Here is a 144,179-nt window from a genome sequence, read left to right as displayed (position 1 = left end):
TTATATATTATATTTAATGCGCCTGAACTAAGAAATGAAATGACATCGAATTAGCAAATCCGTTCTGTAATGCTTTCGATTCGTTTGAATGTACAGTACACACATCCACATATAAATATATATATATATATATATACATGTATGTTTTAAATATATTATTACTATATTACTCGTCTGTCTCTGTGGCAAATATATATATTGGCTGTCGTCCGCAGCATGGCGTTCTCCCGAGGTTAATGTCCTATAGCCGCGGTGTACAAACATAACACTGGCGAGTTATATATTTCGTTTCCATCAATTCGTCTAATTAATATGTATTTCGAAGTCCGCAGACGTCTGTGCACCACTACAATAAATCAATTATCTTCCGCGGGAAACCAAACGGCACTGCAGTTTGCGTCGTGCGGTCGATGTTTAGGTAGGGTACATAATATTATTATACATGCGTTTATTATGTTATATACTATGTACAACAACAACAACAACAACAACAACAACAACAATAATTCGTCCTTTCTCCGTGACGTGCAATACCGAACAACGACGTGTAATTACAGAGCAGAAACGCGGAGAAAGAGAGAAAGATAGTTAAAGACATGCGCGCAATTTATATACCTACTATGTATATGAATCTAAATATATACATTTATTCCGATAGGTGTGTGTATATGTTATATACATAATACATATATATATATATATATATATACTACAATATTATAATAATATGTATGATATAAATGCGTAAACTACGGTCGAATGTGCACGAAAAGTCCCGTAGGTCATTTGTAAAGTTATACATTTTTAAAGAGATATGCCCACTTGAGTTATAATAAGAGGTTATTTTTAACAACGTAAACGTAATACCTATTATATTAAGTACTTAAATGATACTCAATGCATATAGGTACATTATACAAATAAGTGAATCGATATGTCGATAAATTATTATACAACTTTCTTATGTTCGGTATAATTTCCATATTTTTTCTACGTATAGTTTTTTATTCGTTTAAAATAACATAGTACTACTAGCTATATGATATAATTACATTTACGTATAGGTATACCTATTGATATGCCTCAACCGAATACATCGAATATGTAGTCACCTATTTGATATATCTATATTACCATTCGCCAATAGGTTTTTTTTTTTTGTAGAATCGATAAAACGAAAATCCAAAAAAAAAAGACATTTTCAGCGAACATAAATATTTACACATAAAATATCGGTAAAATATTACGGTGGATAATATTATAACTCGCTTAGGCGCTTACAAGGACCGTCGTAAAGTTTCATTTAAAACGTTTTAATCGCACGTCATTACACCGGTGATAGATTTAACACGATATTAACTTACAGATTATACCACTCGATAAACACCATAAAATAAAGTACGGTTGAAAATAATGTACAAGTAGGTAACTATATCTATATATATATATATATAATATTTAACATAAAAATCGTATATTTAGTTAACGATTTGTTTTCTACTAGCATAATCTTATAATTTGTCCTAAAAACTAATTGGCGTAAGATATAAAACCGCCATATAAAATATAATGTGATATGCACGTTGTAATGTTGTGGCCGTAACGAATATACTTTAGCAGTATTAAATCGATTAATGCGCGATTGAAAATTAGTAAAAAAATAAAAAAAAAAAACATCTATACAGTAAGGTTGTAAGAAACGCACGAAGTAAAAATATTTTATTCGATAGTATATATAAATATAGCTTTACGAATCGCGTACATGTGAATAATAACAGCAGCATGCGCAAGAACCGGGGGAAGCCTTTTTAGTATATAGGCGGGCGCCCCTTTTGTCGAAGTCCATTGTTCAGTCAAAACGCGCATACGAGTATACGTGTCTACCCTTATATATATATATATGACGTATACCAGTTGTACCGCAGGGTACCATATAGGCACGCAAAATGTGCGTTTGTTTGTCATTGGGGGTGCGCAACATTTCTTATAAATTGAAGCAATGAACAGATTTACTATAAAGGTGTAGGGTTGTATTCGAGGGGAAGAATATTTGTACATACACAGGGTGTAACAGAAACGGCCGATAAATGTAAGTTAACATCAATGTAATAACTTGTTATCAATCGATAGTTTAAAAAAAAATGTCGTTACGATCATCAATAATCAAAACAGTTATATTATTATAATTTTTTATTTTATTATAGATAAAAAATATTTAAACTTATACATAATATGTCTATTCCATTTTTCAGTTCTTTATGTTACACCCTGTACGCATCTATTATACTATTATAATATATGTGTGTACTTGCGTATACGCTATACAAAAAAACGGTCGACAGAAAAAAAATTATATTTACGTACAGCCTCCCTCGGACGATGACGTGCGTATTATTATTATGTAGGACGTCTGCCAATTTCAAACACTACCATTGCGCGCGTTTTATAAAATGACTATAGCATTAGATATTATAATATTATCATAAATTTTAGATTTTAAACAGAATGGCGTTTTTTTTTTTTTTATATAATTTTCTAAACAAGATAAAATTTAAAAATATTTTATTTATTTTTGAGCTAATTATAAACATATAGTCATTGTTTTGTTTTTAGTCTTTGTTTATCTCCTGCAGCATGATAACTTTTTGAGTAAAGTAGTATATTTAATATAAGCTAAATGTATAATGTACCTATTCATGCTAAGATTTGAGAAACCATCATCGCTCAGATTCTTTTTTCAATAATATAATTTAATTTTAATTTAGTACACCAGTTACCTATTCAACGACTCCTACTATACAGTAAAACGACTTCCACAATTTTTTTAAATTTTTTTTTTCATTATGACTCACAGCATCGTGAACCAATGGGATTTGAAGACGTTTTTCAATTGTATTTATAATATAATATTAAATAATAACAACTATTGTAAATCCATTTACATTAAAATCGATACATTTTCCAGTTTTAGGTACTAGCTAGGTATAAGTCGCTATTAACATTTTTACTAGTATACAGTACATACACTTTATATAATTATATCTACAACCATTTATTAATTGTTGTGATACGCATACTATATAATATACTACAGTACTGCACTACATATAATTATGACGACAGGAATCAGGAATGTAAACCTATTTTGAGAGAAGTTCTCTGTTTCAAGTACGATACCGTTAAACTCGAAAAGTATTCGTCAGATTTTTGCACCGACAATGAGACAGAGTTTGAACAAGACTTGTAAAGGCTATAAGCGAGAGAATAATAGAATAAAAACAAAAAAGAATAACTTTTTTTTGTCTTTGTGAAAAAAATTGATGGCGTGCTAACGCTCTATTGTTATGATTTGGGTTTTTGAATATTATACCAGAAACACTTTTCCAAACCATTACTTGTCTCGCACAGTAGTTATTGTATACATCCACTGCGCTCCGACTATATTATTATACATTACATCGTCCTATATGGATACGAAGTACGTAGGTACTGTAATGAGTAATGACTAATGTCGCGGCTCGGTTTAAACGTTCATCGTTCATTCCTAGTGAAATAATACGATGATAATTTGGCGTAGGTATAAACAATTAAACTATAATGGGGATAAAAACAGCGATCCTACTACAGAGACGCCTGCCCGTTATTTACACATCATAATTCTATAACCACACGCGTAATAAAACCGTTCGAAGTCTATACGATCCAGTCCATCGTATAGATTCATACGGATACCGTGATATTGACAAATATTATATTAATATATGATAACACGACTATGCGTAATGCACAGCGTATAATATAACATGTAGCCCATAAGATGTGCGAAACGAACACGTCATGATATCGCGATACCCGAGCAGCAGCAGTGCGAATTCGACAATTTGTCGAATATTTTATTAAACAATTTTGTTTGTACAACATCAGCGCGGCGCGGAATGAACAACTACTTACTGTACATAATATACACATATATTATTATATAGATATTGCTTAATAAAAAAAAAAAACATTCGCTCTGTAAACGTCGGAAATCGACAACACCCTTTCTCCGTAGCCACAACGTATAATAATATATTACACATTATTACTATTATTATTATAGGTACCAGCTCAGTAATAATTGTTATTGTTATTCGTAGAAATGTTTTACGCAGTGAATCATTATTGTACTACACCCAGTCATCTCGTTTAAATCGTTGACTGTATCGACTTTCTGATTTTTTAAATCCCCTTTTGACGTAATTTTTTGTGTAAGCATTTCTTTACTTTTGCACTCACACAATAATATCCGGTGGTCGAAGCGGACCACAAAACTCAATGAAATAAAACAGTCAATACTGCCATTGCCTCCTCCTCCTCCCCTAGATAGTTCCAGAAGACAAGAAACCATACTGAATCGCATCAGAATAGGACACACATTAATGACCCATCAACACTTAATGACTAAAGAAGAGCTTCCCAAATGTCCCTCGTGTGGTGTTCAAATTAGTAATTATTACCGCCAAGCACATCCTCGCCGAATGCCGCAATCACCAGAGCTACCGTGAAGGCATATACTACGCTCCACGCAACGATATGAAATCCTCAGTCCGGAGCCGAAGTCAACACAAAATATTTTAATGTTCTTAAAAAAAATCCAATTTGCTTAATAAAATATGAATGTTTAATCTTAATTTTAAGGTTAAGCAATACCATATTATATTATTCACCATAATGTCAGACCAATGGCCACAGCCGCCGCGGGTCTTTAATTAATAAAATAATAAATAAATAAACATTATCCGGTAATGTAGCTTTGCTGTTGCCTGTACAATATTACGGTGACGGTTGGCCGCAGATAACAATAAAAATCACTCTGTATAATATACGATATTATTACGCACGTGTTTGATAATTTATACAATGCGATATATTGATCGTAGGTCGGACGGTTTACACACATTTAACTTGTGCGTAAAGAGTATATATATATATATATATATATATATTATTGAATTATGTGTTCGTGTTTTATCGCGTTTTAGACGAATAATATTATAATAATATAGATATAGTATACTGTATATGTGCGAGCTCGTTGCAATAACGGTTCGGTTGGCAAGCGCACATTGGAATATGCGAATGTGGGCACTTTTAAGGTCATTTGAATTATTTGCACACTAATTAAACGATACATATACGCGCGTGTATTTAATAATGCTCGTTTACTAAATACACTATACGGACGAGCAAACTCGCGTGTAATACCTACACGACGTCATAGCACGTTAATTAACCGTCTCACGTGGGCGTTTGGTATACGCGCGCGGTGGCGAAGTATTAACCTATATAACTTGTAAACTATCTTAAAAGTGAAGACGCCGCCGACAGTAGGCGCACTGCACGTAGTATACGTACGCCGCAGGTAGATAGGTATACATATCAATCACATTTGATAGTCGTGTACACACAGACTATTGCATATTATTATTTTCGTCTAAAATATTGTGTATATTCCTTACTGCTTTACGGATGTAATAATATTGTTATTATCGAAACACCGCGATACGTCATCGATGAGCGTTGATTAACGATCGGTTGAATTTGGCGATGTACACCGCGGAGACACGACGTATAATAACTACCCATATTATAATATATTATACTATACAGTTTTAGTGAAATCTATTACCGTCCGCATAATTTTTTACGACGAACCGTCTCTCGTCGAAAACCACGAACGCCGGTGCTGCGCCACAATCTTCGACGTATCCGTCAATATAAAATAATAACATAATAAACACTTGCGCATAATTTATACCATCATAAAAACACATTTCGCGCGTGTGCACTTAAAATCTTTCACGTCTTCCGGCGCGAATTCACTTTCGACGGCTGGTCGCTTAATCGCTGAAAATTACGTAAACGCCGCGAGAAACGCGAACGCGTTTTCCCGTTTTGCCGGCAAAAACGATCGAATTCGCTTTCGGCCGGTCCTTATCGGCACATAGGTGTGGGTACCCGAGGTATATTATGTTGGCTGTTTTGCGCGGTGCAACGGCCCGACAGTAAAATCACATACGATAATAATATTATCATCGTGTCGCCCGTCCCATCATCACCGAGTCGGCGGCGGAGAGAAATTCGCTGCACTTTTACCCGATGACGGTAGCCGACTGCAATAAATAATATTAATACCTATACATCGTTGTGTGAAGAATAAAAATAAAAATAAAAAAATAACACTTATAATATAAGTAATAACACACGGCGCGTCGGGCGTGTATCGTTTTTTGAAAGCGATCCGTCGATCGCTATCATACACGTCCACCATAATAGTAATGATAATATTATATTATACCCTCCAATACGTACATATTTAATATATATATATATATATAATATTATAACACTGCGTGCCGTGACCACAGATGTATAAAAATACGTTTTTTTTTTCTTCTTCTAATATATCCGTGGCCGCGACGAATATTTATCGCTCCCAACCGGTTTCCGCGATCGACAATAATAATATAAATAACACAATATTAATATCGAAAACATCGCGGTGTTTGAATTTCAGCGTTCGTATCATTTTCTTCTCCGTTTCCGACGAGTTTGGAATCGTGCGTAGAAAGAGGGCGGATTTCGTGTGTCAACGTCGTCATTAAATTTAATATTATGGAATACTTACAGCTCTGAACGAGTCACGATAAAAATCCTACATGAGATCAACTGATGTATTATTATTCCCGCGGAGATAATACTTTTCGTTATATTATACGTCGTAATAAATCCACTAGGATAAACTGAATACCTTAAGGTATAACAAATCCACACCGATGCCGGTGTAAAATACTATACATAATAGTTTCGGTTTGCCACGACTTTCAAACGGTCGTCGGAATAAAATAAAAATCGTACTACGGGTTTCGGATTTATCATCGTCGTGATTGACGTGCGAATAGCTGGACACCGAGAACTCAAAATGTCGATTTCGTTTACCTCTTCCCAACTGATTTGTTAATCCTGTTTACAGACTTTGAAAACTCAAGACGCATAACTGCATAGGAATATAAGATGCAACGAAGTAATTTTTTTTCTATACCGATGCGACAACTACGGTGCCTACGCGAAAAGCGTAACAAGTCTTAACATTACAATAGTGATAGTTGGAAAAGGGTACGTGAAATCGAAGTCGACATTTTCAGTTTTTGGTGTCCAGTTTTTCCAGCATCGCCAGAACGTCACGAGTGGAGAAATGTTTGTTGTCTGAGTACTAATGTTGAACGCCTGTAAGACGACATATACATTCGTATATCAGCGATTTCCCCATTACAAGCCACGATAGGGTCTTACCCGCAATAGCACAACCCGAAAACCGTTGAGTTTTGTAAGCCATACAAAGCACACGAAACGACTATTTTAGCGCTAATATTGTAAAGAATATCGCAGCGATCTCTTTATGTGCATATACGATACACTTACAAGTACAACGACTGTACACTGTACCAATTTCACTACACTAACGTAATACATTCAAACGAGTGTGTGTGCAAGAAAAATAGAGGAAGAAAAATTAACTAAATTATAGAATAGTCATTGCACAAAAACCAAATGATAAAAAAAAATAATAATAGTTTAGGTCGCGCGTAAATTATTATCGTTGTTAATGTGTAGTATTGCAATAGAGTGTTTTAATAATTATTTGTGCGGGAAAGCGAACGTACCTAACCGACCTATGCGAGTATTTTTAATTTCGTTCGAAAACCATCGACTACAATTATTCTAACTATACTGTATTATAATAATTGTGCATTACACGGTGCGTATATGAAGGTTCCGTTTTTAATCTACGTTGGTTTTCGAGTATTTTTTTTTTAACGTTTTATTGTTATTTTGTTTTCACCAACAGTTTTATCTAATATAAACTCGCCGTATAAATGTATTACATTGTATAATTAAAAACGATTACTATGTGAAAACTATTTGCATAGATATTATTACAATGAATTATTTTAATTAACTTAAAAAGAAAGACGAATTATTTGAATGTCGTGTTATGATCAATAAGTACATAAAAGTTCCGAGTGCAATCGTTAAGCGATAACATGTTAGATAGGTAATATTATTAAGTGTAGTCTAATTGATCGTTACCGCGGCTATCACATCTAATATGAAACGGATTAAATCGATCTTTGTGCATCGTCATTCACCGTAGTAATATTGAATTAATTAAGTGAAATTGCTCACTTCATATAATTGAAATTAAATTTTACTACACTACAGTACGGAAAAATGTTTTACCCTTTTTCGCAAAACGGAGAAAATTAATTTTATTCTCATTACTCATTTATCATTGCGAATCTTATAATTTTATATTTTTAAATTATTCTTACTACAAAAACTATGTGTAATAATAATTTAATATTATATATATATATATTACATAAGCACATATTTTAATTATTTAGTTATTTGTTTTTTTCTAGAATGTATTTATTTAATAGTAAAATCACTTTATTACTAAATGTTTAAATAAATTTAAAAAATAAATATTTAAAATACTAACTTAGAAATAAACTTACATAGATAATTAATGATATTAATATTATTATCGTACAATTTAATATTATTCTTGTTTTATATTTAAATACATATTATTTTTATCATATAGTAAATTATTATTTGAATTTAATAATAACTTGATGAACAAGATTTTCATTAAATAATCTGAGTAGTGTTGAGTAATTTTATAGGTAAAAATATAGAATCAATATAAAAATTGTTCAAAGTACTAATATAATCTATAACTACATATTTTCATTCAAAATATTATATATTTTTTAATAAATTATTAACCTAACTATTACCTAATAATTTATATTATTAAATGTGTTAAAAAACAAAAATAAATACTAAAAAATAAATGTGCTTACATTAAAGTATTAGTTATTATCATAGATTTATACTAAATAATATAATGTTTAGAAAAAGTGTAAATTGTCTCAGTTGCATAGAAAAACAATGAATCATAAATATATTTAAGATTTTAGGTTGTTATGGTAACGCAATTATAATAGGTATGTGTTGGTTGCTACTTTGCTAGGGACAACCTAAGAATATTTAACGTGAAATTATTATGCTATGCATAAGTTACTCGGTAGATATTGTGAAAAAAGAATATTTTACCCAGTCCAAAAACAATATTAATAGACAAATGAAGTACTACACATTTAGATAAAAATATAGAATTCATTTTTAATATAAAAATATATTTTCCATTCGCTGTATTATATTAGACTTTTTTTTTTATGAAAATGTGGAACCATTTCATTAAGTGGCTGTCCGGCCGTTTCGTGATATAATGATATGAGCGAATTCACTAAGTGAATGCAAGTGATGTAACAGTGAAGTGACGTTCATAATATTATATATATCATTATATTCTATCCGTCAGTAACATTAATAGTTCAGTGTAGGTCGTATATTAATATATTAAATTAAATCATTTAAATCCCAAACATACGTTCTCGTAATGGGTATACTTTTGACGGCACACGACGAATATTAGAGGTAACAACAATCGCTGTACAGCCAACCACACCTTTCGTAGGTACCTATATTTTGTGCGTCGTGTTTTTTTTAAACGCCAAACGACTCGAATGTATAAACACTAAGCGTCGTATAATAAGTTCACGGTTGGTATTACGACGAAACACTGCAGCAGGTATATAATAATATTATTATCATGTGCGTAAAATAAAAACGAACGTTTACGCGCATACTATTATTTTAAATTATAATAATATATTTATATATATATAGGTAGGTAGCTGATACGTGAACGTTTGAGTTCGAGTTGGACGTTTTTCAAAAAAATATTATAATAATCATGTACGTCCGCCCCGTGTACACGCAGCTTATATACGCACAGTCGTGGTTAAACACTTAACGTGTCTTTCACGGCACGCTGAACACTATATTAGCGGTATTACTCGTTCGAGTCGTCGAGAATCGGTCGACAGATCGATACTACGAGTGGACTGCAGGAAAGGTCCCCGTACACACACGTGTGTGTGTGCAGCACTGCCCGTTTAAAACGTCTAGTAATTGACTATAGTTCGAGCAAATTAAGCATTTCTACTGAAAAAAAAATATAATATTATAATGATTATTACGTGTCGTTGAACGCACACTATCGCGGTGTGACGTGCGGGTTTGCTTTGCGCCAAACAGTAAGTTTGTATGTATAATTTCACATTTTCACAATATTGATACGATCACATTCGTAACAGACCGACGAAGTGATACCAACGCGCGGAACCACTCTCATCGTACAGAGTTACTCCACAAATTAACAATATAAACAATTACGTATAATATTATTTTCGAAATAGCTGTTTAAGCTCCATAAATCCACCACGATATAGAACGTTTTATTTAACGGTTTTCATTTTTTTCTTGTCGACAATGTTGTTTTCGTTCTTCAAATTAACTGATCTATATTTTATTGGATACGATTTCTAAAAACAAAATTTGAACTCATTCTTAATTTTACTTTAAAAGTTTATATCATTATTGAAAAATATCAAAAATACTGGATTGTTTTTTTTTTAATATTTATTATAAAATTTAGTTACTTCTGAATAAAAAAAGTATTTGTTAGGTATTTTGAATACTTCTAAAAATTAATTAAACTTATATTCAAATACAGATGGTAACAATTACTTAAATAAATTTGAAGTATTAAATATACTAGTATATTAGCAGAATTGGTTTAAGACCATAAAAAACTTAAAATGTTTTTTCTAGAAGAATATAAATTATATTTTCTATTTAAATATGATATAAATAAAAAAGAGCCAACGGCACGTAGTGTTCCCAAGCGGTCACCCATCCAAGTACTAACTACGCCCGACGTTGCTTAACTTCAGTGATCGGACGAGAACTGGTGTATTCAACGTGGTATGGTCGTTGGCCAAGTCCACAATGTTTTCAATTTTTTTTAAATAAAGTTGTAAAATATTTTAATTTTGTCGTGACTATAAATTAATTTAATGATAATTATTAATTATTATTAGTGATAATATATTAATTAAATTTTTTTTCGTTACATAATAAATTATTTTTAAAAACCTGTAGAATTAACATAATTTATTGAAGTTTTTAATCCAATATAATTAGCGTTTGGCAATATTATAAATTATAATGTACCTACTGATTTGGTTGGTAGTTTGTTTACTTAAGAACCTCACGAGAGAAATATTTCAATCTTTATAAGTATCCCAATTAAGATAGAAAAAATTAAATCTCTATGTATAAAAGTTCTTGCTTTTTACTGACTGACAAGAAATATCTATATGTAGAATTTATACTATAATAGATAGCAACTTGGAATTTTGACAGTATATCTTCGTTTAATAATGTAAGTGCATACTAATAAACGATATTCACATAGGGATAATCAACCAGGCTAACGATGGAAAATAATAATTATTATATTGTTTATGTAGAGTTGCTACCGATTACAAAAAATTACAGTCATTTAATACAAAACATTGTAACTGTTTTTTTTTTTTTTTTATAGAAACTCGTTGTATTTGTATAAGTACAATTACCAGGATTGAGAGTGCATATTACCTTAAATATTGCTAAATATGCGCTAAAAAAATGTAAAAAAAAAGAGATTTATTAATTTATAATTTGTTAATCACTTACAAATTATTATAAGTACTAAGTAGTTACTTAAGTAATATTATATTATACCTATATATTATCGGATAATCGCCGTAATTGTACGGCGCTGCTCGAGTCGCAACAGCGTAATCGGTCTATATTTACTTAATATGTACAAAAAAAAAGCACTAAAATCCAAAAAAATCGTAAAATATGCAAAATAAAATTTTTAATTTGAGTTCTCTGTGTCACGAAACACATTTTTAGCTTACTTTGATATTTCTTAAGAGCCACATAAGAAATATGTAAATGCTATAAAATCCCAACCCTGATGATTACTATTCAGTTTGTATCGATCGTTATTTTGCTGTTATTTAAAATAGCTTAAAGCTTTATGAGTTAAACAAGACACACACATATACTGTTCAATTGCTGTATTGAAACAGTGCCTAATAATTGTGTGACAACGGTTTACTAAATGTCTACTAGTGACAAAAGAAGACACACAAAGTAAAACTCTTAAATGGCTAAATTTATAGGTATACTATATTATGTACCAATGGCCATTGGGCAATGGAGAAACAGTTTATTTATTATTTATAATACAAGTGAAACTGTGTAAATTTCCACACCACCTTAGATTTTATATCGAATAACAATCCCTAATAAATATATTACCGGATATGCTATTTATAAAATCATGAGGTATTACACATAATGGCGCGTTTTTTTTTATCGTGGTTTCCCAACGTAGGCCTAATCCACGTATATTAAGTAAGCTTAATGAAAATTACAATCAAATGCATATTGCATACTAAATTATAACTTTTTAAAAAAAAATACACATAAACTTAATACTAATTAATACCTATTTAACACCGGATCCGAATTGCTTTCGCTTCTATTACACGAAACGGGCCGTTACTGTGTTAAATGTTGACGTATCTATATGGTCGTATATTATCCAATCTTGATTGAATTTGAACTAAATTTGTATTAGTTTTATTGAATCAAAACAGTGTTGTTAATAAAAACAACATTGTCGTGTTTACTAAAATTTCAGAGAAAACTAAAAAATATACTAAAAATTATAAAGCATATTACCAACTTTTCATTTTTTCAATATAATATATACGTGGTTATTTGAAACCAGAACACAAACAATGAGTTGGAACATTTCCCCGTCTTTTGGTACGCTACTGAACAATCTGAATTGTAATAAACATTAAAATAAATAACACTTATTGAACTAGCTTGATGTAGATTGAAAAAACTATAAAAAAAATGTTAAGAAAATAAAGAATAAAAAATAATTATATAACTTCGTGCCTGACACGTGTACAAATAACGAATTTAATTTACAAACTAAATAAATCAAAAAGTTACAGTTTATTAATAAAATAATAAAATACACAAACGTTGTCAAGAAAGCTGGATGTGCATATATACTTATAAATGTATATTATTATTTCACATAATATTATACAATATTCGAGCCAGATTAAATATATATTTATTTAGATTTTATTTCCGATTTCTAACATGAAATAAGACCTGTAATATTGCATTTTCTTCAGTAAAAAAATATTCTTGTAGTAGGGAATCACATGTTCCAATGCTCGTAATAATTTTATTTTAACAACAATAAATCAATGCTCTAAAATCATTGTGTATTAATTTTATTGTTTGAAAATCGAGTCTATTAATAAAATATTACTTTAGAATGGAAATTTTTTTTTATTTAAAATGAGGTACTTATTAATTCTAAAAAAAAAAAATACCAGAGGAAATTTGTTTCGATGTATAGTAAGTTTCAAGTGTATACCATAACTACATATTATATCATTTTTTTTTCCAATTTTGTACCATCGATGTCACGGAAAATGATTTCGCAGTACTTCCCGCGACGTCGAAATATATACATATTATATATACATTATAATCAGTAATCCATATTATATAAGTATCAATTGAAAAAAAAAAAATATTGTTTTTCGAAAAAGAACATACAGAAAACCAATTTTAGGAATGAGAAAATATTCAAATATCAGAAATTATTAAAAAAAAATTTTAAAAAAATTCGTATTTTTAAATACATTTAATTAAGGCTCAAAAACCACAATTTTATTAATTTGAAACACAAAACAGAAAAAACTTTACCACGAAGACCACGAAAATATTTAAATAAAATCTACGTTTATAAAATAGAGCCTTAGTCATGCAATACTATATGCTCAACAGTGACTGTTGTAGTATTTCAAATGTTACAGGGAATATTATTATTTTTTAAAAAATTATGAAATATTACCTACACAGATTCAACCGATCATCAACCTCAAACAGAGATTCAGTTTTTCTTAATTTATTTGTGAATAATTTGTGTATTAAAAATTAATTATTTTTTCAATGTCTAATTGCAATTTAATTACAAGAAATATTTACTTTAATAAATTATTTAAAACAAAAATTTGTGTATAAATATCACCTAAAATGGTGGAAAAAACGGTCATACGTAAAATAAAAACAGTTGGTATTGTTAGACATCAGCGGTTTAGCTAATTCCGTCATATTTAATTTGAATTTGTTATTATTTTCTAAACATTTGCAAATATTATTAAACCCGGTTTGGCGGTTTATTATTAGATCTTAATACGATTCTTTATGCGTGGTATAACAATAACAATTTACTTGATATTAAAATATTTTAAAGGTCAATTTTTTTGTTTTTTTGGATAATACAACTATATTAGTTAGTGAAAACCAGAACTAATTACTAACTTAATTAAAATTATGTCACATATAAATAAGATGATTTAATCTTTAATGACAATTCTTTCGAAATTAATTTTATAAAATAATATAATACTGTTTTCTCTTTTCAATTTCTATAGTTGAACATTTTTAGGTAAAAGGATATAAAATTGCATGTTACTAAATATTTTAAATAATAATATTCTAACTTCAAATCACGGGCGAGAGTACGGAGACAGTAGAGGCCCCTGAACTTGTTTTTTAGTTACCGTGGTCGTTAAATTTTTTATTATTGGCTTCGGTCAACTATGCCGGATTTCATAGCAAATTTTAAAACAGGTCCTTATTATCTTTATGTTGCCTGCGAAAACAGAGTCTGCACACGCTTATGCTTGTAACTGTATAATATGTATATTGTGTGTATGTATATTGAATCTATGCAGACTCCATAAGATAATTAGAGTTTTAATTAATTGATATTTAAAATAGAATATTTACAACGGAATAATAGTTAAAAAATGAATAAAAGTAAGTTTTATACATTTAAAACTCTAATCAATATTTTTATTTAACATAGTAACATGGATGGGTTTTTGTGTTATTTTTAAAAAATAGAATATTCACCAGGGGTAGATTTTATGTTATATATTTAAAAATGCTTAGAACAACATTACATTTTTTTAAATCTTTTTTGTTTATTAGCTTCTAGTGTAATTATTATAGCTAAAAAATTATACAACATATTATATAAAACATGAAAATACAATACAAAGTAATAGTTTAGTGAACATAATATTTTAGATAATATAAAATAGTGTTAAATATAAAATGGATCGAAGACCCACGAAATGAACAAGTTACAGATAACATAATATACGGTGATTAAAAATATTGTATTAATTTAGTTAATGAAGCATGAATAATGTTTGGACTATGAAATTAGCCGTTTATTTAGAACAGCTGTAAGGAGTGTAATAAGGGGATTTATAAATGCGGATAGTTCTGAGATAATAATAACAACATTAAGTTATTTTCATAAAATTACTCTTAAAAAACTGTTTTACTCTAATACTGGCATAATATTTAACACCTGTAGCTCACTAAATCTAAAATAAATATCAAATTTCATACAATAGAAATGTTATGTAATGTATATCATTTCAATCAAAAAGATAGTAGTTTAAATTATAATAATATTATAGTAGCCAATAAGTAGTGTACACGTACACTATAATGGAAAATAATTTTATTTTTTTAGAATTCTTAAATATTGAAGTGAATATGATAAAAAATACTTTTATAATATTGTAATAAATCTCAGTAATCTATTAAGTGTTAACTTCAATGGTAATCAGAATTTTGGTTTATATAAAATTTATCAATTTATTATTTTAAAGAAAGATAGTTATAAATTTTAAGAATCTACATAGTTTAATGTTATCATTAATTGTACACGTTATAGTGCTTTTTTATGTTAGTAATTAATTCGAATTTATAAATTCAATATTATTATATTCGATTAAATTTATATTTTTTAGTTTATCTTTAATTTATTGTACACTTTCATGATATTTACAGTCATATATTCGATATAAATTAGGATATATTTTTATATTTAGTTAGGTAATTACAAAAGCTAATTAAAGATTTTGGAGACAAACTATTTTACTTATATCGTCAATTTAAATTGTTTAGTTTTTAAAATAATAATAAATAAATATCTATTAACCAGAAAAAGAGTTTTTATACTTTTTATTTATTAAAAACATCAAATTTTTGGTACGTGCTAATTACTTGTTTACCTAAAAAAAAAAAAAAATAATATGATCTATTCTCATTACACTGCAAGTGAGTGGTTGGACAATAGTATTCTATTCACTGGTCGATAGTGTTTGCCAACACGATGTGTTATGAATAAAAATACGAATCGTCACTGGAAACATCGACGTCAGTGGTTTTTTTTATCGATCTAATATTTTAATAACAATATTAAAATTGTATTTAATAATATTTATGCATTACACACGTTTTAGGCATTTGTCATTTCAATATTGTTGTTGTTATACGCTCACTTGTTATAAATATATATCCATAATTAATTTAAATAATATTAGATGATATCGTACGTCCTACATCAAACTCTAACGTTTAATAATTTTATTTTTAACAATCTATAATATAATACACACATGGTTAAAACGGTCTATACTCTATCCAGTGAGAAAATTGGGTCCATTTCAATGACATAATTTAGTCGAGTGGGAATGCACAGAATCGGCGTGTTATCTCGCCGAACAGAGTATATATAATACTATACTACTGTAGATAATATATGGCTTTTAATAATTTAATTATCAATTATTATTACTAACTGAATTAGTTATCGTTAAATTTTCTTAACATATTCTATAATATTGTTGAATATTTGTTTTAAGTAAATAATATAATATAAGTTGTACAAGGTAATATTTATTTTTCAAGATTTTAAAATACTAACATACTGTACCTGTCTATTGTCATAATATACTCATATCCAAAATACATCATTTTAAGCAATGATTTATTTAGTTTAGACATCGACTTGCATAACGATTTATTTTTTCCAAGACTTATTTCTCTGAATTATAATACTGTTTGGTCATTTGGTACCGAAAGTAAATCACATGCATTTCACGTAGATTATGAACGGACCTATCTGATTTTTTAAACAGATGTTGACCTCTAAGGGGGTGTTTTATAGATATTCATAGAAGTAGTAGAGTAGATAGTGCCTTTTAGTCACTCATATAATATAAGTAACTATCGTGTCCGAACGATTGCATAACATAGGGAAGTTTACTTATGATATTGGAATAGCGGATAGCAGGAAAAATGTGGGGTAAAATTATTATTTTCTATGTTAAAATATCCTATTATTTTTAATTACATAATTTTGTTTTTACCGCTTTTTATAAATTTAAATAATAATTCCAGTTGATTATTACACGTATAGCTCCAATCATCGGTACACTCCCGTTACCATATTATGTAGATTATATTCAGTAAAAACAATATATATACAATCTTCTTTTATTTCCCTTAGATATTAAGTTGGCTAATCTTATTAAGGCGACGACATGGAAATATTAATAATTATTGTTATTATCAAGTTACATAATATCATAGTTTATATTATGTGAACCTATAATAGGTGACTGTTTATCATTAGATCACTCGTTAAATGTTTTCATGGGTAAATCTAAGTGCAATGGGAAGACGTGTCTACCCAAGGTTTATTTCATTGAATGCCTACACACAAAATAGAAAAACCGGTTTGAATAATAATCATTTGTGATAGAAAAAAAATGTTGCAGCACATTTTACAATCTTTTAAGTGTACGTCTAAAGAACGTAAATGACTTTTTTTTATTTTATTTTAAAACCAAAATGTTTTAATTAACACTGTAATATTTAAAATATACTTGGATTACCAAGTACTTAGTATGGCCATTATTGTTTGCAATCACGGTGATGACATAATGCATGGTTCGTTTACTTCATCAGTTCTTAGTTGTTTTCCATGTACCATCCAGTGATAAAGTTCCACTAATTGGTATTTTTTTAAGATATTTTTAAAACTAAAATACCAAACGAACCCAAGTGTCGTACATATGAACACTACTAAATAGTATCCGTCCACATAAATTCCACAAGTTCCTCCATTTTTTTTGCATAACTAAAAAAAGTTTAAAAAATTAATTTAAGAATAAACATAATTCTCGAACATGAAGATTATCTGTTCATAAAATGTATTAAAAAATAAACAATTTAATAATTGTATAAAAATACTTAAAAATATCTTACATTTTTAAATCGTTTGTGTAACATGTATTTAAAGAGTTATTTGAACATTCATTGAAAGTCAAAAGATCAATTAGCTTCAAAACAAATGTATTTGGTATTAACCATCCCAAAAAATAAAATGTGTTATATAGTGTCATATACGTTCCACCAAAATGAGGATCACTTATTTTACAAAAGAATGCAAGTAGTGTCAGCATCAAAAATAAACTCAACATCTAAAACAAAAAATAAAATTGTGTATTACTCTTTGTTTTTCTTAACTCATAATGTTTAACACTATTATTGCTTAATTAAATTAAATATATTCTCATATCGGATGATTCATTACCCATTAAATGTATGACATCTATCATTAATATATTTTTGTACATAATTTAATTTAAAGCTTAAAAACAGCATTTAAAAAATATATTATTATTATTTAAAAAATTATAGTAATGAAGAAATAGTAAAAATATGATTTTTTTCCCAAAAATTTTGTTTTATAATAACTTAAAATTATTTAAAAAGAATATTTTCAAAAATGTTTGTATTGTTTGAAATAATGATCATCCGTGTATTATCTCGATATATATTTACGTTTTCAATATTATACAGCTAGATATATTACAAGTCTAAGCATTAAAAAAATAAATATTTACAATCAAAGGAATATTTAGACCAAAAATTATTGTAGATTTATTAACTCACCTCGTTTACAAGAGATACCAATCCTAAAATAACATAATAATATGCCGGTATAGTAACAACTCCATTTTTTTTTATTAAACTTGGTGTATAATAAACCAACGCACAGAGTACAATACCCCAAATTAATCTGAAAAATATTTCGTCAAAAAAATAATATATTATGTTATTTCACTGATATATCACATACAATAATTCCATGCATAGTAATTAGTGGCGTGTTGGTAAATATATTTATGGCTATGCGTTAATTCACTAATTGAATTCTAATAAAAAACATTTCTGCCCACTAATTTCATTCTTAAAATAATTTTTTCATTGTTCTCATTGTACTTAAAATGCCTTAGATGAGCTACAAAAAGGTTAGTACCGATACAATTGAAACATCACATTGATAGTTAATAGTCTAGTTTTTATTTTACCCGGGTAACATTAAACTTTCATAAAGTTTTACATAAATCTCTTAAAAATGTGTACACAGATATGAGATGGGTATTTGAGAATAGAAGATTAGTTAAAAAGTCAGAAACGCTTATAAAATGTTGAATGGTATACTATGGATTGTAATAATGATTACTTTAGCATTATGGATTTATCTTTACAAGATCAAAACCAAACTAAAATAGAAAAAAAAATATGAACTACATAGCATTATGTGTAAGTAAATAGTTATATGAAGATTTTTGAACTTATAGATTATTTTTAACATAAACCTAATTTAAATATTTATTGCATCAACTAATATGCAATTTCATATTATTATTATTATTTTGTAGGTGTTATCTAGATAAAATCGATTCTTCTTAATTACCATAGAAATTGAGTATGATATAGATTTTGAACTTACACAATCATAGCAAATACTCGTATACATAATTGAATAGTTTAACTTTAAAGATAATTAATTCTATGCTACTCTTGTGTCTTGTCAGTATGACGAGATGATTGAATATATTTTAATATTAACTGTCCTTGAATTTTATTAAAATTTATTAAAAATTTAATTTTTTCCTATCCTGCGGGTTCTAAATAATAATATTTTTATACTACCGTATGTTTGCATATGAGATTTATTAGATAGGTACTATGTGTTTGTGTATGTGTATGTGTGTGTGTGTGAGTGTATATATATATATATATATATATATATATATATATATATATATTGTGCAATATTAATTCTGACGTCATATTATAATCTATAATTATTGTTAAATACGTATAATTATAAAGTATTTTATTATCTTAAATGAATTAGGTCATTAAGATTTTTTTTAATTAATATACTACGTGTTCAAACAGGAAGATTTTTATTTTCAATGTGATAATGGTCAAATTCATATAAATATGATATTAGTGTTTGACAAATGTAACCTTGTATTTAAAAGAAATTTTGCAATTTATATTCACTTATAATTTTGAATATGTTTTAAAAATTGCAGAGGCCTTCGTGGTACGGGTAGAGATCGGGCAGTACTTACAACTAATCGAATTGTTTTATTAGGTGCACCACAAATATCATTCTAGATAATATAACTTATATTTTAGTTATCGTTGATAATGTGATGATATACAGTGTTAATTGTTTTTTTCGTAATTGCAAAAGTCAATCGATATGTAACTTTATAGTAATATTACTGTCGACTGTTAAACTATTGTGCATTATTCAAATATAATAAGAATATATAATAATCACGCCCAGCTTTAATATTTAAAAACAATATGGTATATGCTTAATAACTATTATAACTACTTTTATTTACCTGACGGGCGTCATTTTCAGATGGTAACTCATTGGCTTTGAACTCGTAACATATTTACATATAAACATTGGGAAAAAAAATTTAATTGCATACATTACTGAAGTAATCATCATAATGTCATCCTTAGGTACGCCAGCGTCAATTAATTTCAAGTTCGGTATAGTCTCCATAACAGTAAATCCTATCTAGAATATAAAAATTAAGCGTTTTAAATAATTAAGAGTGCAGCAAAATGGTAATTTACTGAAATATTTTTTATAAAAGTATAGTATATTATATGTATTTAAAATATTTAAATATTATATTATAATTATACTTATTTATTACACTTTTTCTATTAAATACTAATATTATATAATATATGCTAATAAAATTTCGACACTTCACAGCTCGATGGGCCACTGGTTACATATCTTTAAATTTTTTAAATACTGTTTCGTTTTTAAATTTTAAAGTGGAAATTTGTCAAAACTATTTTTCATATATATTTATTATCAGGCCTGTGAATTATATCCATTAAAAAAACGTGAAATAAATGTTTAAAATAGAAGAATATTTAATTCGATTCAAAAATATACAAATTTATGCAAAATATACTGAATAAAATAATTTAACGATTATGTAAAATATTGCTAGAAATATAATAAGTAGTAATCATAGTATTAGAATTGTATGTGAATTAATGCTGTTCGAGCACTATTTTTTATTTCATGGTCTTAGACCAATAAATGAAAAGTTATTTTATGTAAGTACTTCCCGATATCTGCTTACTTTATTGATTACATTATATATGCATTTGGAATTATATTTATAACCTATACCGCTATACCCCACATGATTTAGTAAAAATACCAATAAATACAAAATCTATGTAGAAATTGTTTGACAAAATTTACATCGAACCATTTATAGTACTTAAAATATAATGATAAAATTGATAAAAAAAAATTATCTAACTTTTAAAAAATTGTAGACGTTTTTGAAAAAAGTATGCATAATGAAATTTTTTTCAATACCGTGTTCAAGAACAGAATCAATATTAATTTTATCCAAAATCATAACTTTCCAACCAAATATAGGTACAATAAAGACATCGCAAAATATATAATACGTGTTTATAATGACCTGATTAAAATACATAATAATGTGCATAATGAAATATTGTATTTTAAAATCAATAGTTAATTCTAATTTATATTTAACTTATTTTTAATTCTGAACAAAATTAATCAATATTAAAAATTATTATATTCATGGCTCTATTAGTATAATCAAACATAATATAAGATAACATAACATAAAATATTAGTATTTATAATCAATGATAATACCTATATAATGTTAATATACATATACGATTAATCATGTATTTTTCAGATATTAGAAATGAAGATTATGAATACAATTTGGAAAATATGTTTAACTTATGACCCGGAATTGTTAAATATTGTATTAAAATTATAAATATCTATGTAAAATACTAAAATAAATATTTTATAAACATTTGAAATCTTTAATGTTGTTAAACAAATTATAATTTAATGAAAACGGTTGTTGAATCAGTGGTTTTACTCAAAAGGCCATTGACATGTTTTTGTAACACTACTCAACTCAAATCAGTATATATTTTTTTAGACCATAAAAAAATATAAAAATCTTAGAGGTTGATTTTTTTAGATTAATAGAAAAAATGCAATTTTAAATTTAAATTTATCGAAGTATAAAAACTAACATGGCCAAAAGTTATTGCAATATGTATGAGTATTATATCTAATAATTTAATTTACAATTGTATTTTTTTTTTTTTTAATGTTATGTATTTAGATAAATGTAATGCTAATTGTTTTAGTAGTAGAAGCAGAAATTATATAATTTCTAGAGCAATAAAAAAATTAATAAATTTACATATTAAAAATATAAGTCATTAGATATATATTATATACTTCATCACTTTAGTAAATATTTATTAAAATAATATTGTAATTTCCAAGTCAGGTGGTTCAAATTAAATATTTGAAAGAAATATGATAATTTATTATTATTATTATTATTATCATTATCATTATTCACCTTTATTGTAAGTAATGCTAGTGCCAATACTTTAATACGAGGAAGCTTCAAAATGTCCCACAATAGCTTATAATTCTGAAAAACACTGATTTTTTTGCGGCCATCTTCCATTGTATGCTTTTCTTTTTTGAAAAGTCCAATGAATGTTGTGACCATCAAAATGATTACAGCCCAAATATTAAAAAAACCTAAGCAAAAAAAATATATGAAAAAAAAAAATAATTAAAATATTGGACAGTAATAAAAGATAGTCAGTTTCGCAAATATCAATCAAATAAGCTTTTTTCACAATGAATTATGTCTGATTGGATAAAAATGTGGAAAAGAAACATAAGCTAATAAAGGATGACAGAAAAATATGTTTGCAATCCTATATAGGCGCAATTTAAATTTTTTCTTGGTGGGCTGATCAATTGTATGCCAAATAGGCTAGTGGGTGAAAAAATGTGGGTGTAGATAATAATATACAAATTAATGTACCTATTTTTGTGTACTAATTAGTATACACGCTGTTTAACGAATTGCAATGAAAATAAAGATTTAAAACTAACTAACAGTTCTGAAAACTGATGTAAATTACTAAAATATATAAACATGCTAGTATGCTACTGATAAATAATTATAAAACTGCATATTTTTTTTATCGTATCTACACCAAAAATTATAAAAACTAAAAACTTAATAGTTTTTTACGTAGAAGTTATATTATAATTAGATATTATATTGTTTCGTGAATAACAGTAAGTTATACAACAGAAAATTAACCTAAACGAATACTAGTCAAATATCGTATGAAATAATATCTAAAATGTGTGTATTAAATTTGATTTTATGTCCATACTTTTCATAGTTATAATTCCTCCTTTTCCGGTTGTGGTTCCTAAATATTTGACGCTGAACTGTTCAGATACCAGCAAAGTGAAGCAAACTGAACCTGAGAACATTCCAATCGGTACTCCAATAGAAGGACACAAGGAGGCATAACTCACGTTTTTCCTGGACAAAATAAGAAAGAAAAGTTATTTCAAAATTTTATTGTAAATTAGATAAATTCGTGGCAGTGCTCACTTCTTTAACACTGACAACGACCAACCATCGACGGCGATATCTTGAGTTGCAGATAAAAAATTAACAAGGAAGATCAAACGCACTATCATTTCAAGATTTGGTTTTCCTTTCTCGGGCAACCAATTATCCATATTAATGGCCATATAAAAAAATGTGATCCCTATTCGATATCAAATTATATTTAATAAATTCTAAATTTACAAGTATTGCAAGTACAGCAGAATAGTAAATTTGTAAACAGATATTATCATTGTGCTGTTGATGTTCTCTGTTGACATGTTGAAGGACAATACTATAATTTTAATTTATCATATGAACTTTGTTTTTTCATAATTTTATACCTAGGTATGTGTTGAAAAAGATGAATTTACATACCCATTAATATTTGAAGAGGTAATAGCCAGGATTTTCGTCTACCAATCGAATTTATATAGAGTGCGTCAATAATTGGAGCCCATAAGAGTTTAATGCTATAAGGCCATAATGCCATACTAAATGCTGCCTAAAATAAAACAAAAAAATAATAATTTTAATGACAGTATTAAAAATTAAATAATAATTATTCAAAATATATTATTTAATTTGTTTGATATAAAAAAAAAATTCACCTAATTAAAGACGTTAGATAAAATTAAAACTTTAAACATGGACATAATTCCCCTTTATTTATTACTGAAGTTAATAGTGAATAAAATTATATTTAATACATGTCATTATTTCATTTATAATAATAACAATTTTGTATATACAGGGCGATTATTTTATTAAAGAACACTCATTATTTTCAAATATATTAACTTTATTATTGTTTAAGTATTTTATTTTTTTGCATAATAATATACATTTTAAATTTTATATTCTGAATCAAAATATTTTGCGGATTATTTTGATACTTAAAAATCGAAAATCGGAGAAGTCGTTAATAAGTTATAGATATTTAAGGTTTTATTCAGCAGAGTGGAGAAACTAGGGAGCAAAATATTGGTTTACTACTTGGCTTACCTAAATTTAACATACTTATACGAGTAAGTTATAATTTATAGACTACTAGTCCATATCTCAACTTTTATTTAATAAAACATTCCGAAAAGTATTGTATCAGAATATGACAAAAATTTAAAAAAAAAATGTATATTATCATTCCAAAAAGGAAAAAAAATTAAAAAAAATTAGCAATAAAAAATATTAAAAAAATATTTGTTTTGACTAGAAATTAAGAAAAAAAATGTTTTTCAAAAAAATTAATAGATTTTTAAATAATGAATATTGTTTGATAAATGAATCATCCAGTACAGTACTTTAATCAAAAACGGTTCATTTAAAAGAAATTAATTTTAACTAAGTTTAAAAATTTAATTTTGTGATTTATAATACATGTGCCATGTGTAAATTGATCCCTTTTCGAATTAATTAAGTTTTATAAAATAAATTAATATATGCCTATTCACTTACTTGATCTTCATATGTTACCATTTCTTTACTCTGTAAAATCAACGGAAGAGCTGTGGATATGCCTATAGGAAATCCTTGTATTGTGTATAGTAATATTAATAGGAATATATTCAACCGATCTCCGTCCAGGTTTGGTTTTTCTGACTTAGATTTGAGCGATACTTCATATACCTCAGCTGGATCATCTTTATCTTTGGTTGATTTGATCATGATTTGTTATTATACTATAGTATTTGGCCGTTAACAAATAATTTAGTTTTTAAGTTTTACGAGTGAACAAAGATTGGTGAAATAAACTAAGCAAAACAGTGCATCTATTCAAAATTTTATCACTGCCATTGTATATTACATGTTATACAATTTTAAAAAGAGAATGCGTTAATACATTGATTTTGATAAAGTGTTTAATAAATATTGTTAAGTATAAATTAATATAATCAATTCAAAATAATATCCATTTAATTTAGTAACCAATAAAGTATTATATTAATTATTTATTTTGTCTAAAGATAATATATATGTATATTATAGTTTAACATAATTATTTAATTGTTATCTTTTAAAATACTTTGTTATTCATAAAGTAAGAATTTTATAAACAATTGTGAACGTGTTCGCATCGGTCACGACTAATACAGATTAAGATAAATATAAAAAAAAAAGTTTCTAGTATTTTAATGAAGGCTTGTGTGTTAATTAAAAACGAACATATAATACCTATCTATAAGACATTATAGTATTATCTAACGCTTGATTTATTAAAAATCTTGGTAATGATGCTTGATGTGAATATTTCCCGCGATATTCAGAAGGGTTGAGGAAGGTGTAATAGTATGCACAATGATGATCGGTCAAAGTCCTACGTTAGACTGAAAGGTTTATAACCAGTACCTATTTGATGTAGGAACGTTACTAAATCGGTAAAACCAGTTATCCACAGCGTCTGGCTACACAGAATGTTATCGGTTAACGGTTACGACCTTCACCTTAAGATGATGTCCAATTTCATTTTCACTGGTTTTATGGTTATTATTATTTAATGTACATCTAGTCGGTCGGAACCACGAGGTTGAGGTAAGTCTGCGAGGTATGTGCATAGTATGATCTGCCAAAGTAAATTATTTGCGAGCCACTTATTAGAAATGTTCAATCCTTTGAGGTGAATTATGAGCAACACTAAACGCACATCCAAAGGAATTTCACAAATGCAATACTGACTTGTAATAGTAATATATTATATGCAAGTACTTGTTAGTTGATCAAACGTAAAAAATATTACTTTTTACAAACATTATACGATACAGAACGATAATATTATGTTTCTCTGGTCGGCCGTAATTAATTTATTATAATTTATAATTATTCAACGCCCGAAGACTATTATAATTATCGACAACGTATTACTTATTGGTTATTATACGCATACGCAATATTATTTATAGGAATATTATGAAAAAATTAGCTTGATAATATTGATCGGGAGTACATAATATAACATCATAATCACGTATAAAAAAAAATAAAACTGTTAAAAATAAAACGTTACTCACATAGTAGGCGCAACCACCGTAAATTAAATCGTATAGTTAATCACATATTATATTAGTAGAGACGTCTGTGCATTAATGCGCGGATTCAGGGTACTGAATATCCGTTCACTGGGCGAATACGCGATAGTCCAATTAATCTCGACACGGCGACCGCATTTCGTTAGGCGAAGCAATAGCGGTGCGAAATTCACTCGCGTATACTTCAAGTAAACAAGAGCGATAGGCATTCGGCTGGTTCGAGAGTAAATATTCACAAGTCAGCCAGCCGACTCCGTGATATATCGCACTTGTGTTGGACTAGTAAGCGATCGGATATGAAATCTCGGTATTGGTGATAGGTACTAAGAGTCGATAGACCCGATGTCATTAGTTCTTTACGCTCGAAAGCAGCGACGTAAGAACCTCGGTTAGTATGGAGAAAAAAATTTGATGGGCTTCCTCGGCTTTTCAGTTTTTCTGGATTTCGCAAGTGAACCGCTATAGGTATAGGAAATATTGTGCACTTTAAAATTGTTATTCTTGTTCGATTTTCTATATGCATACAATATTATATGGATCGCGTTATTTTTTTGAATCGCAACAAAATTGAAAAATCAAATCAATTAATTAAAAATTGTTAGATATTTTTTTAAAAATGTTTTCGATAGCTCTAACAAATAATAAAATAAATAAATAATATATTAATATTAAATAAACAAAATCTCCAATAAAATATAATACGTCTGAGACACTCCTTAAAAACGTCAAAAGAAAATGTTATTCAAGCGCGTCATTTAAAAACCAATACAAGAATCTAAAAAAATGAGGTCGAAATAAATTAAGGATTATCAAGGTTAAGTAGGTAGGCTACTTTAAATAAACAAAATAACTTACCAGGAATTAATTTTTTTTTCTTAACAGTTTAAAACAATAACGCGTAGTAAAATATATTTTTGGCACCAACGACGAGGTTACTATTTGATAGAATTGTATTGTATTATTTTACATTATTTTTCGGTTATATATTAAATTAATTGATGGAGATCAGGTTTCATTTAATGGTGAATCCGCGAGATTTCGTGTGCGATGCGAGTATGGCCTATTCGAAGGCCATTAATTATGACACGTTATTTCTGATATTTTATGACTGGTCTGAGAGATGGTAGGTTTCTAAGTCAATTATTTTGTAAATCAGACCATCATTGATGCGTATGATACGCGTATATGATATAAATTAAGCGTATAACAGCCAACCGGAAGATAAAAAACAGTCCACGGTGGTGGGAGGGCGATAAAATGTTCATGTGTCCAAGTGGGACGATAACAAACAAACACCGAAATTAAATAGTTTGTACATATTATATAACTCTTAATAGTGTTATATTGTGCGTGTTCTAGTACAGTGACCTAAGTATACTTTTCAATGATAACTCCGTTATTGTCTTGTTATTATTAATTTTAAAAAACTGGTTTGGAAGTAAAATTGAGGTTTCCTTCTAAATCGAATAATTAAACTGATTTGTTGTTACTGCAACTATCTAAATATTTCGTGTAACGAAAGTTTTTCTCGGCACAAAAAAATAACACACAAACATTTCATCAAACTCCTTTCCGAATATTTGTTTTTTCACCGTTTACCAAATCTAAAGAAGGATAATTCGTTTTGAAAAAAAAAAAAATAGGAATAATTAAAACCATATAATCACTTTAATATTCATGTAATAAAAATAGACTAGAGGCTCTTCGAATATATGACAGATTCTATAAATCATTCCTAGAAGATTAGCCACGGTAGGAAATTTTCAGTGTATTTACAATAATACAGGATCGGTAAAATCGAATTTATTTCAAAAAGTTTTTAAAAATATATATTATACTATAAACTACTGAGGTAAAAATTGATTCAATTATCTTTGATTAACTATGTATTCATATAACAAGTATTTTGACATATTTTGTTATCTGAGTAAGTACCACCTCCATACCTTATTATTCTAATATAATATGATTAGTATATGAACATTTTATAATAAAAATTCATACCCATATTATACAATATAATATGAATTTTATACCAAACAGTCGATTATGCTTGTTCCTGGCAACTAATTTTCACTTGACTAATTTTTTATGATTCAAATAATTTCCAAAAAAAAATCTCATTTTTCCTTGCGTGTTACTTAAATAATATTTCAGATGATAAACGATTACAGTGGATGTATCCGACTTCTAAATATTTGAAAAGTCGAATTAGTTTAGTCATTTCCGTCAAGTATTCACAGTTCACACACCATATGAATATAATATAAGTTAGAATGCTAGGTCAGGCCCCGGCATAGAGGAATATATTATAATCTTGTAAAGTAGGCGGCTTGGTATGTAGTGTGTACGAGGACGAACACGTTGCAGACACCCTGCATAAAAAAATACTAAATACGATCCTGATAATCTGGTTAGTGAATAATTTTCATTGAGACATGAAGTACTTATAAACTATATAATATATATGTAATACATATGCATAATATTATCTTATATACATAAGACTGAAATAAATATTTTAGTAACGGGTTAGCATGTGAACAACTAATCCAATCTTAAAACATTAATGCATTTAATTTTAATTTATAGAGCATACCACAGAAAAACTTTTAGCCGTAGTTTTAATTGAATATATATATATATACATTGTATATATTATATATTATTATATATATATATACAATATTAATAAGCAATTTATTAAATTACAATTTTTTTTTTTATAAATATTAGCAAAATGTGTGCAATTATTGAAACGATGCACTGCAGTTAATAGATAATATATGACCAAAAATAATGATATTCAAAAATGATGACTCTGATGAATCTTCCTACATTTTTTCATTGAAGATTTATAACAGCCATTAATCGAGACAAAATTTCAAAAATATTCGTTGGCTCACATTGTTTTTCTAATGTTCCACCTAACCACTGAAGAATATAAATTTTTTCGAACTGTTGTCTCAAATACTACTTTGCTTTTTATTCATTATGTAACCAAATTCCGGGCATATATTTCGCAGACATGTTCAAATAATTTATGTTGTGACCGCCGACCGGTGAACAGCTACGTGATATTGTTGGTGCAAAACATAATACGCGGCACAGTGTAATCAAAAGTAGAAAACCAGATTATTTATACTTAATGCACCAAAAAAAAAAAAAAAAAAAATCCAAATGAGGTATTAAAGTTTATAGTGAGGTTATTAAATAATGTAAAGAAATTTGTAAAAATAGTTCATAAGAATCATAAAATTAAATCGTAAATATTTACTATTTAGCTAGCGCATTATATAATACTAGAATATATAATATACATAATATAATGTATATTATTACTATTTATTTATAAATCTAAAATACTAGCATACATAATATAATTACTATTTATTTGTAAATCTAAAATAACTACCTATAATTATCATATTATAATAGTTGTACAAGTATTATAAGTTACAACATACACGACACGTACCATAAAAGACACATGTAATTTTTTGAAAATCACTATAATTATTATGCGCTATAATGTAACTCTAATTATTTATCATGTTGAAATATGTTATTTAGATTTTTATATTCGTATCGATAATTTTTTTATCAGTTGTTCACAACAATCCGTGAATCACTTAGCTCGTCTAAAGATGTTATTAAAAATAAAATAAAACAAGCCCTAATAAAATCGTTTTAAAAACAGATTATTCGAATTGAAATACTGATTATTAATACTCAAATGTGTATGCTTTAATTAAAAATCACTGTACAAGTCTCAAAACCAAACTCTTAGTTTATCAAATTCTATTTAAACATGTAAAGGTTATAGCTCTGGGGCAAGCAATAAATCAAATTTAAATAGATTCAAAGCTTTCCAAAATATAGCAGTCCAACGTATACATCACCGTCACTATTCAGTCATCCACACATTTTTAATACGCGCTTTCATTGGTGACTTCAAAATTATACTAATCACACAATAAATATTTTATCCATCTTAACAGTGATAGGAAATCCTCAATAAAGAAAAAAAAACGATGATGCTTTTGCTAAATTAATTATATTAACATTATTACAGAAATTAACATATAAATAGGTAGTTATCGGGCAAAAAAATAAGATGAGAAACAAATCGAGTAATGTCACTAATGGCTTTGGTCAATTCGTTCGTTTATCATACTGTATTATTTTGTAATTGTACTATGAATTTAATTGTATAAATAATTAATTTCAAATACAAATTTAAAGAAGTTGACGAGTTGGTAAACGTTCTACCGTAGTATAGTTAGTAGGTGTATAAATAATAGGCCTGTGTAACCTACGGATGTATTCAATTTGAATTCAATCACAAATTATTGCATACGAAAAACGATTTTGAGTAGAGACAATAAATCAGCGTTACTAAATAGATTTTATTGAATATAAACATACAGTCATTATGCGACACACCTATAACGTTATACAGTATAAACAAGGAACGACTGAAAATAAATATAAATATTTTTAAAATATAATTGCGTACATGGTAAAATATAATAATATTGTCAACATATTATGAACTTTAAACGCATATACAAAAAAAATATGCCCATCTATATTTAAATATTTTTAAATTGCTATAACGTCGGCTTATGTGGGATCTTGTATTACCTTTCCAAGGCTTTAACTGGACAAATAAACATATTATAAACATTTGATAAAAATTAAGTACAGGTATACTGTTATTTATTTTTAAATTATGAAAAAATAACAAAAATAACATTATTTAAAAACAAAATTTGGGTTTGATAAATAATAAAAAAATTCCATTGTTTTCATGTTTCCCCTCAAATCTCAGTTATTAAGAAACGAACTGTATAATTTTTTGCTTTTGAATCCGCCAAAATACCAACTATATTTCCTTTTCTATCATAAAAATTATTGAAGATGAATATTGACGCATTTTTAGTGCTCAAAATGATATGACAGACAACAAAAATGAAAATAATAAAACATTCATCATTATAATATCAATATATTAATTATTTTCGCTCATAATTTGAAACAGATTCAGAGTGATGTAGTCGATACGAATGATATTCTGGTAACCATAGCATGTTGTTAAATATCCTCTATGTTGTTTGTATAATGTTTTTATTTTTTTAATAAAACTTATTTAACTTTTTATCACTTTTTCCGCCAGGAAATTCAGTTTTAACTTTACATTGAAATCGATTACATTCATATGTGGTAAATGCGAACCAGAAGAGAAAGGGAATACTCAACCCTTTAATCAGTGTAATGGAAACTTATATAGAGAGTTATGTCCGGAATTCCATCTAGTATATATCCATGAAATATTCAGAGCCGTCTCTGCAACACGTTTCATGTAACCTGTAGTTTTTAGATAGATTTATATAATTTGATTGTATAATATTTAATAAGCTATTTTATTTTAAAATTGATTTAAGAAATTAATTATATTTATCGTAAACACTAAACAGCAATAAATAACCCTAAATAGAAAAATACAGGAACTAGAATATTTTGCGACTAATTAATTATTTAAAGTAATAATATAACATTATATAATATTTAATACAAAAATTATATTATTTTATATCAAAATTAAAAATACTTTTTAAAGAATATTATAAACCATTAATGATTTCATATTTATAAAAATTAAATCGTGAGATGAGAAAGAATGGGACAGGTAAAATGTGAAATCTACATAAGGTCGGATCTAACATTCAGAAATAATAAAAATAATACACCTATTTTCATTGAAATATAAATATTTAATTATAAAATTAAATATGTACTTTGAAATATAAATTTACTTCGCTGACAGTTGAGTAGTTTCCTATTTTTGTTTTAATAACAAACAATTCTGCACACGAATACAAATATGTATTTATGTGGTATTTTTTGTAATGATCGTCAGTTTATATTTATGTGAATATTAATTAATTTACATTCATAATATTTTTAGAATTATTAACCGATAGAAAATCACTAACGTGATTGCTATTAAATAATATTACAATAATTAGAAATGTATTAAATATATATTATATATAAACAATATAATTCTTACACAACAAACTATAGTCAAAACTTTTCTTATACAAAAAGGATAGGAATTCAAATAATAGACGTAAAAACTGTTTAACAATATTATAAGATTTTGAAAATTTTCGACTCTTTGAAGGTTATAGCTAATAAATTAGGAAATTTTTAATACTAAAATCCGATAATCAAACATATTATAACCTGTTAAGTAAATTAATTTTGGCACTGTATACTATTATGATTTTAAAATTTCAGGATAGACAGTGGATTTTTGATAATTTTTTCAACATAACATAGTTTTCAGACCACTATTTTTTTTTAAAAAAAATCGACGCACTGAACGGGTTATATACAAGCTTTATTTATGTTTCTAACTATTTCTCGACATTTTTAATATTTTGTTTCGATTAATAGATATTATAAGATTTATAAGTATACCTAAGTCTTTATGAAACTCATCTTTACAATATTTACTATAATATCTTGTTTTCAAAATGAAAATTAAAGAATGTCGGTACTTTGTTTGATTTACTACTTAGCCGACCTTCCACTAGTGTAAAACTATATATATATATATATATATATATAAATTACAAAGATGAACCTATACAGGTAATTATACCCAAAATACTTAAGAAAGTATAATATTATACGTAAGAAAATGTTACTTTCGTGAATGAATCCAGGTTTACCTGTCTTAGATCCGGTCCGAGTCTACAATGTCAGTCGAAAAACAAGGATAAGACGTCGAACGCAAAGCGATCAACCGATAACTGATTTTAAATTCCGATAGCCATTTACTTGTGCAATAAAAATATGCTACTTTTCCAAACACACTGATGGTCGAATGTCATCGTTATGAATTATAGTAATATTAAAATATTTGCTTCGTAATATTAAGTAAGATATGACTGAATTTTGTATGCGTGTAGATAATTAAAATATAATTTCCTGTTGCAAATTGATCTATAGTGTTATTATTCACATACGTTTTTAAAATATATCATTAAGGCCTAACTTAACTTTATTCAACTTAACACGATACAGAAATAACTGTCGATGTATAAGATTTATTTATTGTAGGTTAATACACGTTCGCATATTATTCAACTTATCCAGTTTATCAGATGCGCGCCATTTGGTATGAATGAAAAATTTGCACCTGTTTTATTTATGTAAAATGCCATCTTTGGCTTGCAAAAAATAATAATAAATCGTCAATATGTGTTTTAAATCTTACATTGGTTCGGTTTTTTATTTAGTCTTTTTATGGGCAGAGTGAATGTAGCGATTTTACATGTAATGCGTATACTTTATTACGTTTTCTTCTTGTGTCTATCATCCACTTTTTGGGCACTTAAAATACTTTGATTTTAAACCTTCAGGACGGTTTCTAGTAGAAAACCGGATCTTGTTAGATCTTTGGATGGTTAAAATGGGAAAAATAGGTACCTATTCTACTACTATTCACATGCTATTTAGTGTTTACCTGTATATTTTAATATTATAATCTAAAATTTCAAAACCTTCATTGTGATTTATACTAATAGAATAGTATAATATAATATTATCAATAAAATATATTTGTTAAAATCAATATCGTGTTGTACTTAGACCTATGTCAAAATGTTTTCCATGGACGTTTGAGATAACTGCGTAACGTTACCGGCGTCATGTAGTTAACCACTTACCGGCTACGGCATCGTGACTATATATTTTAATGATTTCCCCGCCCACAAATATATAGACATTTCGCCATATAACGCAATAGTCAAGAAAGTCATAGAGAGGGAAAAAGTGACATTTTCAGTCCTAATAAATTAAAACTAATATTATTTACTATCGATTAAGTATAGGTAAATACTAGCATAAATTAGTACTACTACAATAATTATTAAGATATAAAACTTGTTTCATAATAAATAATATAGGTTTATAAAAATACATTTTTTTAATTAAATAGTATTTTGAATTGATATTATAATGTATTCTCGTGATGAGTGTCGATATTTATGTGTATATATAGCGGTGCATTCAAACTGAGTCCCGTTATTTGTATAGTGTAAGTTGAGTCCTACCGTACGTTTAATAAATTAAGACCATGATGTATCCAAACTGAAACTTAGGATCTCTCGTAGTTATACTAAGTTATCTTAATTAATACAAGATAATAATGTTTGGAAAAGACCAAGTAAACTTGCACATAAACAACTTGTTGCAAATTATACTACTAATCCAACAACTGCAGATGATTTAAATTTAATGAGAAAAAATATTCATTATGCCAGATCTTCATCGGTTACAAAATTACCTAAGAACAGTAGGAAGATATGCTGATGACGTACGTAAAAATATTTAACTATTAAAGAAATAATAAATCATTATTATTTTTCAACGAACATGATTTCAACAGTTTATATTATTGTTGTTGCTTGCTTACCGCCAACTTAAAGCACTTGAGTACTTAAATAAAATATATTTCAATATATTATGTTTTTATGTGATCGATTTATTACCATCGGGGATACAACTGTTACAGTCCGTTATATTTAATATGGAATAATTAGTATACTTTTTGGGTTAGGAAATCAATTCGTAGAGGATTGTATTGGGCTGCGGGTACTCTAAAACCTTTGTACTCTCAAATTTATTATAATAAGAGATTTTAATTTATAAATTATTTATTATAATTACAAAATTATTTAAATACATCTATGTTTATTTATTAACAATAATAGTAAATTAATATTATTTTTCTTTTACTCTAAACCTTTATTAGGTCATTTAATTTATCAAAATAAATAGAACACAATACGGTGTAATGTTACTTCTAAAACGTATATATAAAAAATATCTTTTAACTCTTTGCTACATACAAGGAGAATAATGGCATTGACATATAAAAATGACATGACAGAATCATGTATCATTCCGAGTACTCATCATTTCTTTATTTTTTATGATATCTATATGAAATCCTATGGTCATTAATCATTATAAATGGACATTTTTATTAAGCACACTATATAGAGTGCTCATAATATAATTACTATAATAATTATTGTAGTCTCAATGATTGAATGTTCACTGACATAGACTGTATGGTCTGATTTATTTATTTTATTATTTGCAACGATATTTTACCAATTTCTGTCCATTATAACAGACATCTTTCAATAAACTGGTAAAAATCTTAATAAGAAATATTTAACACCGGTATTTATTTCCAAAATATATGTACATAATTTAAGGTAATATATATTTTTTGAGCGGGCATTAGCGAGAATAAGAAAAAACAACTGTTATTAGAAGGTAGAAAAATTAAAACACTGCTATTATTAAATCAAGTTGAATGCATACGCAAACGCGAATGTACTTAAAATAATTGTCTGTTACAGTAGACCATATAATTATTATATTAATTTACTATCTAACCATTTCAAGCAATATATATCGTGTACCAGCGTCTCTTCGAGAGGGTAGACTTAAGATAAATATAAATATATAAATAAGTTTATACTTAATTATTATATTAACGTTTGTGTGATAGTTGTACATTAATACAAAATTATAATAACCATATGGCTTATTAACTAACTAATAGTTAATAACGTATTTATAGTTCTTTAGTTGTGATAATGACTTACTATATTAATAAATGTCATCACTAGAAAACGATTTTTAATTTAGTATAGAACTAAAAATATTTAAATGCATATTTAATTATAACTTTATATGTATTTTTTTTTTAAATCTCCAATGTTTATTACTTTAAGAAAATCGTGATTTTAAGTATGAATCATTATATCACTATATTATATAATCATTATATTAGGAATAATAATAACATTATTTATATTTGAATATACGGTTTTATATTAGGTTTTTACTACTGCTTATAAAAGTGTTAAAAATTAATAACATCTTTTTAAGTAATATGAAATCTCTATTTTTTTTATCATATAAGAACAATTAAAAATAATATAAATTTTAAATTTTTTATTTTCATAATGATCAAAATTACCTACGCGTTCTTAACTATGTAATGCGATAAAAAAAACCACAAAATAGTAAATGTATACAAGAAACATGACTATATCACAGAATTATTTAAAAATATTTAGAATATTATATTGGTGTAAATACATTGATAATTTAATAAAATTTAATTCTAAATTAATACCATATAAAAATATTTATTTCATTAAAAACCAATTCCTTAATATTACCAGTAATCTTTTAGTAAAATAATATATCAATATCAAATTTTAATCCGATATTTTACCACTAGAGTGCCTTATATGTAAAAAAAAATACTAGAATAATTTTTTACTAATATTTATGACTTGATTATAAAAGTACTTTAAGATTTAATTTGATGTAAACGATATAAAACCATTTCTAACATCAATTATTTTTATTCGGTTATCTGACAATGAAACAATGAAATCACATGAAAATAATATGAACTTATAACCATGATATGTTAAGCATAGTAAAAAAACATGTCACATCATATAAAATATGTTTAATTCTACAATTATTGCGTTTTAATTTATTGCACCACTAACATTATTATGGATATCGATTAAGACCAAGGTGCAAGGCGAATTTAGAAATATTCGGAACTCAATATATACTATAATAATATTTCTCTGTAAATACCATAAAACAACAAAAGTAGGTCCACAGTATAAATAGATAATATTTTAAAATACCTTTAAAATTTACTTTTAGACATTTTTTACTTTTTACACTCTAAAGTACTAGTTAGGCGTAATTTTCTACTAGAAACCACCCCCATTTTTGAAAATTGACGTCTCGAAAAGTATTTATAGACATACGAAAAAAAACACATACACACATATTGATATATTATTATTGTAAAATCAATAGGTACTAAGGTACATTCATCGCTCCGCTGAGAATCTAAATCTATTTCATCATAAAATACATATTAAAATACAATTACACCGTTCAAAAGTAGACATTACATAGAATAACTGTAATTAAAAACTCTGATAACCGGGTGAATTGTAAGTCCATATAGATGTTTGTACTATTTGTCCACAACCCTTGTCGATCACGGCCTCAGAGCAGGCAACGTCGTCGTTGTCGACTACATCTCAACGTGTTAACTCTGGTGTTTCTTTGTTTTATTTTTGAAATGTTATTATGTTAACATATTAGCTACTTCACAATAATACATATTTTTATTAAATAGATATGAATTATACAATTTTAAAATGGTTCTAATTGTCTATAAATATTATTTACTAAGTAATAGATAAATTAAATTGTTTTAAACACAATACACTACATGATAATTAAATGAGAAAGACATGAAGAAAATGTTTAGCCAAGACAGAAAGATCCTTAATACACCACTAATGGATTTATATCATAAATATTAATATTTAAATATTTATATGTATATTAATCCATCTTATCTTGAAAATTCCAATTAGGATTGAGCATGGATTTCATTCAAGTGATATTGAACACTTTCTAATAGAGCACAAAACAGGTATAAACGTAATTTTTAGCAGAAATATTTTCAAATAATAATTATGAAAATACAAGTTTTTTACAAAAATCTTAATGACGTTTCAAAAAGTGACTGTATAATAAATACTCATATATTTACTAAAATAAATAAATTAAAAAATATTGTATATTATAATGAGTAAAAGCTAATGGGCGAGTTCCCCAGCATTTAAATTTTTTTTATTTCTTTATATTTATTGAGTTGGTACATTAGTATATTACTATATATATTGACTAGACAATTTTTAAACGAATAACGTAAAAGCTTTCTATAACAAAAAATGTTTGTATCCAAGGAAGTTTAAGTCTTGGTAAAACAACAAATTATTCATGCCACGTTGACGTACTTTTTCACCTGTAAAAAATAAAGTTTTATTTCGAAATTCCAACCAAGAAATATTTTATGTACACTAGGCCACTATTGTTACTGACCTCATAGAAGTATACACTTTCATTATATATTAATATAATATATTATACATGTGGTATAAATGTAGCCATGTTGAATACTATCTGTGACCTATGCATTTAGTTCATAAAATTGGAACCATGTAAATAATAATATTATAACTTATTAAAGCAATTTAAGATTAAATTTCGGTAAATTTTAGAATACTTATTGTTTATATTATAAGAACATTAAATTAATCTAACATTTTTATGTTACTAACAACATTAATCAAACAAATCGTTTACCTAATGGTTTTAATATACACAATTTTGTTTTTATAACCTATCACAGTACAAGTTACGTGCTTTCTACATCACACTATTATAAATATAGGACATTTTTCATATTTTAATCAATCATAAAAAAGTATTTAATTTAAAAGATTTTTGTAGTTATTCAAGATAAAAAAAATTCACGTCACAATAAACCTTGTATTAAATCATAATATATATGTGCAATCGTATAGCCTCATATAATAAAAAAAAAGATAGATTTTCGAAATATGTTTATATATTTATTATACAACTATAGTACTATGATAGTTTGAAAATTATTCCACAATATGAATAAAGACAATACGAATTACTATACAAATATTTAATACATATTGAATGTCTCTATTATTAGCTTATTTTTTCTTATTCCTCTTATTCTCTAAGTTTAAAAAAAAATAGTTGATTGGATTTATTTATAAGAATGTGTAAAACCCGGTAAAAACATTAATGATGACCGCTATTTATCAATCATACATAATACACCTAGTATAAATAATATAAATATATAAATATTATAATAGCCTATAAGGGTATATAATATTTTAATTTGTGGATTTATTTTTCTATTTTTTAGTGCATACGAATTCATACTCAAATAATAATATAAGAAATATTTTTAATGAATGTTAAAATAGTATTGATTAAATTTAATCTACATAATTTTATTAATCATAATACTTATTTCGATTTCATATTACTATTATTTAACTAAAACCCCGCAAAAATAATTATAATACCTATATAATATAGTCTTTGTAAAAATATGTTTGGGAAAATGCTTACATAATTATTATTATTTATAGTTACTAAAACAACAAAAATATTTTGTTAATATAATTTTCATTGACTAAATTATACATTAGTATTATAATGTTTTAAATACAAAACCATAATTATAATTAAATCGTCATACAATTATGTTATACAAATTATAATTTAAAACAAATTGTTTAAAATTTATTACTGAAATATTATCTTTCAAATTTTCTATTTATTATCAGACCGCTTGATTAATCTTGAGTATTATTTCTTTTACAGTTTGTTATATACAGTTATTGACTTTTTGATAATGATAATTTGTATTAATGACAATAGCCAATTTACCATTTGTTTAATTAAATTGTTTATTGAAACGCGTGACATGGCACACAACTACTCAGGTACCCGAATATTAAGTTATCCAGCTAGGATGCGTAAAGATTATTTCAAACAATCTACTCCCTAAAGTGAATATGTATTAAATAATTTTAATTTTAATTACAATTAATGAATGTTTCAATTTAAAATTATTTATAAGCAATACATTCAGTGCTAACATACAGCAAATAATACTTTTGCAATTCATTGTACCTACCCATAAATATAAATGTATTTAGTTATTCAATAAAATATAATTAGTCTTTTCACATTAATTATTTCAATACGACATTTTGAAACTTTTTGATTAAATAGAATTAATTTTAGGTAAATTATTTAAGTTATTATTCATATAGTTATATTATTAAATTATTATGTGTTGAATATATATTTTGTTCAAAAAAAAAGTAGAAAATACTTATTAACTACCCTAAAGCTTCTTTATTTAAACGACCTGAAGGATTTATAAGTACAATGCACAATGGATGTATAATTTAAAACAATAATACATAATGTATGTTTAAAGTAGTATCGCCAATCAGGTAGTAAAAATATCCTTAGTGACTTAAACTATGTCGTATACAGCTTCAGGCGTTTGAGGCGACTGATGTCATAAGAAATGTTAAAAAGTTGTTCAGCAGCTGCATTTGAGTACAAATCTAATCTATTCATATGTCTGTTAGAAAATTTCTTGATTTCGTTATGGATAAGTTATATCTTCAGATCGCGATGATTTACTTTATTCTTGTTGAACCGGTATGTAGGACTATGGTACAATTTAGCATTTAACAATAATTAATAACTGATAAACATTATTGTACAATTATAATTTAAAATCTCAATAGAGAACCTATTAATAATTATCGACATATAAAACTAAAATAATTAATAAATGATAATAGATATTTAGACCTTTGGAATCTTAACCCGTTATGGCTTATGGGAGAACATAATAAAAAATATATTTACATTTATTTTATTTTTCTAACTGGTAGGTTTTTTTATATTAACCTACCAATGAGAAGAATTCTTAGTTTGAATGTTTTTAAGGACAATTCTGAAAATACAGAACCAAACGATTCCGATAAAGGTACATATAGCCGTTTCTACGTAATAACCGTTCACAATAACAATACATTCGCTTCCATTTGTTTCGCATACCTATATTGCAAAAAAAAAATAAGTAAAAATTGTATCATTTATCTAATAAGAAAAAATGTCTTAAATATTTATTTAATTGCTATTAAAAAGTTTAAATCTAAATAGATTAAAAATAATGACTAAGAAGTGTTTACGCGTTAAAAATTTAACGAAACAAATAAATAATACTGTTTATCTATTTATAATAGTTTATATTATAATATAATACAAAAATTTATATAGTATTTTCAATTGAAATACTTTGTGATTTTGTAAATTTTTCTTTTAACTGTTACTGCAATCATAAGTTCACACGTGCCCACATATAGGTCTTATTTTCTTATATTTTAAATTAAAATACAATAATCAACTTGTCTGTGAAAAAATTTAACAAAAGCAATTTTTAATAATGTTATCATATTGATACAAACCTATAATATTCTATTTATTTAGACCTTCGAAATATTCACCCGTTATGGCTTACGGAAGAACATAATAAAAAATGTATTTACATTTATGTATTTTATTTTTCTAACTGGTAGGTTTTTTTATATTAACCAACCAATGAGAAGAATTCTTAGTTTGAATGTTCTTAAGGACAATTCTGAAAATACAAAACCAAATGATTCCGATCATGGTACATACACCCGTTTCTATGTAATAGCCATTCACAATGACATTACAGTCGCCTCCAATTTTTTCGCATATCTATATTGCAACAAAAAAAAAATAAGTCAGAATGTTATCATAAATTTAATAAGAAAATGTCTTAAATATTTATTTTAATACTATTAAAAAGTTTAAATCTAAATAAATTAAAAAAAATAACTAAAAAACGTTTACGTTTTAAAAGCTTATAGCGATAAACTAAAGTTATCATACAGATACAAACATATAATATTCTTAATTATTGTCATTACTTATTATATTATATTTATCGACTATAAAAAATATATAAATTTCTTACGTTTTTTAGATTTAGTGAAGAACAATTATTCTTGGGATCCAATGAACATTCTTTAAACGTGAGGAAATCTATCATTCCAATAGCGACTGAAGACGACCATGATGTTCCCAAATTTGAAAGTGTATTCAATAATGTCATGTAAGTACCACCAAAACGAGAATCACTTATCCGAGAGAAAAAAGCTAACATAGCTACAATCATAACGTTAAATAGAATTTATACAAATTAAATCACAAAGTTATTTATACAAATAAAATATTTTTTTTTAAGTGAAATTAAAATGTATTATAATAGTATTTAAATTAATGTTATGTTAATTTGAATTACCAATTAATTAAATAATAGTTATTACTCCCTTCATGTATTGCTAATATAAATACTAAAAGTACATAGTAATATATTGGAATATTAACAACCCCATTAACCATTGTTATCATTACTGGTGTATAATAAATAAACGCCACAAATGAAATATTCCAAAGTAATCTGAAATTATATTTAAAACAACTTAAATGTGATGATAATTTATAAGTGTATTTTATTATAATTTATTTTTTACAAGCATTTGACAATATTATAATTAATACAATGAAAGTAAAATAATGAGATTTAAATATATGTTTAAACATTTAAATAGTTTTACATTTTAAATAGAAAATACCTGAAATTTAAATATATACAAAAAAATACTGAAGGATTCACCAAACATATGCACACTCTTTTATTCTTTAATAATGCACCTATTTAAAATCTGTTTTTTTAATTTTTAATTTTTTTACTAAATTCTCAGACCATATTTTTGAAGACTTAGGTTTTTAACGTAAGGGGTCGGAACGAAAAATGTGTTTAAAAAATCATGCATACTCGACAATAATAATTATCTCGTCAACGCTTTTCGCAAAATTGATTAAACTCGTGTATTCAATACTCACTATTCATATGATAAAATATACTATATCTTCAAAAATATCTGAATAACAATTTAAAAAAATTAATAAAAATACTCGTCAATTATTATTACTTCAAATATAATAAGTAAGTATTTATATATATATATCTCTATCTGATGGGTGTTACTGTTAGGAATATGTTTTGGACCAAAAGTATATTTTGCTTTAATAAGCGGCAAAATAATTTTTACAATAAACATTGTTGTTAGTATAACCATAATATTGTCTTTTGGAACTCCTTCTTCAATGAGTTTTAATATCAACACACTATCAGTTGCAGCATATCCAATCTTTAATAACATACAAAATGCACATTTTTAATGATTAAAATGAGTAAAATAATAAAAATTGTAAATTGTAAATTGTACTACAAAAACGATCTCAAAAATGTATTAAACCATTATCACAACATAGTTATTTAGAGATTCAATATAATATTGTTATTATTGTATTATATTAATTGGAAATAATAAAAAAAGTTAACGATAACACTAACTTTTTTAACATTGCCAATGTCCAACCGTCAACGACTATATCTTGAGTGGCGGCCAACATTTTCGTGAAAAAAATACGAACACTAATTTCAGTATGTCCGGTTTCCGCGTCTCTGGCAACAGTTCATCGATATTGTAGCCCACATAAATGAAGCATGCTCCTGTTCAACACAAACGGTTTTAATTACAGATATCCAATACTAAACATAATATGTACACCGTGAATACTATACATTAAAAAATAAAATATTACTATGTCATTCAATTAGTGTTTTTAAAATATTTGGATTCTTGAAATGCGCATACCAACAATTGTATACGAATGCAGCTAATATAAACAAATAATAATTTAATGTGGCTTGGTGTGGTGCGATCGTTCACTCAACTGCGGAAACGCTCTGAGTATATGTATCGGCCGGTGTTGCTAGCTCCCGGATGGGTGACCACCCGGGATTTTAGTGACAAATCCTTGCCACGCATACAAAAAACGTGTTTCAACCTACCGTTCCTCCCCCACTACAAATGAATAAAAAAACCATCCAATGGCCTTTGTTACCGCGGATTGATTAAAAAAAAAAATAAAAATAATTTAATCTAAAGAGATACTCATCACTCATTTGAGTTAAATTAAATTTGCATAACACAGAGATATTTATATTAATATACGCACCCATTACATATTGAACCGGTACGAGCCAAGATTTTCGTCTTCCCATCTTTTGTACGTAGAGAGCGTCTACCAAGGGGGCCCATATCAGTTTTAAGTTAAACGGCCACGCCACTAAACTGAATAAAGCCTATAAAACAATGAAAGAATTTATATTATACAATCGCATAGATACGCAATTTTTAATATTATTATATTTATTTACTTGATCTTTGTAAGACACGTTTTTGTTGCTTTGCAAAATTATTGGCATTGCTGATGAAATGCCTAATGGTATACCTTGCATCGTGTACAGCAACATTAATAGGAAAAAATTCAACCAATCTCCTTTCAAATTTGGTTTTTCAACTGAATTTGAATCATCTGTAACAACCGCAGGTTTTTGTAGTTCATTTTAAAGTTTCGACACAGTCATGATGTTAATTTTTCGTTATTTCACGCGTGTGATTCAAGACAAACGAAAAGTTGACAAAAAAGAAATTGTACGGATCGCTGCACTATTCGTACTAATGAAAATGTATAACTTAACATATTTGATTTGAATCTTATCCATGAAGCTTGCAACACAATCAAAATAATATTCAATGCCATTAGATTAGTAAAACAATGCCAATTATATAATCAATACGGGCAATACGCATTGATGATTATGTTTTAATAAATAATTTTAAGTTGAATTACAAATTTTTTTTTTTATTATTATTAATTAATCCGCGGCAACAAAGACCATTGGATGGTTTATTAATTTGTAGAGGGGAGAACGGTAGGTTGAAACACGTTTTTTTGGATGTGTGGCAAGGATTTATCACTTAAAATCCCGGGTGGTCACCCATCCGGGAGCTAGCAACAATGGCCGATATCGTACACTCAGAGCGTTTCCGCAGTTGAGTGTACGATAGCACCACACCAAGCCACATTACAAAAATTACAAGATGATTCGCCAGACATATCATACAATTTGTAGATATGTATAATCACAATATTTTCGAAAACTTACATTTTTTTATTATAGAGTTTATGCAACAATATATGTTTTCAAATGAAAACTACTTTTGTATTTTAAATTTTAAAGCAATTATAAGGTAACTATAATTAAAGTAACTCAATTTTTAATTAATATCAATTAAAATTAAAATTAAATATTAATTTAACATAATATTTAAATTCTAGTCATTAGATGCATAACTACGTAGTCAGTATGATAGTAAATCTCGTGTAAAGTATTTATCAAAAAATTGACTTGGTGGGTCTTAGGTATACATAACTTCAAAGCATGTAGTGGAAAGACCCATGATACAAGAATAAGTGCCATCACCGGGCCTGGATAATAACATCGATTTCATTATATTATTTTTAATATTCAATATCATCGATACTGGCCAATTCACAACATCATATGATAGTCAATTAATTAATTTTAAATCGATTATAATTAAGGTATATGAAACGATTTTCCCTTTAGTTAAGTTAAGTATGGTACGTGCTCTGACGTCTCAGATAGTAATAGTAATACGTAATAATAATACTATCTACACTCTATAGTAATAGAACTACGTAATAATAATAATACTATCGACAATTGTCAGTATAAGAAGGCTAGTGGGACATAAAACACCCGAATTATCTCGCGAATGGTGCCGACAAAATACTAGGGGAGCGGAGTTTGAAGGACAACATAAGGAAGTGATATATAGGCCTAAGAAATCCATCCTACTAAAATACACCAGCTCTAAAAATATAAATAATATTTATCCCTTGCTAGAACAACGAATCAGATTAGTTCATACCGGAACTACGCAGTAGTAATATAACAGATGATACCATATCATATGGACATGCACGGAAAGGGCTAGCTCCTGCCACATATGACAAATCTAACTAGGTCATCGCACGTTCGCGGAATCTCCTAAACTGCGTAAACAGCTCGTGATCAACAAACGAGTCACATCCTTTGACCAGACGGGACAGAAAAAGAGTAGGAAGGGGGAAACCGACTACATAAGATAGTCTTGGAAAGGACTCCGACAGACGTAATCTACCAGAGCCAGCACGAGCACCTTCACGTCAATTGACATATGAATCAGTCATTACGACTTAGTCTATCTTTTCTAATTGATTATACACTTTGAATATTTTACCAATAAATCTAAACTTTAAAATCTTTGCATCGTTCTTATTTATTAACCCTGGCTACACCACCATTGCATATTAGTTGCTGATTGGCACACTACAAATATATTCAATCATAGCAATAGTTATATGATTTGTGGCAACGTAATAAATTTGATTAATATTCAATTTTTAAAGGAGCTAGGGGTTCAATAGTACTAAAGTAAAGTATAAAAAACTGAAAATATATCCCTAATACCTAAGACTTTCACATAAACGTTTCAAAAACCTAGTTTATCTGTTCTTAGAGAAAATCCTGTATATATCATACACCTAACTTAAAGAGGAAAAACCTTTTTGCTTTGAAATTCTTGTTGTTATCGGTTTATATTAAATAATTTAATAGCATCAATTTAAAACACTTAATAAAGAAAATTAATACCTATAAAAAAACTTCAATTAAAAATTAAGATAAAGTTTCACAATAGGTATATTAGAGAAAAGTTAACTCAGCATCGCAAAAAAAAAATTGTTTATCATAAGCTAAGAATAAGTTAAAGTATAATCAACATTATTAATACTAAAAATAATCAATTTTAGTTTTAATATATTTCATAGATAAATAATAGAAATATAGATTATTAATTATAACTAAACAGTAAGTACTAAGTTATAATCTTCTTAATCTTAATACAATATAAAATCGAAAATTGAAACCTTTGATGCTAATGTTCTCGGAAACTACTAAACCGATTGTCTTAATTTTTTTTTTAATAAAAGAGATTATACCATGAAAAGGTCCCTATCGCAATAGCATTTGTTTAAGTTAATTAACTAAAATTGAGTTATCCATTAATTAAAAAAACGTGTAAATTGTATATCTATATACCTACATAATTATGTGGACCACGGGTTTCTAGCTACCTATAACCTGACCTTTTTGTCCGTCAATCGGCGTGTAGATATGAATTGTTCCGAGAAGTTTATTGATAAAAATAATCTCGGGCATCACCAACATATATTGTATAAGTACTGAATATTAGTATAAGTAATGGCGTTTTTTTTCCTGTTGCGCACTAGCGTCGACAAATAGCGATTTGGTGTCGGCAATATTAAGCTGCGTAAAAGTTGATTCCCGGGTCATCATATGTTTTTTTTCAATATTTAGTCAAATATTCAACCTGTTAGTGTAATCCAAGAAACAACAGCAGGAAATTGTTGACAAGTTTCTCAGAAATGTTGTTCTTTTTAGTTTTTTCATAGGTACTTTAAAAATCATTCAAGTTATAATTATTAATTCTTTATTGTGTTTTATTGTAATTTATTATTTATTAAAAAAATTTAGTATATTTATATAAAAATTTAACTTATCGTTTTAAAAAAAATGTTATATCTGGTAATGAGATTACCAGTATACCATGACATCATTTTTCTCAAAAAAATTTGTTTTTTCGGCTTTTCGTGGATTTTCTAGTCCCATCGCTCCCGCATTTAATGTATGTTTCCTACTGCACTTCTAACAGCTCAGTCTATTGATTTGATATACAACAATAGGGAATCGGGCGTATGTAATTTGTGCCAAAAACAACCTGAAGAAAAAAATATTTATGTAATTTGCGCCATTTTTAAATAACTAAACATTTTTTTAGCAAAATAACATATTATTGTATTTTTAATCATCGATCAATCAAGTTAATTTTAATAGTTATACATTTCTTGAAAATTATTTTAAAAAGTATTAAATATAAGTACCTACAATACCTGTAATTAAAAAAACATATAAAAATAAGTCATATTATATAACTATTATAACTATAAATAAATAAATGTATATAAAAACCAAATAACTAAAAAATTTATTTTTGCAGATTAAAATATTGTATTTTTAAATCATTGATTAGTTAAGTTCATTTTAATAATTATAAATTTCTAGAAAATCATTAAAAGTAATTTAAAAAAAGTATTAAATAAGTATAATTCCAATGTATAAAATTCACCCATATTATAGTTATACATAAATGTATATATAAGTATACTTAAATTTCAACAATTGAAGTTAAAAGTGTGCCGTAAAATACGTGTTATATTTTTATATTTTGGCGCAAATTACATACGTACTTAAATTTACCTATTTGTGGCGCAAAATATCATCTCCCAGGGAATCAACTCGCACATTCCTCTTCTCTTAATGACCCGGGAAACAACTCATACATACCTATATTTATAACCCGGGAATCAACTAATACTTAGAGTAGAAAATCAACTCACTTATTACTGCGAAAATTACAATGAATAGGTATAACGACTTATAGAATAACATGTGATTGTTATGGGTAAGCTATTATCGAATAAATAAATTAAAACAAATATAAAATTGTTTATTTATTGAAAACGTGTTACTACATAAACAAATTACGTAATCATTGTGATATTTCTCAACAGAAAAATACCATAATATTTGTATATAAAAAAATCTATTTATTTCTTTATCGGACAGGATGGTTGATAAGCCCATATTAGGGGAAGAACAATTACTTTATATCAAAGTGATAAACATTAATACAAGATTTGATAAAAAGTTCATAAATTATCTGGGTATTACCTCATGTTAATTTTAACTCTCTGCCAATCGACATAGGAAAATAAAAATATTATTAATGATAATATTAACTTCAAGAATTGTACCAATGGTGTTTTGTCCAATAAGATAAGTCTATGTTCACAATTCAATAATTATGATACGCAATTCAATTCAATCACAAGTGTATGTATACTATAACTGCCTACACCGCCGCATAAGCTCAACTTAACGGCGTAGGTAATTTTCATTTCGTCCGCATGTACTGTATGCGTATTATATAATACATAGTCCGACCAAGGAAATACTAATTTTTCGACGTCACTACGTCAGATCTCCGACGCTTTTCAAATTTATAGCAAAACTAGTCGGAGGATCGGTTGACCAGTTCTTGGCGAACACATATTAACGGCTTCGTACGACACATCTTCTGACCGTGACAAGTTGTGAGGTCGCGGCAATTTAACATTCACATCAAGCCATCGATGATTATACATATTTTTAAAATGTTTAAGTAATTGAACGTCGAAGCGTGTATAATAGTTTCCTGTTTATATGCTTTCTAGATTAAATGCATTTTTAAAATACACGATCGTGACGGAAGACCGTTTGAATAGCACAGATACACATATAATATTGTACGTATACAATAATAATATTACCTGTAATGTAAATAAAACGATTGGTTGTATCATTATAATACGTATAGCAGAATTATAAATTTGTTTTTGTTTTCATAATTTTTATACAGTTTACAGTGTTGTACAGTGTAAATTTCACAAGACATGTAAATACGGAATAGTGTATTATATTTCAATTGCAAGGCTTCCGGCCGTAAAACAAATAAACATATAATACGACAGCGACTGAGGGGGCTGCAACCACCCCCGAAATATTGAGAAAATTACAAATTTCCATATACAAATCGCAACAAAAATCTTAAATTGTATTTTACAAAAATTTATCAGCTCCCTCCCCCCCCATTTGAAAAATATCCTGGCAACGCCAGTGTAATACGATAGTAATAATATCGTGTCCGCGGTACGATCGATCTGACAAAATGACAGATGACGAAGGGGATAATACACGTTGACGTACAACTACTGTGGAGCGCGACGACAGTCGCATAGGTCGTCTATAGACCCGACTAAATAGGGACGACGAAAAAGCGGCGTCGTCCACGGTTCGTCGATGATCCGTCCAGAAATTCGCGATCGCGCCGTATCGACGCGCGCGTGATGGTTGCTCGTTCGACCGGACGGCGGACGGCGGCCACCGCGGTATTCAAACTGCAAATTACTCTTCCGATTCCGGTTGACGGCGATTCGCCCGCGGACAGGTAAATGCCGGTCGGAGTTTCGGCCCGCGGCGGATCGTCTGCATGGGGTCCAACCGCAGCCGCGACGACAGGGCCGGTTGCTCGAACGCGTGAACGCGAATACCGCGCATTTGCGGCGCAGAACTGGTGGACCGGTAATCCGGGACGAGGCGGCCGCGGCGGGACGCCGTCCGTAATATTACTAGCTGTCCCCGTGCACTTCGCCGCCCGTTCAAAATGCACCCGCGTTAAGTTTGGTTGCCTATAATACTAACAATAGTGCTAACGTTCAGCGAAAGGATAAAAACTATTTTTGGTTTTCTGATTTAGTGGATAGATGATATCGCTGACATACAAATTGTACATGACCGTCCCGCCCAGAGTTGCACTTTTTCAATCGATTAACCGATTATGTATCATTTGTTACAAATGATATATTATTCGAGTAACCGATTAAATAATCGCACAGCCCTATGACGGAGATAAAATTACACACATTGATCATAATTTCATCAAAGTCGGTTTAGCAGTTTCGGAATGCATCGAGAACATGCATATGTATATGCATAGGCGTAAATTTGCCTTGTTAGAAGGCTTAAATTATAAACATAGAACAGGTCCTCGGAGGGTTTCGCCCCCCGCATCACTATACATAAATTTTACAATTTTATTGTAACATTTATTACATAAGATATCAAAGATGTTGGTTTATAAAAACTTCAAAATTATTTACTTAACGGCGTATAAATGCATAATACATAACTTTTTATCGTTGTCGTTAAAAAATATTAACGCATAGCTCAATCATTTTAATTTTATTATAAATTTACAATATGAAATACATACATGAAGCTTAAATGTTCACAAAACACATTTCCACAATATCTATATTCTGATTAGGAATTACGTTTTACATTTTATAATTTTCTTTTATAAATAACCTTAAATTTCTTGAAAAATTTTAAAAGATGTAGGGGAGGTTAAGCCCCCTTAAGTCCCACCAATTTACACGTTTATTTTTATTAGTAGATAACTTAGAGGTTTTTTAATTTAGACAAATGCTATTGAAACCTTCTCCGTGATATACTCTTTGGTTAAAAAAAAAAAATCAAAAAGAATTGATAGGTAGTTCCAGAGTTTACCCTGTATAAAGATTTTTATTTCGCATTTATATAGTTAAATTCATAATATAATTAATATATTATTATTAATTTGATTGAGTAATTTTAATTTATAATTATTTTCAATAGTTGTTCAACCATATTATTCACTTATAGATTTATTTATATTTATTATTTTATATTAGATACATTATTTCATAGATTGAGACTATTTTAAATTTTTATAATTGTTTTTGTTGTATATTAGAATGTAAAATACATAATATCCAAAATCTACATTATTTACTTAATTATTTTTGAGAAATATTAACTATGATTGACAATTGAATAATACTATAACTTTCTTTTTCGAAATTATTGCAATGCAAAAATATTGAGGGCCTTAATCGACATAAAAACTATCCCATCTTTTAATTAGGACTAAATTACACACGGTGTAAAAAATTTCATCAAGATCGGTCCAGTAGTTTCGGAGTTCATCTCGGATAAACATTATGACACATGATTTCTATAAAAATATATTGCGGAGATAGAAGATAGTATGATTTAACTATAATAATAAAAATTGATTTTTTAATTAATAATTTTTATACGCCGTTTAAAATATTATAATATTATAAATAATTAAAATATACCGATTGTATTGATTTATATATTATCGTTTGCGTTGCAGAAATGACCGACGGGAGCACGACGTGATCATCACGCAGACGGTAAATGGTTAAAGTCCAGTTACGGTGGCGATGGCTATATCATTATCACGACAATGTATATTCGGCAGAGATCTCGTCGTCGCCGCGGTCAGCTGCTCGTCGTACCGCAATAAGCGGTCGCTCGTCGGAGGCTGTCTCGTAGCCACCTGCGTGTCGTCGGTCGTTCACGATAAGTCGATAAACAACGGCCGCATTTATACGGCGTTCAGAGCGTCCTCCGTATGGCCACCGACGCAGTCGTCCCGTTATTATTGTTGCCGCAAGCCGCGGTAGGCGGAAAACCATTTGAACCATTTCCAACAGATGCGAAACGAACATAAAATAACCCATAAACGATTTAAGATTTACTCACCCACCCACCCACCCAGCCACCTATGGCTGTACCTATCTTGTATTTAAAATATTTTTTTTTTATAATTTTTATCAACATAATTATGTAGGTGAATATACCTACTGCACCTATTATTGTATAACATTTTTTGTAGCTGAAAAAAATTAAAGAAAATAAAACATAATGATAGACTTTTGTTATAAAATAATCGCATTCTAAAAGACTAGCAGGGAGTTTCTTTATTTTTATAGTAGTATATTTATTAACACATTTCCACAATAACCTAGCTAGTAAGACAGTAATATTTTTAACAGTGGAAATTTTCCAATACAATAATATTATGTACGCCCGCGCACGTATGTGTGTGTGTGTGTGCGCGCGTATTTCGGATAAAAAAATCATAGTTGTCGCTGACCGTATAAAAGGTAGTTTTGGAAGTTGTGTACACAAATTATGAAACGTCAAGATGTTGTAGTAGTAAATAAAAAATGTTCTAATGATTATAATAATCATTAATACTAATTCTAGTATTGACCTGTAAAATTAAAAAAAAATAATCATAATAATATATCGATTACAACGCGGTCCATACGAATTTATGTGAACTTCTTATCTCAGACATTAGGATCGTTGCTTGAACTAAAATAAAAACAAGTATGACAGCTTTCACTAACATCACGGACCACGCTGATAATTATTTTATTTTATTATTGCTATGGATTTTATTTTATAAATTGCTCTTAATAACTCTTAGGCTACACTTAAATCATAATGATTTTAGGTAAAAATATTCATCTGTTACAGGTAGGGTCTGAGTGAGAAAATAATTTAAGCATAAAAATAGGGTGAGAATGCTTAAAAAATTACTTTATAATATTATACGATAGTAGGTATACTTATATGAAACGTGTTGTGGTGAGTGGTGCGGTGCAGATAAAATATTAGACATACGTTAATTTTATATAAGAAAATAATTCTATTTTTAGATAACAAATAATTTAATTTTTAAATACACAGAATTGTTATTATTAGCATTATTGAATAATAATGCTCCGATAGGCTATAGTCTAAAAGACTTTCAATCTGATGAGACATATAATAAATTGTAACCATAATAATATTTAGAAAAAAATTCCATATAGTTCGGCCACAGGATTATTGTTATGAATTAATTTGGGGTCCGGCCGCCCACGCCCGCAGCCCGGGAGTTTTTCGCACCCCTAGCACCCACGGTAGTTGTGGCACTAACTACATTAGTAAATTATATTACATCCATGCATCTAAAGAGTTTGGAAAAATAACCATAGACCAGTTATAGTAGAATTGTTTAGCATTTCTATTTAATAAAACAAGAATGTTTAATGTAAACAATCTTTTAAAAAAATAAAATATTATCAGGCTGAATCAAAAATAATTAATTACGTTACCTTTTTATTTGAAAGTATTAGCAACACAAGCATTCAGTCAATATTATATTATATGAACGTTTTATAATAATATTTATCGGTGTAACTTACATAGAATTCCTAAGCATAATTTTTAAAAATGGATATAAACCATAATTTTGTGAAGAAGCTTAACTTTTTTTGTCTAAGAAAATGTCTGTATTGCGAGAAAACCAAAATATTCAAAAAGATTTATAAATGTACAGATTGCCATAAGATTTGTCACCGCAAGTGCTTTAAAAACTTCTTACAGGAAGGACAAAAGAATAAACCAGAAGTATTAGAGCTAACGGAGACAACTACGGACATTACGGTATAAAAAAATTTATTAATTCAATTCATTCATATACAATAATATTATTTTTTTTATATTGGTTATAAAACAGAACAATTGATAATAATAATGATGTATACTATTTGTGAATAAAACTGCAGGATATTACATTATCGGAAAGCGCGTATCTAACTTATTCGTTACATTTTTTCCGTCAAAAACTACTCATTTTTCATCAATCTGATGAAACTGTCCGATCATTGTATTGGCGCGATAACATTTCTGAAAATGAATTTGAATTCAGCGTTAAGTATACATGAGATCGACCGGGCCACTTTTCACTTTTATTTAATAATATTTGTTAAGAAACGGTACAACATTTAATATTTATATCAAACAATTTAAATCTAATTTGTGGAATTTTAAGGTCAAAATTAAAATATGTAGACCGATCGATCTCAAATAGACTTCATGCCGAATTCATAAAGGTGTATTTTAAGAAGTCTTAGGTATTGCGTATACAATGATCGGACTAATAGATAGGTAATAATGGGTAGTTCTTAATGGAAAAATTGGTCGGTATTTAAATAGCCTCGAGAGTTTTTACATAAAATATACGTCTATAGCTGATCAGTATATTTATAGTTAATTTTCTTACGAAACATCTCTCAAAAGTCATCATGTATAAAACGTAATGCAAGATAATATTTATCATTTTTTAGAATAATACTTGTGTGAAAATAGAATGATAAATATTTGTAGTAACGCCCTGCGTAAAAGAAATGAGATAAAGCAATAGAGAGGACCCTACTAAAAAAAAGATTCATCCTGCAGATCGCGCTTCTAGTAAATATACAAAACCTGAAAATAATTCAATCATAATAATGTTGTTTAAAGGATGTACACGACTTGGAACAAGACGTAAAAGTTATAAACGAGAACAGCGTCACTCTGATAGAGAATAAAAATATTTCATTACCTGCAAGCGGAAATCTAAACACAAATAATCTGGAAAATGTTATGGACGAAAAAGAATTAGATGAAACGTTTCTGGAGACAGATAACTCTATGCCGGAGCAAAATCTAGGCTAATTCAATTATCTACATTTGCTAATAATTCTATCAAATGGCGATAGGAGTTGTGGGACACCACGAGACTTGGCATTGTTGTATGCGAATAATATGATGGATGATATAATAGCCATTAACAGTTCACACAATTAAAACATTCTCATCATCACAGCAACTTATAATTCGACATTACACGTGTTTGTCAAACACTTACAGGTAGCGGTAATGGTAAATATGTTTTAAAAGTGTTGATAAATAATCGCGAATTTATCACCCACGTCAAGGCGCAATCATGCTACACCCTTGTCTTCCGCGACCCACATCACTGCAATTTGATAGATAGTTTATTGTAATTTGTAATGCAAATGCAAATGATCATTGTATTTTTTTCTACGACTCAAAAAACCAACAGTGCGGTTAAGTGATAATATCAAACAATTAAGATGCAGATTGCAGGTCGTATGCTACATTTTGTACCTAGTTTATTAGACTCTATTTTAATAGCGTTAATATTATTTTATAATTGTAAATAGAATTAGTTATAAAAGGATAGATGGCCTCAGGATAACTCGGCTTATATTTAAACGACTAATTTTTATATAAATATAGATTATACCGATTTAACAGTTAATGACTTTGCGGTTAAAGTGTGAATAAAATTAACGCTTTGTATGTACGTGTGGATTAGGCCTTAACGGGGACACCACAATAAAAAAAACGCGCCAAGTGCAATACCTCAAGCTTTTAAACGGCATCCATACAATGGTGTCGTTTTATGTGCTAAGGTGGTGTGGAAACTTGCACAAAACAACTTAATACTTGTCCAATAAATCAACTACTATGTTGTATATTATTATACGCATGTTTGCATTTATATATATATATGTACATTAATTGCATGTCTATGATGCATTAATAATAATTTTTAATACTCCTAAAATTTTAAACAGTTAATAATAAGAATTTCCAGGATAATAACATTCATTTGCTTATACAATTCAAATTTTAAATACTATCAAGTGTAGTATAGTGGACCAATCTACTGTATTATTGAATAATTTATAAAAAAAATGTTTAATTTAATATTTTAAAATAAATATATTTTTTTAAGTATACATTATATTGGATTATTGGTGGGAGGGGGAGCATAAGAGACAATTTATTCTTTAGATAAATTATAATGTTTCAAATATAGTTAAAGTTCTCATTTATAACATCATTAACTAGCATAATATACTTAAGTCAATTACATTTTAAAGTGCGTTATGAAATTTTGAAGTTGTAATATTTTACATAGCTATAACTCACTTTAAAATGATTATATCAATAAAATCATATGAAATTTTATAGATAATTTTCTTACCTTTAAATTTGATAATAGGTAAATCTACTCTAATATTAAAGCTAAAAGCTAACATCACAAAATGTGTTTTGTTGAACGCAAATTTGCTATGATCTATATTAGTAAGACAGAGACAACACACGCGGGTATAACGTCCTCTGAATAAAACGTGTCAGTGAATGTTTATTAATATATTTATTTCAATAAGTTATAAAACTAAAAGGACTATTGTCGTTGATTTAGTCACGAAACCGTTATAGTTTACAAAACATTTAAAAACAAATGTATTTACATGATGGGTGTCATTATTTAGTATACGCTCATTGTTTTAGGTCCCGTGGAATATTTTGATATAATAATTGGTGTAATGACGTTTACTATAATAATTTATGAATATAAGCATAACATTATCTCTTTGCATTACTATATACCTTGACTAGACAATTCTTAAACGAATAACGTAAAACCTTTATATAAAAAGTTTAGGTCTTGGTAAAACAACAATATATTCATGCAACGTTGACGTATTTTTTCACCTATAAAAAATAAAGCTCTATTATAACATTTCAACCTAGACAAATGTTTTATGTACACTAGTTTACAACTGTTACTGATCTCATATATACACTTTTATTATATGGTATAAATGTAACCATGTTGAATGCTATCTGTTACCTCTGCATTCTGTTCATTAAATTGGAGCCATGTAAATAATGATATCATAAAGTATTAAAACAATTTAAGATTAAATTTCGGTAAATTTTAGAATATATTTTGTTTATATTATAAGAATATTAAATTAATCTAACTTTTTGGTAAAATAACAACATTATTTCAAACAAATTGTTCAATGGTATTAAAATATGTATAATTTTGTTTTTATAATCTATCACAATTCACAATACGTTATACAAGTTACGTGTGTACCACATCACACTATTTCAAATATAAGGCATTTTTCATATTTTAATCACTCACAAATTTTAAAGATTTTTGTAGTAATTCAAGATAAAAAAAATACATATCGCAATAAACCCCGTATTAAATTATAATATATATGCAATCGTATAACCTCATATAATAGAAAAATATATAGGTTTTTGAATTGTGTTTATACATTTATTATACAACTAATAGTTACTGATAGTTTGAAAATTATTCCACAATATTAATAAAATACAATACAAATTACTAGACAAATACTTAGTAGACATTAAATGTCTATTATTGGCTTATTTTTTCTTAATATTAGCTGCGATAAATAATTACCGAAAAACGTTAATTTTATATTTAAACATTACTAATAGTTTTAGATTTTGCTTAGCAAGTTTTAATTATTTTCTGGAAAAACTAAAAAAAAATTGTTGATTAGATTTATTTATAAGAATGTGTAAAACGCGGTAAAAACATTTATAATTACCACTATTTATCAATCATATATTATAATATAGGTATTTAGTTAGGTATTTATTTCTATTTCATATTACTATTATTTAAATTCAAACCCGCAAAACTAATTATAATAGGTACCTATAATAAAATCTTCATAAAATATATATTTGGAAAAATGCATTCACAATTATTATTTAGTTAAAATGGCTATAATAACAAAAAATATGTTTAATATTGTTAATATAATATTTTTCATTGATTAAATCATACATATTATGTTTTTAATACAAAATAATAATTATAATTAAATTGTTGTACAAGTTATTATTTAATACAAATCGTTTAACATTTAATAAATACTGAAATATTATTTTTCAAATTTTCTATTTATTATCAGACCACTTTTTTATTCATGGGTATCATTTTTTTAAGGTTTGTTATTTACAGTTATCTTCAGATCGCAATGATTTACTTTATTCAGGTATGTTTCGATATGTTACCGGTATGTAAGAGTATGATACAATTTGACATTTAACAATAATGAATAAATTATAAACATTACTATACAATTATAAATTAAAGTCTCAATAGAGAATCTATCTAATAACAATTATTGACATGTAATACTAAAATAATAAATAAATGACAATAGATATTTAGACCTTCGAAATATTCACCCGTTATGGCTTACGGGAGAACATAATAAAAAATGTATTTACATTTATGTATTTTATTTTCTAACTGGTAGGTTTTTTTATATTAACCAACCAATGAGAAGAATTCTTAGTTTGAATGTTCTTAAGGACAATTCTGAAAATACAAAACCAAATGATTCCGATCATGGTACATACACCCGTTTCTATGTAATAGCCGTTCACAATGACATTACAGTCGCCTCCATTTTTTTCGCATACCTATATTGCAACAAAAAAAAATAAGTCAGAATGTTATCATAAATTTAATAAGAAAAATGTCTTAAATATTTATTTTAATACTATTAAAAAGTTTAAATCTAAATAAATTAAAAAAAATAACTAAAAAACGTTTACGTTTTAAAAGCTTATAGCGATAAACTAAAGTTATCATATAGATACAAACATATAATATTCTTAATTATTGTCATTACTTATTATATTATATTTATCGACTATAAAAAATATATAAATTTCTTACGTTTTTTAGATTTAGTGAAGAACAATTATTCTTGGGATCCAATGAACATTCTTTAAACGTGAGGAAATCTATCATTCCAATAGCGACTGAAGACGACCATGATGTTCCCAAATTTGAAAGTGTATTCAATAATGTCATGTAAGTACCACCAAAACGAGAATCACTTATCCGAGAGAAAAAAGCTATCATAGCTATAGTCATAACGTTAGATAGAATCTATACAAATTAATCACAAAGTTATTTATACAAATAAAATATTTTTTTTTAATTTATATTAAAATGTATAATAATAGTATTTGAATTAATGTTATGTTAATTTGAATTACCAATTAATTAATTAATAGTTATTACTCACATCATGTATTGCTAATATAAATACTAAAAGTACATAGTAATATATTGGAATATTAACAATCCCATTAATCATTGTTATCATTACTGGTGTATAATAAATAAACGCCACAAATGAAATATTCCAAAGTAATCTGAAATTATATTTAAAACAACTTAAAATGAAGATAATTTATAGATAAATGTCATTATGTTTTATTTTTTTACAAGCATTTAACATTATTATAATTAATATAATGCAAGTAAAATAATGAGATTTAAATATATGTTTAAATCATTTAAATCGTTTTTTTATTTTACACAAAAAATATCTGAAATTTAAACATCTCTTTTTTCTCTAATAATGCACCTTTTTAAAATCTGTTTTTTTTTTAATTATAAATATACTAAATTCTCAGACCATATTTTTTAATACTTGGGTTTTTAACGTAAGGAGAGTCCATCCTGTAACTAATCATTACATGACTATCAGAACGAAAAATACGTTTAAAAAATCGTGCATACTCGGCAATAATATTTATCTTGTCAACGTTTTTCGCAAAATATATTGAACTCGTAGGATGACTGATGAATACCAGCTAAGTATTGTATTACACTATTTATTTACACGAAGTTTTTCATTTATAATTCACTACTCAGTATTTGTATACACAAATGTAATATGTGTTCAAAAATATTTGAATACCTCGAACTTTGAACAATAATAAAAAAAATCGTCACAATAAGCAAAATACTCCATTAACATTTTTTAGGCCGGTTGAAATTTTCCAACTCAATGGGCGAATAATGGGTAATTTCCTTATCCGGTGCTAAGTGGTACAAAAATCTCATTTATTTGAAAATACGATCTTAAGATACATTTGAAAAATTCAAAAATTAGATTTTGAATTATTAAATAAAAAATGGGCATACTTGGTGAATTTCCATGTACATAAATCCGTGTTAAAGAGACGATAATATTTTGTGCATATTATATTTGAGAAAACCCAAAGAGAAGATGACGGAAAAAATATATGCTTAGACGCTATGTGAAAGAGATGGACAGTTAAAAATACTGTAGAAAGGTATCAAATTATCAACATGATATGTTCAATTCCATCGTGTGTACAATTATAGAAAATAAAGAAGATTTTTTTTTAGGAATGCTGAATATAAATAATAGAATTGGAGTAATTTATTATGTAATCGAAATACTAAAATAATTTTTTAGAGCTTATGACTGAAAAATTAAAAGTTCATACTATAGAACTATAATATAGTAATAAAAGATAATTTAAATATAGTTAGGGAAGCAATAGAAAAAAAAACCAGGGAATTCACCTATGCGTGATTAATATTAAACTTAAATTTAGGTTAAAATTTTTACTAAAAATCATCCTCAATGTTGACGATTAAAGAAAATCGTCTGTGCTCCATAATGAAATCACAGATTCTGTAATTTTATTTAAAAAAAATACATTATTGTAAAATCAATACAATACAAAATGTATACATATTTCTCCCTTCACTGAGAATCTTAATTTTTTTAAATCATTTTTAATTCATATTAAGTGTTAAGAAACTATTAAAATAATATAATGATGATGATAATTTATTACTACAAATATGAACATCCTATAAATTGTAGACATTTTAATAATAATAAAAAGTAAATATATTAAAAATCAATATTTTTAAAGAACTATCAATATGTTGTAAAAAACAAATACCTTCTCATATTATTTATATCTTTATACATAGAATTACATTTTTACTGTTGGTTTATCAAAACTATTGGAAAGTTCATATCATTTGATTTTTAGCTATGGTGAAATAAGAAATGACTTCTGATATATATTATATAAGCCACAAAATAAAGAAAAATTTATGAAAAATTTTAATATTTATGTTTATTCATAAATATTAGTTGAAATAAAAACGAGTCATTATATAAATCCAATAATTGCGGTGTCTTCGGATCAATATTTTAAACACAACAACACTTAAATGTATGTTTTTATTTTCAATTAATGAAGCCCCAATGGGTGTCAATGTATTTTTAGAATCAACATTTAGGTAATCATGTGAATTTGTATGCAGTATATTACCTTGGTACAAGTGCCATAATATAATATAAGGATCAATGAAATACGTTGACACGACAATTTCGTCAATACTAAATATTAATTAACTTTCGATGTATAATATTTAGTAGGACACAGTAGGACACACTGTGGCCATATAGTTTTGGTAAAGTAATGATTACATTATGTAACGTATAGAAATATCACCTTATAGATTTATGTACACATAGAAATCATGATATATTTTGATAGATACGCATAGTTGTTTGCCACATTCCAGTTATAAGTAGTAGGTATATTTTGTTAATAACAACTGACTACTGGACAAACATAATATTATTCTTACGACTTTTACCGACGTCAAAGAAGGTATTATACGTCGGGTATAATATAATCAAATCAGGTATAAAAATAATCCTACATACAATTTAAATGCTATGCCAGAAGCAAATAACTAGGAATAGGCACTTGTTTTTATTTTGGTTTTGTTACCTTCGGAACGCGATGCTAACCACAACCTGACCCAATTATCAAACGGAACATTGGAAGATGACATAATCGTAGTCGAAATGTGTATCCACTCATTAGTGATCATTAGTTATTGTGGTTTAGGTATTTTATAGTCATAATAGAATTAATAAGTAAACACAAATTATTTGTATTTATTAAACTGTCGAGTAGTTATGTCTTGAAATATGATAAGTAAAAATGTATGTATATCTACCTGATAGGTGATGCTGTTAGGAATACGTTCATCGGTTTTGGACCAGAAGTATATTTTGCTATAATAAGCGGCAAAATAATTTTTACAATAAACATTGCTGTGTGTATAACCATAATATTGTCTTTTGGTACTCCCGCATCCATGAGTTTAAATATTGACACACTATCAGTCGCAGCATATCCAATCTTTAATAACATACAAAATGCACATTGTTAGTGATTAAAATGAATAAAAGAATAACAATTGTAAATTTTCCTACAAAAACAATCTCAAAAAATGTATTAAACAATTATCACAAAATAGTTATTTAAAGTTTCAAGGTTTAATATAATATAATAATATCGGTAAGTATGCCAATTTTAAATAAATAAAAACATAAAAAAACGGGTTATTTTAATTCTTTATGTAACTACCGCGAGTAGAATATTTAAAAATCCTCGGATTAAATGAAAAATTTAAATTAAAAATTGTAAGTAACTGCGTCTTATGCTTTAAATAGATAAAAAATAGCCAATAAAAAAAGATATTACCTTAGCTGTCAATAACGATATTGCCAATAATTGAATACTTGGCAGTTTTAAAATATCCCATAGTAAAGAATAGTTTTGAACGATGTTAAGCTTTACATGGTCGTCCTCTAATCTATTATCTTTTTCTTTTTTAAAAATTGCAATCAATGTTGTTATTAATATAAATAGAATACCCCACACATAGAATAAACCTGTACAAATTAAGAAATAGTAAATATTACTTTATATTTTTACAATCAATATTTCTTATTATCCAATAAAGATCTACTAAAACGGATGTAATTTGCTTACTTTTCATAGTGAACACTCCTCCCACGTCAGGTATAGTCCGTAAGTACTTGTTGCTAAAGTCTTCCGACGTTAACAATACAGTAAACACAGAGCTTATCATTATACCCATCACTTGACCCGTCGCATTGCAAGTAGACGCATAGCCAACGTTATTCCTGTGAAATATCAAAATTAAATTTGTTATATTATCCTAATTTGAAATAGTAAAAAATTTAACGATAACACCAACTTTTTTAACATTGTCAATGCCCAACCGTCAACGGCTATATCTTGAGTGGCGGCCAACATTTTTGCGAAGAAAAATACAAATACTAAATTCATTATGTCCGGTTTTCGCGTTTCTGGCAACCATTCGTCGATATTGTAGCCCATATAAATGAAGCATGCTCCTATTCCACACAAACAGTTTTAATTAATCAACAACTACACATGTCATATGTGCACATTAAAAAATAAAGTATTGCTATGCCATTCAATTAGTGTTTTTAAAATGTTTAGATTCTTGAAATGCGCATACCAACAATTGTATACGAATGCAGCTAATATAAACAAATAATAACTTAATCTAAAGAGATACTCATCATTCATTTGAATTAAATTAAATTTGCATAACACAGAGATATTTATATTAATATACGCACCCATTACATATTGAACCGGTACGAGCCAAGATTTTCGTCTTCCCATCTTTTGTACGTAGAGAGCGTCTACCAAGGGGGCCCATATCAGTTTTAAGCTAAACGGCCACGCCACTAAACTGAATAAAGCCTATAAAACAATGAAAGAATTTATATTATACAATCGCATAGATACGCAATTTTTAATATTATTATATTTATTTACTTGATCTTTGTAAGACACGTTTTTGTTGCTTTGCAAAATTATTGGCATTGCTGATGAAATGCCTAATGGTATACCTTGCATCGTGTACAGCAACATTAATAGGAAAAAATTCAACCAATCTCCTTTCAAATTTGGTTTTTCAACTGAATTTGAATCATCTGTAACAACCGCAGGTTTTTGTAGTTCATCTCCAAGTTTCGGTACAGTCATGATGTTAATTCTTCGTTATTTCTCTCATGTGATTCAAGACAAACGAAAAGTTGACAAAAAAGAAATTGTACGTATCGCTGCACTATGCCTACTGAAGAGAATGTAAAACTAAACGAATCGTATTTGATTTGAATCTTATCCATGATAGCTTGCATCACAATCAAAATTGTATTCAATGCCATCAGATTTTACGCTAGTCATAGTAGAGTAGCCTCACAAAATACCAATTATATAACGAAACAACGTATTGATGCTTATATTTTTATAAATAATTTTAAGTTGATTGAATTAAAAAATCATAGGATGATTTGCTAGGCATTTCATAAAAATTATAAGTATGTATAATTACAATATTTTCGAAAAATTACATTTTTTATTATAGAGTATTATGCTTCGATATAAATTTATGTTTCCAAATGAAAACAATCTTTTTATTGTGAATTTTAAAGCAATTATAAGCTAACTATAATTAAAGTAACTCAACTTTTAATTGATGTCAATAAAAATTAATATTAAATATTAATTTAATATAATTTTTTAATTTTAGACATTAGACGCATAACTACGTAAGCGGTAAGATAGTAAATCTCGTGTATACTATTTATAAAAAAACTGACTTGGTGGGTTTAAAGTATACATAACTTCAAAGCATGTAGTGGAAAGAACCATGATACAAGAATAAGTGTCACTTGTCCTAGATAATAGCATCGATTTCTTTATATTATTTTTAATAATATTCAATGTCATCAATACTGGCCAATTCACAACATTGTATAGTAGTCAATAAAATAACTTTAAATCGATTATTGAAATTTATAAAAGCTAAAATAATATACACAATATATTATTGTAGTCGAAATGAGGTTTTATATTTACTATACTATATACATTATAGTGGAAGCATAAGAAACTATTTGATCTTTAGATAAGTTAAATATATTTAATTGAAAATACTATACCGAGATAATATACGTAGAGCCAATTTTACTTAAAAATCGTTTACAATATGATAATCTCCATTTATTTTACACATTTGCAATGAAAAAAAAAAAAAACAAATACAATTTGATTAGGTAATGAATTTTTGCATACTTAATAAATAAATTATGTCAATAGTGAGAAATCATTAAATTAAAATCTACAAAAATACATTAAATAACTAATAATTGTTATTCTATAACAGACAAATAGGCCATATTGTGATTTAACGATATCATACAAAGTAAGTTAAAAGTTAAATAAAAAAATCACTAGCCTGTGTAAAACCAAAATGTTAGATAAAAACACCAATTATTTTTTTTTTACTGTATCATAAACAACAAACCTATCAGAAAAAATGTTCTATTGAATTCTCTGCAAACCTGCTATAAATTGTTCTGAATTTAAAATGCATAAAAAATATTAGGATAAAAAAAATTAAATATTGCATGATTATTACTTATAATTGATTTCTCTCTAATTGGTTGTATAAGAATGTCTTATATTCTTTTTAATTGGATAAAGAATAATATAGCTCTTATAATTTATTGAACATTCTTCGAATGTCAAAAAATTTATCATTGAAATAAATAGCAGTCTCAAACAATATAATTCCAAATTTGAAAGTGCATTGAATGAATAATGTCATTAAAATCGATCGAATAAAGCAAATTTAGTCACTCATATAACCATGATAGAACCTATAAAGTATTAAAATATGAATTAGATAATTTCAAATCAGTATATGAATTTATACCTACTTTATTTAAGTGAAATATTAGGTCGAACTATTTATTAACAATTTTGTAATAAATTAATAGTATTCTTAGTAAATACCTGTTTTTCTCATTCATTCGCAAGTATTGAAAGTCGATATTCAGTTATAACTAATTCTAACTTATTAATATGTTCTTCCGCGAAACAAAATTCACAGTAGGTACTTAATATTGTCAACACGCTTTATTTATTATAAATATAAATACTAAAATTACATAGTATTATATTAGAGAAACTCTAAATGTTCATTAGTTTTTATATAATTTATAAACAAAACAAATGTGAAGTTCCAAATTAATCAGAAATATATAAGTAAAATAATTTAAACAGATAAAATATATAATTTTAAAAACGAAAAATAAAAAAAGGTATATATATGCTTAGTTAAATGACCATAAGTTATAAAATCCTTACAGGGTCATTTTCATTACTTTTATTAAAAAGTCATTTTTAAGTATGCGTTCATTGGTTTAGACACCAAAGTGTAATCATTTTCACTTAATTATTCATTGATGAGTTTATAACTATAATATTGTCTTTTTGTATTTCTGCTTAAATGAATTTTTAAATTGTCAAATAACTGTCAATTATAACAATTGCAAACTTTAATCACCGATTAAAATTAATAATGTTATAAAAAATTGTATGCAAATAAACTTTTGTGTATAATTTCTAGAAAATGTTGTTACAGAAACAATATACATCAATGCCATTGTTGCATTCGTCATTAGATTATATAACTTGTAGATTGTCAATAATAATTATAGTGTTAAATTATGTCTTATGAGATAAATACTCATAGTTGATGTATTCATTTATTATATTAAACCGAGTAGACCACATAAACTACGACCCAATATTTTTAAATGTATTATTTAAAATAGAAATCTCTTGTTTTGTTAAAAAAGGTTGAAGGTAGCCAGGGTGGATGTTGGCTGGAGCGAAATCACGAAATTCAGATCTTGCTTGAAAATCATAAAAAAATTAGTATGGGTACGAAATAGTTACAAAACCTTGATAGAGTTAATGACACTATTACGGTTAAACTGATGCATCGCATTATGAACAGCAGTAGCATTACAAAAACGTTACATCAATCTAATCTATCAAAATTCTGTCAATGTTGCGAGATTTCTTATTGTTCATCTCCTAACTGCGGTACTTGTTCATCTTGTATCTTGTAATCTTCACATTACATACACTATACACAAAATTCAAATATACTAAAAAAACAACGAAAAAGAATAAAAATATAGTTATGCCGGTCTTTGCAGTTTTCGTACCTATATTGTAGTATAAACGAACTAACTTATTATACTCAAAAAATATTCAAAACTAGAAATTTATGACGATGGCAAACATTTGCTAATGATGTTTACTTAAAATGTGGACATTGAGTATCGTCGAATGAATCCATAAAAATGACAATGAATATAACGACTTATAGAATAACATGTGATTATTTTGTGTACATGCCATTATTGTAGATAAGTTAAACATAAAATTGTTTATTTGTTGAAAACATGTAATTACATAAACAAATTCCATTATCATTATATCATTTCTTTGCAGAAAAATACTATAATATTTGTATCTACAAAAATCTCATATTATTTCTTTATCAAACAGAATAATAACTAATAAGCCCATATTAGGGGAAGAACGATTATTTAATATTAAAGTGATAAACATTAATATCTACAGGACTTGGTAAAAAGTTCATATATTATCTTATATTAATTATGTTTTGTTTAAAAGATAAGTCTATGTTCATAATTTAATAATTATGTATATTATATTATGTAATTTAAATAAATCACATATGTGTATACTATAACTTTCTGTACCATCATAAACTATAACTTAAAGGCGTAGGTAATTTTTACTATTTTTATTTCGTCCAAGTACTGTATGCTTTTAATACAATATATAGTCTGACCCAATGGCTGTTACGAGGGGGGATTGGGCGATCGCTCCCCCCCCTTCACCCTTAGATCGTATTTTTTTACGTTATTTATTATTAATAATATATAAAGCATTAATTGGTGAAATAATGCAAATAATTAGTCTCCAATAAATTACAAGTTATTTAAAAATAAGTAATTTAATTTTTAAAAATTCGCCCTCCCCCCCATGAGTGACCACAGGATCTGCTACTGGACTACTGGTCTAACCAAAAGAGTACTAATTTTTCGACTTCAGAACTCCGCCGCTTCAAAAATTTATAACAAAACTAGTCGGAGAATCGGTCGACCAGTTCTTGGCGAATACGTTAACAGTTTCGTACGACATATATTATTTTAACAATGATGTATTGTGAAAGGCGACAAAAAACATTAACCAAATTATTGATGATTATACCTATTTTTAAAAATTTTAAATAATTTCCCAGATCATTTTCAAGCTAAATGGCCATGAAACTATACTAAAAAGAGCCTGGAACAAAAAAACGTCTTTGGTATTCCGACGGAGTATACAATTTCATCGACAATATTTATTCAATATTTATTATTAATGTTACAATTATTAAAATTAAATTATTATTAATACTTGGTCTTTACAAGTTATGTGTTTGTTGGTTTGGATGAGTATCGTCATTCCTGTAGATAAACCCAAACCTGTTATGTCTCGCATTGAGTTATAGCAACAGTAATATGAAAATGTTATGACAATCACCTTTCAAGTACGGAACATCAACCAAATTCGAGTCATCGACTACTATTAATGCTGAAAGATGTTCTTGTTCATCTTCTGCTTGCGGTACCGTCATGTTAACTGTTTATACTTTACTATTCACACACTACACGCATAACAAACTAACAATAACGAAAAATTATAAAAACATATTTATACCGATCGCTGTAGTTTTATACTTATATTGGATTAAAAGCAAACAAACGGGTTATACTCTTTAAATTCTATATTAAAATATTCAAAATCATCTGTATTACTCAATGATACATATAAATGGCAATATTACGTTAATTAGGTGCCAATACATAAAATGATTATAGTTAATCAAATATATAAATATTATTCAAAAATAATTAATGACTTATAATCGCTATGACTATTATGTGTATATTAAGAAACATAAACCTATACGAAGACTTAAATTCAAAAAATAGAAGACCATTTAAAAACCCAAGCCAAAAATTTTCATAGCTCACTACATATGCATAAATGCAACAGAATCAATAGATGGATACACTTCATTTTATGTATCGTGAAGATACAACACAACGTGAATTAAAACAGGGACGTCCTCGCAAGCTTTTATGTTATGCATACACGTACAATATTCAAAACTTCATTATTACACAAGCACTTCTTTTAAAGGCACTTTTACTATATTAAACACTCTCTTATATCATATAAATATTATCGTCATTAATTAACCGACGTGTGCGAGCATATTTTAAGAATTTTTGACTAGGTGGCACTGTAAGCCATAAGGAAATAATAACAACAATTATGTTCCCCGGGACTTGGGGCACAAAGCACATTCATTAACCACAATGTGGCATGGCACTATTTTTTCACTAGGCATCACTCATGCCACCTACTTTGTATGTTAAAATATGCTCTGGGTGTATGAGTCGAATAAACGAATTTTTTGCCGTGTGTTAGTACATATATATAATATGTGAAAATCGGGTCCAGTAGTTTTGAGTCTAATATCGGCGAATGAGTCAATTAACTGCGAGTCCAATAAGCGACGACCACTGCAGTATATGGATATACTAAAGCAGACTGCGAAACAATTCTCCAATACATAAATACGCGACCAACGGGCTGTTGGTAAAAGCCTATTAAACTGCAAGTTGATCCATAACTCACGTTATTCCTATTGTAAAATTAAAATCTATTTTATTTTTTTATTTAAATTCATAAAATAGGTTATAATAACACAAACTTCTTTAGTATTGTTAGAATCGAACTGTCGATGACTATGAATTGCGTAGATACCAAAGCTTGAACGAATAATTCGGATAAAACGATTTAATATATCTGGATTTTCCCTATCTGGTATCCATTCTTCAATATTTTTGGTCATACAAATATGGGCATTATGCTCCACTACTATACTAGCAAAATGTATTAAATATAGAAAAAGAACTCATAAATATATTATGCCACGTTTTAGAGACCAAATTGTGAGTCATATACGTGATACTAATACAATTTGTATATAGGCGAAATTGAGTTGTACACATATTATTATGGTACACCACACCTACCGATTAAAAAATTAACTGGTATTAGCGAAGATTTTCGTCTTTCCATCTTTTTTATATAGAAGGCGTCTACTAAAGGTGCCCATATAATTTTTAAGCAGTACGGCCATGACGCCATGTTAAGTAAAGCCTGGAACAAAACAAAACAACATTATTTATTATTTCGATAGAGTATAAATATTAAACATCCATTGTCAATATAGCATAGTATTTATCCGGAAACGCAAAAATTTTAAAAATTAAAACATAATTTATACCTACCTGGTAATTGTAAGTTACGTTTTTTTTTCCTTGCAAAATAATCGGCACTCCTATGGTTAAACTGGTACCAATTCCTTGCATTGCGTACAGCAATATTAATACAAAAATGTTATGCCAATCGTCTTTCGAATTCGGAACATCGGCTGAATTCGATACATCAACTACTACAGTCATTGCTGCAAGATTTTTTTTTTCATCTTCTTTATGAGATACCATTGTATTTACGGTTTAGTCTTCACTATTCACATGACACACACTACATACATAATGCACAAAACTAAAAATAAGAGAAAAAAATTAAAATCATATTCATATCTATCGCTTCAGTGTCGTATCTATATTCAATTAAAAGTAAAAAGTGAACAAACGTAGTGCAGAAAAAAAATTTAATTTTGTCCTCAATTATACATATAAATGGCAATATTATGTTAATAATGTATGTATATATAATTTTGTAATATATATATATATATATTATATATGTCTATAAAGTAGTTAAAGTTGAATAAGTGTATACATATTAAATACAATCAGAGTTGAGCATAATAAGATGAATTAAATATATTTTTTTGGTATTTTGGTAGTCGGTAGGTCTATTGGTTTTTGGTATAAGCGTATAACATCGAAATTATTTGTTTTGTACGCATTTTAAAAAAAAATTGGTATTTGAAAATTGAAATACCTATTATCAATGCGACTATCTCCTCAAAATCATACACACACAGACACGTGCACCTACACTTAATTTATGCCATTATTAAGTATCAACGAATTCAACGTTATTTTGTTGTGGTAAAGTGTGATTACTGATTAGTATAAATAGTAATTATTATTTGCCATTTGGTCAACAGTGAATACTGAATAGTGATTATTCTACGTCTCCACGTGAGTCGTTAAGTAAGAACAAGCCAAGTTACCTAATAACTATTTAATTTCCAGTCAATAGTCAAAGACCAGTTTGTTGTTCGATTTAACAATAATGTCAATAAAAAACAAAAATTATGTGAAGATGAGCCTGAACTAGATGCTGCTGACACGCCTAATTAAGCATATAATTATCCATGTACATTTCCTGTACAAAACAAGTGTTATAATTTATTAGAAAATTATTCAAATTGGTTGAAGATGATGGTAAAAATATTGGTGCTCAGTGTCAATATTATTGCCTAAAGATTAATCATGAGCAAAAAGGATCAAATATTCAAATGGCAATTTTTTGAGTCAGGTTAATATAGTAAAGCCTTATAGTTATTTTAACTAAGTTAATATTAATTTTGTTGATCTTATTTTTTGAATCTTAAATATTTATAGCATTATAGGTAATTGAAAAATAACTTTTTAATTTTAAGTTAAAACATAAAAATTTGCAATAAAAAGTAAAAGCAAACAAATTAACGAACTGTAATGATTCTCCATATGCTACTAATAAACAAGAAAAATTGTCATTCTCAAACGTTACAAATATTTCAAAACAAAAAGTAAGTGCCTACCTATTTGTTTTGTACATCTACTAAATTTAATATTTATACACAACTTAATACTCTGTATTATACTCAGTAAAATAATAGTAATTTGATTTTAACAACTAGGCAAATATATGGACGGTGCGCGGATAAAAGAGAATAAGTCAAAAACCACTCCTTTTCAGGAAACAGGATAAACTTCTCATTTCATCAATAATTTTGTTTTAATATTATTATTCTTATAGTGTCAAATTATGAGGTACCTTGCTATTGTATAATATAACATTTTAAAAATTCTAATAACTATAGTATTAGTGACTTATTACCTTTTAAACATCATGATACTGACTTATACCCTTTTACACATGACTTATTATAGTTATTTCCTTATACACAATTTATAATTCAATCATACTATTTGACTTATTTCCTTTTTAGCATAATCCTTTCAGTAAATATGGTATTATATTTGAGGTAAAATTTATTAAATTAACTATAATGACAATTGTATACCTACCTTGGTATTTATTAAACAATATAAAATTATACAAAACAACAAAATAATATTAATACTCTTTTAAAATAACAAAATTGTTTGAAATATTGTTCATAATAATTATGAAATTAACTTTAATTTAATTTAGTGTTCGTTGCTTTCCTCTTGAATAAATGGATCTTCATTATTATCTGAATAATTAAAGTTTTTTTAAAAATCATGGTACAAATCTTGTAAAAACTTCAAAAAAGAGAATAAATCTTTTTTTATTCTTTAAAAATGGTAATTGGTTTAGAATAACACATAGGAACTTCAATTTCTGTTAGGTTTGTTTTATACCTCCCACGCTTAAGCATATCTATGAAGCAAAACTCATCATCTGGTTCAAGTGAATTTTTATGTAGGTTGTATGTCATTGGTATGGTTTTCTCATATTTGAACCATTTTATATCTTTTCTGTATTCCCATAACTAATGTTTTTAAGATACTTGCAAAATCATAAATGTTTTCAGTTTTGAATTCTACTACATCAAATAGTGACGTTTCACTAGTTAATCTAATGAGTTGTGCTCAGTTATGAGGGTGATAAATTGGTGCATCACAAACTTTTTTTTTCTCAATTTGGGCATGGTCAGAATTATACCATGTATGTGTGCCCTGGTACTAAAAATGTATATTCTATGACAATAAGAGAAGGTGATTTTTGCAAAACATACAAACAATGGCTGTTTAAATATACTGTTTTCGTTTTGGCTGGGACAAGAATCATTATAGAGACAAACATGTGTTATCTGAGTAGGTAAATCAACATTTTCGACATTGTTCAGTATCATAGATACAATCTAAGTTCAAATAATTGGTATTAGTTACATCATGATTAGGTGGAACATAGGTTGGATCAAGATCCTCATCATAAAGAGTCCCATCATGATTCTGTAACACGGAAGTTAAAAATAATAAATTGTTGCTATTATTTTTACTAATAAGAATTAGTAGGTATTATATATGTTACATCAACATAATACAAAGAAAAATGTATTGAACCTATAGTATTTGTTAACAATTAAGAATGAATTACGAATTATTATCCTTAAATTAAAAGAAGTAGAAAAACTTTATGATTCATAATATTAAAAACATAATTATTTTTTATGTTACTATAACTATTAATATGTAGTAAGTATTTTATGTTTATTTGTATCTTTATGGAATATAAATTATTTGATTATATTTTAATGCTTAACACATATATTAAACATATCGGAACTGATTTGTACAATACTATTATTTTTAATTGGTTTATGCACTTTTAGTAGGTATGATTTGTTTAGTATATCATGTTGTTTTCCATTTCTTCTGAAAGTTTTGATGGTGATTCTAATTGATACAACCATTTTTCACAGTAAACATCATATTCGATTTTAAAAAGATCAGATTTTTTATGCCTTTTGTCTTTTGATAAGTCTCAAATTATAGTCTATCATCTACAGAAATAATAGTTATTAAAAAAAAAAATACAATTTAAATTAGTAACCAACTTATCTAAGTACCTACTCAAGTTACAAATTTTATTTTAAATTTTATTATAAAACATTTAGGTATTGAATTACTTATTTCATTAATTTCATGTTGTTTTGATGTAGACACTTTTGGACTAGGTTCAAAATTAACTGTCGATTAAATTTTGACTTTTTAGAATGAAATGTGGTATTTTGTAATAATAAATAACTTCTTTTAGAAATAACTGGTTTATTATTCATTTTAAAGTATATTTTTGACAACCAATTTAATTTTTTTTTTTTAAACAGAACACTTATAACACAGCTATCGTTCAAAATAATGATTAAACATTCACCAGTTCCGTACTGTACTGAGCTTATTATTACCACGATTAAAGATATAATAATATATCTTTAGTATATCTTTAATCGTGATTATTAGTTATTATTAAATTAATGGAAAATTAGAAATATAGTTATTATTAGATTCCTAACAACATTGATTGTATTATTATCACACATGTTACGCACCCCCAAGGTTTATAGATTATATTATAATCTATAAACCTTGACGCACCCGGCTACAAGCGACAATACTGCGTAATATAGAAATGGTCGACTTGTTCCACGAACATAATGTTTTATTGATAAGACTTATTCCCTTTTACCCGCGCATTACAAATCATAACTAACTTGTTTTATTTTTCACAAACAATTTAAATAATTTAAGATGAGAAATATCCAACATTACTTTTATTTTTGTCATGAAAACTACGCGGAATTTTTTTTTTTTACTAGATGGCGTAATAATCGAAAAATGTCCAAAATTGACTAATTCCCTTTTACCCGCGCACTGACCATATTTTCATTATCACCCTAGGTTGGTTTAGGATGGTTAAAGTATATTATGTCTCTATGGTTCTATTATATTATAATCTAAGGACTAAGATATAGTCTATCTATATTAGTTATATAGATTCTTTAAATTTGGTAAAATGTTTAATTTTTTTTACCAAGTATTTTGGTTTCGAAAGTTGTAAGACATTAGTTATAACTTTATAAGCATTCGTCTGTAGATACAAAGAATACTTTAAATATTTATAGTAACGAACAATAATACTAAACGTTTTTAAATTAACTTGCTTAAAATAATTGTCCAGAACCTATTGCCTAAGTAGGTACTTCTGAAAAAACCCTATAACTGTAAACAATAAGTAGGTATATTAAAAATTGTATTTCTATAGATACCTATTATATTCTATAAATATAATTTGATAATTTATTTTTTAATTGAGATAAAATAATTAGTTTTCAGTTATAAAGTCGAAGAAATGAAACCATTAATAACAATAGAAAAACTTGAATTTCAAAAATTAATCCTTGGAATTACTGATTTAACACCGTCAGACACGGCATTGCTTCCTGATAGAAGAACTATATCTAAAGAACTAAAATTAAGCCGATTAAGGTATTTAAATTATGTTTCTATGTTAACATTATTGATTGAAAAACATACGTATGTACAACACAACTGTAGATATTTGAAATTCAAACAACACAAACTATTAAATTTAAATTTTAAGTTTTTTGGAATGAGCCTAAAATTGTTTGTCAACATTTAAAAATTATAAACAAGTCTAAAAAAATAAAAATAGCTTAAAACTAGTCTAAATATATTCACAATTTTCTTAGAACTAACCTAACCACACGCAGGTTCCTATTCTGATAAACATAAGTGAAAATCGGAAGATGAGCAATAGAAAACATTAAATACATTATTTTTTTTATTATTTGTACTAATTTTGCTCCACTGTTTATAATAAATCATTCAATATCATTTATTTAAAATTCAATATAAAATAAAAGTACATCAATATATAATATAATAATATTAAGATAAAATATTAAAAACAAAATGATTTATTGGGTGACCTATTAAGGTTTATTCATGTGCAAGATAATAAGTTTCACTATGGCTTTTCAACCATTGTTTTCAGTTGTTTCATTTTTCTTAACTGTATTATTCTTCACATTGACCATCCAATGAGAAGAGCTCTTAATTTGAGCACTTTTAAAAGTACCACTGAAAACATAGTACCATCCGATTCCAAACAATATACACAGAACCGATTCTACATAATATCCGTTAACTAATACAAAGCAACTACTCCTATTTGTTTTACACGCCTGTAAAGAAAAAAAACAAGTTAATATTAAATTGTATTTATTGAATCATTTATTTATTATTAAATAACAAATAAATTGTATGGTGTTATTATTATTTATATTCGTTATCTCTTTAATAATTAATTATGGATGAATGCCTTACGTTGTTTGGACTTGATGTAGAACAATTGTTATTATAATTTAATAAACATGCTTTCAATGTTAAAAAATCTATCAATGAAATTGCCAGTGAAGTCGATGAAAACATTCCACAACTTGAAAAAGTATTTAATAGACCCATGTAAATACCGCCAAAACGAGGATCACTTATCCGACTGAATAAAGTATATTTAGCTGATTTCATAGTCATGCCTAGAATCTATAAAATATAAATAATACAATTGTACATCAAGTAATTATGCATTGATACCTATTCTTTTGGAAATATTAATTTAAAATATATATTAACAATTATCGTGCAGTAAACTAAAAAAATGTCTGAGTAGGGTTTTTTTCATTCATACATTTTAAAAATTATTAATTTGAACATAATATTACCTTTATTTGAAATAAAATAATAGTTAATATGGTTAACTTACGCTATTTACTATGAAAAGAAACACTAAAATTGCATAGCTATGTATTGGAAAACCTATATTTCCGTTAATTGTTATGAATCTTGTTGTATAAGATATAAATATAACAAACGTAATGTTCCAAATTAATCTGAAATAAATATTTAAAATAATTTAAACAAAAAATATAATGAAATAAAATTTTAAAATACTACGCAAGCCTTTAGCTAAATATTATATTAAATTAGTGGTTAGGTAACATTGAAACGAGGGCTTCTGTTATAGTTTCCGATGTATACAAAAACAAATGTATTTACCTGATGGGTGACATTTTTAAGTATACACTCATTGTTTTAGGTCCCATAGAATATTTTGATATAATAATTGGTGTAATGAAGTTTACTATAATCATTGATGAATTAATAAGCATAACATTATCTTTTATTATATTCCTGCATCAATGAGTTGTAAAATCCACACAGTAATGGCAGACGAAGCAAATCCAATCTTTAATTATTAATGATACATGCAATAAAAGTAATTTTATTTATATATTTTTATTTTATTTTTATTTTATTAATGATTGTATGATTATTGTTTTATTAAATTATATAAGGTGTGGTCACGATTTAAAATATCACTAAATATCTCAGCTGAATGCCCTTGTATTGAAGTAAATATTTTAGAGGGCCTAAGGGTTACTTAATACACATTTATTAATGATTTTCCAATTATTTACACTTTTGGTGTGCGTATGCGCAATACTACTCACATTTTTTATATGAAAACACTATATTTGTTTTAAACGTTTTTTGTATAATGAGTTTTTTTTTTATTTACAAAGTTGACCAAGTTAGAGAAGTCACCATTTGAGTTAATGTAAAGTTCTTGTTAACAAATAATTATTTAATAATATCGCACGTCATCGTCCGGATAGGTATCTTTAGCATGTAATAATTTTTTTTTTGTTAACTGCTATAATTCAATTACAATAGTGACTTCACTAAATCGGCAAATTGTATAAATAAAACAAATACTTACAAAAAAACGATTTAAAAAAAAAATAATCTGTCCTATTTGGATTATTTTTGGTAATCATTATTTCAGCTCAAAGGAAATTTAAAACTACTTTCATTACAATATGTTACAGTTTTATAAATTTTCACTAAAATGAATTAATTAATTTACATTTTACATACATTATATAATTGATAAAAAAATGAACTTTTTTCATAAAAATTCTATCAATCGTAATTAAGAATTTTATTGCCATTTTTCCCATAAAGCAAAATTTAATAAGATGTCAGATTGCTAACTTCCATTCACCATAACATTACGATCCAAAACATGCTAAATATTAACGCAAATAAATAATTACATAAGTAATAATTTTAGAATTATATTATATAGAACAATTTATCTCGGCGGTATAAACAACAAATAGTTCTGGGGTAGCTAATATTCACACTGTTTGTTTTATTCATGCCTTTCTTGTAGGTTAAAAATGTATTATATATAAATAATAATATATGGTTTTATTTAGTTTCAAAATTATAACAGAATCATAAGAATTTCATTCAAAAATAGATGCTGTGGTGACGTGACTATATCATACAAGTTCATGAGAGTTATGCGAGCAAAAATATTAGGTTAATTCATAATATTGACCTCCTCTGTCAACAATGCAATCGCCAGTACCCGGATACTAGGTAGCTTTAAAACTTTCCATAAAACTATATAATATTGAATAATGTTGAGTTTCACGTGGTTGTCTTCTAACCTGTTACATTTTTCTTTTTTGAAAATACCAATAAATATTGATATTATAATAAACAGAAAACCACAAGAATAAAAAAAACCTGTAAAACATTAAAAGTTAATTATAAAAATGATGTAATGTAAAAATAATTTAAATTAATCTTACTAATAATTAATAGAAGTATTAGGTATTTTTACGAAACTATAGAAATTATTAAAGGGAGTTGAAAGTTTTGTAAATCATAAAATAGTATCAGTATCAATGTATAAAATTATTTTACAAATAATTATAATAAAATGTTATATAATATAAATATTAATATAGGACAATAAAATGTGATTATATATACCACACATGCCATTTCAAGTATTTACACTAGAGAATTTATAAATATAAATAAAAGCCTATATTTAAAAATAAAACTTTTTTATGTAAATAATTACATTTATTGTCTATGAATTCATTCAAATTTACAAACTACAATAACAATTTTGGTTGACAATATTTTTATCAATTTAATTTTTCAGATATGGTTTACAACAAACAAGGTAGGTACTAAAAGTTTATATTGGATAGGTTTTACTTTTATTTACTTACCTGGTAAAGTGGTTATTCCTCCTGTATCCGGTGTAAATCGTAGATACTTATTACAGAAATTCTCTGACGTGAACTCAACCATAATAAAAGAGCCAAACATTGTACCAAACGGAAAACCTATTACACTGCAAGTTGGTCCGTAACCCACGTTATTTCTATAATAGAATTAAAATCAATTTTATTTTTACATTCAAATCAATAGGAAACAATAACACAAACTTCTTTAGCATTGTTAGTACCCAACTGTCGATGACTATGAATTGTGTAGCTACCAAAGCTTGAACGAATAAAATCGGATAAAACAATTTTAATATATTTGGCTTTCCCCTATCTGCAGATATCCATTCTTCAATATTTATTCCCATATAAATGAAGCACCCACCTATCCAACATAAATGGTTTTAATATGAACATTGAACTGTACTACTATACGAGCAAAATGTATTAAATATAGAAAAAGAACTTAAAATTATATTATGCTACGTTTTAAAGACTAAATTGTGAGCGATATAAGTAGTACTATAGGATTTGTATAAAGAAAAATTGAGTGTACAGCATCAAATTAAAGTTTTGTAGTAAGCAGATTATAAATTTTTAATTATAAAAAATGTAAAGTTAAAGCTAAAGTATTTATTAAAGTTAATAAAAGTTTATTAAATTATATAATTATATAATATAAAATTATGTTAGAATTCAACAATCAAAACAAATATGCAATATATTTTAAAAATAAAGGTTATAAAAGTCTGTTATTAAATCTATTTATTGACTATTATCATAAATCATATTGTTGATAAAAATAGAAAAATATAATGACTAATACCGCAGAAAGATTTATTTTTTAATTTCTAAAATTTGAATAACACTCTCGTAGGTAAAAGCTTCCCGTAGCATTATGGATGAGTCTTATAAAAAGCACAGAGTACCTACAAAAATATTTTTATACTTCAAGTACACAAAGTTCAGCTTACATAGTTCATAATTTATAACTAATCCTAAATAAAGTAATGGAGCAAATAGTAACCTTATTCCCATGATGCCCTTAGCTTTACGTTAGGTAATCTTAAAGCAGAATTACATTCATTATTTTTTAATAATCCACGGTTTTGCTTCTTAATCTAGCTAATTTTTATAGTCGACATTGCTTTACATTATGATTATAACATTTGTTATGGCATGCTATACCTACTGATTAAAAATTGAACTGGTATTACTCAAGATTCATACATTGAGCAATATAATGGAGCAAATAGTGATTATTTTATTAGATAATAGTTTTAGGATAACCTGACAATACTTATCCTAAAGCAGAATACTACCTCAATGATATTATTTTAGTATACTGTGCTCTTTTTATTTTAATTCATGGTTTTGTATGTTTATTTGTTTTCTTAATTTTTTAAAAATTCGTTTATTAACTTATGTATGTAATGTATAAATAGAGTAATAAGAGTATACATCGTGTAACTAACCTCTTCACAGTACTTCTTAAACTAGCTATTTTTTATAGTCGACGTGCTTTACATTAGCATTATAATAATTTTTATAGTACACCACACCTACCCATTAAAATTTGAACTGGTAATAGCCAAGATTTTCGTCTTCCTACCTTTTGTATATAGAGAGCGTCAACTAAAGGTGCCCATATCATTTTTAAGCTAAATGGCCATGTCGCCATAGTAATTAAAGCCTGGAACAAAACGACATTATTTTAGTATCTCGATAGAGTATATTAAATATCCATGTAAAATATAGCATAGCATTTAATTGGAAACGCAACAATTTTACAATCATGAAAATTTAATTTTCATTTACACCTACCTGGTCTTTGTAAGTTACGTTTTTATTGCCTTGCAAAATAATCGGCACTCCTATGGTTAAACTGGTACCAAATCCTTGCATTGTGTACAGCAATATTAATACAAAAATGTTATGCCAATCACCTTTTAAATTCGGAACATCGGTCGAATTCGACTCATCAACTACTGTAACTGCTGTAAGACTTCCTTGTCCATCTTCTACTTGAAGTACTGTCATGTTCACGATTTAATCTTCACTATTCCCACACTACACTACACGCATAACGCAAAATAACTAACAATGCGAAAATAAATAAAAACGAATTCATACCGTTTGCTGTAGTGTCGTACCTGTCATTGATTAAAAGCAAACAAACGGGTTATAGTCATTAAATTCTATCTTAAAATATTCAAAATCATCTGTATTTCCTAATGATACATATAAATGGCAATATTACGTTAATAACGTACACATAAAATTATTAATAAAATATATATAAATATTATTTTAAAATAATTAATGATTTACCACCGCTGTGACTATTATGTCTATTAAGAAACGCAAACCTATACAAAAACTTAAATTCAAAAAATAGAAGACCACTTAAACACCTAAGCCAAAAACTACTATAGCTTATTTCCAAATGCAACAGATACATTATATCTTCACATACATCCGACATAACGTAGATTAAAACATAGGAGGGTCCTCCCTACATTCTTGTTTAGCATGCATTTACAATATATTTAGAACTTTATTATTTTACAAGCCCTTCTTTTGAGCGCACACTTACTATATTAAACACTCTCTTACATCATACAAATATTATTTTCATTAACTATTAAAATTTCAATTTACCATTTTATATATACCTAGTACTTATGTAAATTTAAAACTAATGGTCATGTCAAAATAGACACATTGTTATAATATCAATAGATATAAAAATAGCCTATAACTCCTAATATAGTATTATTTTTATTCGTTAAAAAAACATCTATAGATAATTTTGTATTGAAAATAAATAATATATAAAATTATTTATCTCATTTAGTGTAAATTTGATTACAAGTATAAGAACATTATAGTATTATACAGATTGATGATCTTTAATTTAAATAAAATAACTGAATATTGATTAGAAATTCACTAAACAGGTATACTACAGGTATGATACTTACAATATTATTCTATACATTAAAGAGGTTGACGGTTGACAACCAGATATTCACAAAAATGAGTGACCCCCAGAAAATAATAAAAAATACTTGTTTAGTTTGGATTAGGTATTTATTGAAATTTAAGTTGTTAAATATCATTCATTTGTATTCGGTTCCCCCGCAAAATGTTTGTTCACTGCTCCGCTTTTCTAACTTTTTTTAATGTATGATGTATAATGTTTATATTTTAATTTATTTAACTAAATTTTAAATATTCCCATTAACCGGCGTGTGAGTTGAATTGACGAATTTTTCGCTGTGTGTTTGTATATGTGAAAATCTGGTTCAGCCGTTTTGAGTCTAGTATAGGCAAATGGTTCAATTAACCGTGAGCCCAATAAGCTATACATGGATATACTAAAGCAGACGGATAGTAATGTGGTATTTCACATGGGTACTTCGAAAAAATTATCTTATACATAATACGTATCCAACAGTCCAAACGTTTTCTGCAGGTTTTCTGTACCGAATGATTGTGGTGATTGGTCCCTTACGATTTTGACGGTCTGAATAAATAGTCAAGAAAAGTTTAAAATTATAGCTATAATCTATATTGAACGAAGGATATTATACATGGTACACGGTATATACGATCGAAAGGTATCCTTTTCCGACGCGTGGACGAAAACAGAAAAACCTCTCTATCCTGAAGCAGCCAACACGAAACACTTATTATATTATGTTGTTATGTATTACTCTAAGATAGAACGACGTTAACCCGATGAACGCACACAATTTTATCGATTTCATTGGAAAATGTTGCATATGTTGATTTCTGACGTCGTGCTTCACCTACCCTCGATATAATCACCAATACGTCAACGTGTAATCTTTCGTATAGCTACCCTTGAAAAATCTCTCGATGTTTATGTTTTGTGAATATATATATATATATATATATATAGTAAAAAAACAGGTAGATCATCATTATTAAGCATTTAGCGGACGCATTTACAACAATTAATATTGACGAAATGTAGAGTACAGTAAGTTATAGTATTGTGTTATATCTATAGATGGTGTACTTACAAAAATATAATTTATACATATATATATATCGCGATGGAAGTCCCACTAACGTCTCCGGACGTCTGTTCGCAGTTCGGATTCGAGATCGGCAATTAAGCTCGTCCCCACCAAACTAGATGCTGGCGGACAGGAAATATATTCGAGATATTTTTGGTTCACTTTCAAGTAGTATTGTCAAGGCCGTAGCCAGAAAAATATTTGGGAGGGGGAGTTTTGAGTATAAATTAATATTATTTAAATTAAGAACATGACATTTGTTTAAAAATGTCGGTAGTTAACTACGTACATTATCTTATATCTCTACAGTAATCATAATTTATTATACTTTAATGTACAAGTTAAATATATACATAAATAAAAATACATAAAACGTACTATAATACTACTATATTAGTGGCTTGGTGTGATGCGGTCGTACACTCAACTGTGGAAACGCTCTAAGTGTACGTTTCGGCCGGTGTTGCTAGCTTCCAGATGGGTAACCACCCGGGGTTTTAGTGACAAATTCTTGCCACACATATAAAAAAAAAACGTGTTTCAACCTACCGTTCCTCTCCTCTACAAATTAATAAACCATCCAATGGCCTTTGTTGCCGCGGATTAATTGATAAAAAATCAAAAAAAAATCTACTATATTAATTTAATTTTCCTTGAAGTATTTTCAATCTTTGGATAATTTCTTCAGTGTCAATTTCAATATCTCTATGTGCACTCATAAGGGTTAGTACTACTAATATTTCTTGTCCGGTTTTGTTTCTTAAAAACGTTTTTAGGTGTTTTAAAGTTGAAAACGTCCTTTCAGGTGTTGATGTTGATATAGGCAAAGTTCCCAATACATTTAATAAATAAGAAGTTGACGATACTGTATCGTAGTATATAAATTAGTATATACTAGAAATAGATATCATTATGTTTTGCGTATGGAAAACATGGTAGGAAAAAAAAACGATAATAATAATGGTAATAACGAGAAGACGACGAAAAAGACCATATATAATATTTATACATGTAATCATTTTCTAGAAATATAACTATTTAAATTAACTTGATTGATCAATTATTTAAAATACAATAATGTGTTATTAATCAGTAAAAAAAAAAATATATTTAGTTATTTAAAAGTGGCACTAATATTAATTTTTGAAGGCAAAGCTGGCACAAATTACCAAAATTAATTTTTAGATATGGCGGAAATTACATAAATATTTTTTTTTTTTTGGGGGGGGGAGCGGATCTCAGAGATAATTCGATTTGAATCTGAATAATTAGTTGAATGCAATATGCTCTATAAATCCATCTCGTTTAAGCAGTAAACACTAAAATTAGGTGCCTCTGCAGTTCTCATTTTATTTAGTGATAGGTAATAACACAATACAATTTAGTAACTGATAGTTTATTATTTACATATAAAAGTTAATTTGATTTTTTCCGTTTGCAACGTGTTAAAAATGTCCAAAATTTAATTTTGCAACAAGCTGTGTGCCGCATGGCCTTTCAATGCGCAGGGCCCTGCGTGCCACTTCACAGCTCGAACCGCCTTCAAGCCGGCCCTGAATCGAACACACACGTGCCAATACCGTTTGCGTTGCAACAAAACTGACAGACAGTAGAACGACATGGTCACTTGGACGATCATTCGACATCGCCAATCGTTAAAGTCGGTGGTGACTAAAATATCACGACAACGTACTCGACGGCGTTCTCGTCGTCACTCGCCGTAGTTACTGCAAAAGTGATGGCTCATCGGATGCAGTCTCATAGCTAGTCGGTCGTGACCAATGAACACCGGCCGCGTTTTTCTTGGCCGCCCTCCGTGGCCACCAACGCTCCGTTATATTTGCTGCAATCGCCGTAGGAGGAAAACCGCGTGGACCAGTTCCAATACTATTTATGAGTGCTCTCCCGAGTGCAGTTACGTTTGTGTGCGTAAGATGGGTAACAACATCATAGTGGTCACTGACCGCATGAAAAGGTAATTTCGGACATTGCGTATATTATAAAAATACAAATTATAAAACATAAAAATTGTAGCCAATGAGAAAACATTCTAATCACAATAATCATTTAAACTAAATATTCTAATATTATATCGTCCTGTACAATTAAAAAAAAAAAAAAAAAAATGTTAATAATATAATAATTTACAGTGTGATGCAAGCAAATGCATGTGAACTGATCCCAAACATTAGCATCGTTGCTTGAATTAAAATAAAAATAGGTCTAACTCTAACAGCTTTCATAACATCACGGATCACGCTGATAATTATTTTATTATTATTATTATTATTATATGGATTCTATTTATTTCATGAATAAGTGTCAACGTAAAATTGTACGTAATAAAAAAATTATATAAAACACGGATTTACAGTAGTGCTTACTGCGCAGCCAGCTATGAGTACAAAAATTTATTCCTGCAGGAACCTAGTCCCCGAAATACTTTCTTCACCTAGATATCAATAAATAAATTGATAAAAATTGTAAATAAGTTTTTAAAATTGTAATAATATTAGTAGTTATTTTCGTGTGGCCAACTACTGTGAAGTATGCTATATCGGTTCGAATTAAAATAAATATATCACTCAAAGAAATAAAACAGCTATATGTTACGTCATAATATACACATTTATACGTCAATACGAACATCCGGCACCTTTAATCATTTTTTCATTCATTCGACAATTATATATTTCATTAAAATGTGAACGTATTTATATTATTTAAGAATTAAACTTAAATTCTATTTTTAAGTTTTTTGAATACACCTAAAATTGTTTGTCAACATTTAAAAAAAAATCCAAAAAATATAAATACCAGCTATAAATACTTTAAAATTAGTCAAAATATATCTAACCTAACCCCAGGTCACTATTTTCAATTTTGGTAAATATAAGTGAAAATCAGAAGGCGAGCAATAGAAAACATTTTTGCTTTCGATATTTATATTAAATAATTAAATATGATTCATTTAAAATGCGTTATAATAACAAAAAAGTAGATACCTATGTCAATTAAAAAATGAAGATTAAATTCAATAATATAATTAAGTAGAGAAAATTAAGTATCGTTTAAAAATTAATTATTTATCTTAAGCTAAAGACAAGTATAATCAACGATCATTAATATTAGCTTAATTAATTAATTGATGATTAAATAAACATACAGATTCCAGAGTGTAACTTAGTACCTATTACGTCCCTAATAAAAAACCTTATAATATCCAATGAGATGACTATGAGTTGGTTCTCAATTGTCGAATTGGTTCCCGCAAGTTTTCACGATAATAAAATCTTGTTAAATTAACTTTTCAAATTATTATGATATATTCAATTAGCAACAAACTCCTTTCCATTTTATGCAGACTTAGGACTATACCAAATTACTATAGATATATCAAATATTTCATACTTCAAACACTATGTAGAATACCTAGGTATAGTTAATAATGTTGCTCAGTAGTCTGTATAATATATTCATATTATACACTATATAAGTAATGGCCGATAATAATATTTTTTCCATACATCAATAATAATAATTAAGTGAAACTAAACAATTACTATTAGATACAATACAATTTGATATAAAATTATATTATGAAATTACATAGACATTGTAAAACCTAATAAAATATTATAAGATATAATATAATATACATATGTTACATATTTTATAACACTAGTATACTGGAAAGTAATTTTTTCGGGAACCAATCCATACACTTTATTTGACCAGGAAATCAATTATGCATTGCCCATACAATGGAATAATAATATTAGGTAAGATAAAAAATTAAAAAGCAAAACTATTATTGGTTGACCTATTATAATTTATTCATGAGAAAAATAATAACCTTCACTATGACTTTTCGACCATTTTGTATTCAGCTGTTTCATTTTTCTTCACTTTATTATTTTTTACATTTACCATCCAATGGGAAGGGCTCTTAACTTGGAGTTTTTTAAGAATACCTCTGAAAATATAGTACCATCCTATTCCAAACATTATACACAGAGCCGATTCTACGTAATAGCCGTTAACTGTTACAATGCAACTACTTCCATTTGTTTTACACGTCTGTAATGAAAAAAACCAAGTTAATAATAAATAACATATAAATTGTAGATTGTTTTTATTATTTGTATTCGTTTTATCTTTAACAATAAATTATTCATGAATGTCTTACGTTGTTCGGACTTGATGTAGAACAATTGTTATCATAATTTAATGAACATTCTTTGAAAGTTAAAAAATCTATCATTGAAATTGCGAGGGAAGTCGATGACGATATTCCGATATTTGAAAAAGTATTTAATAATGCCATGTAAGTACCACCAAAACGAGGATCACTTATACGATTAAATAAAGTAAATTTAGCTGATCTCATAGTTATTCCTAGAATCTATAAAATATAAATAATACAATTGTACATCTCAAGTAATTATGCATTAATACCTATTCTTTTGGAAATATTAATTTAATATACAATGTCCCAATGAAAAAAAAAATCCTACTCAGAATTTTTTTAGTTTACTCCACACTTTATTGTTAACATATGCAGTATCCTGTAAGGATTTACCAATATATCTATGAAATATCTTGAAATAATGGAGATGTCATAATCTCCCATGTTTTTTTTATAAGAGTTATATGGACAAGGACTAGAAGTTTTTCATATTTTTATTTAATTTAATATTTTGATGAAAAAGTTAAAATAATAGTTTTCTAAGAAATCGATGATAGCCAAATTGTAGTTTATTTTTCTGAAAATGTTGTTAACGTTTCAACATTTTATTTTCATTAATCTCGTGGTTTTTAGTATTTGTTTTAGTTTGGACTATTTTGAGAATATTTATGTATTATTATACGCGCATGATACACTGGGCCAAATGTTTAATAACACTGGCACTTATATGGTATTAAATAATTTACAATAATTCTTAAAACTAGAAAAGGTATTAAAAATCATGAGATTAATGAAAATAAAATGTTGTAACGTCAATAATTTTAGAACAAAAAACTCTACGAAATGGCTATCTTTGATTTTATTAAAAATAAATAAAAAAATATTTTTAACTTTTTACCAAAACATTAAATTAAATTAAAATGTGAAATATTCGTAGTCCTTGTTCCTGTGAGTATTTTAAAATAACAGAAATCTATGATCCTCTATTTCAGGAGATATCACAATGGGTAAATCATTACAACACACTGTATATATGTGAACAATTGTGCAGTAAACTAAACAAATTCTGAGTAAAGTTTTTTTTTTCATTAATACATTTTAAAAACTAATAATACATCAAAATTATTTTTAATATAATATTTAATTTATTTGAAATAAAATAGTATTTAATATTGTTGACTTACGTTATTCATTATGAAAAGAAATACTATGATTACATAGAAATATATTGGAAAACCTATTTTTCCATTAGTTGTTATGAATTTTGTAATATAATATATAAATATAACAAATGTAATGTTCCACATTGCTCTGAAATAAATATTTAAAATAATTTAGACAAAACTATATACCAAAATAAAATTCATAAATAATACGCACATCTATTATCTTTAGTTAAATATTAAATTAGTTTTTAGGCAATGAAACGGGAGTGTTCCAATGTTTAAATAGGAACCTAATAAGCAGATGTCAAAATGAACTGGTTTTGGCAAACACCTATCGCTTATCTTTTTTTATTTTATCATAATTTAGAATTTTATATATATAGCAGTAAACTCACAATACTGAAAAACGTAAAATCTTGATAAAAAATATGTATGTTAATAACAGGTATCGTTTAAAGCCGCACACTTAATTACCATTCATAACCGAACATTTTAGACCGTCACTACCACACAAATTTTTTATATAGTTAAAATGAGAAATTTTGAAGGTCAATAAATTAAAACCACATACAATTAATAGACAGTCAAATATTAAACATTCATAGATGTTTAACAAATTTTTATACAAAAAATGCAATATATAACATTATGTTGAAATAATGTATATATACCTAGTAGATAATACTTGCATTGAAATAAAAAGGTACATCCTTATGTTTTCAAATATTCTTACGAATTTATGATTTTGATTAATATGATAATTGATGTACGGTTCTAAATTATAATATAATTTTAGATATTTTTGTGCGTTATTCATACTATGTGCGATATCGGACGGTTTGATTTTGCGACAACTGTGTGGAATCGATGCATTAAAGTGTGCAAATTTGATAGTATGCAGTTATAGCGACCACCGGCTTATAACGCTTTTCAGTAAATCTTTATGAATATATTTACATTTAAATAATTTATAACACTAAAAGGATTATTGTTATTGATTTGGTCATGAAATCGTTAAATAAAGCTCCCGAAATATATAAACACAAATGTATTTACCTGATGGGTGACATTTTTAAGTACACGTTCATTGTATTAGGTCCCACGGTGTATTTTGATATAATAATTGGTGCAATAACCTTTACTATAATCATTGATGAATGTATAACTACAACATTATCTTTTGGTACTCCTGCGTCAATGAGTTGTAAAATCCACACATTAATGACAGACGAAGCAAATCCAATCTTTAATCATAAGTAATATAAATAATATATGTAATAAAAGTGATTTAGAAAAAAAGTAAGTCAAATTTTTACTACTATGATAAACGATAAGAATGAAGTATAAAATTTGACCATCCACACCAATACCACCAATTCGCTATCTTTTTTTTTTTTTTGATTATTAAAAATTATAAATATTAATATATTATTTAAGGTTATCTATACGATGAAATAGACCATAATCTTATAAATAAAAAATCGAAGAATATAAGATTATAAAACAGCTGCTAAGTTGAATACGACACATCTCGTAACCTACCCACTCACCCACAATTTTTTCCTTGAGGCAACTGCCTCAAAAAATGACTATTTAACACGCCACTGTAATGTGGTAAAAATATTATCTTAAGAGTACGTTCAAAAAAATATGCTGATGTAACGTGACTATAATACAAGTTCACGTGGATTATACAAGAAAGATTATTAGCTTAATTTAGAATCTTTACCTCTACTGTCATCAATGCACTCGCCAGTACACGGATATTAGGTAGCTTTAAAATGTCCCACACAACTGTATAATACTGAATAATATTAAATTTCATGTAGTTGTCTTCTAACCTGTTATGTTTTTCTTTTTTGAAAATTCCAATCAATATCGATATTAAAATAAACAGAAAACCACAAAAATAAAAAAAACCTGTAAAAAATAAAAGTTTATTATAAAAATGATGTAATGTAAAAATAATTTGAATTAATCTTACTAATAATCAATAACAGTAGTAGATATTATTATGATAATATAGAAATTATAATGGGGTAAGAAGTTTTGTAAATCATAATAATATTATTGCAGTATCTATGTACAAAATTAATTTACAAATAATATTATAATAAAACGTTTATTTAATAAAAGATAACAAAATGTAAACTCAAAAACCAACCTTGCTGCTTCAAGTATTTAATATATGAGTGGGTATATACCTAAACATGTAAGCCCATACTTAAAAATAAAACTTTGTAATATAAATACATTGATTGTCTATGAATTCAAACTTACAAATTGCGATACCACTTTTAATCGATATTATTTTCATCATCTATATTCTTTAGATCTAGTTTAAAGCAGAAAAGTTGGCAATAAAGGTTTATGTTTAATAGGTTACTTACCTGGCATAGTGGTTATTCCTCCTGTATCCGGTGTAAATCGTAAGTACTTATTACAAAAATTCTCTGACGTGAACCCAACGAGAAATAAAGAGCCAATCAATGCACCAAACGGTATACCTATTAAACTGCAAGTTGATCCATAGCCCATGTTATTCCTAAAGTAAAATCAAAATCAATTTTATTTTTGTTATACCCAAATTAATGAAATATGTAACAATAACACAAACTTCTTTAGCATTGTTAGTACCCAACTGTCGATGACTATGAATTGCGTAGCTACCAAAGTCTGAATGAATAAAATTGGATACAACAGTTTTAATATATTTGGCTTTCCCCTATCTGCAGGTATCCAATCTTCAATATTCATTCCCATATAAATGAAGCACCCACCTATCCGACATAAATGTTTTTAATATTGACATTGAACTCCACTGCTATACGAGCAAAATGTATTAAATATAGAAAAAGAACTAATAACTATATTATGCCACGTTTTAGAGACTAAATTGAAAATCATATAAGTGGTACTATAAGATAAAGAAAAATTGGGTGTAAGGTACCACATTAAAATTTTGTAGAAAGAAGATTATAAAATGTTCAAGTATAAAAAATGTGTAGTTAAAGTATTTATTAAAGTTAATAAAAGTTTACTAAAATATAAAAATATTATAAGATTATGTTAGAACTCAACAATTTAAAAAAATATGCTATATATTTTAAAAATAAAAGTTATAGAAGTCTGTTAGTAAATCTATTTATTGATTATTATAATAAATTATGTTGTGGTTGATAAAAAAAAAAAAAAAATCTAATGACCGGAGAAAGATTTGCTTATCAGTTTCTAAGACTTGAATAATTGTGGCACCCTCGTAGGTAAAAGCTTCCCGTAGTATTACGAGTCTTATAAAAAGCACGGAGTACCAACAAAAATATTTTTATACTTCAAGTACGCGAAGAGCAGCTTACATAGTTCATAATTTATTCCTTTATAAGTAATCCTACATTGAGCAATGTAATGGACCAAATTTTAACTTTATTATAATAATAGTTTTAGCTTAACCTAAAGCTAAATTATCCTAAAGCACAATACTACCTCCATGATATTATTTTATTTTACTGTGCTATTTTTATTTTTATTCGCGGTTTTTATAGATTAATTTATTTTTTTAATTAACTGTAAATCATTTACCTATATAAAAATGTGCTGATTAACTTATTTATGTTACATTATATATATATATATATATATAGTAATAAAAGTGTACATCATGATTGTATGTAACTAACCCTAAAATATACGACTTTGATTCCTATGATTACAGTTCTGCTTCTCAAACTAGCTAATTTTTATAGTCGACGTGTTTTACAATAATTAGTGTTATAATAATTTTTATATAGTACACCACACATACCGATTAAAAATTGAACTGGTAATAGCCAAGATTTTCGTCTTCCTACCTTTTGTATATAGATGGCGTCCACTAATGGTGCCCACATCATTTTTAAGCTATTAGGCCATGTCGACAAACTAATTAAAGCCTGGAACAAAACGACATTATTTAGTATCTCGATAGAGTATAAATAATAAATATCCATAGACAATATAGCATAGTATTTAATTGGAAACGCAACGATTTTACAATCATCAAAATTAAATCTTTATTTATATCTACCTGGTCTTTGTAAGTTACGTTTTTGTTGCCTTGCAAAATAATCGGCACTGCTATAGTTAAACTGGCACCAATTCCTTGTATCGTGTATAGCAATAGTAATACAAAAATGTTATGCCAATCACCTTTTAAATTCGGAACATCGGTCGAATTCGACTCATCAACTACTGTAACTGATGTAAGACTTCCTTGTTCGTCTTCTGTTTGTGATTCCGTCATGATCACGGTTTAATCTTCACTATTCACACACTACACAGAGTACATACATAATGCACAATAACGAAAAATAATAAAAATGAATTCATACCAATCGCTGCAGTTTTGTCTCCGTAATGGATTTAATGCAAACAAACAGGTTATGATCATTAAATTCTATCTTAAAATATTCAAAATGGTCTGCAGTTGCTAATAATATATACAAATGGCAATATTACGTTAATAACATATACATAAAATTATTAATAAAGTATATATAAATACTATTATAAAATAATTCATGATTTACCATCACTATGACTATTATGTCTATTAAGAAACGCAAACTTATACAAATACTTAAATTCAAAAAATAGTTGACCCCCCTCATAAAACTCTTAACCAAAAACTTTCATAGCTCACTTTCATATGCAATAGAATCAATATAGATACACTTTATTTCAGGTATCCTGAAGATACAACACAACGTGGACTAATACAGGGTCGTCCTCGAGAGCTTCTATTTTAAGCATACATATACAATATTTAAAACTTTATTTTACGCAATCCCTTCTATTTAAATCACTCTCACTATACTAAGAATTATGTTATATTATATAAATATTAGTGTCATTGGTTATTTAAATGTCAATTTACAATTTTATATAAAGTACTATGTATAGAAATTATGTAAATTTATAACTAATCACCATATTAAAACAGGCAAATTGTTACAATATATACATATCGATATAAATATCCTATGATTTGTAATATCCTATTTTTTTTTTTTTAAACAAAACCTAATAAACAAATATGGATAAGTTTCTATTACAAATAAATAATATATCAAATTATTTACGTTTTTTAGTGTAATTTTGATTACAAGTATAAAAACATTATACAGATTTATTATCTATTATCTTTAACGTAAACAAGATAACTTAATACTAATTAAGAATTTACAAAACAGGTATGGTACATCAACAAGTATGATAATTTTAATATTCATCTATACATTAAGGAGGCCAACCAGATCGTCGCAAAGTTGAATTGTGGGCGTGGTGATGCAATTATTTCAAACAAAAACAATCATAAATATTTTGTACAATTTAAATTTTAAACAAATGATTCTATCATACTATAAAAGATATAGCAAGAGTGTTTGATATATGTTTGATCTATTTTAATTTGCATACTTTTTGTTCTGTTGTTCAAAATGGCGTCGACGTTGACTATTATAAAATCATCAAACTACGGTAAAACCGAATAAATAATAGTATAGGATGTCTCCTGAATTTAAAAAAATAACTTAGGATTTCGTCGTATGAATACATTAACAAACCGAATTAGGTGCATCATAATATTTATAGACCGCATTGATATACGTAATATATCATCAAACACATCCCCCTAAGAACATCCTGGACGTGGGCAGACAACAGGAACACAGGACATGCCAAGGTACTCTGCGGCGTTCTCGCCGTCACTAGCCGCGATGGCCAGCTCGTCGTACTATACTAGCTGTAGCTGTCACTCATCGTCGGAGGCTGACTCATCCACTTTACCCGTCACGCGTACACAACGTCTTGTGTCCGTCCACTGTGCCGTTCTGTTTCTGTTGCTGCGACCAGTTATGGAAGATAAACGAGAAAAGTTTCCAGAATAATAATGGTGACCTTATATTATATTATAAATACACTTGGTACAGATCGTACGGTTTTTTAATAATCATTTTTCGATTACAGTTTATTTAAGCGTGCCGGGTTCAAGTATTGAGTTCGATGCTCGAATTAAAATAAATATAGGTAAAAAATCTTCAGTAACATCGCGGACTTCGTAAGAAATTTTTTATTTAATCATTGTTATGGATTCAATTTTCCAAATTAATATTAATATTATATTATTACATTTTATCAATACACTACCATTGTTCATTAACATACATAGACATTTAAAACTTTCCCGCTATACTGGTATTATAGGTAAGTATCTATGTACTTACAGTTCATATGGAAAAATAACCCGGTAGCAAAAATAACAATATTACAGGAATCTCATCACCGAAATATTTTGCAAGCACAAAGGTTTCACTGAATACCTAGATCAATATACATTTAAAATAAGTGTTTAGGTTTTATTTATGACATGTTTATAATTAGTAATACATTTTAAACGCTTTATACGTATAATATGCTATAAATTCGAAATAAAATTATTTATTTACTTAGCGGTGTAGAACATTGATATGCCTATTGACTACATTACAATATTACATCATAATATGTATTCCTTCGAAAATGTTTTATTCGACATAATATAATTTTTGATAAAATTTTAACATATTTAACGAACTCTGTGTAGTCGTATATGGTAATCTGTATTGATCGTTATGACGTTACATTGTATATTACATCGTGCAGATGTAATGAAAGTTTATTTTTACTGAAATTACATAAATATTAGTACCTGTTAGCTTTTTGAAATAGCAAATTGTTACGTAACGCATAATACATTCGCGTGAACATAATGTATATTATATTGTTCGATTTATTATAATTTTAATTTTTACAATAACTAAAGATTCCGAAAAAAATTCATTCCTTTTAATCAAAAGGTACCCATTTATGTAATACTTATTAAAAAATAATATCATATAAGTTTTTCGAACGAGCGCATGACGTTTATACACAACTCCAGTTAAACGCATATAATTTTGCAGCATACATTCTATATGGTTTTAGTTACACACACTTCCCACCGGACGTGTTACTATCTTAAACGTCAGTCAATCCAAAACTAAAATGATTTTACGCGACGACAGATTTCATTCCGCAAATAGTGTTCTGGAAGCGTTTTATGGGAGTCGGTGATGCGTAATGGTTGCTTAATAGCGATAGACATCGACCGGCTTTAGCGTGCGATAACGATGGCAACGTACAAACGAGTGAAGCCATGTAAAATCGGTGGCCAACCGTCGCACGGATTAAATTACTGCGTATGACTGCACTGTGCACTGTTCTATAACCATCGCCGCCGATGTCGCGCATCAGCACCGTACCCGGAAACCACGTCTACCGCGGGTCGCCGGCACAGCTGACGTCTATTTCCGGAACAAGACACGGCCCGCGCGTTCTGCGAACCGCCGCAATAAGCCATCGCCATCACCGTCGTCGGTATACCGGAAGTCCCGTTGTCGCGCGCCCGTCGCAGTCGTCTGTCGCACCGCGCGATCAAAGCCGACAGCGCCCGCCGGGCCGCCAGAGTGTCTAGTGGCGCGTGTGCACCTGAGTAAAATATGACGCTCGCGATCACGTAACGCCGTCGCGGTGACCGGTGAACGTGCGAAGTGACTACCGTGACTACCACCTGCACCGGTCACCGGTCGACGCTCTTATTTCGAGTACACCAAAACACTACCGGTCCTCGTCGTGCGTCGTCCGGTATCGGATAAAGTGATGGGCCCGGGAGGACGGTGACGTGCAGATCACCGTATTACACTCTCTTGTGCTACAACTGTTTGGATAATCGCCCTACATAATGGGGCAACTGCTGTTTATGGCGCTGGCCGCAATAACACTATACGTTGGGCCAGCCGACCTGCCACTTCCGCTGACGTGTCTCTCACTAATTCATTGCGACTCATCTCCACGGGTCGTCAATCGTGATGACGATATACTTTCGCGACCGACTGGTGTCTGTCGACGGCGTATTTTGGTGGGTCGCGGGGTGAGAGTATTATTGGCCTCCGATTCGCGCGTCGTCCTGCATCGGTTAACGTGATAGGCCCTGGAGGGCGGTGCTATTCGAAACGTCGACGTGCAGATCGCCGTGTTACGCTGTCTAACGCTATTCCTAACAGCCGACCTGCCACATCCGCCAACGTGTCTCGCCAAAGCCACCAGAGTGTCTAGCACGCGTGCACCTGAGTAAAGGACGCTCGCGATCATGTCACGCCGCCGTCGGTGACCGAAGAACGTGCGAGGTGGCATGCCGCCTACATAGGTCACCGATTGACGATCTTTATCGTACGGGAGCAACCGGTGTTCGGCCTGTACAATATGATATAATAATATATTATAATTTTATACACCAAGTCATTACATTATAATAATAATATTGATATTACGATTTGTTTGACGGCAGCAGTGTCGGTGCGTTCGAAGCTTGGTGTAGGTACCTACGTTAGGTTAGGATCTTATTTTTCGTGCTGATTTGCAATGTTTAAATATCGTTTTCGTTTTCAACCGTTGACTAAAATATACTTTCAATAAACAACGAAAAAAAAATTATAACACACCCAAATGTTTGCATAATATCATCACTAATAATTTATTATTCAACATTTTTCATACTGTGTTGGCTAAAAATATTATTATACTAATGAAATAAACATAATATATGCTATGTTTACTCCGATTTTGTACGCATTATGTAAAATGTAAATTTTTAATTAATAGAATTTGTTTATTTATATAGATATTAATATTTAGACAGTGAATATCGTTTTAACAATATATTCAATAAGTTTTTTAGTTTTTTTAATCTAAGTTGTTGTATGTATAGTGTTTAAATGAAATAATATCGATAAATTTTTTTTTCTACAAATCAAAAAAACAACAGTGCGGTTAAGTAATATTCATACGCCTTATACTCAGATTTATGGTAATATAAAACAATTAAGATGCAGCTCACAGGTCGTATGCTTTTTTTTCTACCTAGTTTTTTAGGCTCTATTTTAATACCGTTAAAATGATTTTATAATTATTGTAAGTACAATAAGCTATTAAAAGATATATGGCCTTAAGTTGAGTAAAATAGATAAGACATAATTTATTGCAACTTTCTATTCCTTCTGAGCATAAAAAATTTATAAGAAGAATCAAAAACTCAAAAAAAAGTGAAGTCGTTTATTGCTAGCTAGTAAAATATTAAATTTCTTTCAAAAACCAAATCATAAAGGTAAGGTTTCTCTACAATTCCAAACAGTAGAACAGTATGATGCCGCGTTTAGACGCTTAATTAGTATACCCGGACCGGTAGATGACACTAGACGCCGCAGGTAAACCGTACCATAAGACCAACTTTGGTTATAGTAGTAAATATTAGAATTCATAGTCGTTACTCTACACATTAAAATTGCTGTGGTTAATAACAACAAAAAAATCTCTACCCCAAAACGACAACAATTATACGGAAATTTAAATTTTAAAATATTCAATTTAATTTTCTTGATAAAAAAAATTAACGACATATAAAATTTCAAATATTGCTTGTATAGTAACGTCTATGAGGACTTTGGTGCAAATAAAGTGTCAATTTAACTAATTTTAATTTGGAATATAAATTTATTGAAACCATTTTTTTTTTTATTATTATTATTATTATTTGTTACTGTTAAATTGTTTGACAATATTCTCATTAACTATCCCGATATAAATACATTAAAAAATAGATCTATAATCGACTATTGATCATTAACAGTAAATGACTTGGTGGCGAAAAATGTGGATAAAATTGACGCTGTATTTGAACGTGTGGATTAGGCCTTAACGGGGACACCACAATAAAAAAAACGCGCCAAGTGCAATACCTCAAGCTTTAAACGGCTTCCATACAATGCAGTCGTTTTATGTGCTAAGGTGGTGAGGAAACTTGCACATAACACCTTTATACTTGACCAATAAATTAACTACTATATGTTGTATATTATTTACTTAAATACACGTCATGTGTATTCACTTAAACTTTAATTGCAGGTCTATAACGCATTTATAATATTTGTTAAAATACTCTTAAAATCTTGAACAGTTAAAACTTTGATGTATCGCAATGGTATTTATTTTCTGTTTGGAATATTCTAGAAAATTATTATTCCTGTATAGATACTCTATGCCCTATGGGGAATCTTGTATTGAATTCTTAAGCTCAAAGATTAGATGAAATTAATTTTATGTTTAGAAATATTTTTAAAAAGCTTAATATTTTAGTAAACATAAGTGGAAGTTGGAGTGTGAGTAGTAGAAAACATTACACACATTTTTTTTATTATTTATGCAATTCAAGCTTATACTGTTCATATTTAACAATTAAATAGATCAAGTCAATTTTTTAAAAAAAAATGAAGATTAAATTCAACACTATATAATTAAGTAGAGACAATTTTATATCGTTTAAAAATATATTATTTATCTTAAACTAAGTATTGTCAACGATAATTAAATTCATTAACTATAAAAATTTAACATAAATAAACTAGGATTAACTAAGCTAAAATATTAAAATGCAAAACTATTATTGGTTGACCAATTTTAGTTTTATTCATGAGAAAGTTAATAACCTTTACTATGAGTTTTCGACCATTGTGTGTTCAGCCGTTTTATTTTTCTTCACTTTATTGTTTTTTACATTGACCATCCAATGGGAAGGGTTCTTAACTTGGAGTTTTTTAAGAATACCTCTGAAAATATAGTACCATCCGATTCCAAACAATATACACAGAGCCGATTCTACGTAATAGCCGTTAACTGTTACAATGCAACTTCTTCCATTTGTTTTACACGTCTGTAATGAAAAAAACCAAGTTAATAATAAATAATATATAAATTGTAGATTGTTATTATTATTTGTATTCGTTTTATCTTTAACAATTAATTATTCATGAATGTCTTACGTTGTTCGGACTTGATGTAGAACAATTGTTATCATAATTTAATGAACATTCTTTGAAAGTTAAAAAATCTATCATTGAAATTGCAAGCGAAGTCGATGACGATATCCCGATATTTGAAAAAGTATTTAATAATGCCATGTAAGTACCACCAAAACGAGGATCACTTATACGATTAAATAAAGTAAATTTAGCTGATCTCATAGTCATTCCTAGAATCTATAAAATATAAATAATACAATTGTACATCTCTAGTAATTATGCATTGATACTTATTCTTTTGGAAATATTAATTTGATATACACTGTCCTAATGAAAAAAAAATCCTACTCAGAATTTCTTTAGTTTACTGTACAATTTATTGTTAACATATGCAGTATCCTATTAGGATTAAATTAAATTAAATCAAATTTAAATATGAAATATTGGTAAATATTTTGTCCTTGCGAGTCTTTTAAAATAACAGAAATCTATGATCCATTACTTCAGGAGATATCGCAACGGGTAAATCCTTATAGGACAATGAATACAATAGTATGGTAACAATCGTGCAGTAAACTAAACAAATTCTGAATAAAGTTTTTTTTTTCATTAATATATTTAAAAACTAATAATACATCAAATTTATTTTTAGTATAATATTTACTTTATTTGAAATAAAATAATATTTAATATTGGTAACTTACTACTTACGTGATTAATTATGAAAAGAAATACTATAATTACATAGAAATATATTGGAAAACCTATTTTCCCATTAGTTGTTATGAATTTTGTAGTATAATATATAAATATAACAAATGTAATGTTCCACATTGCTCTGAAATAAATATTTAAAATAGTTTAGACAAAACTATATACCAGAATATAATTTATAAGTACTACGCACATCTATTATCTTTAGTTAAATATTTAATTAGTTATTAGGCAATGAAACGGGGGTGTTTCAGTGTTCAAATAGGAACCTAATAACAGATGTTCATATGCACTCGTTTTGGCAAACACCTATCGCTTATCTTTTTTTATTTTATTATAATTTAGATTTTTATATATATAACAGTAAACTCACAATACTGTAAAACGTAAAATCGTGATCAAAAATATGTATGTTAATAACAGGTATCGTTTAAAGCCACACACTTACCTACCATTTATAAACCAACATTTTAGATCGTTTTGATGATGGGAAAACTGTGTGGAATCAATTCATAAAAGTGTGTGAATTTTTAAGTGTGCGGTTACGGCGACCGCCGGCTAATAACGTATTTCAGTAAAGCTTTATAAATATATTTATATTTCATTAAGTTATAAAACTAAAAGGATTATTGTCATTGATTTAGGCATGAAACCGTTATATTTTTCGAAATATATAAACACAAATGTATTTACCTGATGGGTGACATCTTTAAGTATACGCTCATTGTTTTAGGTCCTGCGGTGTATTTTGATATAATAATTGGTGCAATGACTCTTACTATAATCATTGATGAATGTATAACTAAAACATTATCTTTTGATACTCCTGCGTCAATGAGTTGTAAAATCCACACATTAATGATAGACGAAGAAAATCCAATCTTTATTCATAAATAATATAAATAATATATGCAATAAAAGTAATTTAAAAAAAAGTCAGTCAAATTTTTACCACTCTGTTATATGGTAAGATTTAAGTAGTTAGCATTGGGCATGGTAATCAAATAAATGGAGATGGTATACAGTAACCACTATAATTTTTCAACGTACCATTTCATCATTGCTTGAGTTTATAAAAATTAAACTTACTTGGTATTGTTAATTCAATTTTAAATTAATTTATATCAACAACTATTAATAAAAAAAATAAATAAAAAGTACTATAATGTAAATGAAAATAAAACATTCATTTATTCCGACTATAATTCCATACGCCTATTATTTTCGGAGTATATAATTAATATTCTATTTGGATCAATATTATTTTAAATATCTTTTTCAATATTTAATATTGCCAAAGATGAAATTGTTTTAAAAAATTTATTCTCTTTAAAATCTAGATTTATACAAATTATTTTTTAGTAAATTATCTTAAATTTAAAAATAAACATTAAAGCTGGGTATTTGTATTTTTTGTCATTTTTAATAGTATCTTAAATATATAATCCAAAAATAATAGAAAATTGTAATTATAGTTAGAAAAAAATAAATGTATTATTATCTAGATTATAGTTTTTTTTTTTTTTTTTCAATAATTATTATATAATTGTTAATTTATTTAATTAAAATATTTAATATTGACAAGTATCAATAGTATCATTATAGAAAATGACCTCTAATACTATGCAGAATAAATTGGTAATTCAGAGTTCAATGAATAAGTTTATATACTTAGAAAGAGTTGATACAGTTAGATATTTGTTTTTTTTTAACGTAATTTAGCAAATTTTATTGCCATTTGGCCCATACAGCTATATTTGGTAATATAATAATACTAATAATAGGATATCAGTTTGCTAACTTCTATTGACCGTAATATTACAATCCCTATGTTGGATATTACCGCCAATTAATAATTACAAAAGTAATAATTTTAGAACTTTATATTCGTTTACAAGAAAATTTGATATAACATAAACCATTTACCTTAACGATATATACAACAAATAGTTCGGCGGTAGCTAATATTCACACTACTTGTTTCAATCACACTAAATCAAATACAGGTTTTCCTTGTAAGTTAAAAAAATAATAGAATGTGGTAAAAATATAATCTTAAGGGTTCGTTAAAAAATAGGTGCTGATATGACGTGACTAATTAATACAAGGTCGTGTAGATTATGCAAAAAAAAATTATTAGCAGAATTTATAATCTATACCTCCACTGTTATCAGTGCACTAGCCAATACACGGATACTCGGTAGCTTTAAAATTTCCCACACAACAGTATAATACTGAATAATATTAAGTTTCATGTAGGTGTTTTCTAAACTGTTATATTTTTCTTTTTTGAAAATGCCAATTAATATTGATGTTACAATGAAAAGAAAACCACAAAAATAAAAAAAACCTGTTAAAAAATAAAAGTTTATTATAAACATGATGTAATGTAAAAATAATTAAAATTAATCTTACTAATAAACAATAGCAGTAATAGATGGTATTATGATGATATGAAAATTATAAAGGGGTAAAAAGTTTTATAAATAATAATAGTATTATATGTATACAATTTTTTCAAAACTAATTATAATAAAATGTTTATTTAACATAGGACAACAAAATGTAAACTCATAAACCAACTTTGCTATTTAAAGTATTTAATATATGATTGGGTATATACCTAAACATGTAAGCCCATACTTAAAAATAAGACTTTGTTATATAAATACATTGATTGTCTATGAATTCAAACTTACAAATTACGATACCACTTTTAATCAATATTATTTTCATCATCTATATTTTTAGATCTAGTTTAAAGCAGAAAAGTTGGCAATAAAGGTTTATGTTTAATAGGTTACTTACCTGGCATAGTGGTTATTCCTCCTGTATCCGGTGTAAATCGTAGGTACTTATTACAAAAATTCTCTGACGTGAACCCAACGAGAAATAAAGAGCCAATCAATGCACCAAACGGTACACCTATTAAAGTGCAACTTGGCCCGTAACCCAGGTTATTCCTATAGTAAAATCAAAATCCATTTTATTCTGACATTCAAATTAATAGAAAACAATACACAAACTTCTTTAGCATTGTTAGTACCCAACTGTCGATGACTATGAATTGCGTAGCTATCAAAGCTTGAACGAATAAAATCGGATAAAACAGTTTTAATATATTTGGCTTTCCCCTATTTGTAGCTATCCAATCTTCAATATTTATTCCCATATAAATGAAGCACCCACCTATCCGACATAAATGGTTTAAATATGGACATTAAACTCTACTAGCAAAATGTATCAAATATAGAAAAAGAGCTTATAAATATATTATGCCACGTTTTAGAGACTAAATTGAGAACCATATAAGTGTTACTTTTAGATTTTTATAAAGAAAAATTGTGTGTACAGCATAAAATTAAAAATTTGTAGTAAGCAGACTATAAATTTTCAATTAAAAAAAAATGTAGAGTTATAGTTAAAGTATCTATCATAGTTTTAATATGGCTTTAAATTAACTATTTTTCTTTTTCTTTTATTCTAAGGTATTTTTATTCGACAAAAGATATGTATAATAAATCTTTAAAACATGTATAATACATACACATAAAATAAACATTTGTTGATTTTATCAACAAATTATTATGGGGGATTAGATTTTGAAAGTTCTAAGTCTGTGTTCATTATTAGTTTCTTAAATTGTTAAATCATAAAATTTGGCAAAAAAAAATATATATATTTTATAAAATCACCTTATAGTTCATCAATCTTAAAAAATATGCTATCTATTTATTTAAAAAAAAGTCTACATCTATGTACGTACAATGAAACATATTTTAAACTTACGTACATTGTAGTTTTTAAATATCTTATATTTACTATATACACGATAGTAAATCTATTAATTGATTATTATCATAAATCATGTAGTTGATAAAAAAAAACAAAAATGTAATAAATAATACTGGCAAAAGATTTGTACTCTCATAGGCAAAAGCTTCCCCTAGTATTATGAGCCGCATAAAAAGCACAGATTAGGTACCTACAAAAATATTTTTAAACTTCAAGTACACAAAGTTCAGCTTACATAATTCATAATTTATAACTAATCCTACATTGAGCGATGTAATGAAGAAAATTGTAACTTTATTATAATAATAGTTTTAGCTTAACCTAAAGCTAAATTATCCTAAAGCAGAATACTACCTCCATGATATTATTTTTTTTTACTTTGCTATTTTTATTTTTATTCGCGGTTTTTATAGATCAATTTATTTTTTTAATTAATTGTAAATAATTTATTTAAATTTAAAATGCGTTTATTAACTTAGGTATGTTACATTACATATAGAATAATAAACGTATATATCACGATTTTATGTAACAAATCTCAAAAATCAAAATATACAACTGTGATTCCTATCATTACAGTTTTGCTTCTTAAACTAGCTAATTTTTATAGTCGACGTGCTTTACATTAGTATTATAACACCACACCTACCGATTAAAAATTGAACTGGTAATAGCCAAGATTTTCGTCTTCCTACCTTTTGTATATAGATGGCGTCCACTAAAGGTGCCCACATCATTTTTAAGCTAAATGGCCATGTCGCCATACTAATTAAAGCCTGGAACAAAACGACATTATTTAGTATCTCGATAGGGTATATTAAATATCCATGTAAAATATAGCATAGTTTTTATCCGAAAATGCAACAATTGTACAATCGTTAAGTTGCTCAATAATACCTACCTGGTCTTTGTAAGTTACGTTTTTATTGGCTTGCAAAATAATCGGCACTCCTGTGGTTAAACTGGTACCAATTCCTTGCATTGTGTACAGCAATATCAATACAAAAATGTTATGCCAATCACCCTTCAAATTCGGAACATCGGCCGAATTCGATTCATCAACTACTGCAATCACTGCCGTAAGATTTTCTTGTTCGTCTTCTGCTTGTGGTTCCGTCATGATAACGGTTTAGTCTTCACTATTCACACACTTCACACAGTACACACATAATGCACAATAACGAAAAATAATAAAAATGAATTCATACCAATCGCTGCAGTTTTGTCTCCGTAATGGATTAAAAGCAAACAAACGGGTTATGGTCATTAAATTATATCTTAATATATTCAAGATCGTCTGTATTTCCCAATGATACATATAAATGGCAATATTACGTTAATAACGTATACATAAAATTATTAATAAAGTATATATAAATACTATTTTAAAATAATTCATGATTTACCATCACTATGACTATTATGTCTATTAAGAAACGCAAACTTATACAGAACTTAAATTCTAAAAATAGAAGACCACTTAAAAACCCAATCCAAAAACTGCAATAGGTCACTGCCAGATGCAACAGTATCAATAGATACTCTTCATTACGTTTATCGTGAATATACAACACAACGTGTATTAAAACAGGTCGTCCTCGCGATCTTTTTATTATGATTTAAAACTTCATTATTACACAAGCACTTCTTTTTAAAACACTTTCACTGTACTAAGCACTCTGTTATATTATACACATATGATTGCCATTAACTATTAAAATGTCAGTTTACCATTTTATGTATAGTACTTATGTAAATTTATAACTAATCACTATATTAAAACAGACAAATTGTTACAATATTATATAGATATAAATTTTCTATATTACAAGTAATATCTTATTTTTTTCAATAAAAAAACAATCATGGATAAGTTTCTATTACATATAAATAGTATATCAAATTATTTACCTCATTTTGTGTAATTTTGATTACAAATATAAGAACATTTTACAAAATCATTATTTTTAACGTAAACAAAATAACTTAATATTGTAACGTTTAATTTTCATGCATTTGTTTTATTGCATGTTCACAATGACATGGACATTGACTAGGTATTATAAAACCCGACGGTAAAATCGAATAATTGTGGCTTAGGCTATTTTTATAAAATATACACCTACAAAATAAAACTATAGGACGCCTCCTGACTTTATGAAAATAATTTAGGGTTTTGTTATATGAATATATTAACAAACCGAATTAGGTACATCATATTCATACGTCACGGTAATATACATAATATAGCATCAAACACATCCCCCTAAGCCCATCTGGGACTTGGACAAACGACGGGAGAACGGGACACGCCAATGTACTCAGTGGCGTTCTTGCCGTCAATGGCCGCGATGATCAGCTCGCTATACTATAATGCTGTCACTCATCGCCGGACGCTGTCTCATCCACTTCTTGCATGCCGTCGGTCGTTCCTGGCGAATACCCGTCACGCCTACACAACGTCTCGTGTCCGTTCACTGTGTCGTTCCGTCGGGTACTGCTGCTGCAACCAGTGATGGAAGATCATAATAAACGAGAATAATTTCCAGAATAATAATGATGACCTCGTATATTATTAATTACAGATAGTTTCAGTTCATACGGTTTTTTGAATAACACCATTTTTCGATTACAGCATAGCGCATGCACATTTAAGCGTGCCGGTTTCAAGTATTGAGATCGTTGCTTGAACTAAAATAAATCACAATAAAACATTTTACGTAACATCGAAGACTTCGTAGTAAATTTTTTTTTAATCATTGTGATGGATTCAATTTTTCAAATTAATATTAATATTATATTATTACATTTTATCAATACACGACCATTGTTCATTAACATACATAGACATTTAAAATTTTCCCGCTATACTGGTATTATAGGTAAGTATCTATGTATACTTACAGTTCGTATTGTGAAGCAGATAGATAACAATTATAGGTATTACATGAATCTCGTCACCGAAATATTTCGCGACCGCAAAGGTTTCACTGAATGTCTAGATTGATATAAATTTAAAATAAGTTTTTAGGATTTACTTATGACATGTTTATTATTAGATAGGACCCGGATTTAAATGCACTTAAAACCATAAACATATGCTCTAAAAAATAGCCAAAAATGACCTTAAAAAATGCATTTTACCACAAAAAGAACCTTAAAAATAAAAAAATGACCTTAAAATGCCGTATATTTTTTTTATTCAATTTGTAATTTATAAATAAGCTATAATTATTATTTACTATTTTATTAAAAAAATAAAACTGATAATTTAAAATGATGACTTGATGCTGACACGCACATATTTTTGCCGTTTTGGGGAAATATTATTCATTCTAAATATACCAAAATATGACTATATTAAAACGTACGTAAAAATACCTATTTATGTAACACCTATTAAAAAATAATATAATATAAGTTTTTCGTACCAGCGTGTAACGTTTATACATACAATTCGAAGTAAATGCGTATAACATTGCATTATACATTCTAATTTTAGTTACGCACTTTCGACCGGACGAGTTATTATCTTTATCGTCAGCCAATCCAACATTAAAATTATTTAAAAATAAACCATTTATTACAAAACACAGAATAGCGTGGGCGTTTTGTACGGCCCGATGTCTGATGAACGCTTAAGCGATAGACATCGTTCGGCTTTAGCGCGCGATAACGATGGCGACATAAGCAGGAGTGAAGCGATTTGAAATCGGTGGCCAACCGTCGCACGGGTTAAATTACTGCGTATAACTGCACTGTGCACTGTTCTATAACCATCGCCGCCGATGTCGCGCATCAGCACCGTACCCGGAAACCACGTCTACCGCGGGTCGCTGGCACAGCTGACGTCTATTTCCGGAACAAGACACGGCCCGCGCGTTCTGCGAACCGCCGCAATAAGCCATCGCCATCACCGTCGTCGGTATACCGGAAGCCCCGTTGTCGCGCGCCCGTCGCAGTCGTCTGTCGCACCGCCCGATCAAAGCCGACGGCGCCCGCCGGGTAGCCAGAGTGTCTAGTGGCGCGTGTGCACCTGAGTAAAATATGACGCTCGCGATCACGTAACGCCGTCGCGGTGACCGGTGAACGTGCGAGATGACTACCGTGACTACCACCTGCACCGGTCACCGGTCGACGCTCTTATTTCGCGTAGACCAAAACACTACCGGTCCTCGTCGTGCGTCGTCCTGTATCGGATAAAGTGATGGGCCCGGGAGGACGGTGACGTGCAGATCACTGTATTACACTCTCTTGTGCTACAACTGTTTGGATTATCGCCCTACATAATGGGGCAACTGCTGTTTATGACGCTGGCCGCAATAACACTATTCGTTGGGCCAGCCGACCTGCCACTTCCGCTGACGTCTCTCACAAATTCACTGCGACTCATCTCCGCGGGTCGTCAATCGTGATGACGATATACTTTCGCGACCGACTGGTGTCTGTCGACGACGTATTTTGGTGGGTCGCGGGGTGAGAGTATTATTGGCCTCCGATTCGCGCGTCGTACTGTATCGGTTAACGTGATAGGCTCTGGAGAGCGGTGCTATTCAAAACGTCGACGTGCAGATCGCCGTGTTACGCTGTCTAACACTATTCCTAACAGCCGACCTGCCACATCCCCTAACGTGTCTCGCCAAAGCCACCAGAGTGTCTAGCACGCGTGCACCTGAGTAAATGACGCTCGCGATCATGTCACGCCGCCGTCGGTGACCGAAGAACGTGCGAGGTGGCATGCCGCCTGCATAGGTCACCGATTGACGATCTTTAGCGTACGGGAGCAACCGGTGTTCGGCCTGTACAATATGATATAATAATATATTATAATTTTATACACCAAGTCATTACATTATAATAATATTATTGATATTACGATTTGTTTGACGGCAGCAGTGTCGGTGCGTTCGAAGCTTGGTGTAGGTACCTACGTTAGGTTAGGATCTTATTTTTCGTGCTGATTTGCAATGTTTAAATATCGTTTTCGTTTTCAACCGTTGACTAAAATATACTTTCAATAAACAACGAAAAAAAATTATAACACACCCAAATGTTTGCATAATATCATCACTAATAATTTATTATTCAACATTTTTCATACTGTGTTGGCTAAAAATATTATTATACTAATGAAATAAACATAATATTTGCTATGTTTACTCCGATTTTGTATGCATTATGTAAAATGTAAATTATTAATTAATAGAATTCGTTTATTTATATAGATATTAATATTTAGACAGTGAATATCGTTTTAACAATATATTCAATAAGTTTTTTAGTTTTTTTAATCTAAGTTGTTGTATGTATAGTGTTTAAATGAAATAATATCAATAATTTTTTTTTTCTACAAATCAAAAAAAACAACAGTGCGGTTAAGTAATATTCATACGCCTTATACTCAGATCTATGGTAATATAAAACAATTAAGATGCAGCTCACAGGTCGTATGCTTTTTTTTCTACTTAGTTTTTTAGGCTCTATTTTAATACCGTTAAAATGATTTTATAATTATTGTAAATACAATAAGCTATTAAAAGATATATGACCTTAAGTTGAGTAAAATAGATAAGACATAATTTATTGCAACTTTCTTTTCCTTCTGAGCATAAAAAATTTATAAGAAGAATCAAAAACTCAAAAAAAAGTTTCTTTCAAAAACCAAATCATAAAGGTAAGGTTTCTCTACAATTCCAAACAGTAGAACAGTATGATGCTGCGTTTAGACGCTTAATTAGTATACCCGGACCGGTAGATGACACTTGACGCCGCAGGTAAACCGTACCATAAGACCAACTTTGGTTATAGTAGTAAATATTAGAATTCATAGTCGTTACTCTACACATTAAAATTGCTGTTATTAATAACAACAAAAAAATCTCTACCCCAAAACGACAACAATTATACGGAAATTTAAATTTTAAAATATTCAATTTAATTTTCTTGATAAAAAAAATTAACGACATATAAAATTTCAAATATTGCTTGTATAGTAACGTCTATGAGGACTTTGGTGCAAATAAAGTGTCAATTTAACTAATTTTAATTTGGAATATAAATTTATTGAAACCATTTTTTTTTTTTGTTTATTATTATTTGTTACTGTAAAATTGTTTAACAATATTCTCATTAACTATCCCGATATAAATACATTAAAAAATAGATCTATAATCGACTATTGATCATTAACAGTAAATGACTTGGTGGCGTAAAATGTGGATAAAATTGACGCTGTATTTGAACGTGTGGATTAGGCCTTAACGGGGACACCACAATAAAAAAAACGCGCCAAGTGCAATACCTCAAGCTTTAAACGGCTTCCATACAATGCAGTCGTTTTATGTGCTAAGGTGGTGAGGAAACTTGCACATAACACCTTTATACTTGACCAATAAATTAACTACTATATGTTGTATATTATTTACTTAAATACACGTCATGTGTATTCACTTAAACTTTAATTGCAGGTCTATAACGCATTTATAATATTTGTTAAAATACTCTTAAAATCTTGAACAGTTAAAACTTTGATGTATCGCAATGGTATTTATTTTCTGTTTGGAATATTCTAGAAAATTATTATTCCTGTATAGATACTCTATGCCCTATGGGGAATCTTGTATTGAATTTTTAAGCTCAAAGATTAGATGAAATTAATTTTATGTTTAGAAATATTTTTAAAAAGCTTAATATTTTAGTAAACATAAGTGGAAGTTGGAGTGTGAGTAGTAAAAAACATTACACACATTTTTTTTATTATTTATGCAATTAAAGCTTATACTATTCATATTTAACAATTAAATAAATCAAGTCAATTTTTTAAAAAAAAATGAAGATTAAATTCAACACTATATAATTAAGTAGAGACAATTTTATATCGTTTAAAAATATATTATTTATCTTAAACTAAGTACAAGTATTGTCAACGATAATTAAATTCATTAACTATAAAAATTTAATATAAATAAACTAGGATTAACTAAGCTAAAATATTAAAATGCAAAACTATTATTGGTTGACCAATTTTAGTTTTATTCATGAGAAAGTTAATAACCTTTACTATGAGTTTTCGACCATTGTGTGTTCAGCTGTTTTATTTTTCTTCATTTTATTGTTTTTTACATTGACCATCCAATGGGAAGGGCTCTTAACTTGGAGTTTTTTAAGAATACCTCTGAAAATATAGTACCATCCGATTCCAAACAATATACACAGAGCCGATTCTACGTAATAGCCGTTAACTGTTACAACGCAACTGCTTCCGTTTGTTTTACACGTCTGTAATGAAAAAAAAGGTGAACAAGTGGGTAACGCTCTGCTGTATAGTAGTGATAGAGAATTGGTCACTTCAATGGCAGGTAGGTATTATTGTATACGAAATACGATTCTGAACGGAGTTGATTTGTCAATCCAAGATAATTAGTAAGATATTTTATATTATTACCAATATTTAAATTGTAATGTACCCGTTATTTTACATGATTTCGTAAAAAATTTAATTTCATATGCTCATAACATTTTTTCTACATTGACGCTACAATTTTTTTTTTTTACAGTTACTTGAAGGAAAACTTATAGATTACCTTGTATTGGGTTTTTTAACCTTAGGTATAAATCAAAAAAATTTTATGAATTTTCGACTTCAAAATTCTTTGCAAATTTTTGCGATTTTGATATATTTTGTAAATATTTGAATTTTAAATGCTTATAATCAAAAATTGTGAATATATTATTTTACTGCGATAAGTACATCTTATAATTAACCTTGTATTAAATTTTAAGATTTTTTGGAAAGCCAATTATCGGCATTTCAAAAAAAAAATTTTAGAAAAATTGAAAATTTTAATTTTCTATTAATAGTTTAAAATAAAAAAAATTGTTGAAAACTAAATGAATTTTTTTTTTAAAGAGGGGCTGAAGTTAAAAATCAAAGCATTGTTTCTACTTCAAAACATGATGACAGACACAAAAATAAAAAAAAAAAATATAATTGTAAATTCAATACATTCATCACTCCGTTCAGGAATCTAAAAACAAATTAATAGTAAATTATTTATTTAATTACTTATTTATTAACAAATAACAAATAAATTGTACAGTGTTATTATTATTTGTATTCGTTTTATTTTTAATTAGTTATGAATAAATGTCTTACGTTGTTTTGATTTGATGTAGAACAATTGTTATTATAATTTAATGGACATTCTTTAAATGTTAAAATATCTATCATTGAAATCGCCAGTGAAGTCGATGAAAACGTTCCCAAATAATAAAACGTACACAATAACGCCATATATGTACCACCAAAACGAGGATCACTTATACGATTGAATAAAGAAAATTTAGACACTTTCATAGTCATGCCTAGAACCTATAAAATTTAAAAAATTATACGATCGAACATTAAGTAAATATGAATTGATACCTTTTTTTTAAGGAAATATTTAAAATATGTAGTAATAATTCTATAATAAACTTAAAACTCTCTTCATACGGTTTTTCTCATTCATTCTTAAATTTTAAAAGTAACTGATTGGTAAAAATTAATTTTAACATAATATTTCCTTCATTTTAAATAAAACAGTATTTTATTTTGTTAACTCACGTTATTTATTATGAATATTAATGCTAAAACTGCATAGTAATATATTGGAAAACCTGTATTTCCATAAGTTGCAAGGAATTTTGTTGTATGATATAAAAATATAACAAACATAATGTTCACAATTAATCTGAAATGAATAGTTAATAACATTTAAACAAAAAATATACTATACTGTATACGGTATGGGTAGTTCAAAAAAAAAATATTACGCATATCTGTAATTCAATTTGTAATTAGTTGTTATAATTGATTAAAGATTCCAATATCACAACAGAATCAAATCAATGTGTTAGGATCTGTTGTCTTTGATTAATATCTATTCTTATATTTTTATTTATAACATAAGAAGGTATCAAGCGTGACAACTTTCGAATTTTATAAAACAAAGTCATAATAATTTGCCAGGCAGTATTGTAAAATATATTTACCTGAAGGGTGTTACTTTTAAGAATAAGCTCATTGGTTTAGGTCCCGAAGTGTATTTTGATATAATGATCGGAGTAATAATGTTTACAATGTACGTTGATGAACTTATTACCATAATATTGTCTTTTGGCATTCCTGTTTCAATAAGTTTCAAAATCAATAAATTTGGTACAGTTGTAGCAAATCCAATCTATAATAATTTGTTAAAATTAATAATAATTTACAATAATAAAACAATATGTGTATTTCCCAGTTGATTTCATTACAAAAACATAAACATCCACCAATTACATACATACTCACATTATCCATTAGAATATTATAGGTAGATTAATTATTTTAAGTATAGTAATACCTTAGTATTACCTAGTGTTTCTCAACTGGTGTTCCGCGGAACCTAAAGGTTCCGTCAGCCGGCGCCAAGGGTTCCGTGAGAAATTTGAAAAAATATAAATTAATTAGCTATATTTTTGATTTGAATTATGATTCTAACATAGAATAGCTCTAACAATTATATGAGGGGGGTTCCACAAAACGTTCAAGCTCCTAAAAAGGTTCCGGGAGTAAAAGAAGTTGGGAAACACTGCCTTATACCTACCAATACCGGCTATACCTAATGAGATACATATTAATAAGATATTATATTAGATATATTTAATCCGAGCAAACCACATCAATTTAATTATAATCCAATGTCTTAAGACTCGTAACTTATAATTTTTAATAAATAAAAGTATACCATTCGTTTATATTAGTTTTTCGTTTTTATTTATGATTAAAAATGATTTAGTAACTGACGATAATTCATCACTGAACTAAGCCAGGGCATAGGGGTCGATAACTTGTGGCACATTTGATGTTATTGAATGTCATGCTAGCATCAGATAAAATAACTATATATCTTTTATTTGGCAGTATATTATAGAATGTTGATCACCCCTGTCTAAACAAATAATTTGTTTATTGGAAATTTAGACGTGTGCTTTAAAAATATCTTGTCCGCAATTTATTAAGTATGCCTGTGGACTTAACAACATTGATCTAGTGACCTAGTCTGAAATCCAGAGATACTATTTATGTGGTCTAGTTACATATGTGATCAAAACTTATACCTTAAATAAAACGATTTACCTCCTCTGTCAACAATGCCAACATCAATACCCGGAAACTAGGTTTTTTTAAAATATCCCATATCAGTAAGTAATTTTGAATAACGTTGAGCTTTATGTAGTTGTCCTCTGACCTGTATTCTTTTTCTTTTTTGAAGATCAAAATCAATGTTGTTATTAAAGTTAAAAGAACGGCCAAACAGTAAAATAAATCTGTATAAATTTAAAAGTTTACTATGAAATTTCTGTAAAATTAATTTTAACTAATCATACTAATTAGAAATTATCAATATCAATAATACAAACTATAATAATATGGATAATTAAAGGAGGGAGTTCGACATTTTTACATATTTTAATATCAATTTAAATTATATTGCAAATAAATTAAATATACAATTTATTTAATATGGAGAATAAATTATAAACCTAAAATCAATTATTTCAGGCATTTAATACGTGGGTAGGTTAATTAGTTTGTTAAAAGCTGTATAACCAACTAAAATTTATATGTCTGTGGTTGGTTATAAATTCAAGTTGAGTATACATTAACATTTTTGGCTATTAATATTTTCATTGTCTATGATTTCCGAGTCTAGTTTAGAATAGAAAAGGAAAACCATAAAAGTTTATATTAGATTTTATAAATGTTTGAACTATTTCAATTAGATTATTTAGATTCGTTTAACATAATAAGTGAGGTGGTGACTATTGTTATACGTATTATAATATAACACGCATAAAGTAAGTAAACAACGGAAGACGACTATTCCATTACACAAAATAAATATGAATCAGGATTTAATGTTTTAAACTTCAATATTATGTTTAAAATAATCATAGCAAAACTCGAGGGATTTATATATATATATATATATATATGATCAAATATAGGTAAAAAAATATATTTCGTGAGTGAGTGTAAATAGTTTCATTAAATCTGTCCTGACTTATGTTAAAACCTAACAAAATCAAAGTGTTTAATATTGTGAATAATGATTACCATATAATTTTAACGGACCCTTTAATTCATTAATTTAAACAATAGGATTTTGTTTTATATAAAGCAATATACATTGTGTATGTTTCATAGGGTATAATAACTAAACTTACGATTGTGCTATAAGATTATTTACATGAAAACGTGAGGGAAAAGCTACAGTTCAATCTCACCATTTTTGTTATTTTTTCTCTCTTTATTTATTTTTTACTTATTTACATTTATCAATCATTTATGAATAATAACATGAGATTTTCTTTATGATAGATGTTCTTGCATTTACTTACATTCCTTGGTCACTATTCCTCCTGTAACCGGTGCAAATCGTAAGTACGTGTTACAAAAATTCTCTGATGTAAACAAAACGAGAAAAAAGGAGCCCATCATTATGCCCAGTGGTGCGCCTACCGCATTGCAAGTTGATGCATACACCACGTTATTCCTATATTAAATAAAAATCCAATTAGTTTTAATATTTATTATTAAATTATTAAAATAAGTAACAATGGTACAAACTTCTTTAGCATTGTTAGTGCCCAACTGTCGACAACTATGTCTTGCGTGGCTACCAAGATTTGAAGGAATAAAAACGCGTAAAACAATTTCAATACGTCTGGCTTTTCCGTTTCTGGCAACCATTCGTTAATATTATTGCCTATATATATGAAACATCCTCCTGTTCAACACAAACAGTCTCAATACATAAGACATTACACTACGCAAGCAAAATGCATTGAAATATATCTCATTCATTTTTAAATTGAATTTGTTTGTTTTAATCATTATTTATAATATTCTAATGTGACGTTATTTCAAAAACTTCAAAAATATAATAGTATTGCACTTTTAATTCGAAATACTGAATAAAAAATAATTTAATTTTGTGTTAAATAAGTTATTCTCCGCCTTAAATGACAATCGTGCTTATAATAGATCATAAATATATAGATATTTAAGACATGTACAATACATTTATATATAGCATATGTTATAGTATGTGATATTATACATAAAAATAACATTATTTTCTAGTAAATAACAATAGTTACTTAACAAACTAGTAGTTACCGTGGTTCATAGGAAAAATGTTATCTTAATGGTATTTGATATGTAATATTATAGCCGCAGTAGATAGAATCACGGACTAAGATATATATATATATAATATCTACTATAGATTATTCCCGTGTCTAACTACAGTCATTAGTTATGTTTAAAAAAATGCTTAGTGGGGCTTACTACCTTTTTACTTTATTGTAACTACCTATGTTGTAGATAATATGTTTGTCAGTCTTTCATGGTACACATCGAATCGACATTGTTATATCATCGTTACGTGTTAAAATATTGGTAAATGTCGTGTTATATTTTTTTGAGTGAGACTATTTTAATATATTGACCACGTTTTCACCAAAACAACACTACGCTTATAAAAAAAAAAAGCTAGAAAATATTTCCAAATATTTACATACCTATTACCTATATGATTAGTAAAAAATATCGGACTTTAATTAACGCTGTTTGTCTACCCTAATATTTACTAAATCTCGATTATAAAAGTCCAAACGACAATTATTATTCGGGTTTGATCAAACTATTTTGTGTATACTAGATTTTACTGGTATTTGTACTTTTACCCTAACATACACATGAAATAAGCAAATAATTTATTACTAACAAAAAATTATTATTCTGGATGAAGGTTTAAGTCTGCATATTGATTAATTTCTTGTATTGTTAAATCATAACATTTGGAAAATAAATTTTAATAAATTCTGCATTTTTTCCCGATGAAACTTTTTTAAACTTTTTCTACTGATTTTAAAATAAGAAGTGTAAAGTTTAAACATTTACTTTTTTTTCAAATTATTTATTTAAATGTGTTTAAAATATAGCTTAAAAAATTATAATCCATTAGAATAAACGTTCGTGACTTAGGAAATTGTAACCTAAATTAAGTACTGTTTCATTCCAGACATAAATCTATCAATTTCCATGATTATAATATATTATACTCGTATATATATTTTTTATAATTCACGGTTTTAATTAATATCAGCATTATTTATCTAAGATATTCATTTTATAAACTGCACCAGCTGTACCTACTAAATAATACAAAATTATGTTAGTAAAAGAAAAAAAGCTCTCTATAAATATTATGAATTTTAATATTTTTTATGATAAACCAACGACACACATACCAATTAAATATTGAATAGGTATTAGCCAAGATTTTCGTCTTCCCATTTTTTGTACACAGAACGCATCTACTAAAGGTGCCCAGATCATTTTCAAATTATATGGCCATGTAACTATACTAAAAAGAGCCTGAAACAAAAAAAAAGTCTTTAGTATTCCAATGAAGTATAAAATTTCATCGACAATATTTATTCGGAAACGCAAAAATTTTACAATTATTAAAATTAAGTCATCATCTATACCTGGACTTTATATGTTATGTGTTTGTTGGTTTGCATAAGTATCATCACTCCTTTGTAGAAACCGAAACCTGCTATGCCTTGCATTGTATACAGTACTAACAATATAAAAATGTTATGCCAATCACCTTTCAGATTCGGAACGTCGGCTGAATTCGAATCATCGACTACTGTCAATGCTGAAAGATGTTCTTGTTCATCTTCTACCTGTGGTACCGTCATATTATGGCAATTTGTGCCTGTAGATTTAACACTAAAAATTAATTTTTGCGTTTATAATAAATAATAAAATGCGGTGAATTGCGGATCATTAATAATATACACCAAAAAAAAAAAACTTTGTGATGAATCTGTCTGCGCGAGAATAAGAAAAACAACACTGAACCAATAATAATTATAAGCCTATGGACTAACACGTTAAAGAGACGGCGGCCGATGAGTATAAAATTAACATATTATATAATTCACAGTTTCAACGATAATAATTAACTAATATTAAGATGTGCGTATGTGTCGGCCAGCGGCGGCAATAATAAATTGCTATTCCGCCTCAACACACGTTCATTAACAATAATCACCCGAAAATACTTATACTTTATAAATTATAAATTCTAATAACGCTGGGCGTTTTTTTATTAGTAAATGTCTAGGTTTAACCAAAAATGAATATAATTATGTTATTATAATATTTTAATCTAAAACAAACCTATTGCTATTGTATAATGTAGTGTATTACTTATATGAGTTATATGTGTAGTGAGCCAATCAGCAATGGTATATGCAGTGGTGGTGTAGTCGTGGTTAAATAAATAAAGTTATGTAAAAACTTTAAAATTTGAATTTATTGATAAATTAATAAATGTGTAAATTAGTTAAAGTACAAATAATTAGCAAATTAGACTAAGTCGAGATGACTTATTCGTAGCGTCGAGTGACGTGAAGGTGCTTGTGCTGACTCTGGTAGATCACGTCTGCCGGGGTTCTCCTCAGGGCCCCCTTATATATTCAGTTTCCCCTTCCTACTCTTCATCTGTCCTTTCTGGTCAAAGGATGCGACTCATTTTTTTGTTCACAAGCTGTTTACACGATTTAGGATTCTGCGAATGTGCGATGATCTAGTTAGATATGTGACAGGATGTGGCCCTTTCCGCTCATGTCCATATATGGTATTCTTTGTTATATTGCTACTGCATATTTTGTTGTGAACCAAGGCGATTCGTTCTCCTAGAGAGGGATTAATATTCTAATATTGTTCATAATTTATAGCTGGTGTATTTCGGTAGACCAGGTCCCTCAAGCCTATTCTTCTTGATACTCTTAGTTTTCTTAGTTTTTTTGTTGGCACCAGTTGTGACACGAATTCGAGTGTTTTGTCCCACTAATTGTTTTTTAAGACCGATGTAAACATCAAAAGAATATTATTAATGTTGTCTATGGTTATTACTATAGAGTGTAGAGGGTTTTATCATAATATAATATTATTATTATTATTATTATTATCTAAGTCGTCAGAGTACGTAGCATATATGCATAACGTACAAAAACTTAAGATGACGAAAAAAAATTAAAATGTTTTAATACCGATCGTTGAAGTTTTGTACCTATATCCTATACGGCTATACCTACTGAATTAAAATCAATAGTGATGACCAAATAATGTTAACAACTAACAAGGTATATTTACTTAAAATCTATGAATTGGCTATAGTTGAAAAAATCCATTAAAATGTCAATGAACGTAATGATGACTTAAAATAATATATGATTGTTATAGGTAGGTTATTATTATAGATAAATTTAATTAAAATTTAATTCTTTATTTATTGAAAACACGAATACTACATAAACAAATCTAACCATTATAATATTGTTCTACGATAAAAAATTCTATTATATTTGCATATAATAAATCTAATTTTTTTTCTTCATCAAACAGAACAATAAGCCTAAAGGGGAAGAACGATTAATATTAAACACTAATACAAAATTTGATCAAAAATTAGCTAAAATACGTAACAGAAGATCACCCTGCCTTTTAAAACAATAATAATTAGTAAATACGATTATCTAAAAATTCACTACTAAAGACCTCGTACAAACGTTTTTTTTTTAAATCTACATTATATGCATTATCTGGGTGAAAGAGTAGGTTTTGAATTTCGAAACTTTACATCTATGGTTAGGTGTGTTGCAGAAACAATATACGCACATCCGCACATGTAAATGTTAAAAAAATGTCAATTTTATTTACCTGATTATATGACTCATGGAAACTTATGAACAGTTTTTCCGAAAAAAAAACTAATTGAATGTCTTTTTCCTTTTCTTTTAAAATAATTATAACATTTAACCGTCCGTCGCCTCTTGCGTGCTGTCGTCGCTGTTTGTGCCAACACCGTCCATATATTATATCATCAAATTCGGCGTCTCCGTCAGTCAGCCCCGTCGTTCGGTTACACTGTGCTGCCGTCCTAGTTAGAACTTTAGAAGACAACCATAATAAACATTTACAATGCAATGCAATGTGCGTACTTCGTAATTATGTTGATTAATCATAGCCAAAAATTACTACACCTATTCTCTGTCAAAATTTTTTTGAACTTTATAGGTAACACGTATAGTACCCATACCTACCTAGTGGGCTGTCGTGGAATCATTAGTGGTATAAGAAATCACTGAAAATTATACCTTCTTCTTTCGCACAATACATATGTATCTATGTGCAAAAAACAATGGCACACGTGTCGTATGCTATCTACGAACAAATTTTTGGTGTCGTATGTTATCTACTAGTAATTACGTTATCTAACGCGTAGTTCTTAGTCTATATTGACGGTATGGACGATTATATAGGTATATAGGTGTAGGGTTCTACAGTTCTAATAATGGAAATTTAGTATTTCAGAATTTAGTACATGTTCGTTGCTCACCGCGATCAAACATCGTAATTGTATGTTTTTTTGTTAACTATTAATTTATTGTTTTATAAAATGACTACTTTGGGTGAATTATGTAGACAATTATTTTTAATGACGAAACTTGTATACAATTTTTAAAAGATCGTGAGTTATTACCTAATACAAAATTGTGTAACAAATTAAATTCTATTGGTGAACAATGTGGTAGTGAAATAAAAGAAACTTTTAAAAAAAGCCTAAAACGTGATTTAAACGGAGATGTTATTGTAACAAAATATTTACGATGTCAAAAAAGGGTTGTCGAACATGGCAATCCATTCGTAAACAAAATCCATTTTTTACATACATTGATCGGAATGGAAACAATAACAGTGGATTAAGTTTGTGTGAAATAATGGAACTTGTTTGGTGCTGGGCGAATGGATTTAAAAATATACAAACAAAACAAATTACTGGTAGAGGACATCACACAGTCTCATATTGGTATAATTTGTATCGAGACGTTGTCGTCGAACAGTTTAAACATCGAGGAAAAATGGCATAATATGTGTACACAGATGACACGTGTGCCAAAACAATTATAATATTATTGTTCTTTCCGGTAAAATTAACACTTTTATCACATTATTAACATAACACTTTATAAAAAAATTAGAAACATAAATATTATATAAAATCATTTAAATATCTGCTTATAATTATTAAATAAAAAATATCGATTGTTCACTTTCATGATAGTTGGAACTCATGATATAGGTGCCAGTGGTGTGATGTGCATAATATAATATAAGTGGTGTAAGCGTTGCTTGTGTTTTCAGTGAAACGTTATGTGTTATGTGTATATTTTCAAATGAAATTATCGAGTTTTAATAATGTAAAATTATATATTAGTACATTTTAAATATGATATTGAATAAATATCATATGGGGGTACCCGTAGATACACTATAATTTTCGAATACGCGAAAAGCGTACCTATATTGTAAACATACCGACCTAGCGACGAAGAAAAACATAAGAACGCTGACGTGGTGCGTTCAATTCTATAATATAAGAAACACGACATTTTGTGTGCCACACATAAGTGAAAATCGAAAAATGAACAATAGAAAACATTAAACACACTATTTTTTTATTGTTGTACTATTTTTTCTTCTCACTGTTTATAATAAATCATTATATCATTCATTTAAAATTCGATAAAAGATAAAAGTCCGTCCATTAAATTATGAAAATTAAATACAATAATATAATTAAATAGAGATAATTTTAGTATCGTTTAAAAGTAAATTATTTATATTCAGTTAAGTACGAGTATAGGTAATAAATGTATAATCAACGATAATTAAAATTAGATTAATAAATTAATTAGGTAGAAATTAAATTAACGTACAGATTACAGAGTTTAACTTAGTAAAAAATCCCTATAAAAGAATATAATACTACAATGGTATAATAATATTAGGATGAAATATTTAAAACAAAATGATTTATTGGGTGACCTATTAAGGTCATGCGCAAGATAATAAGTTTCATTATGACTTTTCAACCATTATTTTAAGTTTTTTCGTTTTTCTTAACTGTATTATTCTTCATATTGACCATCCAATGAGAAAAGCTCTTAACTTGAGCACTTTTAAAAGTACCACTGAAAATATAGTACCATCCGATTCCAAACAATATACACAGAACCGATTCTACGTAATATCCGTTAACTAATACAAAGCAACTACTCCTATTTGTTTTACACGCCTGTAAAGAAAAAAAACAAGTTAATATTAAATTATTTATTTATTATTAAATAACAAATAAATTATTTAGTCTTAAGTGTTATTAATATTTATATTCGTTATCTCTTTAATAATTAATCATGGATGAATGACTTACGTTGTTTGGACTTGATGTAGAACAATCGTTATTATAATTTAATAAACATTCTTCAAATGTCAAAAAATCTATCAATGATATTGCAAGCGAAGTCGATGACGATATTCCAAAACTTGAAAAAGTATTTAATAATGCCATGTAAGTACCGCCAAAACGAGGATCACTTATCCGATTAAATAAAGAAAATCTAGCCAATCTCATGGTCGTGTTTAGAATCTATAAAATATAAATTACACAACTGAACGTAAAGTCAACAAGAATTATTATATATATTTTTTTGGAAATATTAATTTAAAATGGAGTTTCCCGCTTAAAATATACCTCATGAAATAATAGAGATATCATAATTATTTATATTTTTTTTAATAAGACTCACAGGGACAAGGATTAGAAGTGTTTCATATTTTAATATAATGTTTTAATAAAAAGTTTAAAATTATAATTTTCTAAAATATCGACGATAACCAATTTGGCTTATTATTCTGAAAAAATTGTCCTTTATCTCGTATTTTCTAATATTTTTTTTTTGTTTTGAAAATATTTTTGTATTATTATAAGGGAAGGACCCCGCGGACCAACTACAATTTTTCTCAAAACTAGAAAAAGTATTGAAGATCATAAGAATAATAAAAATAAAATTTTGTAACATCAATCTTCAAATCTTCGATTTTATTTAAAAAAAATAAAAAATTTTATTAAATTTTTACAATAACATTAAATTAAATTAAAATATGAAATGCTTGTAGTTCTTGTCTCTGTAAAGCTTTTAAGAGAGCTCTATGATCCATTATTTCGGGAGATATTACAATGGGAAATCATCCTTATAGAACACTTTATATGTTAACAATTATGCAGTAAACTAAAAAATATTCCGAGTACAATTTTTTTTCATTTATAATTTTTAAAAACTATTAATAAATCAAAATTATTTTTAATGTAATATTTCCTTTATTTGAAATAAAATAGTATTTAATGTTGTTAACTTACGTTATTTATCATGAAAAGAACTATTAAAATTACATAGAAATATATTGGAAAACCTATTTTTCCATTATTTGTTATGAATTTTGTTGTATAATATATAAATGTAACAAATGTAATATTCCACATTAATCTGAAATAAATAATTAAAATAAAAAAATATACCAAAATATAATTTAAAAATACTACGCATATCTTTAGTTAAATATTAAATAAATTAATTGTTAAGTAATGAAACGGGGAATTCTGGTGTTCGAATAGAAACCTAATAAGCAAATGTTAAAATGCACTCGCTTTGACAAAAACCTGTCTTTTATCTTTTTTTTTTATCCTATTTTTTTATTAATGACTTTTTTAGGTATAACAGTATATTCACAAATAACAATACTGGACTACTATCATTGATTTAGTCATGAAACCGTTATAGTTCCTGAAATATCTTAGAACAAATATACTTACCTGATGGGTGACATTATTAAGTATACGCTCATTGTTTTAGGTCCCGCGGTGTATTTTGATATAATAATTGGTGTAATGATTTTTACTATAATCATTGATGAATGTACAAGCATAACATTATCTTTTGGTACTCCTGCGTCAATGAGTTGTAAAATCCACACAGTAAAGGCAGATGAAGCAAACCCAATCTTTAATTATAAATTATATAAAGTATGTACAATATATAAAATAATTTTATTTATACATTTTTATTTAATTTTATATTAAGTATTGTATAATTGTTGTTTTATTAAATTATATAAAGCATCATCACGATTTAGGGTACCACTAAATATCCCAGTTGGATGACCTTGTATTGAAGTAAATATTTTAGAGAGCCTAAGGGGTACTTAAATACACATTTATTTATGATTTTAAAATTGTTTACACTTTTGTGCGTATGCATATTACAACTTCTATTTTATTACCTACAAACACTATTTTTTTTTTTTTTTACTGATTCGGATAGATTTTTTTTTAACCTTTTTTTTAAAAAATAGTTTTTTAGTGTTTACAAAATTGACCAAGTTAAAAAAGTCGCCATTTTAGTTAATGTTTAGTTCGTGTTTAATGAAATTTTCACGTATAACCACTGGAAATAATAAAATAAATATTAATAAATATAAATAAATAAATATTTAATTTTCCTTATTTTCACCACTATTATACAATTACAATAGTGGTTTTGAATTGAATTGTGGTTTTTAAATCGATTTTTTTCATAGAAATAATCAAAATAATTTTAGGCCAGATTTGAATTCCTTATGTTTTTTATGGATTATTGCCCTTCAATTAGAAATATTATTGCCATTTGTCTCATACGACAATATTTGGTAAGATAATAATAGGATCTCAATTAGTAGTTAATATTCACACAACTGGTTTTATTCACACTAAATAAAATACGGGCCTTCCTTGTAAGTTAAAAAAATAATAGGTATCTATGTGGATTTATTTAGTTTCAATATTATAACAAAATCGTAAGAGTTTCATTCAAAAATAGAAGCTGTTCATAAGAATTAAGCGAACAAAAATATTAGGTTAATTCATAATATTTACCTCCTCTGTCAACAATGCAATCGATAGTACCCGGATACTGGGTAGCTTTAAAACTTTCCATAAAATTATATAATATTGAATAATGTTGAGTTTCATGTGGTTGTCTTCTAACCTGTTACATTTTTCTTTTTTGAAAATGCCAATTAATATTGATATTAAAATAAACAGAAAACCACAAAAATAAAAAAAACCTGTAAAAAGTTAAAGGTTTATTATAAAAGTTATGTAAAAAAAAAACATTAAAATAACCTTACTAATAATTAACAGAAGTATAGGTATTTTTATGAAACTATGGAAATTATAAAAGGGAGTTGAAAGTTTTGTAAATTATAATATTGTATCAGTATCAATGTATAGAAATATTTTATAAATAATTATAATAAAATGTTTATTTAATATAAATATTAATATAGGACAATAAAATGTGATATCAAAAACTGCATTTGCTATTTCAAGTATTTAATACAGTAATTAGTTTATAAATATACATATAAGCCAATTGGCTATACATAAAAATAAAACTTGTTATGTAAATAATTAAAATTTTATGTCTATGAATTCATTCAAGTTTACAAATTACAACAAACAAGGTTGGTACTAAAAGTTTATATTAGATAGGTTTTACTTTTATTTGATTACCTGGAAAAGTCACTATTCCTCCTGTATCCGGTGAAAATCGTAGATACTTATTACTAAAATTCTCTGACGTGAACTCAACTAGAATAAAAGAGCCAAACATTACACCAAACGGTACACCTATTAAACTACAAGTTGGCCCGTAACCCAGGTTATTCCTATAATAAAATCAAAATCTATTTTATTTTTATATTCAAATCAATGAAATATGTAACAATATAACAAACTTCTTTAGCATTGTTAGTACCCAACTGTCGATGACTATGAATTGTGTAGCTACCAAAGCGTGAATGAATAACATCGGATAGAACAGTCTTAATATATTTGGCTTTCCTCTATCTGCAGGTATCCAATCTTCAATATTCATTCCCATATAAATGAAGCACCCGCCTATCCGACATAAATGGTTTTAATATGGATATTGAATTCCACTATTATACCAGCAAAATGCTAAATGTATTGAATAGAAAAAAAACTTAAAAATATATTATGCCACGTTTTAAAGATTAAATTGTGAGCGATATAAGTGGTACCATAAGATTTGTATAAGGAAAAAATTGAGTTACAGGACCAAATTAAAATTTTGCAGTAAGCGGATTATCAAATTTTCAATTATAAAAAATTTGAAGTAAAGTTAAAATATTTATTAAAATTTTGATTTTGCTTTCAATTACCTATTTTTCTTTTTCTTTTATTCTTATTTCTTAGGTATTATTATTCGATAAAGATATGTATAACATATATTTAACATGTATATAACAACAAATAGGAGGTATACGTACACATAGAATAAGTAAATTATTTAATTTATTGTTAGTTCCTTAAATTTTTAAATCATAACATAAGTATAAAATTTTTTAATTAAAATATATATTTATTCTAAAATTAAAAGTTAATAAAGGATATATCTATGTACGTACAATGAAACTTATTTTAAACTTACTACGTTCACTGTTAGTTTTTATATATCTTATATTTATTTTACAAAAATTAGTAAATCTATTTGATGAATCATGTTTATGATTAAAATAAAAATATCTATAACTGATATTGGAGAAAATGTATTTATTAATATCTAAAATTTGAATAACCGTGACGCTCTTGTAGGTAAAATCCTCTGGTAGCATTATGATTTATGAGTCTCGTAAATAGTATGTAATAAATACAAAAATATTTTTATACTTCAAGTACACAAAGTATAGCTTACATAGTTCATAATTTATAACTAATCTTAAATAAAGTAATGGAGCAAATAGTAACCTTTAGTTCCCATTAAAATCCAAAAGCTCTTAGATTTACCTAAGAAAATTAACCTAAAGCAGAATTACTTCCATGGTATAATTATATTACACCTTTTTATTTTTTATAATACAGAAATAAATGTATATATCATGATTTTATGTAACAAACCTCAAAATATACAACTGTGATTCCTATCATTACAGTTTTGCTTCTTAATCTAGCTAATTTTTATAGTCGGCATGCTTAACATTAGTATTATAATAATTGCAATGATACACCACACCTACCGATTAAAAAGTAACCTGGTATTAGCCAAGATTTTCGTCTTCCTACCTTTTGTATATAGAGGGCGTCCACTAAAGGTGCCAATATTATTCTAAAGCTATATGACCATGCCACCATGCTAAGAAAAGCCTACAAAACAAAACAACATTACTTAGTATACCTCGATAGAGTATAAATAACCATTGACAATAAACCATAGTATTTATCTAGAAACACAATAATTTTACAATCATTAAAATTAAATCTTCATTTGTACTTACCTGGTCTTTATAAGTTACGTTTTTGTTGCCTTGCAAAATAATCGGCACTCCTATGTATACACTGGTACCTATTCCTTGTATTATGTACAGCGATATTAATATAAAAATGTTATGCCAATCACCTTTCAAATTCGGAACATCGGTCAAATTCGACTCGTCAACTACTGCAAGATGTCCTTGTCCATCATCTACTTGAAATACCTTCTTCATGTTTACGGTTTAGTCTTCACTATTAGACAAGTTACGCACAGTAACTAAAAAAAAACGAAAACTAAATAAAAATTGATTTATAGCGGTCGCTGAAGTTTCGTACATGTAATAGAATAAAAGTAAACAAACGGGTTATACCAATAAATTAAGCTTTATCTTAAAATATTCAAAATCGCATGTATTTCTTAGTGACACAGAAATGGAATATTACTTTAATGAAGTACACAGAGAATGGTTAATTAATAAAATATATAAATATTATTTAAAAATATTTTATGGCTTACAATAACCATGATTATTATTGGTATTAAGAAACACAAACATATATAAAGACTTAAATTCAAAAAAATAGAAGTATACATAAAAACCTTAGCCATAAATTTTCTTAGCCCACTTTTAAATGCAACAAATACACTCCATTATTTCTTCACATACATCCAACAATTCCAACATAATGTGGATTAAAATGGGACCTTCTTCACAGCCTTCTTGTTTAGCATACACAAACAATATTCAGTACTTCATTATTACATAACCGCTTCTTTTAAAGGCATTCTTACTGTATTCTAAACTCTCTTACGTCATATAAATATTATTATCATTAACTACTAAAATTTCAATTTACTATTTTATAATATATAGAACCTAAGTCAATTTATAATTAATGGTCATGTTAAAATAGACACATTGTTATAATATCAATAGATAAAAAAAAGCCTATAACTTCGAATAACATCGTATTTTTATACTTTAAAAAACAACTATGAATAATTTTGTATTGAAAATAAATAATATATCAAAGTATTTATCTCATTTAGTGTAAATTTGATTACAAGTATAAGAACATTATACAGATTGATAAACCTTAACGTAAATAAAATAGCTGAATATTGATTAGAAACCCACTAAACAGGTATACTACAGGTATGATAAAATATTATGCTATACGTTAAAGAGGTTGGCAACCAGATACTTTCGATGTTGAATGACCTCCAGAAAATAATAAAAATACTTGTTTAGGCTGGGTTAGGTATTCATAGAAACTTAAACTGTTTTGTAACAATCTGTTTAAATAAAAATAAAATATTGTAATAACCTAAGTACTTATTTTTTCTGCCATACCCAAATCACGACGTTTGTTTATTGTGATACTACAAAATGACGACGAAAACATATAAAAATGTGCTCAAAACGTCTATTGTACACTGCGTCACTGCGTATCGTACTAATATTAGCGACTGTTATGGATTTATCGTGAAAGGGTAATTTGATTTATCTTCTCAATAAGAACAAAATACCGTATTTTCAATTTATGTATATATTTTCTTTATTTACCTAAGTTTTAAATGTTCCCATTAACCGGCGTGTCGCTTGTGAGTCGTAAAGACGAAGTTTTTGCTGTGTGTTAGTATAGTATTTGAAAATCTGGTCCAGCCGTTTCGAGTGTAATACAGGAAAATAAGTCAATTAACCGTGAATCCAATAAGCTGTATATGGATATACTAAAGCAGACGGATAGTAATGTGGTGTTTCACATGGTTACTGCGAATAAATTATCTTTCACAAAATACGTATCCAACAGTCCCGACGTTTACTGCAGATTTTCTGTACCCAATGAATGTGGTTACTATTGAGGCCCCTCGCGATCCTGACAATCTGAATAAATACTGAAGAAAAGTTCAAAACTGTTGCTACCGCATCTATTGAAACAAGAAAATTATACATGGTACACGGTATACGATCGACAGATGTAGTTTTTCGATGCGTGGACGAAAACACAAAAACTTCTCTATCCTGAACACGAAACGCATATTTTTAGGTTTATTATTCAAAGGCGGAACGACGTTAACCCGATGAACGCACACTATAGGTTATCGATTCCGTCGGAAAATGTTATGTTGATTTCTGACGTCGTCCTTCACTTACCCTCGATGGAATCACGAATACGCCAACGTGTTATTTTTCGTGGCTACCCTCTACCGAAATCTCTCGATGTTTATGCTAAAATGAAAATATATTAAATACATATATTAATATTTATATATATATATAGTAAAATAACAGGTTGATTTCATTATTAAGCGTTTAGCGGACGCATTTACAACGATTCTTTGACAAAATACAGAGTACAGTAACTTTTAGCATTGTGCTATAGTTTATATTATGTATAGTTAGTGTACTTACAAAAATATACATATATCTATGTATATATATACAGTAGAATCTCGGTAATCCGACAGATATCAGACCACGCTACTGCCGAATCAACTAAAACAGCGGATTAATGAGGGTTCACATAAAAACGCATTTTTACTTATTGAAAAATTAAAAAATTATTTATTAATTATTAAAAATGAATAACCTTTCTGTACTTCAACGTTAGGTAACTGAATAAAAACAAAATATCTAATAGGTTTATTCGAATTTAATCTGTTATTACTTAGTTTACGATAGTTACTTTATATACAAATACATATTGGTACGTATATATAGGTTAATATAAACGGATTGTTGGACGTATCGGATTATCAAACGGCTGGTTTACCGAAATTCTACTGTACAAAAATAACGCGACTGAAGTCCAACAAACATCTCTGGACGACTGTTCGCCGTTCTGATTTGAGATCGGCAATTAATCTCGTCCCCACCAAACAACATACTGGCGGACAAGAAATTTTTTCGAAATATTTTTAGATCATTTTCTAGTGGTATCGTATATAAATGAGTACATACTATTTAAAGATATCATAATTCATAATGTTTTGTGTAAGGAAAACGTGTTAGTAAAAAAACTATTATAGTAATGGTAATAACGATAAGACGACGGAAAAGACCATTTTATTCTAACTGATGGGTCTTTGGTGGGGGTACGGGGGTAGGCATTAAAAATTCTTGCGCAGTGATATGCAATTTTAATATATCGTCAAACACATCCCCCTAAGCACATGCGCGGGATGGACATGTGCGCACATGGACGTGCGCAGCCAACAGGAGCACGGGACATGCCAAGATACTCTGCGGCGTTCTAGTCGTAACTATCCGCGATGGTCGCTCGTTGTACTATACTAACTGTAGCTGTCACTCATCGACGGAGGCTGTATCGTCCACTTTCTGCATGCCGTCGGTCGTTCCTGGTGAATACCTGTCACGCGTACACAAAGTCTTGTGTCCGTCCACTGTGCCGTTCTGCTACTGCTGCTGCAACCAGTTATGCAGATCGTAATAAACGAGAAAAGTTTCCAGAATTAAAATGGTGACCTTATTTTATATTATAATTACACATAGTTTCAGCTCGTACGGTTTTTTAATAATCATTTTTAGATTACAGCATATTTAAGCGTGCCGGTTTCAAGTATTGAGATCGTTGCTTGAACTATAATAAATATAGGTAAAACATCTTCCGAAAATATCTTCTTTTAAAAAACAATTATAATATTATTGTTTTTTCTCGTTTACCACACTCATAAATGGTAAAATTAACACTTTTATCACATCATTATCATAACTCTTTATGAAACAATTAGAACCATAAATAGTATAAAAAATCATTTAAATAACTGCTTATAATTATTAAATAAAAAATATCGATTGTTCACTTTCATGATAGTTGGAACTCATGATATAGGTGCCAGTGGTGTGATGTGCATAATATAATATAAGCGGTGTAAGCGTTGCTTGCGTTTTCAGAGAAACGTTAGGTGTTTATTTTCAAATGAAATTATCGAGTTTTAATAATGTAAAATCATATATTAATACATTTTATTGATAGTAATATTACCCAATAGTACTTATCATAGTCCATAGACGACCGTAATGTGATCACAACCAAAAATATGATATGGGTATGACACGGCTACGGCGGTAGGTGCCCGGCGAGTCTGCGGTGAGCCGGTCAGTATAAAAAAACAACACGAATTTCGCTATTTACACGGTGTATTTTTATTGATGATAAACAACGGTACGCAATAGCTAGTTGTCAAATGTCACTATGTCGGGTGTTGACGACATAAAAGGGAATACACAATCATGCTTTACGCGGTCTTACGACTAGGCGACGTATTTAAGTGTATTTAAGAAGGTGTGTTTTAAGCGGGACGCATATATTTTCCGTAGCGGTTGCTGGTCGGTGCTAGGAAGACTCCTCTTCCGACCTGCTTTGCTAGCCTCACCGGCATGAAAACATTTTTGTGCGCCTTAAACACGTGGTGTGCTAATTCTAATTGTGAAAGGTGAGGACTAGTGGTGGGTGGCTGTGCTTTCCCTTTCCAGCATGTCGACGTAGGTACGAATTCGCTTACACCTATGGATTGTGCGCGCGGCGTAATCCTAAGAGACTTTCTTATTAATTAGGAAGTCGTGTCCTAAGTAACGCGTCGCAATACAAGTTGTCTTAGATAGTTGCTTCGAGTTTTATATCGAGTGCTCCTATCTTAGCTTCGAATGGAGAGGTGTTACTGGTTGTCGCAATATGACCGTCCGCCATTCGGTTTGGTCGTATTTACGTATGATTTTTGCGCCCGCGAATCTAATAGGGCTGTTACGAGGCCTGACCGAAATTCGAGTTCGACCGCGGTGGTCGGAATTTCGTCCGAGCGTGTTCGCGTACCGTTATTAGTCATACTGCAATCGGTAGAGCGGGAAAACTGGTTCTGAACCGCGATGGAGACTGTCCAGTCTACGGTGTTAACCGCCACGACCAAACTGTCCCTATCGGTTGCCTCTGTGCTCGCCTGTTGCTTTATGTGAGCATACTGACCTAATGCAAGGTTGTGCTCAGTGTTGTACTGGCGCCCCCGTCACCTGTGTAGGTGAACACCCGTGTCTCTGTTGACTTTGTTCCTACACCTGCGGCTGCCCCATGAACACACGTCACGTTTGTGGTAAGTGTGTGCCGTGGTGGGGTGGTGTAGGTTGGGGGTCTGTGAACGGGTGCCCGATTGGTGCTGTGACGGAAAAAATGCTCGTAGTTGGCTGTGTGTTGTGTCGAACTGCCTAACCACGTGCGTATGTACCGCGTATTTTTTCCGTATGTACTACCGAATTTTGATGATGATGTGTGCGGAGGTGGTGATGAGTCGAGGGGGTGACTAATAACCGTCGATCCCCCTCCGTTTCCCGACCTGGTCGATCTAAGTAGACATTTGTTGTGCCACTGGATTTCCCCGCAATGTTTGCACAGACCCAGTGGTTGACGTTCGGTTGGACTGTCAAAAAAAAAATTTGTTTGACCGGGGAGGGGGGCTTTTTATGGAGTATCGGTTGTGTGCCGTCTGCATCGTACTCTTACGACTTACCCGACTAGTAGCACTCGTGTATACGAGTTTGTAGCATTGTTTATTATCACATTTCCAATTGGTCCGCTGCGGTATTAAAAAAATTGCTACCTAATTAATAATTATGTGTATTCCCTAAGGTGCATGGTCGGTCGGAGTCCGCTAGCTGCCCTACCTACCAGCATGGTCGTCGTGTAGGAGTCGTACACGACTTTCCGTTAATCCAGAGACCAACGGTAGCACGAAATTGAAGCGTACCTCCTCGTAAACGCGAATTTTGCGTGATGTTTGCGGAAAAAATTTGTTCATGTTTACGTTTGCGTAAATGATAATCAGCAATGAGCTGTTCATAACGTCGCCAGCGTGATCCAAATATATCGTAATTGGGTCAACGCTCTCGGCGGCGGCGATACCGGTTTGAAAGTTCTCACCTGCACGCTGCGCTGTTTTCGGCGATTATGTCACGGGCCGAAAAGTAAGTGTTTGGCGGGGTGGTGTTACGTTATGTAATTACTGTAATTTTGACACGGCTACGACGGTAGGTGCCCGGCGAGTCCGCGGTGAGCCGGTCAGTATAAAAAAACAACACGAATTTCACTATTTGTACGATGTATTTTTATTGATGATAAACAACGGTACGCAATAGCTAGTTGTTAAATGTCACTATGTCAGGTGTTGACGACATAAAAAATGAATACACAATCATGCTTTGCGCGATCTTACGACTATGCGACGTTGTTGCCGTTGTCGGAAAGACTCAAAAGAGCGAGATGGCCGGCGGCCGATACTCGTCCAGACCGACTTGTCTTCCCGTCCCACCATCTGCTTTTGCAGTGCTGGGGAAGATTCGACGGTGTCGTGTCGTCGTTGCCTGTGGTGGCGGTTGATAGGGCGTAGACCGATCGCTACAATGTCTGTACTTTGTACCGGCGACCGTTGCGTACCGTGTCGGGTACGCGTAGACACACTATAATTTTCGAATGCGCGAAAAGCGTACCTATATCGTAAACATACCGACCTAGCGACGAAGAAAAACATGAGAGCGCTGACGTGGTGCGTTCAATTCTATAATATAAGAAACACGACATTTTGTGTGCCACACATAAGTGAAAATCGGAAAATGAACAATAGAAAACATTAAACACACTATTTTTTTATTGTTGTACTATTTTTGTTCTCACTGTTTATAATAAATCATTATATCATTCATTTAAAATTCGATATAAGATAAAAGTCCGTCCATTAAATTATGAAGATTAAATACAATAATATAATTAAGTAGAGATAATTTTAGTATCGTTTAAAAGTAAATTATTTATATTCAGTTAAGTACGAGTATAGGTAATAAATGTATAATCAACGATAATTAAAGTTAAATTAATTAATTAAGGAATATAATACTGCAACGGTATAATAATATTAGGATGAAATATTTAAAACAAAATGATTTATTGGGCGACCTATTAAGGTTTATTCATGCGCAAGATAATAAGTTTCTCTGTGACTTTTCAACCATTGTTTTCAGTTGTTTCATTTTTCTTAACTGTATTATTCTTCACATTGACCATCCAATGAGAAGAGCTCTTAACTTGAGCACTTTTAAAAGTACCACTGAAGATATAGTACCATCCGATTCCAAACAATATACACAGAACCGATTCTACATAATATCCGTTAACTAATACAAAGCAACTACTCCTATTTGTTTTACACGCCTGTAAAGAAAAAAAACAAGTTAATATTAAATTATTTATTTATTATTAAATAACAAATAAATTATTTAGTCTTAAGTGTTATTAATATTTATATTCGATATATCTTTAATAATTAATCATGGATGAATTCCTTACGTTGTTTGGACTTGATGTAGAACAATTGTTATTATAATTAAACAAACATGCTTTCAACGTTAAAAAATCTATTAATGATATCGCAAGCGAAATCGATGACGATATTCCAAAACTTGAAAAAGTATTTAATAATGCCATGTAAATACCGCCAAAACGAGGATCACTTATCCGACTAAATAAAGAATGTCTAGACAATTTCATGATCGTGCTTAGAATCTATAAAATATAAATTACACAATTGAACGTTAAGTCAACATGAATTGATACATATATTCTTTTGGAAATATTAATTTAAAATAGAGTTTCTCCCTTAAAATATACCTCATGAAATAATGGAGATAGCATTATTACCTAAGTTTTTATTTCTTATTAGACCCACAGTGACAAGGACTAGAAGTATTTCATATTTTAATTTACTTAATGTTTTGATATAAAATTTAAAATAATAATTTTCTAAAATATCGACGATAATTAATTTGGTTTATTATTCTGAAAATGTTATCATTTACATCATATTTCTTAATATTTTTTTTTCATTTTGAGAATATTTTTGTATTATTTTACGGGAATGACTCCGTGGGCCAAATGTATGATAACACTGGCATTTATATGGTATTAAGTAATTCACAATTTTTCTCAAAACTAAAAAAAGTATAAAAAATCATGATAATAATAAAAATAAAATTTTGTAACGTCAATATTTTTAGAAAAAAATCTCTATAAAATGGCTATCTTCGATTTTATTAAAAAAAAATAAAATATTTTTATTACATTTTTACGAAAACATTAGATTAAATTAAAATATGAAATGATCGTAGTTATTGTCGGTATAAGTCTTTTAAATTAAGAGAGATCTATAATCCATGATTTCGGGAGATATCGCAGTGGGAAATCCTTAAAGGACACTTTATATGTTAAAAATTGTGCAGTAAACTAAAAAAATTCTGAGTAGGGTTTTTTTCATTCATAAATTTTAAAAACTATCAATATGTCAAAATTATTTTTAATATAATATTTCTTTTATTTGAAATAAAATAGTATTTAATATTGTAAACTTACGTTATTAACTATGAAAAGAAATACTAAAATTACATAGTAATATATTGGAAAACCTATTTTTCCATTATTTGTTACGAATTTTGTTGTATAATATATAAATATAACAAATGTAATATTCCACATTAATCTGAAATAAATAATTTAAATAATTTAAAAAAAAACAAGAATAGTAGGTATACACCGGAATTATAAACCAGTAATTTATTTATAATTTATTAATACTACGCATATCTTTACTTAAATATTAAACTGGGATTCCAGTGATCGAATAGAAACCTAATAAGAAGATGCTAAAATGCACTGGCTTTGGCAAATACCTATCATTTATGTGCTTATTTTATCATATTTTTTTTATTTATGGCTATTAGGTACAACAGGTATAAGAATAATACTCACAAATCACAATACTGAAAAACGCAAAATTGTAATTAAATGTATGTATATTAGTAACAGACATCGTTTAAATGTTTAAAACCACACACTTACATACCATTTATAACCCCACATTTTAAACCACTAAATACCACATTCATATTTTCTATTGTTAAAATGGAAAATTTGGTAGGTCAATTATTCAAAACCATACACAATTAATTGACAGTTAAAAATTGAACATTCATTGATGTTATACGAATTTTTATAAAAATAATTCAATATATAATGTTATGATAAGATAAAATATATTATACAGGTATAGAAAATAATATTAAAATAACATTAGAATAAATGTACATCCTTATGTTATCAAATATTCTTGTAAATTTATGATTTTGATTAAACAAGATAATTCATGTACGGTTCTAAACAACAATACAATTTTAAATATATTTTTGCATTATTGATACTGTGTGCGGTATTAGACGGTTTGATTCTAATAACACTGTGTGGAATCGTATAGGTGTGCGAATTTGAACAACGACCCTTTTTTGAAAATGTGCGCGTGCGGTTATGACGACCGCCGCTTAATAATAATAATAACACATTTCGGTTAATCTTTATAAATATATTTACATATCAATAAGTTATAAAACTAAAAGGAATACTGTCATTGATTTAGTCATGAAACCGTTATAGTTTCTGAAATATCTTAAAACAAATGTATTTACCTGATGGGTGACACTATTAAGTATACGCTCATTGTTTTAGGTCCCGCGGTGTATTTTGATATAATAGTTGATGTAATGATTTTTACTATAATCATTGATGAATTTATAATCACAACATTATCTTTTGGTACTCCTGCGTCAATGAGTTGTAAAATCCACACAGTAATGGCAGACGAAGCAAATGCAAACTTTAAATATAAATTATATCAAGTATATACAATGTATAAAAAAAATTTTATTTATACATTTTTATTTAATTTTATATTAAGTATTGTATAATTGTTGTTTTATTAAATTATATAAAGCATCATCACGATTTAAGGTACCACTAAATATCCCAGTTGGATGACCTTGTATTGAAGTAAATATTTTAGAGAGCCTAAGGGGTACTTAAATACACATTTATTTATGATTTTAAAATTGTTTACACTTTTGTGCGTATGCATATTACAACTCCCATTTTATTACATAGAAACACTACTTTTTTTTTCTGATTCGAAAAGATTTTTTTTTTCAAATGTTTTTTGTATACATAGTTTTTTTCTATTTACAAAATTGACCAAGTTAGAGAAGTCGCCATTTGAGTTAATGTTTAGTTCGTGTTTAATGAAATTTTCACGTATAACCACTGGAAATAATAAAATATAAATATTTAATTTTCCTTATTTTCACCACTATTATACAATTACAATAGTGATTTTGAATTGAATTGTGGTTTTTAAATCGATTTTTTCATAGAAATAATCGAAATAATTTTAGGCCAGATTTGAATTCCTCATGTTTTTTATGGATTATTGCCCTTCAATTAGAAATATTATTGCCATTTGTCTCATACGACAATATTTGGTAAGATAATAATAGGATATCAATTAGTAGTTAATATTCACACAACTGGTTTTATTCACACTAAATAAAATACGGGCCTTCCTTGTAAGTTAAAAAAATAATAGGTATCTATGTGGTTTTATTTAGTTTCAATATTATAACAGATACATAAGAGTTTCGTTCAATAATAGATGCTGCGGTGACGTGACTAATTTATACAAGTTCATGAGAGTTATGCGTACAAAAATAATAGGTTAAGTCATAATATTTACTTTGTCTGTCAACAATGCAATCAATAGTACCCGGATACTGGGTAGCTTTAAAACTTTCCATAAAATTATATAATATTGAATAATGTTGAGTTTCATGTGGTTGTCTTCTAACCTGTTACATTTTTCTTTTTTGAAAATGCCAATTAATATTGATATTAAAATAAACAGAAAACCGCAAAAATAAAAAAAACCTGTAAAAAGTTAAAGGTTTATTATAAAAGTTATGTAAAAAAAAAAACTTTGAAATAACCTTTCTAATAATTAACAGAAGTATAGGTATTTTTATGAAACTATGGAAATTATAAAAGGGAGTTGAAAGTTTTGTAAATCATAATATTGTATCAGTATCAATGTATAAAATAATTTTATAAATAATTATAATAAAATGTTTATTTAATATAAATATTAATATAGGACATTAAAATGTAATCACATGGCAAGTGTATAGTATAATATAAACTTGTCATTTCAAGTATTTAATACACTGGAGAGTTTATAAATATACATACAACCCTATAGTTAAAAATAAAACTTTGTTATTTAACTAATTACATTTATTGTCTATGAATTCGTTCAAGTTTACAAATTTTAATAACAATTTTGGTTGACAATATTTTAATCATTTTAATTTTTAGATCTGGTTTACAACAAACAAGGTAGGTACTAAAAGTTTATATTAAATAGGTTTGACTTTTATTTACTTACCTGGAAAAGTCACTATTCCTCCTGTATCCGGCGAAAATCGTAAAAACTTATTACTAAAATTCTCTGACGTGAACTCAACTAGAATAAAAGAGCCAATCGTTGCACCAATGGGTACACCTATAAAATTGCAAGTTGAACCGTGACCCACGTTATTTCTACAATAGAATCAAAATCTATTTTATTTTTACATTAAAATCAATGAAATATGTAACAATAACACAAACTTCTTTAGCATTGTAAGTACCCAACTGTCAATGACTATAAATTGCGTAGCTACCAAAACTTGAATGAATAACATCGGATAGAACAGTTTTAATATATTTGGCTTTCCTCTATCTGCAGGTATCCATTCTTCAATATTTATTCCCATATAAATGAAGCACCCACCTATCCGACATAAATGGTTTTAATATGGATATTGAACTCCACTACTATACTAGCAAAATGCTAAATGTATTAAATAAAAATAAAAACTTAAAAATATATTATGCCACGATTTAAAGATTAAATTGTGAGCGATATAAGTGGTACCATAAGATTTGTATAAGGAAAAAATTGAGTTACAGGACCAAATTAAAATTTTGCAGTAAGCGGATTATCAAATTTTCAATTATAAAAAATTTGAAGTAAAGTTAAAATATTTATTAAAATTTTGATTTTGATTTAAATTACCTATTTTTATTTTTATTTTATTCTCATTTCAGAGGTATTTTTATTCGATAAAGATATGCATAACATATATTTAACATGTGTATAATAACAAATAGAAGGTATACGTACACATAGAATAAGTAAATTATTTAATTTATTGTTAGTTTCTTAAATTTTTAAACCATAACATTAGAATAAAATTTTTTAATTAAAATATATATATATATATATTATAAAATTAAAAGTTAATAAAGTATATATCTATGTACGTACAATGAAACTTATTTTAAACTTACTACGTACACTGTTAGTTTTTATATATCTTATATTTATTTTACAAAAATTAGTAAATCTCTTTATTGATTATTATCATGAATCATGTTTATGATTAAAATAAAAATATCTAATAACTGATACCAGAAAATGATTTACTTATTAATATCCTAACATTTGAATAACCCCAGCGCTCTTGTAGGTAAAAGCTTCTCGTAGCATTATGATTTATGAGTCTCATTATAAGCATGTAGTACTACAAAAAATATTTGTATACTTCAAGTACACAAAGTTCACCTTACATAGTTTAAAATTTATAAAAAATCCTAAATAAAGTAATGGAACAAATAATAACCTTATTCTCATTAGAATCCAAAAGTTCATAGCTTTCCCTAACAAAATTATCCTAAAGCATATTTACTTTATATTATACGTTTTTATTTTTTAATAAGTCGATATGCTTAACATTAGTATTATTATAATTTTATGGTGCACCACACCTACCGATTAAAATGTTTACCGGTATTAGCCAAGATTTTCGTCTTCCTACCTTTTGTATATAGAGGGCGTCCACTAAAGGTGCCAATATTATTCTTAAACTATTCGGCCATGCCACCATGCTAAGAAAAGCCTACAAAACAAAACAACATTACTTGGTATACCTCGATAGAGTATAAATAACCATTGACAATAAACCATAGTATTTATCCAGAAACATAATAATTTTACAATCATTAAAATTAAATCTTCATTTGTACTTACCTGGTCTTTATAAGTTATGTTTTTGTTGCCTTGCAAAATAATCGGCACTCCTATGTATACACTGTTACCTATTCCTTGCATTATATACAGCAATGTTAATATAAAAATGTTATGCCAATCACCTTTCAAATTCGGAACATCGGCCGAATTTGACTCGTCAACTACTGTAACTGCTGCGGCAGCTTCTTGTCCATCATCTACTTGAAGTTCCTTCTTCATGTTTACGGTTTAGTCTTCACTATTAGACAAGTTACGCACAGTAACTAAAAAAAAAAAGAAAACTAAATAAAAATTGATTTATAGCGGTCGCTGAAGTTTCGTACATGTAATAGAATAAAAGTAAACAAACGGGTTATACCAATAAATTAAGCTTTATCTTAAAATATTCAAAATCGCCTGTATTTCTTAGTGACACAGAAATGGAATATTACTTTAATGAAGTATACAGAGAATGGTTAATTAATAAAATATATAAATATTATTTAAAAATATTTTATGGCTTACAATAACCATGATTATTATTGGTATTAAGAAACACAAACATATATAAAGACTTAAATTCAAAAAAATAGAAGTATACATAAAAACCTTAGCCATAAACTTTCTTAGCCCACTTTTAAATGCAACAAATACACTCCATTATTTCTTCACATACATCCAACAATTCCAACATAATGTGGATTAAAATGGGACCTTCTTCACAGCCTTCTTGTTTAGCATACACAAACAATATTCAGTACTTCATTATTACATAACCCCTTCTTTTAAAGGCATTCTTACTGTATTCTAAACTCTCTTACGTCATATAAATATTATTATCATTAACTACTAAAATTTCAATTTACTATTTTATAATATATAGAACCTAAGTCAATTTATAATTAATGGTCATGTTAAAATAGACACATTGTTATAATATCAATAGATAAAAAAAAGCCTATAACTTCGAATAAAATTGTATTTTTATACCTTAAAAAACAACTATGAATAATTTTGTATTGAAAATTAAGAATATATCAAAGTATTTATCTCATTTAGTGTAAATTTGATTACAAGTATAAGAACATTATACAGATTGATAAACCTTAACGTAAATAAAATAGCTGAATATTGATTAGAAACCCACTAAACAGGTATACTACAGGTATGATACAATATTATACTATACATTGAAGAGGTTGGCAACCAGATACTTTCGATGTTGAATGACCTCCAGAAAATAATAAAAATACTTGTTTAGGCTGGGTTAGGTATTCATAGAAACTTAAACTGTTTTGTAACAATCTGTTTAAATAAAAATAAAATATTGTAATAACCTAAGTACTTATTTTTTCTGCCATACCCAAATCACGACGTTTGTTTATTGTGATACTACAAAATGACGACGAAAACATATAAAAATGTGCTCAAAACGTCTATTGTACACTGCGTCACTGCGTATCGTACTAATATTAGCGACTGTTATGGATTTATCGTGAAAGGGTAATTTGATTTATCTTCTCAATAAGAACAAAATACCGTATATATTTTCTTTATTTACCTAAGTTTTAAATGTTCCCATTAACCGGCGTGTCGCTTGTGAGTCGAAAAGACGAAGTTTTTGCTGTGTGTTAGTATATTATTTGAAAATCTGGTCCAGCCGTTTCGAGTTTAATACAGGAAAATAAGTCAATTAACCGTGAATCCAATAAGCTGTATATGGATATACTAAAGCAGACGGATAGTAATGTGGTGTTTCACATGGTTACTGCGAATAAATTATCTTTCACAAAATACGTATCCATCAGTCCCGACGTTTACTGCAGCTTTTCTGTACCCAATGAATGTGGTTACTGTTGAGGCCCCTCGCGATCCTGACAATCTGAATAAATACTGAAGAAAAGTTCAAAACTGTTGCTACCGCATCTATTGAAACAAGAAAATTATACATGGTACACGGTATACGATCGTCAGATGTAGTTTTTCGATGCGTGGACGAAAACACAAAAACTTCTCTATCCTGAACACGAAACGCATATTTTTAGGTTTATTATTCAAAGGCGGAACGACGTTAACCCGATGAACGCACACTATAGGTTATCGATTCCGTCGGAAAATGTTATGTTGATTTCTGACGTCGTCCTTCACTTACCCTCGATGGAATCACGAATACGCCAACGTGTTATTTTTCGTGGCTACCCTCTACCGAAATCTCTCGATGTTTATGATAAAATGTGAATATATTAACATATATGTATAGTAAAATTACAGGTAGTTTTCATTATTAAGTGTTTAGCGGACGCATTTACAACGATTTATTGATGAAATGTAGAGTACAGTAAGTTTTAATATTGTGTTATAGTTTATATTATGTATAGTTAGTGTACTTACAAAAATATAATATTTATATACATATGTATTTATATATAACGCGTCTGAAGTTCAACTAACGTATCCGATCGACTGTTCGCCGTTCTGATTTGAGATTGGCAATTAATCTCGTCCCCACCAAACTAGATACTCGCGAAGAAGAAAGTTAATCAAAATATTTTTGGATCATTTCCAAGTGGTATCGTATATAAATAAGTACGTACTAGTTATAGATAATAATAATTCATAATATTTTGGGTATGGAAAACGTGTTAGAAAAAAAACGATTATAAAAATAGTAATAACGATAAGACGATGAAACAGACCATTTTATCCTAACTGACTTGTCATAGGTGGGGTAGGCTGGTGAGGGGTTCTCGTCGTCACTAGCCGCGGTGGTCAGCTCGTTGTATCATACTGCAGCTGTCACTCATCTTCGGAGGCTATCTCATCCACTATCTGCATGCCGTCGGTCGTTTTTAGTGAATACCCGTCTCGCGTACAAAACGTCTTGCATGACACCCCCCCTATATTTTTTTTACAATGATTCATGCGTGTACCAATAACATTTTTTAGGACTTCATCACTGCTCGTGTCCGTCCATTGTGTCGTTCTGTTACTGCTGCTGCAACCATTGATGAAAGTGCATAATCAACGCGAGCAATTTACAGAATATTAATGATGACCTTATATTATCAATTACTCATAGTTTCAACTCGTATGGTTTTTTAAAAACATCATTCTTTGATTACAGCATAGTGCGTGCAGATGATTTAAGCATGCCGGTTTCAAGTATTGTGATCGTTGCTTGAACTAAAATAAAAATAGGTAAATCATAATCCGTAACTTCGCGGACTTTGTAGTAAATTTGTATTTAATCATTGTTATGGATTCAATTTTACAAATTATTAAGTGTGAAATTGTACATAATATTAATATTTTTTCACATACTGTTTATATTAAATAAATAAATTCAATTAATTAAAAAAAAAAATGAAGATTAAATTCAACACTATATAATTAAGAAGAGATAATTTAGTATAGTTTAAAAATAAATCATTTATCTTAAGTTAAAAGTAAAAATTCGTCTGTATTTCCCAATGATACATGGCAATATTACGTTAATAAGGTATCAATTAGTCAATCAGATATATATATATATTAAATAAAAATAATTAATGACTTACAATCGCTATGACCATTATGTGTTCTAAGGAACGAAAACATAAACAAAGATTTAAATTCAAAAAATATATGACCACTGGGTTAAAAACCTTAACCCGAAAACTTTCATAGCTCATTTCCAAATGCAACAAAATCAACAGATGGATACACTTAATTTTATGTATCCTGAAGATACAACACAACGTGGATTAAAACAGGGTCGTCACGCGAGCTTTTATACTACGCATATACATACTGCAATATTCAAAAATTAATTATTACATAAGCCCTT

The 144,179-nt window shown here is 28.0% G+C and overlaps 8 protein-coding genes, 1 non-coding gene and 1 pseudogene across 27 annotated transcripts; all 10 read right to left on the bottom strand.

Moving 5' to 3' along the window:
- Positions 1-10,839: 10,839 nt before the first annotated feature.
- LOC113550761 lies at positions 10,840-10,958 on the bottom strand. Its single transcript, XR_003405069.1, has one exon. It is a non-coding gene; the product is annotated as a 5S ribosomal RNA (ribosomal RNA).
- Positions 10,959-17,600: 6,642 nt separating this feature from the next.
- Positions 17,601-27,089, bottom strand: LOC113560631 (acetyl-coenzyme A transporter 1-like). 2 transcript variants are annotated; one of them, XM_026966628.1, is made up of 10 exons: positions 26,840-27,089; positions 25,290-25,513; positions 24,213-24,339; positions 23,838-23,997; positions 23,611-23,765; positions 22,770-22,957; positions 20,700-20,884; positions 18,940-19,066; positions 18,250-18,464; positions 17,609-18,121 (listed from the first exon to the last, which is right to left on the bottom strand). In XM_026966628.1, the coding sequence occupies exons 2-10, from the start codon at positions 25,497-25,499 to the stop codon at positions 18,067-18,069; spliced, it is 1,422 nt and encodes a 473-aa protein (XP_026822429.1). In that variant the 5' UTR covers positions 25,500-25,513; positions 26,840-27,089; the 3' UTR covers positions 17,609-18,066. The 2 variants fall into 2 exon arrangements, with proteins under 2 accessions (XP_026822430.1, XP_026822429.1); XM_026966629.1 differs by lacking the exon at positions 26,840-27,089 and having other exon boundaries at positions 17,601-18,123; positions 18,251-18,464; positions 25,290-25,784.
- Positions 27,090-41,911: 14,822 nt separating this feature from the next.
- On the bottom strand, positions 41,912-44,951 carry LOC113547987 (annotated as a pseudogene).
- Positions 44,952-58,556: 13,605 nt separating this feature from the next.
- LOC113561118 (acetyl-coenzyme A transporter 1-like) lies at positions 58,557-70,741 on the bottom strand. 2 transcript variants are annotated; one of them, XM_026967346.1, is made up of 11 exons: positions 70,670-70,741; positions 70,412-70,538; positions 64,206-64,363; positions 64,004-64,130; positions 63,592-63,751; positions 63,363-63,517; positions 63,072-63,262; positions 62,542-62,726; positions 59,759-59,888; positions 59,404-59,619; positions 58,557-59,144 (listed from the first exon to the last, which is right to left on the bottom strand). In XM_026967346.1, the coding sequence occupies exons 2-11, from the start codon at positions 70,524-70,526 to the stop codon at positions 58,968-58,970; spliced, it is 1,614 nt and encodes a 537-aa protein (XP_026823147.1). In that variant the 5' UTR covers positions 70,527-70,538; positions 70,670-70,741; the 3' UTR covers positions 58,557-58,967. The 2 variants fall into 2 exon arrangements, with proteins under 2 accessions (XP_026823147.1, XP_026823148.1); XM_026967347.1 differs by lacking the exons at positions 70,412-70,538; positions 70,670-70,741 and adding an exon at positions 68,847-68,981 and having other exon boundaries at positions 58,968-59,144.
- Positions 70,742-76,058: 5,317 nt separating this feature from the next.
- On the bottom strand, positions 76,059-81,261 carry LOC113547979 (acetyl-coenzyme A transporter 1-like). The gene is made up of 9 exons (XM_026948588.1): positions 81,046-81,261; positions 80,788-80,914; positions 79,444-79,606; positions 79,225-79,379; positions 78,633-78,661; positions 78,537-78,541; positions 76,893-77,019; positions 76,457-76,672; positions 76,059-76,314 (listed from the first exon to the last, which is right to left on the bottom strand). Exons 1-9 carry the CDS (start codon positions 81,259-81,261, stop codon positions 76,108-76,110), a joined length of 1,245 nt encoding a protein of 414 aa, XP_026804389.1. The 3' UTR covers positions 76,059-76,107.
- A 5,820-nt stretch (positions 81,262-87,081) lies between these two features.
- LOC113548129 (acetyl-coenzyme A transporter 1-like) lies at positions 87,082-93,120 on the bottom strand. Its single transcript, XM_026948824.1, has 10 exons — positions 92,993-93,120; positions 92,689-92,934; positions 92,428-92,554; positions 91,243-91,405; positions 91,016-91,170; positions 90,355-90,545; positions 89,682-89,869; positions 88,644-88,770; positions 87,460-87,675; positions 87,082-87,350 (listed from the first exon to the last, which is right to left on the bottom strand). The coding sequence occupies exons 2-10, from the start codon at positions 92,902-92,904 to the stop codon at positions 87,132-87,134; spliced, it is 1,602 nt and encodes a 533-aa protein (XP_026804625.1). The 5' UTR covers positions 92,905-92,934; positions 92,993-93,120; the 3' UTR covers positions 87,082-87,131.
- A 2,393-nt stretch (positions 93,121-95,513) lies between these two features.
- On the bottom strand, positions 95,514-105,206 carry LOC113552718 (acetyl-coenzyme A transporter 1-like). Of its 3 annotated transcripts, none has more exons than XR_003405181.1 (11): positions 104,943-105,206; positions 104,691-104,817; positions 103,273-103,435; positions 103,055-103,209; positions 102,406-102,596; positions 100,940-101,127; positions 100,244-100,370; positions 99,554-99,769; positions 99,221-99,444; positions 97,010-97,144; positions 95,514-96,932 (listed from the first exon to the last, which is right to left on the bottom strand). XR_003405181.1 is itself a non-coding variant. In XM_026955596.1 (9 exons), exons 1-9 carry the CDS (start codon positions 105,159-105,161, stop codon positions 99,226-99,228), a joined length of 1,605 nt encoding a protein of 534 aa, XP_026811397.1. In that variant the 5' UTR covers positions 105,162-105,206; the 3' UTR covers positions 99,163-99,225. The 3 variants fall into 3 exon arrangements, 1 of the variants encoding a protein (XP_026811397.1); XR_003405182.1 differs by having other exon boundaries at positions 100,277-100,370; XM_026955596.1 differs by lacking the exons at positions 95,514-96,932; positions 97,010-97,144 and having other exon boundaries at positions 99,163-99,444.
- Positions 105,207-110,994: 5,788 nt separating this feature from the next.
- Positions 110,995-120,484, bottom strand: LOC113552783 (acetyl-coenzyme A transporter 1-like). Its single transcript, XM_026955711.1, has 10 exons — positions 119,874-120,484; positions 117,626-117,861; positions 117,386-117,512; positions 115,698-115,857; positions 115,469-115,623; positions 114,204-114,394; positions 113,075-113,262; positions 112,647-112,773; positions 112,197-112,412; positions 110,995-111,319 (listed from the first exon to the last, which is right to left on the bottom strand). The coding sequence occupies exons 2-10, from the start codon at positions 117,842-117,844 to the stop codon at positions 111,101-111,103; spliced, it is 1,602 nt and encodes a 533-aa protein (XP_026811512.1). The 5' UTR covers positions 117,845-117,861; positions 119,874-120,484; the 3' UTR covers positions 110,995-111,100.
- Positions 120,485-121,854: 1,370 nt separating this feature from the next.
- Positions 121,855-130,853, bottom strand: LOC113552733 (acetyl-coenzyme A transporter 1-like). 11 transcript variants are annotated; one of them, XM_026955648.1, is made up of 12 exons: positions 129,783-130,187; positions 129,322-129,599; positions 128,934-129,265; positions 127,389-127,642; positions 127,131-127,257; positions 125,829-125,991; positions 125,605-125,759; positions 124,966-125,156; positions 123,868-124,055; positions 123,415-123,541; positions 122,428-122,643; positions 121,855-122,292 (listed from the first exon to the last, which is right to left on the bottom strand). In XM_026955648.1, exons 4-12 carry the CDS (start codon positions 127,596-127,598, stop codon positions 122,098-122,100), a joined length of 1,572 nt encoding a protein of 523 aa, XP_026811449.1. In that variant the 5' UTR covers positions 127,599-127,642; positions 128,934-129,265; positions 129,322-129,599; positions 129,783-130,187; the 3' UTR covers positions 121,855-122,097. The 11 variants fall into 11 exon arrangements, with proteins under 11 accessions (XP_026811449.1, XP_026811440.1, XP_026811421.1 ...); XM_026955639.1 differs by having other exon boundaries at positions 128,934-129,298; positions 129,525-129,599; XM_026955620.1 differs by having other exon boundaries at positions 128,934-129,599; positions 129,783-129,866; positions 129,961-130,187.
- A 3,356-nt stretch (positions 130,854-134,209) lies between these two features.
- LOC113549340 (acetyl-coenzyme A transporter 1-like) lies at positions 134,210-143,127 on the bottom strand. Of its 5 annotated transcripts, none has more exons than XM_026950596.1 (11): positions 142,745-142,786; positions 141,915-142,279; positions 140,375-140,637; positions 140,117-140,243; positions 138,913-139,075; positions 138,689-138,843; positions 137,984-138,174; positions 136,887-137,074; positions 135,781-135,907; positions 134,722-134,937; positions 134,210-134,586 (listed from the first exon to the last, which is right to left on the bottom strand). In XM_026950596.1, exons 3-11 carry the CDS (start codon positions 140,591-140,593, stop codon positions 134,380-134,382), a joined length of 1,593 nt encoding a protein of 530 aa, XP_026806397.1. In that variant the 5' UTR covers positions 140,594-140,637; positions 141,915-142,279; positions 142,745-142,786; the 3' UTR covers positions 134,210-134,379. The 5 variants fall into 5 exon arrangements, with proteins under 5 accessions (XP_026806397.1, XP_026806396.1, XP_026806399.1 ...); XM_026950595.1 differs by lacking the exon at positions 142,745-142,786 and adding an exon at positions 142,506-142,738; XM_026950598.1 differs by lacking the exons at positions 141,915-142,279; positions 142,745-142,786 and adding an exon at positions 143,050-143,127.
- Between the last annotated feature and the right edge of the window lie 1,052 nt (positions 143,128-144,179).

This window comes from Rhopalosiphum maidis, chromosome 4 (genome assembly GCF_003676215.2).
Source record: "Rhopalosiphum maidis isolate BTI-1 chromosome 4, ASM367621v3, whole genome shotgun sequence".
NCBI classification, from domain to species: Eukaryota; Metazoa; Arthropoda; class Insecta; order Hemiptera; family Aphididae; genus Rhopalosiphum; species Rhopalosiphum maidis.
Note: the sequence above shows the minus strand (reverse complement) of the source record. Positions and strands in the feature narration are given on the sequence as shown.

Excerpts from the sequence above, each read along its gene's own strand:
- LOC113560631 (XM_026966629.1), bottom strand. The coding sequence starts at position 25,499 with ATGATCAAATCAACCAAAGATAAAGATGATCCAGCTGAGGTATATGAA. Across the intron at positions 24,340-25,289 it reads TGGTAACATATGAAGATCAA|GCAGCATTTAGTATGGCATT; the intron begins GTAAGTGAATAG and ends GTTTTATTTTAG. Across the intron at positions 23,998-24,212 it reads ACCTCTTCAAATATTAATGG|GGATCACATTTTTTTATATG; the intron begins GTATGTAAATTC and ends GATATCGAATAG.
- LOC113561118 (XM_026967346.1), bottom strand. The coding sequence starts at position 70,526 with ATGGCGTCATGGCCGTACTGCTTAAAAATTATATGGGCACCTTTAGTA. Across the intron at positions 63,518-63,591 it reads GCATTGACAATGTTAAAAAA|GAATAACGTTGGCTATGCGT; the intron begins GTTGGTGTTATC and ends GATATTTCACAG. Across the intron at positions 59,889-62,541 it reads CTAACAGCATCACCTATCAG|ATTACTTTGGAATATTTCAT; the intron begins GTAGATATACAT and ends ATATAATTTCAG.
- LOC113547979 (XM_026948588.1), bottom strand. The coding sequence starts at position 81,261 with ATGACAGTACTTCAAGTAGAAGATGGACAAGGAAGTCTTACAGCAGTT. Across the intron at positions 79,607-80,787 it reads ACCAGTTCAAATTTTAATGG|GTGGGTGCTTCATTTATATG; the intron begins GTAGGTGTGGTG and ends TATGTTGGATAG. Across the intron at positions 76,315-76,456 it reads CTACATCAAGTCCAAACAAC|GCGTGTAAAACAAATAGGAG; the intron begins GTAAGGCATTCA and ends TTTTCTTTACAG.
- LOC113548129 (XM_026948824.1), bottom strand. The coding sequence starts at position 92,904 with ATGACGGAATCACAAACAGAAGACGAACAAGGAAGTCTTACATCAGTT. Across the intron at positions 91,406-92,427 it reads ACCAGTTCAATTTTTAATCG|GTGGGTGCTTCATTTATATG; the intron begins GTATGTGTGGTG and ends TATGTCGGATAG. Across the intron at positions 88,771-89,681 it reads TTAAAAATGTCACCCATCAG|AGCAATGTGGAACATTACAT; the intron begins GTAAATACATTT and ends TATTTATTTCAG.
- LOC113552718 (XM_026955596.1), bottom strand. The coding sequence starts at position 105,161 with ATGACGGAACCACAAGCAGAAGACGAACAAGAAAATCTTACGGCAGTG. Across the intron at positions 100,371-100,939 it reads TTAAAGATGTCACCCATCAG|AGCAATGTGGAACATTACAT; the intron begins GTAAATACATTT and ends TATTTATTTCAG. Across the intron at positions 99,770-100,243 it reads TTCTTTTCATAATTAATCAC|ATTCTAGGAATGACTATGAG; the intron begins GTAAGTAGTAAG and ends TATATTTTATAG.
- LOC113552783 (XM_026955711.1), bottom strand. The coding sequence starts at position 117,844 with ATGACGGTACCACAGGTAGAAGATGAACAAGAACATCTTTCAGCATTG. Across the intron at positions 114,395-115,468 it reads AGGAATAGTGACCAAGGAAT|ATTTATTTTACTGTTTGGCC; the intron begins GTAAGTAAATGC and ends AAATTTATACAG. Across the intron at positions 111,320-112,196 it reads CTACATCAAATCAAAACAAC|ACGTGTAAAACAAACGGAAG; the intron begins GTAAGACATTTA and ends TTTTCATTACAG.
- LOC113552733 (XM_026955630.1), bottom strand. The coding sequence starts at position 127,598 with ATGAAGAAGGTATTTCAAGTAGATGATGGACAAGGACATCTTGCAGTA. Across the intron at positions 125,760-125,828 it reads GTACTAACAATGCTAAAGAA|GAATAACCTGGGTTACGGGC; the intron begins GTTTGTTATATT and ends ATTTTATTATAG. Across the intron at positions 124,056-124,965 it reads TTGCATTGTTGACAGAGGAG|ATTGGGTTTGCTTCATCTGC; the intron begins GTAAATATTATG and ends TTATAATTAAAG.
- LOC113549340 (XM_026950598.1), bottom strand. The coding sequence starts at position 140,593 with ATGAAGAAGGAACTTCAAGTAGATGATGGACAAGAAGCTGCCGCAGCA. Across the intron at positions 138,844-138,912 it reads GTACTTACAATGCTAAAGAA|AAATAACGTGGGTCACGGTT; the intron begins GTTTGTGTTATT and ends ATTCTATTGTAG. Across the intron at positions 134,938-135,780 it reads TTCTTTTCATAGTTAATAAC|ATTCTAAGCACGATCATGAA; the intron begins GTAAGTTTACAA and ends TATATTTTATAG.